We start from the raw sequence: 110,670 nt of genomic DNA, 5'->3' as shown, positions 1-110,670 counted from the left end.
GGAAGGGTTCATCTTGCATCAGTGGTATGGAAGAACTGTTAATTCCACAGCAGTGTTGGTTCCCCTCTTTCTAAATTATTCAAATATAAACCCACCTCTGTTTGGCTTGCCCACATGGTTTGTGATTCCATGTGACCCAGATATTCCAAAGGAAGGAGGGTTACTGTGATATACTGTTAAGATGTACAAGCTGCAGGTAATGGCTAATGCCCAGTGACTAAATGAAACAGGCAGCTAAGGGTGTGGTACCAAATGCCCAGGTTGTAGAAAGCCTCTGGCAGGCATAGAAATGGCCTATTTAGCTTTTCTGTGATCACAGTTGGCTTTTTGTTTGTTCTTGCCCTGCATGTGAAAGGGATCTGGCGATGGGGGTTACTGATATGACCAGAAATTTCTGCTTACCCTCAAGATAGGAACACTGTTGAAGAGATGCAGTACATACGAGTAGTACTAAAATACTTGTTGAACAATCAAGTAAACCAGCATTCTTACTCAGTTTCACTTGTACCAACAGCTTGTGTCTAGTTTGGTTTATGTAGGTTGTCAGCATACTGGATGATTAATTGCACTTTTTCTAGTTCTCTGGAGGTTTGCAATTATGGCTGAGTTTTTGTGCTGTTTTCTCCCCCAACACACGGTGACCTGCTTTCCAGATAACACTGCATCACTGGGGGAAAAGGAAAAGCAAAGCGTGGAATTTTAATAAATATCAAGGTAGTATGGCCATCGTAATTCCTTTTTTATATTTCTCTGTGCTGACCCTTATGCATCAGAGAAGATCTCTGTAAAAATCAGAAGGGCTGTTCAGCTGTCATGCTAAAATTCTTTCCTGCTGTGATGCCTAGAAAATGCTTATCAAAACTAGATGATCAATAAATGGAGAACATTAATTCTGAAGTGATTATAAGTGTATCTTGGTTTTTTTGGTAGGCCGATGGGGGGTGGACTTTTTACTGCGTCTGTACCATCTGGTGCACTGCTCTTTGTACGGTGCCATCACAACGCAAACAGAGGAGCGCCCCAAGTCTTACAATTTCTGCGTATCTTTGGAAGCATGTCGAGTGATTTCAAACCAAACCAGAAGGTGCTTGGGTTTTAAACAGAGGCTGTAGTAAGAGAGCTTCCTGCCCAGGCAAATCCTCAGCAGAAGATGAGATTGCCGATTCCCCAGATGCAAAGCATAGCAGAAGTTTGAAGTTTGAAATCTGGTCTCTGTTGTTGCTCATAAATTCCACTAAGACTAAATCTGATCAGGCAGTAATAACCGTTTCCTCGCAGTTACTCAAGATGATCAATAGCACCCATAAAGCCATGGTGTAAGTTAGCTACATAGCAAGGTTGTACGAACTTGTCATTGAGCTGTGGAAAATGAGATGGATCATGTTTCATGGTATGTCTAGAAACTACAGTCTGTGGTTCTCCTAGGTCTAGGCCCAGTTCTGGTTTCACTGTTTTATCCAACAGGCACAGAAAACCAAGCGATGAGGCAGAGCAACTTCTCCAAGATCACTTACTGGGGAAGTCAGGGGAGCATTATGTCTGTAAAACAATACTGTGCATAATGCGTTCAAACATTTGTTTGAAATTTGCTCTTTAAAGCAAACAAAGATTGCTGTTGGATCAGTGTAGAGTATTTTTGTATTTCTGTTGCATCTGGGCAGGAAAGATCCCGAGCAAAGAAAACAGTTGAGGGTCAGCGATGTACACATGGCTTGAGAAAATGATCTCGTTACTGTTACTTGGTCAGTGCCTGTCTCCACTCTCAACCCCGCTTTTTACCCACTGGGCACAGATCCAGCTGCCAGGACTGTTGGCTCTGAAACAAAAGCCGTATGTGTGGGGAACCAAAGTAACGATGGTAGAAGAGCTGCGTGCTGAAGAGACCCCGTCAGGTTGAAAACCCATGCTGGCACTTCCATTTGCTGTACTGGAACTGGACGAGCGGGAGAAGGCACGCGTTGCTTTTGGGGTGTGCTAAAGCCCGTGCACGACGGTGGCTTCCCGTGCAGGTGGAGCAAAGCCGCCGTCACACCCTGGCCCCGGCTGCGTTTTCCCTGCGGCCGGGTGGTTTTCTCCAGCGTTTCCCAGCCCTGCAGCTCCGTCAGCGTTTTGCCGCAAAGGCGGGCATCGCGCCGTTCGACAGCCAACGCGAGGCACCAGCGGGGACCATCCGGGCAGGGCGCCTTATCTGAGGAGGGGAACAGAATCCCCAGAGCGGTTACAACCGGCCGCCGGCCGCCTCCTGCCGCTCCCGCGCGAAACACCTCAGGCGCAGAACCGCGGGCCGCTGGGCCCCGCCGCCTCCCGAGCGGACGGGCAGCACCGGCGGGGGGGCGGGCCCGCCGGCTGGCTCGCAGGGGGCCGCTGCCTGGCCGAGGCGGGGAGGAGCCGCCGGTATAAAGCGACGCGGTGCGCGCCCCAGCCCGGCGATCCCGGGGCTCCCGCTGAGAGCAGGCGGCGGCCGGAGCCGGCGGTGCCGCGCTGGTCTCGCGAGAGCGGCGGGCTCGGGCGGCGGGGCGGGCGGCGGCTCTCGCGAGAGCTGCGGCCCCGGCCCCAACATGGCGGAAGGTAAGGGGGGGAGCCCGGGCGAGGGGCCGGGCGGGGCCGCGGGCGCACGGGGAGCGCCGCCGGCCGGGGTGGCTTCTCCGCTCCTCGCAGGGGGCCGGGGGCAGCCCCCGTGTGGGGCTCCTGCTGCTCCCCTGTGTGGGACGGGGTCGGCCCTGCCCGCGGCGGGTGGGGCAGGCCGCCCCCGAGGTGAACGTGAAATGGCGGGGGGCGGCTCCGCGCTGCCCGGGGCCGCGGGCTAACACCCCCGGGGTGGGGCGGGCCTGGGACGGGCTCCTTTGCCCCTCAGGAGGGGCATTTTTGGGGTAGCTGTGGCGTCGGGCTGCTGTGGGTGGTGCGGAGCTCACTGGGACGTCCCGCCGGCCCCCTCCCCGCACTTGGCCGGTCAGGCGGGAGCTGCGGCGGGTGCTGCCGCCTGTCCCGAGGCTGCCGGGGTGAGGAGACCCGGCGTCGTCTGTCGGAGTCGCTGCGGGCGGCGGCTTTTCTCGGAGTAGGGCGGAGAGGCTGTGCTGCAGCCTCCTGGTCGCTTGCTGCTGGGAGTCCTTTTGTCAAATTTGGGCTCTGATGAGATCTGCAGAACTGCTAGACTGCTTGTGTTTTGCTTGGAGGCTATCAATTACACCATTTCAAATTTAATTTAACTGAGGTAATGGGATTTGAAAAAAACACTTGGATCTTTGCAGTCCTACTCTTTTCTGCAAGGCAGAAGCTTCCTCTTTTCCTCCCTGGAGGAAACTGAGTCGGCAAACTGAGCTGAAGTGCCCCAAATTACAAAGGAAATGAAGGCTCCAGCTTCCAGTTTTAAAAGCACAGCATTCATTGAAGTGCAACTCTTGGACAATGGCAGAGTTTTAAAACCACTTGTGGAAGATTAACTAACATGTAGCAGATGCTGATCTTCTGACGTGCATCAGCCAAGAAGATGCTGCAGGCAAGCTTGTTTAATAAATCCTTAGAGCAACTCCTAACTTTGTGTGCTGAAATACCACTGCTTCATATTCAGCTGACCAGCCTCTTAGGCTTGCTTTTAAGCCTTGAGGACCAAGTTCTGATGGGTGTCAAAGATACCGTCAGGTGGTGAAACTTTCCCCACTGAGATCCTTAAGGATCTCAGGCTCTGGTTCAGGGTCCTGCTCTGCAGAATGAACGTGCAGTTGATGCAAGTCCTGTTTCAGATGTCTGTACTTCTCAAAGATTCTTCCCTGATACAAGTAATTCTCTGATCTTCTGGCTAAAGAAGACCAATGAGTGATCCTGTATGAACAGGAATAATAAGCTGGAGTTGTAGCTCTCCCCACTCAATTCCTTATGATTTGTCCCTTCAAACAAAGTACCTGTCTGCAGCAACACTTTTCTAGTTAAGAACTGATGGTATTGGAGAGTGAGCTGAAAAGTGAAGGCTTATTAAGGAAGGGAGCTCGTCAGACTGTGGTCATCTGCTCAGAAGCTGCGTGCTTTTTCTTATGGAAGTGTTGCTTCTGTGTGCAGAAGTCCTGAATTAGATTTATTGCAATTACTAGCTACAAATGGATTGAACAGTTTATAAAGACAAGAGCTGAGCTTGCTTTTGTAATTTCTGTAAGAGCTCTGTACCACCGATACCAGAGGATACTAGGTTACATGCAGGCATGGGTAAAATATGTTGGATTAGTGTTTGAGTCTAGAGCAGCAGGAAGTGTGCTGTAGTACAGGGATGGTTGTCAGGGTAAAGATCGTAAGTGTGCAAAAATGAGGAGGAACAGGAAAGCAGTAAATTGCGCAGCCTTGGGGAGACAGGGGTCGGAGTGTGGAGCAGTGGATGAAGGACCTGACTTGAGGGGTAAGGAAATAAGATATTTTTGTGAAATAATTCACTCGGGTCCACCTTATAAATAAATAAAAGCTTATGCATATTGCTTCTGTGACTGTTCTTGATGGGTGGGATGGGCAGCGTAATGGGTTCCACTACGCCTCCCCTTTAGTTTTTGGTACATGCTATTGGTCACCCCACTGCTTGTTGCCTCCCTACTTATCTCTTTGGATTCAGCTATCTAGTTGCTCTTGAGTACTTTTGTGCCTTCCCCTGTAAGAAAATGACAGTAGTCTTTTCTGGAGTCCTCTTTAAAGTCTTTGATATGGAACATAAACTTCTGCCAGTTCATGAGATGCTAGTCCAGCTGCCAGAAATTCGTTAACAAACACTGCTTTTATTTTCTTGTCTAGCCATCTGTTAACTCTATAGCTGGACTATGAGCTCAGAAAAGGAGTCGCTTTGTGCGCACCTCTCTGTGGAACCCAGGTGTCCTGGGTTCATGTCTTGAATATGCACCTGAAATGTGCTGTAAGGTCAAATATTGTCTGCAAGTGTGCAGTAGCAACTACTACACAACCAGTGTGCATATTCTTGTGTAGAATAAGAGAAACTCTTACTTTACAACTCTTGAAATTCGTACGGTAAGCGAATACGTATCAGTCCCTCTCACTGAGGTTACAGGAGGCGTATGCTGTCAATCTGAAAACAAGATTTCTCAAAGCTCCAGTTCTTTGAGGTACTTTTACTGCCAGTAGTGATTGTCTTGGATTGCCCTTGAAGCAGCAGTAAAAAGCTTGATTGTTGGTTATGCATCAAGCTTAAGTTACCGCTGTTTGAGGTTTTAAGGTAGTTCTGCATTGTGTGCTGTTGACTTCAGAGTAATTTGGAGCCAGTGAACTGACTTTGGTAAAATGACAGTATTTGAGATGTTACCTTCTGGTACTGATTCTTTATTCCCACTTTTACTCTCATTGCTTGACTGGAGGATGCAGTATTTCTTGAAGATGATACATGCTATGATGTTCAGCAGGCAACTTCTTATTCCTAGCATTTGAATTTGTATGGCACCTAAAAATCTCACTGTATGAACGGTGGTGGCATTCATACACTAATTTTTGGTGCAGTTCTCAAAGTGTCTTTCAGTGACCACTCTTGGCTCCGACCAGACTTTTGCTCTCCCTGCGTAACAGTAGGGCTTGCTTCGTGCCACCCTTGACACCTTCCTTATGAATGAGTTGTGAAGGAGCCGTTCCTCAAGAGACATGTCCTTCTAGTTCTGGGAACACTGAAACTGCATTTATCTTTAGATAGAAAGAAAGACCAAAGCAGAATTTCAAGCCCTCTTTGAGGGTTGGTGTGGTATTGGTAGCACAATTCTGGAATCATAGTATATTTCAATAGAATAAGGAAAGTGTCCCAAAGGAGATGATATCTATTAACTTTTAAAAGATGAAGCTAAATAAAAGACTGTTGAAGGAAGTACACTGCCAAACCTCCTTAAGTAGTATTAACTGAAGAGTAAAATAGGGTAAATTACCTTCTGTTTATCCAGTACAGTAGTTGTTAAGTTAAAAGACTTACTAGGGAGCATTTGCTGCAGCAGTCCATAGAGAAAAGACTAAATGAGGCATTCTGTCTGCAGCTGGGCTAGAGAAGGATACTCTGCCCTGGGGACCTGTGTTGGAGCAAGGCCAAGGTCAGCTATGCTGTTGAACTTTTCTACAGAAGCAAGAAGAAAACACTGGTCAATAGAGCTCAGTTTCTCATTGTTTGTAGTAGTGACTTACATTTAGTAAATATTTGAGAAAAATTGTTGAAGAATGAATTCCTGGCTGGTAGGGAGGAATCTTGTAGGAACTTTCCCACTTAAAATCATTGGTTAGCTTCCAAATTTCTCCTCCCTGCCTCCTCTCATTTTAGGAGTGGTTTTGGGTTTGTACATTATTTGGAAAATCAACTTAATGAGGGGGTGGGAGGGAATAATCAATTAAGTGCGATGATGGCTACATATTGCTTGTGCAACTAATCTATAAATAAGTATTCATAAGCTGGACTGTTTTTAAGCACCTGTACAGATGTTTCCTTCCAGCAGTGAAGTAGAGGTTTTTTCATACAGGTGGCCTGGGTTGAGTTTAGTGAACTAACTTACCACAACATGTTGTGGAGTGACCATTTAAGTGTGGTGGAAAAGCAGGTTCTGCAATGGGATGGAAATACTTGATCAGGGATCAGATTCCCAGGTGCTGTTGCTGTGCTACTCCTGAATTCAAATAGCCACCATGGACCCAACTCTGTGTAGTGATGCCTTGTCAGTGCAGTGCCTCCAGTGTAGGAATGTGTGTGCACCAGTAGTAAGTAGTGTTTTATATATTTTTGACTGGCCTTTAAAACACAGGTTCTGGAGAGAATCTGCTTTCCCCTCAGGCCATTTCTTAAGGACTTTCTTTGCTGACAGTGTGAGGAGTTCTAAACAGGTCAGTTAAGTACTCTGAGGTAGATTATGGTACACCAGCAACTGTTCTGATGCTCACTTGTGATTGATGCCTCAACTGTAAAGTCAAACAGCATCTTAACTAAACTGAAAAAATGGGTAAGAACCAAAGAGTTAGTCCTCTGTCTCACCGCAGTTTTCACAGCCATGGACTCCCGTGGTTTTAGAAAGCTTATGGCATTCCTGACTGGACAGGATTCAGGAACTTTCTTTGTAAGTGGCTTCTGTCACTATGTTCTGATGATTTTTTGATGTGTTTATGGCTAGCAATGATACAAAATAAAAGGTTTAATATTGGAGGTGAGATGCTCAAGTAGTGTGGAAGAGGAGAGACTCTTACTGGAGTGTTCTGTGAACTAGACGTGTAATGTGCTTGTAGGGTTAAGTTACCCTCAGATGCAAAACAAAGGTGTGCATGTTTCAACCTTGTAGCAACACTGTGTGCCTCTACAGAGGAGGTGGCCAAGCTGGAAAAGCACCTGATGCTTCTCCGCCAGGAGTATGTAAAGCTGCAGAAGAAACTAGCTGATACAGAAAGGAGATGCAATCTTCTGGCTGCCCAGGCTAACCAAGACAATGCCAGTGACACCTTCATCAGTCGACTTCTTGCCATTGTAGCTGAACTCTATCAGCAGGAGCAGTACAGGTAAGAAATACCCTTTTGGGGAAAGGAGCATTACAGAAACCTTTGACTTCATTGAGTGCAGTAGGTACTAGTCTTAGACAAGGAAAATTCTTTCTCTACTGCCTGGTATGAATAGGGTCCTCAGTTGCAGTTGGAAGAGCACGCTAAGATCAGGTAGCATACTGAATCCAATTCTTGAATCAAGAGCTCCGAGACTGACATTTAAGACAAGTTTAAAGAAAACTGATCGTTTTCACTGTTAACAGCAAAGCTCCCTTTGAACAGAAGTAATTTCAAACTGATCTATACCTAGTTGATGGATCAGTTACACAATGTATATTCTACCAACTGGAAGGCCCTCCTTTCTTGAAAGGACACATCCTTGAAACCAGTTCTGTACTCCTGTTGTCTGTAAGAAAAGCCTGGTTAAATTGGCTTATCTAGTTGCATGATGTAACAGGTCTTAGACAGTGATATATGTGACTTAGTGGTATAAATGATATTGTATCTTTGAATCTCAACACAGAATTAGGTTTAATGGTTTCTCTTCCATAGGCACGTTAAGGATCACCTTCAATACCCTAGACCCCTTAACTGACTTAGTTCCAAGACTACAATGGCAGGTATCAATTTCTTTGCTATTACTGAAAGCAGTGCCAATGTAGTAAAGGAGTTCAGTCACGTAAGGGGGAAAAAATATAGTTTTGACTAAAATTTTCCTTCCCCTAACATCTCTTCATGAGCCTCCCTGAGAAAAGGCTCTGTGCCTGGCAAGAACTAAAAACTTACAGCATGCTGGTAAAAGATTTGTTAGGTAGCATATGTCAGAAGAGCTGGATGACTTCAATTCTGTTCAGCTTTTGAGTTTTAAAGGCATAGAATAGTGATCTAGTTATAAAAGGAGAAAGGAGGCAAGTCCTAATGCAAGTTTTGTTAAGTAACATCTCTGTATTTTGCGCTTCAGTTTATAGCAGTGCTTTGATTTAGAAAATGGTCTGGAAAATACACCTACGCAGTCAGAACATTTATAAGCTACGGGATTTTAAAATAACAGGGCAGGTACTTTCTAAATACAAAGGATAACCTGGTGTTAAAGGGGTCAGAATGAAATCAAAGTGTTCTTGACAGCTGGTCTCCTGGGCACTGGGGATTCTTGGAGTCTGCCTTGTACTCAGACTACTGTCAAACATTGTTTGTTCTCTTGCTGGTCTTGCCTGAAATCATTGGTGCTTAGCTGACAGTATTAGTATGGACAGTGCAACGTAAGTATTTAACCTCAAGATTGTTGGATTTTCCTATCTTCTACAATAGACGATTCCAAAATAGTTTAAAAAAAAAAACAAACCCAAACCAAAAAACCCCCAAAACCCAACCCTTTAAATATTAATGTGTCAGTGAATTTCTGCTTAGAAAAATAAGAATTGTGTCTCATTTGGCAACATGTTCTACTTAACAAATTAAATGTATTTTGATGTCTTGAACAACTTGAGCCTAAATGTGGATACCAGGACATAGATATTATGGAGATACTGAATCCATATGTATCTAAGCACAGGGGAAGCCTGCATTATACATGTATGTGGTTTTTTTTCTCTTATCAGTGATCTGAAGATAAAGGTTGGGGACAAGCACATCAGTGCTCACAAATTTGTCTTGGCGGCACGCAGTGATACTTGGAGTCTTGCCAACCTTGCCTCCACAGAGGAGCTGGATCTATCAGGTCAGTCATTGCTTAGTAGTATGATGCTTAGATTGTCTTTAGGATGACTGATGAAAGGGCCTGTTGGGAAAAGGTTCCTTATGTACCTTTCACACTACCACTGTCCACCAAAAGTGGTGCTTAATCCATTAATTATGGAGGTCTGTCTCTGAAACGTGGTAGTACGCTTGTGAACTTGGTGCTAGTGCTAGTTAAATCAATAACCTACCTTCTTTCTCTTTAATGAACAGGGGTTGAGAATGGTGGCCTGTTTGTCTTTTCTAGAGTCAACTAAACATAATGAAAAACAAATCTATATGGAGGAGCTTGACTTCTTCCTTTCTAAGGACAGGGCTGTTTGAGGTAGTGTGCATAATTTCTCTGAAGTGTGTCATGGAAATACCTTGCTCCTTGTTAAAATAGTGTGTGTGGGAAATGAATACAAATACTGATGTGTTATTAAAAAGTTATTTGGTTTGGCACTTTGATACCTTTGCAAAATAGATGAAGAAGAGAAGTTTTCTAAAAGACAATCTTCTACAAGACAGTGTTTTGTTCTGCTGTAGCTGTTTCTTGCATGTCCTTACACTGGGCAGTGTTTCTGCAGATTGAACCTCTTGACAGGCTTTTCTTCTGTACTTTACAGAAGAGTCTTATACAATTAATTTGTGAGCAATAAAAACAGGCATGAAGCTAAGCAGGTTTGCTGGCTGGCATGTGGAATATTAAGCGTTGGCTTCACTTTCTGCACTTAATCTTATCATGAATCCTAAGTGCAGACAAACTGGAAAGAAGCAAGTCACAACAGGCTAGTTTTATGAGACAGCATAGGCTTTCTTGCAGAAGGATTTATGCATCTTTCTGCAGCCACAAGAAAACAGATGCCAAGTAGTCTTTAAATTGAGTGCTTGCTAACAGAAGATTATTCAAAAAGCTCTTATGTTAATTGTAATTTTGTTGCAAGTGGCAGTCCATAGCATTTCTAGCTCCAGTTTTAAACTAGTGTGAGAATCTCAATTGTAACAGCAGTCTTGCATGTTTAATAATGTAAACACTTCTTATTATAGAATGATGCTTAAAATAAGTGCTAGTAAATGATACTTTCCATTGTGTAAAATTGCATTTTTTGTAAATTTTGGTAAATGGCACAAGGATTAAGTTATGAAGTAGTTGTAGAAAGCAACAAGCTGTTCCCTAAAAACTGTCATGGCTTTCTTAAGAGGTTCTCTTAAGAACTTGCAAGCTAAGATTGCCTGAACTCTAACTTCAAAATACAGGCAGCACTTAAAATTGAGTGGTTTTAGAGTTCATGTGACCTGCAGAATTTTCTACTCTTTAAGAAGAGTAGAAAGAGATTAACACAGGGTCTCTTGTTGGGAGGGAGAAAATGAACTCTGATCTCTGCCAAGGCCTTACTAAAACCTTCTGTGTCTTAGGAGGCAGTCTACATGCTGTGCCAAGTACTGTCTGGTACTCTGCAAATAATCTGGGACAACCCTCCATGTAAAGGAGATATTTTAGGATGGGTATTTCAGTCTTAAACGTGCATGCTTTTATTTTAAAGACAAACAAAACGGCTTAAGGGGCTAAAGTTATTTTTCTAAATTAATGGTATTTTTGTTGTAATTGGTCTGATCTTATGTTGTTGAGTAATTCTTTCTGCTTCCTTGTAAGTAGGATTATCACTATACTTCTGACTAGGTGACAAAGGCCCCTGGCCATTGGGCTTGTGTATCTCATGTCCTCTGGTGTAGGCTTCTATTTGTCTTGCTGCATAAAAACATCAGGTTTGTGATCAATGTTGTAAACACCTGGAATCTAACCAGCTTCTTAAACTGATTCTTTTGCACCTTTCCTGGAAATGGTTCCCAGCAGTTTTAAGTACTCTGTAGTCATTACCAAAGTGTGAGTACCTTTCTTAGAAGAGTTCATAACATAGGGCTATAATATAAAAGAGGGAGGATTCTTAAACCAAAAGGGGACTTGTGCTTGTCAAATGTAGATGTGGATTTAGCTGTATGTGAGGGACCAAAGACTTTAAAGGGCCATCACTGCCCCCTAAATATGCAATATTTGTGTAGCAAGTAGGAGATGTTACAGGGCTCCCTGCATTCTGCACAGTGTTCCAAGGGAAAAAAGGTTTTCCTGCTTGGTACCAGCATTGTTACTAGTTTCAACTTCTGACCAGTTTTACCTCTGTTTTGGCATTTTGATTGAACTAAAGCAGTGCAGTTTCAAGGAGGCTATCTTTTTTTCATGGTAGCTGTGACTTTAACAGTCAGAGGAATAGCAACTACTTGAACAGGCGATTGTTTTTTTGGCTATTGTATTAATCCCTGTTGCTCATTGTACCAGATGCTGACCCAGAGGTAACCACAGCAATGCTGCGGTGGATCTACACAGATGAACTTGAGCTAAGAGAAGATGATATCTTCTTGACAGAGCTCATGAAACTAGCTAATAAATTTCAGCTCCACCTGCTTAGGGAAAGGTGAGTCTTGGTAAATACAGTGAATCTTCTTGAACTCTTCAGCCTTGTTTGAACAGAAATAAGATGGTAGCTGCTGGCAATTGGATAAAACTGTGCTTTTTCAAAGTCTTGAGGTTTTCAGTAATACAGCATGACATTCAGTTGATCACAGGAAGTGAAGCCTTGCACTACAGTTAAACTGTAGCAGTTTTTCTCATAGCTTTTATGTTTGCTTCCCAGTTCCTCTCCCAGTCAAACTAATAACCCTAATTTGGCATTAAGAGGAAGTAGATATCAATGTATTTGTAACAAGCTCTGGAGAGTTGCAAGGAAGGAATTGTTAAAGAGAATGCTAGGAAGAGTCAATGGCAAGTAGCTTGCAGTATTAAAATACCACAGGTGGAAAATTTTTAATTTGAATAGCTGTTCTTCTGTGCATCTTGGTGGCAACTGTTCTTTATAAAAAGAAGGCTAATGTAGCAGTACAATGCTTTGCCATTTTAAGGAGATAATGATTACACCATTCTAGTAGGGAATAAGTTGTTATCTTGAATTTATGGAGTGCTCTGAATAACCATTTAGACTTAGTGAGAAGCCTGAATGTACAAATTGGAACCTCTTCAAGTTTTGTACAAACTTCGAAGCCTTGAATTTAGTAAAAAATAAAGTACGCTTTGATACAATAATATTTTGCCCAAGGGGTGTCTGGGGCTGTAGCAGTACATGGCACTCTGTAAGACAGTTTTCATAATAGCAGGGCTTCTGGTTAAAGTATGCTTATGCTGCTTAGCCTTATAGTAAAGCAAGGCCAAACCACTTTCTCCTGGCATCGAAGAAAACAAGTCTACGGGACCCTGTTACAGCATGGGAGAGTAATTACAGTAAAGCTGTTTCCTGATTACTGAACACTGGCTTTCCTATTTTGACAGATGTGAAAAAGGAGTTATGTCACTAGTTAACGTCAGGAACTGCATTCGTTTCTATCAGACAGCTGAGGAGCTGAATGCTAGCACTCTTCTGAACTATTGTGCTGAGATAATTGCTAGTCACTGGGTAAGTACTGTCAGGAGGAAGAAAGAGAAAAAAAATGTTTGCAGAGGATAGGAACTTAATCAGTAGGATTTTGCTTAACTTACTGTACTGACTAACCTCAGGAGTATCTCTTGGTATGCTAGCATTCAAGCATTCCAGTTGGGATTGCTTATAACTTTCAGTGACTAAGGTGACCTATTCTGCTGACCCTTATATGTTTGCAAGGAGCAACAGTGTTGGTAAAAAGCTGTCAAATCTGCCTGCCCTGTCCCCTGGTGTGAGTGAAGGGGCTGCTTCTGAGGCAGGAGTGACTTCTCCCAGGACACCATCTGTCTCAGTTATCTTTATAATATGTGCTTTTGATGCTATGTGTTATTTGGTATTCTTTACTAATTCATAATTATATTTGAAACAAAGCATGCTAAATGGCTCCTTCTGTAAGATTTTTTTGTTGTTGTTGTTGTCTTGACGTGGCACTTTGGGACATGGTTTAGTGGACATGGTGGTGTTGGGTTGATGGTTGGACTGATGATCTTAGCGATCCTTTCCAACCTTAACGATTCCTAGTTTTTACTTTCATTAAAAATAATCCAGCCACCAAGCCAGGAAACACGAAATTGCTACTCTACCCTTAATTGGTTTAGTGGTGGACTTGGTAGTGTTAGGTTAATGGTTGGACTGGATGATCTTAAAGGTCTTTTCCAACCTAAATGATTCTATGATTCTATGTCTGTTGTCTGTCTTGGTGTGAATGTTTTGACTGGGGGGGAAGTAGCTTACAGCCTGAAGGGTTGTTCTGTTCATTGGAAATACTGCCCTGTAAAAAGCGTCTTACTTTCCTAAACATGACCCAAACCAAAGAGGGTTGTTTATCAAATCTGGACTTTGAACTGTTTAGAAGTTCATCCACAGTTGGTCTCTATCTATAGGGCTCACAAATCCCAGGCCTGCTTTTACTTCTAAAAATAGTCCAGGGAAGAGTTTATCTTCAGTAATGGAGGGAGGGGCAAGGAGTCTTGCAACTGACTTGGAAGTTCCATGTGCTCTGATCTGTTGTTTTGAGGTTAACTGTGTAATGGATTAGCCTTTAAAATAAGACTTGTCAACAGCAGACTAGTATGTGAGGATTTAGGTTATTCTAAATCTAAAATGCATCATCCAGATCTGGATATTTCTTTGTTTGGCTAATGCCAAAGCAGAGGGAAGTGCTTTGATATGTGAATATATAAAAAAGATTCTTGTGTCTGAACCTGCAGGTCAGCCATTTTAACTTTTTCCTGCTTCTGGCTCCCAACTTTTTATACTGGGTTTTATCTGGAAATGAGGTTGTTTCTGTTTGGTCAAATGAGCCCTAACTCAAACATAAGGTCTTTATACTTTTAAGTTTCTGTTTACTTTTATTCAGAGTTTTTCAAAGTTTTCTGTGGAGTTGTCAATCTTCAATAGTTGTAGGCCTTTTTGTCAGAAAAATCTGATCTGTGATTTAAGTCCAAATAGAAAATTAGTTTAGAGACTAGATGATAATCTACTGTAATGTCTGGTAAAATGCTAGTTTTCTGTGTCTGTAGACAAAAGGAAAGAAAAATTTCACTAACTGATCTTGAAACTAAAATTTAAGATGTAAAACTTCCTGAGTGTTTCTTCCTAGTCTTAAAAGGCTAGCTTGGATTATTCCTGCTTGTTGTGATGTTATCAAAATGGAGCTTTTAACTGAACTTGTTTTGTGAACTTCATGATTACGTTGTGCAATGCCTTGTTAATAAATAAAATAGGACAACTGTGTACCCTTTTCTTTTTTTATTGCTTCTAGGATGACTTGCGTAAAGAAGACTTCAGTAGCATGAGTGCTCAGTTACTGTATAAAATGTTCAAGTCGAAGACAGAATATCCTTTGCATAAGGCTATTAAAGTTGAGAGAGAAGATGTAGTCTTTTTGTATCTTATTGAAATGGATTCACAGGTATAGTGAGACTGACTTGATCTGTCTTCTAGAATTTAGCGTTTCAAATAACTAGTTTCTAATTACCGGTCTGAACCTTGTTACTGATTTTTGTCACTAATTCTTATTTACATGTTTATCATTGCCATAGCTACTTCTATGTATGTAATGGAGTTCTAGCAGTAAAGGCTCCATAAAGACATAATTACAAGTGTTATGAATCACTTCTGAAAACATCTTGCGTGCAACAGATTGTATCTAATAAAATCCAATACTTGATACTGCTATGCACATTTAAAGTTGAATGGTATAATAGTCAACTTTGCTGCTTTATGGCAGTTCAGTAAGCATCATTTCTTTTGAACAAACGCTTTTCCTCTTCTGTTGAATGTTTGAAGTAACAGGTATTTGTTCTTTTTGGATGAACACTCTAAAAAAACTAGCAAATAAGTAGTCCCCCAACAAGGGGGACAGAAGCAGCATTCAAGTATTAATTATTATGAATTATTCAACTAGTCCTTTAAGAGGCCTCAAGTCCTAGTTGGAAGCTGGGACTGTAGTAGTACTTAGCACCCTTAGGTGCTAATCCAATTGGGATTCAAGGTATCTTAAAGGAATAATTGAATAATTCTTCCTAGTACTATGTTGAATATGCCTATATAGGCAGCATCTTCTAAGAGCGTACTAGTCATGCTTCCTGTGAGTTAAACAAGGCTTGCAAACAGAAATCCTGTTTTCTCATTGAACGGCCTTCTGGGTGGACTTGCATGTGGTGATGCTAGTCTGATTGTTTTCTTGTGTAAGATGCACTTACCTAAATGCAACACTAGCATTTTGCTTAAGGTCTAACATTGCGGCAGTTGGAAGAGGCTGTTAAAATATTATATTGGGCTGGTGAGCATACCTCTAACTAATGTCAATTGACTGAATTTGTGTTGTAGCTTCCTGGGAAGCTCAATGAATTGGATCACAATGGAGATCTTGCTTTGGATCTAGCCCTTGCCCAAAGACTGGAGAGTATTGCAACTACACTGGTCAACCACAAGGCTGATGTAGATAGGGCAGACAAGAAAGGCTGGAGTCTATTACATAAAGCCATCCAAAGAGGTAAGTAAATAGGATATGAAGCCTTGTTAACTTGCAGTTGTTCACAGTGTGGAATATATATTCCAAAGTCTATTCCTGTGTCACTTTGTAGTTGACACTTCAACTGGAAAACTGTAGTCAAGGATGAACTTTGTCCTATTTCTTTTTTTAAACTTAAAAACAACTCTTATTTGGGATCTGAAAGATAGCCTGCTGGCTGGTGAGCTAAACTTATATTCCATGACATCCGGAAGCAATCTAGTAGAGTATTGTCTGCTAAAGGAAGAAATGTAGGGAGATACTGAGAATATTCTAATTTGACAACACAGTGTCCTTCTGACAAATAGTTGAATTGAGCATGACAGTCTAGTCACAAATAACGATGAAGCCTTTTTCTAGACCAGGGTTGAATGCCGCATATGCTTCTTTACGATTACAGTTAACAGCAAGGGTCCTTGTTACTGGATAGCTGTTTTAGGGGAGGAAAAACTGGCTGGAGGAAGATGAGGAGCAGGCAGCAGTGTTTCTGTGCCGTCTGAATATCTTCAAAGCTCTGGTGAATAGCAGCATAGTTATCAGAGTGGAGTCTGAGTACAACTACATGATTATCTTGAGCTGTTCTCCACTCTAAAGTGGAAAATGCATCTTATGAGACCTGGAGCACAATAGGACCTGGTTGCTGTGGCCACAGTACTCTGAAAGCTTTGGAGCAGCAGCATCTTGGCCTATGGCCAAAGTCTGGTAGAAAATCTGTAGTGAGTGCCTCATGCTACTAGTTGTCTGCAATGATATCTTTGGCAGCTCTGTTCCAGAAAGCCAAGCACAACAGGAACCTTACTTGTGACTGGACCTCATGGGTATTGTAGTGCTACAAATTAAAAGTATAAGCTTATTTTTAACAGCAAGCTCTTTTGGACTCTTAAAAGTAGTTTAAGCTTTGTGAGCTCAAAATGCAGCTCCCGTCTTCTTCCTTTAATCTCCTACGTATCTAAACAGGGTAATGCTGGTGTCTGATCCTGTGAATGAAACCTCAGCAGCAGAAGTAGGAGACCTTCTAGGTGTAGGTCAGTGTTATGATGGCTGCAGCCCTACAAAGCACTAGAAAGATTGCAGCAGGCTGTTCTTCATACTTAATACTAGGATTTGTCCTCTAGTTCTAATGTCTGCTTTCAGTCTAAGCTAGAGCTCTGAGAGTGAATGCTTGCTTCTCAGTAACCAAAGCTTCAGTGAATTAATCGCTGTTAACAATCACACATTCTGGAAATGGAGCTAAAGCAAATTGTCTGAACTTGCCACATCCACATGATTATTCTTATTTCTTATGATAACTGGAGAGTGGGGGAATGTCAGATATGAGAATCAGAAAATGGGATTTTGGTTTTTGCTGGCAGAGATAATGCAGCAATTATATTACTTATACAGGTGAACAGTTGTCTTTGTTCTCCAGTCTTGCATTCAGGACAAGCAACTTGTGAATATGTCTATTCAAAGTAGTCTCTGGAGTCAGGGGAATTAGTATTACCCTGAAGTCATTCTCTGCATCTTGGTGTTTCAAGTCCAAGGTTTCATGTACTGAAGTGGGCCTAAGTTCTGACTTCTGAGAAGCTCTCAAGAGGGAGTTCTTAGGAATGCTGTATATGGTGGGTCCTAACTGTGGAAGCCCTTACCCTATATATAATGGGGCTTAAACTTTCAAGAGCAAAGGCTGTGGCTTTGCTTGTTTATGTAGCAGTACTGAACAGATGATGACTAACTTGAACTACACACTTTTGACTGATGCCCTGGAGTAATACCTTTTCTTCAAAAACTACTTGTATGTTTAGTCTCACAATTTGTCCAGTTGTGCATTAAAACAGCAATGGATTTGTCTTGATAGAGGAACTAGCAAACTCACTATCACCATGGCAAGTAAACTAGTGTATGAATTTGGGTTGCACGTAACCTCTGGGCAAAACACTTTTTCCACGGGGTTGTTATGAAATATTTTAATCCTGACTTTGCAATGAAGTGTTCTTGAAGTTATCTATTGCTAAGGCATTCTAAGAGTGGACAGTTGTATTGGAATGACTGTATGGTATAGAGGGAAATCATGTGTACCCATTTTCTGGACTTGTATAAAGTATATAGTGTTCCAGTATATCCATAAATAACCTTATTTTGTTTCACAAAAGGAGATAAATTTGCTGCAAACTTTCTCATTAAAAATGGTGCCCGTGTGAATGCTGCTACACTGGGAGACCAGGAGACTCCTCTGCACCTTGTGGCATCATACAGCCCCAAGAAGCATTTGCCAGATGTCATGGCAGAGATGGCACAGATAGCAGAGTCCCTCTTACAGGCAGGAGCCAATCCAAATATGCAAGACAACAAAGGAAGGTAAATAATGGGTGAAGGAAAGCCTGTTGCCAGTTTAACAGATAATACTGTAGTGATTAGATGCAGCCCATTAAGAGCCTGCTCAGGTCTGTCAGCAAAGCACAGGTGATAGTGGAAGCAGGAAAGGTGAATTCATTAATCCGGTTTGAGACCTGTGGGTAGCACTCAGAGTGGAAAGCTGCACAGGCTGAGTAGTACCCTGTCATGACTAAGCCTAGCTATAGAAGGCTGAGGTGAGTTGATTGTGTTGGAACACATGGTGCACAATTAACTTGGCTTTATTGAATCACTGGACAGTAAAGCAAGCAAACTAAGATGACAAATAGTATGCCTGAAAGGTACTTCTCTTTGAAGTTGTCCGTGAAACTGAAATTATCTCAAAGAGCCAGTATCTGCAGTGTGTTTATCTGAAGTGTAGGGCCTGTAAACTGCTTTACAGGTTAGGTTGGGCTGGCAAACAAGTACATAAAATGATATAGAAGATTTGGAGTATATCAGCTACTCAGTTCTGATAGGTCAAGCTCTTCTGCTTTTTTCCTTGAAGGTTAGCTCTTACATTAGTGTAAAGAGTTGCTTACTACTGAATTAATTGGAATCATGTCCACTAAAAGAGTAGATTGTTCTTTCTTTCAAGATGTGCTTGTGCCCTTCTCCTAAAAGCAGAGACAAAAGTTCACCCCATAAATCTGTAGGACATGTTGGTGACCGTGGACAAAATCTTAAGCATCTCACTTATTACTAATGTAACTGTATGTTGCTCCAATTGCAGGACCCCATTACATGTGTCAATTGTGGTCAGGAATGAACCTGTATTCAGTCAGCTTCTCCAGTGCAAACAGTAAGTCTCACCTAAATGTAAAATACATTGAGGTTACCTTGTACAGTGAAGGTATGAAAACTGGTCTAACAACTCTTCTATACCTTTTTGCCTCATTATAAGGCTAGCAATAGGCTTGGGATGTAAAAGTGTAAAGGCTTGGCATAACTTAAGATGCCAGAACAATGCCAGAAGCCAAGTAAAGTTTCTCCCCTACTGTAAAGAGGAATCAAACTGCCTCTTGGTTTTTTTTTTTTTTTTCAAAGGGGGCTAGGTGAAATAATGAAGCGGTAAGTTCATTTGTAGTGGAGCCAAAAGGAGTCATAAGACTCTTAAAATGTCTGAATACGTTCTTGAGATCAATTTGGGTGCTGCTTAAAGCTAATACAGGTGACTTCTTAAGGTGATGAAGCAGAATACTTCATTTGACTCATTTCTTTGTAGTTGAATCTGCAGTTCTTGTATACAGTTGTATAGCCAAATACAAGACGATTTGCCTCTTCGTTACGTTTAGTGGGAGCCCAAATCTACCAGGGCTACACTTCTAGGAGCAATGAGCTTAAATCTAGTAGTCACTAAGAGGTGTCTTGCTTGTGTCGGAGTAGTCACAAATTATCTGAAGTAACTGGCACTACAGTAGGCTTCTTGGCAAGCAAAAGTTGTCATTGAGGTATTAGATAAACTAGTACAGCTGTTCAGACACTTGAAACTTAAGCTGCATTGGGGACCACTTCTTAAGGTATAAATTGGGGAACATAACTCTTATTTTTAGACTAGACTTGGAGCTGAAGGATCATGAAGGAAGCACAGCTCTGTGGCTTGCAGTTCAGTATATCACTGTATCGTCTGATCAGTCTGTAAACCCTTTTGAGGATGCCCCTGTTGTAAATGGAACCTCATTTGATGAGAACAGTTTTGCAGCAAGGCTGATCCAACGAGGCAGCAATACAGATGCTCCAGACACAGTAACAGGTAAAAAAGAGGTTTGTATTTCTGTGACAGTGGAAGGCTTGTAAGTTAATTGCTTAATGCTAACTGCACTCTGAGGAGCTGAGCGAGGTTTAAACAGCATTTGCTGCATAATAAATGGTGGGTGGTAGTAGCTTTACCCAGAGTTGAAACACTGACAGGTCCCAAGCTGAGCTTGACTGGCAGGAAGTGACAGAAAATCTGGACTCCTTGCCCAGTCCTAACATCCTCTTTGCAGTTTCAAAATGTGTAATTGCTAAATGGTAGTGCATGTGACAGCCCAGCATTGCAAGGGGACTACTAGTAGGTAGGATTTTCCTTGTTGGCTTCAAATTTTAATGCTGTAAGGTAGTGGGGAAGGTGCTGGCACACTTGTTAGTATCAAAATGTGGTTGGAATAGCACTCTAACAGTCTTCATGGTTTTTCTTTAGGAAACTGCTTGCTTCAGAGGGCAGCTGGTGCAGGAAATGAGGCAGCTTCTCTCTTCCTAGCAACTCATGGAGCAAAAGTCAACCACCAAAACAAATGGGTAAAAGCAAAAACTTAGCCTGTAGTCTGAAAGTTTTCTTTATTTCTCATCAGAAGCAGAGATCTCTCGTTGCTAACCGTAGCTTAAAGCAAGTTGGAATGTCTGCTGAGCCTTTTGCATGTTTTCAGATGTTTATTAGCGATCAGACAACTGTTGCATTCTCATGGCACTCTTCTCACAGCATCACCTGTTGTTAACATGCTTTTAACACTTCCTTCGGTGCCTGTTGTAATAAAGTCCTTAATATAGGCTAACTTCTGTAGTTTGAAAGTCCTAAGGAGCTTCAGCTACTAGGAGAACAAGATCTTCATAACAATTCTTGTGGGCATAGTAATTTAAAAGCTACTTCTCTTCTGGGTTTCACGTCTCAAGCTCTTAACCTAGTACTCTGTTTATGAAAGGGAGAAACACCACTGCATACAGCCTGTAGGCATGGCCTAGCAAACCTGACAGCAGAACTTCTTCAACAAGGAGCCAATCCAAACATCCAGACAGCAGAAGCAGTGCTTGGTCAGAAGGATGCATCTTCTCCAGCAGCAGAGAATGTTTATCTGCAAACTCCCCTTCACATGGCTATTGCTTACAATCACCCAGATGTGGTGTCAGTCATCCTGGAACAAAAAGGTAGTTTTTTTTTTCTGGTTCAGACTGTATTGATGCTGTAGTGGATCAGTGTGTCAAGATGGCATCTAAACTGTGTTTTGACAAGCTACTAATAAAGCATGTCTTCCTGTAAATATTGTTTAAGTAGAGCAATTAATAAGACTGTCTAAACGTAGTCTTAAACTCAAATCACCTGCTTGTTAAGACTAGCAAAATTAATTTGCCCATAAATCTTGCTAAATTCTCCACTGTAGATAATAGACTTGAACACTTAGCCCCAGGTTGTGTTCTAGCTGTGCAACTGAGATCCCACTGTTTTTTCCCGTCAAAGCATTTGGTTCGGGTAAATGCTGGAATCAAATATGGATAAAGGCATCTTTCTGTGGTGAGACTTCTTCCTCCCTCAACTCTTTCAGTAAGAAGATTTTGTACAGGGTAATGCTAGTATTGTAGTAGAGTTGAGATTTGAGTACTGAAATACTGGCATATGACCGTTTATTAAATGCTACTCGTTCAGCTTCTCCTTTCTAGCAGCAGGATAGGAGTTTGACAGCTGAAGCAAGGCCTATTTTTGTCTCCTACCATAAGTGGCATTTAGAGGGAGTAGATGAATTGGGGAGAATATCCTCCATCCCAGGGAGCTGAGAAGGAGGGATGCTGCCACCACCTTGCAGTACAGCCTCCACTCTTCATTCTTAGAACTTTATATGCCACTCTATTTGGAAATGGAGGTAGAAAGGGGGTAGGTTAAGTATCTTAGCTAGAAAGTTGAAATTTTTTTTTAGTTTAAGTATTAAAATTAGGTGGTAGTGGCAATACTACCTGAATCCTAAGCAATATCACATCTGGGAAACCGAGGGTACTGTGCTCAGATATTTCAAACTAACTGCTAAAGGAACAGCCCACTTCAAAACGTGACATTGCTACTCCTGCAGCTTTCAATGTGTGACTGCATGTCAAGTACAAGAATGCTCTAATTCCTTATGCTGTTTTTCTAGCTAATGCTCTTCATGCTACCAACAACTTGCAAATTATTCCTGACTTCAGTCTAAAGGACTCAAGAGATCAGACTGTGCTGGGATTGGCTCTTTGGACAGGTATGTGCCTTCAAAACAAGATGAGAATTTACAAAGATATGTGAATATATGAGAATAATGCTGATAACACACTGATGTTTCAGGTGTTGCTAAGCAGTGCTTATGCTAGTCAAGGACTTTTCAGCTTCTCATTACCCTACCAGCAAGAAGCTGGGAGGGGGCACAGCCGGGATACTTGACCCAAACTGGCCAAAGGGCTGTTCCATACCATATGACGTCATGCTCAGTGTATAAGCTGTGGGGAGTTGGCTCGGGGGCAGCAATTGCTGCTCGGGGACTGGCTGGGCATCGGTTGGTGGGTGGTGGGCAACTGCATCATGCATCACTTGCTTTGTATATTATTATTACTCTATTACTTTATTTCAATTAGTAAACTGTTCTTATCTCAACCCACGAGTGTTCTCACTTTTATTCTTCTGATTCTCTCCCACATCCCACCCAGGGCAGGGGGAGTGAGTGGCTGTGTGGTGCTTAGTTGCTGGCTGGGGTTAAACCAGGACAGGGAGCTATGATGTGGATAAGATTTTTGAATTTTTTTTTTTTTAAAAGACAAATCAGCAGGTGTGTGTTCATGTCCTGGCTTGTGCTGCTAGTGAGAAGCTGTCAAGGAGAGTTTTAGATGATTCTTCAGCTTCTCATACTGAGTGTTCACATCTGACTTACTGATAGATTTCTAGCCCTACAGCTTCCTTTGTTCATTAGCAGGTAGCCTGGAGCCTCTTGCCCACAACTGTACTTGCAGTTCTGTGGAGTTGTTCCACTGTGAACTCCCTGGTGGTTTTCATATCAGATCACCATGTTGTCTGTTCATGGTTAACTCTGTTTTAGATGCTAGTTAATACAGTAATGCTGGCCTTTACAAAGGGAAGGTGAGCTACTTTAAGAAGCTATTAAGGGGAATGGATCTTGAAATACTGATTAAGAAGATGCTTTCTTATCTGATGTGGAAGGGAGTGGTTTGGGGAAAACTAGATATTTTTGTCTGCAGCCAAGTGACTTTTGAACAGTATCAGGACACTGTCAAAAGAAAAGAGGTGGTGTGGTCACTAGTGAATTAATTTAAGTATGGTCCTACTGAGCTGGAAATAGCAGCTGTATGGGGGATGACTACTCATACTCTGGACTTAAGAGATGAGGCAGAATGCTTAGTGATGTTGCTCTGTACATGAGTGCTAGGTGTCATCCATATGTAACAAACATCTTTACTGTCCACACTTTTTGCTTTCCTTTCCAGTGAAAGGAAACCAAAATGTAGCTTTCTCTCTACCGTTGCCCTTATCTGCTTCCAAGATAAAGGAGGAGGAACTAAGCTATACTTCTAATACATTCAAGGGAATAGCTTATGAATGTAAGACCAAAGTTAATATGTTTTTTGGAGAAAAGTCTAAAGTGATACAAAGGATTAGGGTAGGTATGGTTAAGGAGGACTCTACATTTAGGTTGGCAGAACTAATGGGAAAGCTCTGCTGTATACCAGACCACATCTTCTGTCTTTAAGCAAAACTAAAAGGACTCAGTAATCAATATTCAGTAAGTCTGTAAATGAATATTGAAGCTGGGTAGAGTCCCGAGTTGGTTTAGCTTGTGTACATAAAGTTTAATAGGCTCTACCATTGATTCAGTGCATCTCTTACTGTAACTACTGAAAATTGAAAGGCTGAAGCTTTATTAATCTTTTGATCTTCAGTGTGTCTTTTATAGAACTGAAGGTAGAATACTAATGAGCTTTAACTCTCTAGGCATGCACACAATAGCGGCTCAGCTGCTTGGATCTGGGGCGTCCATCAATGACACAATGTCAGACGGACAGACTCTACTACATACAGCAATACAGAGACAAGACAGTAAGAGTGCACTCTTTCTGCTGGAACATCAGGCAGATATAAATGTCAGGTAAGAACTGAAACACAACTCAACTGGATATGTATTTAGGAGCGGGTAGTGATGATTGCCTTTATATAATGGCTTGAAGTTGTTTTCAAATCATGATTTGTGCATAGTTATGCATTTGGTGCTTTTTGTGGCACTATTATGGCTGAGGAATTACCTATGTGAACTTGGACCTACAGATAGCTCCATTGGTCAGTACCTCCTCTTGAGACTGCAGAGGGAGGTGCCACTTAATTCTGGGTAGAACAGAATCTGCTCTAACAGACTCTCAAGTCCTAGAGATATGGTACTGAACTTCTGTAGTCTTGTCTATTTGCCAGCTTGTTGGAGCTGCATGTTTTCTTAATCAGATGTAGCTCCATGTTTTCTACCATCTAAACTAATTAGATGTAGCTCCAGCAACAAGATTCTGATAGAACTTGCCTCCTGACTATCTCCTAGACAAGTTGATATTAGACTGAACAAAACATTTATCTGCTTACGTGACTGACAGGCTGTCTTTGAAATTTGGTGAGCTATACTGTAATGAATGTCATGGGTACAAACTGCCTAATACTGCTGTTCTAACTGCAGGGTTTTTTAATAGTTGGTATTTCTGACTGTTGCTTGAAGTGTTACCACAGTGCAGACAAAGCTGTTCACTTCTGTGGCAGTAGGCTTGCTCTGAAGGAACTCTGTTCAAATAATGGCTACACTTAAGGAAATGACAGCATCTCTAAGCTAAGAACACTAACATGCTTTTCAAACTTCAGAAATCAATCACTTGCTACTAAAGTGGGGGGTGGGGTGGGGGAGAAAGGTAAACTACATACCTGTGATGAAAAACTAATATGGTGCATTTGCTTGGCTGTAGAGATACAGTCTTACCACAGCAAAAATACACACATGAGGAGATAATTCTTGGCTTTGCTAATAAACTACTGTAACATGAGGCCTAACTTTATAATGCAGTAGTAACACACTTCAAACTGTACCTATTACAGAACACAGGATGGAGAGACTGCCTTACAGCTAGCTATAAAAAACCAGCTCCCTCTTGTGGTTGATGCTATTTGTACCAGGGGAGCAGACATGTCTGTGCCAGATGAGAAAGGAAATCCTCCTTTATGGCTTGCCTTAGAAAATAACCTGGAAGACATTGCATCAACTCTGGTAAGACTGTCAGTTGACTTAATTTAGTCTCACTTTTGTGCATCTTGCTAGCAACAAAGGGCTCATCAGCAAAAACAAACTCAGTGCATGAAAAGAACAGAGTAGTTCTATATCACTATCTAACTTCTAGAGGTTTTTCTTCACCAGAAGTTCATTTTTCTTGGGAAATCTTGTATAAACACTGTAGTCTGCATAGCCAAATACCTTGCAGCCACTGTAATAAAAGTGTAGAATATGCTATCTGGATTCCTGATTCTGGAAGGAGTAAGGATCTACTAAAAACATCAGTCTGTAGCATGCCAGACTTGTGTAATGATAGGCTTCCTGAATAAAATTGAACACCCATATATATGCTTTAGAGTATGCGCTGTTTTTATTGCATCATAAAGTTACATCAAGAAGGCCTTTAAAGGCTTATATTTACTTACTTTCAGGCATAGGTGATCCAGCAGGAGATTTCTTAGGACGCATAAGTAGACCTCTTTATGTCTCCTTTGTAAGGGAGTTACTTGAAAGCTTTGTCTTTGATATCCAGTTATTGTCTATTAGACACAGCTATTTAAAAGCTGTGCTGATGAGCTCAGAAATACATCTTGTAACTGTACTTGACCATTTGTGCTGTACTGGATAAGAATCTTTATGGAATCAGCACTGAAACTATATATGTATAAACTTTGTAAATAGTTTGTAAAGTGGAGTGGAACAAGTCTTAAGTGCCATATTGCTAGAGTAAGTAGTTATGTAGTAGAAGAATACAAATAATAGAAATACAGTTCCTGGGGGGAGGGGGAACCTACTCTGTTTAGCTGAATGCATAGGAAAGCAAGTAAATGGGCCAGACTTCCAAAGGCAGTGTCTGCTGTTGCTACCCGACTTGCTTTAGGTGTTTGTCATGCTGAAAGTGAGGTAACTGTTACCCAGACTGGCTTAAGACCTCTCTATTCAGAGTATATGAATGAATATCTGACTTGTTAGTAAACACTACCTAATTAAGTATTACATAATGGACCAATAAAATATGTGTCCAGAAGACATTAAAGTAGCTTTCTGAAATACAATGACTGTCACAAGAATAGATAAGGTATCTCAGATTCTATCTCTAAGGGATAATGTTTGAGAAGCATTAGTCAAGGACTGTATAAAGTAGTAGGAGCCTGCTGGAGACATAAAAAAAACTTCATTGCTTCATTGTGCTTCTCCTTCCAGGTTAGGCATGGCTGTGATTCAACCTGTTGGGGGTCAGGACCAAGTGGCTGCTTGCAAACTCTTCTTCATAGAGCTATTGATGAAAACAGTGAACAAATAGCATGCTTTCTTATTCGCAGGTCAGACCCCCTTCTAAAATACAAACTTTCTAATGTGCATGTACATATTTTTGTGGCATAAATTAACTCAATGCTATGTTGAGGCAGTAACAGGTATGTGCTTCATTAGACTTTTGGTGGGTGGATGGCACTTATGGAAGTCTGACTAATCTTAAAGACACGTTCTGTTACCTATATTAGTATCATGTTCTTGATGACAAGAGTCAAACTAAAACCAGGAACTTGTGCTTACGTAGAATGCATCAGCACTTGCTGGATCAGCTCTTGCAAGCTTTTTTCTGACCCTTATCTGGAACAGTTTAAATCTGCATTAAACATAATAAATTGACTGTATTGTGTTTGTTTTAGTGGTTGTGATGTGAATAGTCCCAGAAAGCCAGGCCCGAATGGAGAAGGAGAAGAGGAAGCTCATGATGGACAGACACCCCTACACTTGGCAGCCTGCTGGGGACTAGAAGAGGTGATCCAGTGCCTTTTGGAGTTTGGTGCCAATGTCAATGCTCAGGTATGTAGAGAAATTGTGCACAATTTCTTTGAAGTTGATTCTTTGCCTCTAATGTAGTGAAAACAATCTTCCTTCTAAGCTGTGTATTTTGCTTGATAGGAAAAAGGACATCCTTCTATTATGACTGAGCCAATGTGATGATTGGCTGCAGTTCTGCTTTCTTTCCTGTCCCTTGTTACCAGATCTAGTGCTTATCTGCCCGTATAATGAATTAATTCAGGAAGCTATACTGAAGGAACATGATGATACAGAAAACATTTTGCAGTGTTCATTTTCTGATGTAATGATTGGAATTCAACTCTTCTGTCCCTAGTGTGAATTGAAAGGCAGGAGCAGGGCTGTATTCTGCTGCAATTAATAATTAGATCAGCCATAGTGTAAAACTACAGAATGCTGTACTTTGTTTGGGAAGTGTCTTCTGTTACTGAGTAAACTGAGGTGATGTAACTGTGAGTTACACTTCATTTTTGATTACACAGGAATTCTCAAACAGAAGCTTGACAAATAGCAACAAAAGAAATTAATGTGTAATGTTTTGAGGTCATGATGCTATTGCAAGTGATATCAAAATGAATGACAGAACACATAGTCACAAAGCAGCCAAGGCTGTAAAACTGCTGCTTGATACAGACAAGTGATTAAACACCTTATTTGAATTTGCTACACTTTAGTACACTGTTTGCATAACAAATATGCCTGATGCTGTTATAGTTTCAATGAGGGAACTTCCCAGTGTTTAGCTTCCAGAAAACTTAGCACTAGTGCCTGAGAGTCAAGCTAGGGAAATACCTGTAGTGCTGAATCCATGGAAGTGATACTCCAGGTTTGTTTACTGTAGTCTGTACATTGTTCTTTCAGATAAAAATCAAATTCTACAAATTGTTAATACTATAAAGTATTAACATCAAATACTTCAAACTGGTATTAGTTTGAAAGCATTCTCTTGGAATGCTTGGCTATAGTCTTGAATGCTCATCTCTGTCCCCAAAACGTTTGACTACATGGGAAGTGTTACTCTGAGCTGCTTAAATGGCTATATAGCACAGGATTGAGGTCAACCTATTTGGAGAAACAAATACCAATTTGCTTCACTTACACTGTGGATTTGAGCTCCCACAGCAACTGTTTGGTGTCCCAGCCAAAGGCTGAGGAAAGTTCCTCTACTTTTCAGGGTTAGGGAAGGATTTGCGTATTCCTGAGTCTTCGTATAACAGACTTCCTGGTTTCCTTCTAGGATGCAGAAGGAAGAACTCCAATCCATGTTGCCATTAGCAACCAACATAATGTTATCATTCAGCTTATGATTTCACATCCAGATATTAAGCTAAATGTACGTGACAGGCAAGGAATGACTCCCTTTGCATGTGCTATGACATATAAAAATAACAAAGCAGCTGAAGCAATTTTGAAGAGGGAACCAGGAGCTGCTGAACAGGTAAGCTGGGAGTATTCAAAGCATGCTGGTTGTCTTATTGCACTAGTCTGTGGTAACAGGTATTCCACAAGCAAATTCTGCTTTATCCTTTTGTGGCTTTACATGCAATGACGTTTGCCAGGTGCTAGTTTTCTGTAGCAGGATTTATTAGGAAACTGTAGGTGTGTATGTGCTATGTGTGAGTAAGAACATCAAGGGTTAGTGTCTCATCAAACCTTAGCTCATTTTGTCAGTACTAAATTGAGGAACAGGCATATGTGTGTATGTATAAGGAGAAAGTTTAACTCTACTCTTGTCTTGTGCTGGACTAGTATGAAAATAATCTATTACCTAGCTTTCCTAAAGCTATCCAAAATAGAAACCCTGACCTAAAATAACTGAATAATAGACATTATGCTGCACTGCTGAACTATAAAACCTCCAACTGTATCTTCAGGCTTCTGGTGTGACACTTCAGGCAGCTGTTCAGGAGTTTCTTCCTACTCTATGTAAGTTTAATTACTAGTAAAATGTTTTGAGTGCTTAGTGAGCTCTTGTAATATATCTAAAACATGGTTACATTACAGCCAGTTCTAAATATGCTTTGCATCAGTGTGTCAAGATTGCATGTTGCTTCCTTCTCAGGTGTTAACTGTGAGATTGACTGAAGTTTGTTTCATTTAACTGAGTTGATAATTAACTGCTGCTCAGTACTTACTACAACAGCTGTTAATATTTTGTCTGTCCTAATACTCTCCAGTGTGTGATCAAGAAATTACAAGGTTATGAAGTAGAAATACAGTAGTCTGAAGCAGACTAGAGTGAGCAGTTGCAGCTGGTAATTTCTCAGTTCAGTTTATTTGATAGATGTGACTATCAAATAAAGTCTCTAATGTACAGCAGTGAAAGGAACGAGGCTCTACAGTTCACCTCAAGTAGAGGGAGCCAGTATCTCTTGGTGAAAATATGTCTTTCTGCATAGCAATTTGCTGTTCTGCAGAAATAATGGATTTCATTTTGCATGCCCTTTCTGCCACAGGTGGATAATAAAGGTCGGAATTTCCTACATGTAGCTGTTCAGAACTCAGACATTGAGAGTGTGCTGTTCCTGATAAGCGTACAGGCTAATGTAAACTCTCGGGTCCAGGATGCCTCCAAACTAACACCGCTCCATCTGGCTGTACAAGCTGGCTCGGAGATCATTGTGCGTAATCTGGTATGTACTGGAGAGTTGTTTTTCCTCTAATTAAAAATGCACATTCTTCCTTAATGCACGTTGCCTCTAGGCTGGAGAAGTCAGCTGAAGGTGACACCACTTTTTCTGAAACAGAACTCAGACTTGCATAAAGTTCCCTTAGCTTGTACTGTTAGTTGGGCTGCATCAGTAGCCTTTGTATGAGCTCGTTTGATTGGCAGCAATCACTAGGTAGTGTGGCTTACTTTAAAGGAAGAACCTTACCTTGCACTTTCTGCAGATTTGAACATGAACACAAGTTGCAGCAGCTCAGTAATGGTAGCACTTTATATATGCTGGAGGCCTAGAAGTATCTTTGTGCAGTGGAGTCTTGTGTGCTTTATTCACAGAAATAAACTGTTGGCTAATAGCCCTGAAAACATCTTTGAACATATTCCTTCTGCATCTTGACAGCTGCTTGCAGGTGCCCAGGTGAATGAACTGACTAAGCATCGTCAGACTGCTCTTCACTTGGCAGCACAGCAAGATTTGCCCACAATTTGTTCAGTCCTTCTGGAGAATGGAGTAGACTTTGCAGCTGTAGATGAAAATGGAAATAATGGTAAACTTCTGAAGTTCTACAAGTAGACGTAAACACTTCAGTAGGTCTGTTAATGATATCTTCTAGTGGTAGAGATAGCCCACAGAATGGGCTCATTCTTCAGAGGTGAAGAAGAATGAAAGTCCAAGAAATCAAAGCTGGTGGAAGGAGTTTTGGAGAGGGAACGTGGGGGGAAGTGGGAGGGCTTGGTTTTGTCAGGCTGTAATTCTTGCTGACACTAACGACTTCAGATTCTTGAAGCTTCTCTTTTACTTTTCAGCTCTTCATCTAGCAGTGATGCATGGCCGTCTAAACAATATCCGGGTCCTCCTCACAGAGTGCAATGTAGATGCAGAAGCCTTTAATATTAGGTAATTAGAATAGTCTTAACAGACTAAAAGAACCACAATCTATTTTAGAATATGTGCTGGTATGACTAGATTAAAAAACCCAAAGATTTTGCTTGGATTATAGTATTTCTACACTAATTTTACAGTGAAGTGTGCAGAGCATGCTGTGTCTAAATTGTGTGGAAATTATGTATACCAAGAAAAGGAAGTTAAAGTAGGCAGTTGCGTATGATATACTGAGTTACTTAGGTGTAGCATTGTTTAAGTCTGAACCAAACTTGAAAACGAGGCTTGTTGGATGAGTAACTGTAGTAGCAAGCAGACTTTGATCAGGGCAACGAACTCTTTTCCCCAGAGGCCAGTCACCAATGCATATTTTGGGACAATATGGGAAAGATAATGCAGCAGCCATCTGTGACCTTTTCTTGGAGTGTATGCCAGAATACCCTCTAGACAAACCTGATGCTGAAGGAAACACAGGTGGGTGAGATTCAACAACTATTAAACATGAAAGTTACTCAAGTTGTACTAATGGTATGTCACCTTTTAAAGCTCGAATAATTGGCAGTAGTGTGTTAAATACAGTAAGGTGCAAACATTATACAGAAACTTAAAAGAACTAAAGATTCTACTCCGGACTGAGTGTAACACAAGACCTACTACTCTTAGCAAGGAAGTGTGTGGCTTTTATCTTTCAGTGCTCCTGTTGGCTTACATGAAGGGAAATGCTAACTTGTGTCGTGCCATAGTGAGAGCTGGGGCTCGTCTTGGAGTTAACAATAATCAAGGAGTCAATATCTTCAACTACCAAGTTGCTACAAAACAGCTTCTCTTTAGACTGCTGGGTAAGTACTACTTGCTACAGTTGGAAAGTGTTTTTTAGCTTACGCTTCTGAGATACTTTGGTGGAGGAAAGAACTCTGGACATCTGACTTAAATGACAGTAATTCCAGAGGGGCTGAACTTCTGAATATTCTACTACTTTAAATGGGATATAAAAATACGAATTTTTCACATGATCAACTGAAAAGTTGCACAGTGCAGACCTGTCAAACTTAAATACTACTTTTTCTGGAAGGATAGACATGGAGACTCCTGGCTGGTGTCGTAGGCTAATGTAGCTTAAAACCTAGATACTGCTTTTTAATTTGTGCTGTATAGTCGTGTGGATAATGTGAAGTTGATGAAAGCAACTATACATTGTCTGTAAACAAGACTGCAGCTACTGCAAGAGTAGCAAGAGTAGTTAAATCAATTATACTGGATGCAACTGGAAAACGCCTCCTTAATGTTACAGTGTACTCAAGAGGTGTCTGAGCCCATTTTGCCTTTACATCTTTGCCTCTAACAGATATGCTGACAAAAGAACCTCCCTGGTGTGATGGCTCCAACTGCTATGAATGCACTGCCAAATTTGGAGTCACGACAAGAAAGCATCACTGGTAATATGACACATCTTGTTGTGCTTACAAGGAAATGGATTCATCTTCCAAATGTAGCTAGGCTTGTTCCTTCTGGTGGTTTAGGAAACTTCCATGGTAACGTAGGTGTATAACCAGTAATCCAGCTGAAACATTACACCCTGTCGTAGATCAGTAACTTGTGGTCTGACTAAAATCATATCTTAAGCAGTTTGTGCGCTTAATATTCTGATTTGTTGGAAGTGAGAAATCATGTAAAAGTTCCAGTAGTGAAACAGAGGATTTAGATGCCTGCTTTCAGTAGTGGGGCTGACTTGCTCCGAAACAGGTGACAGATTTGGGCAGCCACTGCCAGCTTAGGTTACGGGTGCTATTTGTAATGTGGAAATGACTGAAGATGCTGGTATGAGTTGCCTTTTCTTAACTAGTCTGAACTTCTACAAAATATGCTGGGTTAGATGGGTGTTAAGCTAAGATTTTTCTCTTAGCGCAGTGTTCCAGAGAAACTACACATGCATCAGTTGAAGTAGTACTAGGTGACTGACTAGTACAGAAGTAGCATGTGTTTTTTGGCATTAGCATTGAATTATTTCATGAGAGATATCGGAGGATACAAGAAAAATGTAGCATTTCAGTTGCTACTGTACTTTTTTAGTGATACTATCATTGATAAAGAATATCAAATGCTATCAACCCTGGTGTTCACTGTGAGTGAATTCACTTTTCTCCCACCCCTCTTCTACCAACAGCCGACACTGTGGACGCCTGCTCTGCCATAAGTGCTCAACAAAGGAGATTCCTATCATAAAATTTGATCTGAACAAGCCAGTTCGAGTTTGCAACATATGCTTTGATGTCCTGACTCTGGGAGGAGTCTCCTAGTATGCTGTGGAAGTAAAGGGATTCCCAGTCAGTGCTCCTGACAGCAGCTCTGCTTACAAGCCCTCTGGATAGGGAAGAGAAGGCCTATACATGTCTTCTGCAATAGACTGAACTAATTAAGGACCCTGTTATGATATATTCTGGTATAAATGACCGTTGTATGACTGTAAATGTATTGGGCTGTGATAGACTTCACTAGGAATTCAAGTGGATCGTTGAAACCAAGCGACAAAAGAATTTAGACCCTCTTCTAGTTGCAGTGGGGTATGGAAGCTAAAATTGTTAGGCTGATGTTTGAATTGACATAAAACAGGTCTGTCCTTGACATGGTGCTTTGCACTGAGCAACTCTGTTAAGTCCTGTGGCTTTCAGGCTGCTCAGTAGAGAATGCATTACGTTTCAGGGTAACCAGGTATCTTTCTTTGCTTTGTCTTAAAGATAAATGTTCCCTTTCTCTAGAGAAGACTTCTTGTGAAGCTAGACTGAGCTGTGGAAACCGCTGTTCATTTCAAGAAACTCTTCAAAAATGGGGGTAGTTCTAAGCATAGCTCAAGAATTGTGGCCTTACAACAGAAAGCTTTACAACATCTGATGCAAAGCAGTCAGAAGTGCAGATCCACATCTTGATGCCTCCTCAGTAAATGTCTCATTAGCATTATTAGCATGTTCAAGAGAAGTGCAAGATTGTTTTAGCCTGTAAATGCTCTTGCTTATACCTGCTAGAGCTGTCAAAGTCTACTTTGTTGCACTTTCATATTTACGTTGCTAGTCCTTCCAATTCATGAAACGTGAGTGTGCTGAAAGGCCTAGGCATATGCTAAATGGAGAAACACTAAAACTGGTTAAGTAGTCTTAACTCGCAATACAGCAATAAATGCTGAAGTGCATTATGAATCCCATGAGGGAGAGTAGCACTTTCCTTTGGTTTAAAGACCCTGGTTAACTGCTGCAGGAGAGTCGGTAGCGCTACCAGTGTAGAATGTGCTGCACCTCTAGACGTAAGTTTGGGTCCATTTTCAGCAGGATTGCTGGTGAGTGGGAGTGTATTTGGAGGCTTCCTATTAACATTAAGCCTCTGGCCTTGAGGGAAGGATTCTGAACTGGCAGTGCAGTACCAGGCATTTGGATTAAGCTGCAGTATTTTAATCTAAGCTGGTTGTGCTCTCTTAAACATGCTGAATCTGTAAAAGTCCAACACCACAATGTGCAGGTAAACAGGAAAGTACTTTGCTGATAGACAAGGCTATGATTTGCTGGGCAAAGACTTTAGTCAGGAAAAAACGCGTACTTAAGCAAAACTACATGCCATGTTAAGGCTGTTTTCATCCCAAGAGATGAACCTAGTTTAGACTCAGTTCAGCATTCCTCATCTCTACTCCATGGACTGGTGTTTATTTATTTAATGACTGTTACTTCCAGTGTACAGCATGGACAAGTTGGTGACACATTGCCCTGTTTGGAATAGTGACTTCTCAGTCTTAGAGTAAGATGAGACGATAAACCAGACTGCTGCTTTTATGGGAGACTTGCTTGAGGTTTTTCTCAAACTTGTACAAGGATGGGAGAGGGTGTAATTGCTGACACTTGCACAATGAATTTCACATCAAGTCTCACTTGATCTGCACTTTGATCTTCCAATATGCATATATCATAACTGGAATCTCACCCTTGTAACACTAGAGAAGAATAATGGATGATAATACAAATTTGCCTCCATGTTTAATGTTGTCTGTGGTCACATTCCAACAGAATGCCCTGGGTAACACAACTGGTCTCTAACAGAGTTACTAATACAAATGGTGCATCTCTGGCATAATATTCTAGGTGAATGAGGTGGAAAGTAATGGTGTCTGAAGCATTTAACTGCAAGCTACAGTTTGGTTTTTTGGGTGAAATAGATGATGGAAAACATTGTACTTCTAGTCCATTGCTTTCTGATGTTTCAGAATATCACTGGTTGCAAGGCCCTAGCAGTGAAAGATAATGATGGAGAGAAAGTGCATTTGGTGATAGTCTTGACTGTAGTGTATCCCATGATAACATGTTGACTTCCTTCTTGGTTTGGAGCTGCAGTACTGTGGAGTGGTTAAGTGTGTGCTCAGAATACTGAAAGATAGTGGTAGAAGAGTGTTCTTCCAAGGCCACAGCCTATAGGCTTCAACTTAATTGGAAAACTGCACAACATGTAATTGCTAAAGCATTTAAACATCACTTTCAGTGACTTCTCTGATGAAAGCAGCAAGAGAACAGGGAGCTCGGTTCTAACAGAATAAGCAACCTTTTAAATGATGAAAAATGTTGATCTTAAGTTCAGCTTAACTGAATGGCAAGTTTAAGGCTGGCTACTTGCTCTTTTTAAAAGTATAATATTAATTATAACTGCCTGAAACCCTGGGAAACCATAAGTCATGCTCCTAGTTTGCTTTTTACAGCCAATATTGCATCAGCTTGCTTTCTCACTGAAGTCTGAAAGGAAGGCTTATCAGTAACCTTAAATGTACAGCCTGAAGTGTTCATTAAATTTTAAAAGCAACTAAATTCAGCAAATCTGATCATTTTAAAGTGCCTTTGAGACAGTTTCCTTCCAGCCAACTCTAAATAGCTTTCTGCCAGAGTTAAAGGGGAAAGCTCACAACTTGAACCAAAACCCAAGTTAGCTGTCTTCTAGCTCTTCAACTAAAGAGGTTGGCCCCACCAAACAACTGGTGAGGCTCGGTTCTTTATGCACTCTGCCTAGTATTGGTCTGAACTCTCAGACCTCTGAGATTTTTTGGGGAGTTTTGCTGGCAATGCTCCACTGCAGGGCACAAATGTGAATGGAGGCACTTGGTAATGTAGTAGTGGTCAACGCACTTCTAACTCCATAAACAACTGCTCTTCCTTTTTGTAGCATACTACAGTTGTGACCAAAAACCCCACCCCTCTTACCCCTGCTGTCTTTAAGTGGTATCTATTAACTTGAGTCTCAAGTCTGCCAAGCATTGAACAAAAGGGTAAATATAAAAATAACTTTTGTCCCTGGGAAGTGATGCTGTCAAACCAGGCTTCAGGCACTTCAGGGCTGCATGGGAAGTCTGTGGTGGTTCATACTGTAGTTTTTTGTTCTTAGACTGGATTCCTTTTGATTGCAGTCATCCAGCACTCTTACACAAACACAAAATGTAGTCTGGCTTGAGTTTTAATTTGTGTATCTGAAAAAGGTGTAGTCACCACTTCACACCAAGTGCAGTAAGAATGTTAGTGTTGAAGGTACTAACAGAGCATAGCAAGATGCTGGCTAAAAGCTGACAGATGCCTTAATGACTTCCTGTGCTGGAGATAAATGGCTTGTACAACTCTTTGTAGTGCTTATACATTAACATGTAACAATGTGGGAGGCCAAGGCTGGATTTTTTTTTTTTTTTTTTTTTTTTTTTTTGTAGATCAAATGTTAATAGGCAAGTCCTCTCTTTCCTGAGACCAGCGGAGTTGGGTACTGCAGCAGACTCATCTCTAGAAAAATCAAAGCTTGTATGAGGGACAAAAATAACTCTGAACCTTCTAATACCCTCTGTGAAATAGAAAAGGAAGTCTTAGAACAATGGCATTTTATCTGCAACATTTGTCTGGAGTCATTGTAAAAATGTATTTTTCCAATATGCATTATTACTTCATTGTGTAATGATTCTACTTGTAATAAAATGTGTAACTAGATAATGCATTGTGAGGTGGAAACCTTGTTAAGAAACTGTCTTCTCCTGTAGAGACAGCTGCCCCTCTGCAAGCTATCCTTTACAAGCCACAGGGAAAACTAGGGATATAACATTCAATTGGGCATGACTTTATTCTTTGTTCTGAAATTATTCCAGGTATTCATTTTAATGGTGTGGAACTGCTACAACTGGTCTTTTGGCTGACAAGGTCTGGTGTTCTAGTTTATACCATGTAGTCATCTTCAATGCCTTATACTAGACTTGTCTATAATCATAGTTAAGAAACAATCCTAAGTTCCTACGGGCCAGAGCTGGTTCACAGAGTAAATCAGCTCTCAGCTCAGAAGCATTTAAATGGACAAACTGAGCTGAGCTGACTCAAAGTAACGTACTGCTAATGCATTCAGTCGTATACTGGTGTGCAGCTTAGCCTCGGGGAGAAGTGTATCACTGTTGCAGCTTTACTTCAGGAAAAGGAAAGCTTCAGTGCAATAGCAAAACCAACTAAAACATCTTGGTGAGATTGTGATGCATTAGTCTTTTATTAATAAAACTTACTAAAGTACATATGAATAGTGAGCTTTATTAGAGCACTGTCTATGTTGACTTAACCCCTGTGTAACTATCACTGTTTTCTTCCCACCCTTTTCTGCCATGGGAGAATCTATTTGAGCTTTTGAATTGGAGTAGAAACAAGATAATCTTGGAGCACTTCAGGTCAGTGAGGGAGTCTCCTTGTTTGCTTTAATAGATGACTTATTCCTAGTGCAAGACAAACTTCCCCCCCTCAGTGTTTCCAAACACTAAACTGAGGAATAAGCTGTGAATTAGTGTTCAACAAACCTTTTAAGTTAAAGCAATGCCACCCCATCTTGCCTTCCTGCAGCAGCTTGTTTGATTTTTGTGTAGCTCTTGAGATCAAAACCATCCCCTCAGTGTTTCAGCACTAGTTGCATAGTGCTCAGGCATTAGAGCAAGATGAAACTTGCTTAGAAGTTAAACAGCTGATACACCTTCACTAGGGTGACACTGACTGCCCTTACAAACTACTTTTTACAGTAATAAATAATCTGGAATTTGCTGCAACTTTTAATGCCATTTTAAAAACACTTGCCAATCATTTTGGGGCATGGTTTGACCTCCAAATGCATCTTCTTGTTCAAGAAGATGTCCGCAAATGACATGCTGACACTTGTAATACCCACTAAGTTGTGGAGACAATGAAACAGTGCTTTGTGGATCTTTTCTGCAGATTTGGCACAGCTTTATCTTTAGGATTGTTACATGGAATGAGTAGCCCACTCCAATCCCAAAGATGGCACAATCCCATGGCTGAGTTTCAGTTCTAACAGTGTGACGGGGGCCTTGAACACTGTGTGATGGCTCTGCTGCCACTCATCTACACATACGACTTCCACTGATGACTGATAAGAGCTGCCTGAAAGTGCATTGGAGGACTTCTCTTCAAGATTATGGTGGAAGAAACACAACAGAACCAGGTTAAAAAAACCCAAACCCACAAACATTTATTACAATAAGTATGTACACATTTAAATTGCTGTATGGCTCCCATCCATGGCAGCTGTAGCCTCATCTAAACATAGGTGAAAAGTGCTGTAATATGTCCTGCTGTTGCTGCAATGAAGTAATTACTCTTGCTTTGAAGAAATGCTGCCAGGCCTCCTGTAATCTCACTAGTTATTAACTAATCACTTAGATTTGTGGGACTTCCTTTAGAGGTGGTAGTAGCTCAAAACTAATGCCTTTATAATGCCTCCTGGCTGTTCATAAATTGGTGTCAGCTGCCTTAAGGAGAAGAACTGAACACAGCTCAGCATGGATCTGTGCCGCTGCTGGACTCTGTGTAATCTGGGTATCTCTCGAGGCTGCAGCTATGCCAGAAACTGATTCTAACAGTAGACTCTACAAAAAACAGAAACTGCTCCCCTGTAACCTGGGGTTTATAGCACCTACGCCCTACGTAGGTATTCCCTTGTCCTTTTCAGCCCCAGACAGAAATGGTAATAACTTGCCCTGCTCTTCTGGGAGTCCTCACATTACTGAATTTTGCCAGCTATGATAAAATATGGATGGACGTTAAGGGAGTTGGGCCTTGTGAGGATACATCCAGCCTCAGGTTATAGTCTGACGGACAAATACCCGATGGGAGGAGGTCATATACCAGAATGGAAATAAGAGCCAGCTTACAGCAGGATGGTCATGTTGCCACATAGCTTTTGTTATTGCCTATTTAAAACTACCAATTCCTGATCTGAGTAGTTTGAAAGTAGTGACTCAGAGGACAAGGTTGGTGAGGTTAATGTAAAACAATGATCCTCATAAGCGGCTTCCAATATCTTCTTTGCACGCTATCTAATACAAACACTAAATGAGGAAATACAGCTATGACCTTTGCCTTCTGTACTCCAAGAACTTGGTAACGCTTGTGTATAACTAAACGGCAGAAGTTCCTAGATACTACACACCTTAATTGTACGAGAAATTCAGGCTTCTCCCTGCTACCTTTAAACTCCTTGGAGTAAATCAGGTGACTGGGAAGGAGCATTAGCACTACAATGCATTAGGCAGAGTTCAAGCCACTGGAGGACTGTGCATAAACTGAGATCAGCGATGCTGCAGTTCTTGTGCTCACCATCTCGCTGCCTTAAAACACAAGGCATTGCACCCGCCACCATGCACACGAGCGTCTCTTTCCTGACTGCACAAGAAATCAGTTTTAAAATATAATTTAGGCTGTGCACCCTACAGCTTGTTGCCAGATGTAAAAATACCATAAGAATAAAGCACTAAGAAAGAAAGTATCTCGTTACTGATTTTTTAGCCACTAACTTGGCTAAAGTGTTTCCTCCTTCTCTCATCTCCATGTTAAAAGAGAGTCACAAATAACATGAAATTGTTATTGCTCCCTTCACACAGACAGATGGAAGGCAATGGAGCTGGAGCTGCAACTGCCTGTCCAAAGTGCATTTCGCTGCAGGACTCTATGCCCTCCTCGAATCCAGCACTCGGAGTCACACCTTTAGGACACACTGCTCAGCCAGTGGATGGCAGCCGTCGTATTCCTCCAGGTGAGGGTTATCCAGATCACCTCTGTCGCTGTGCTCAGTGGAGTCCGGCTGGCCCCATGGGGGACCAGTAGTCCTCACGCACACGCAGTGACTCCCCCTCGAACCAGGTTGGTACAGCTTCCGGGGAACTCCAGTCCAGTCCCTGTTCACTCCCCCACTAAGAATGGAAAATTAAAATAAATTACAATTCAGACCCATGAAAATGCTTCCAGCAAATTGAGAATCATTAGATAAAAACCAAGACAATCTGGGGGAGTTAGAACTACCAACACACTCACTGAGGTAGACTTTGCTCCCAACAGCCAACATCCCACAGCCTTCTGATGCCTTTTTATCGGCTCTGCTTCAGAAACCTGTGGCCTGAACCTGGTTTCATCAGTGCCACTACATGCTCTCATCCTTCTGGGAGCAACCAGCTTCTGCTTGCCACGTTTCTATTGCTGGAAAAGGAACATAGCCTTATGTAGCACAGTATGTCTAACAGCAAAATGCCTTTTCTGGGGGTAGCTAATTGCTCACAGATAACCACACGTCGTCTTCTGTGCCGTGACTGAACACAGTGATTTTGAGAACTAGGGCAAAAGAAAAAAAAAGTCTCAAGTACTTCAACTACTTCATAGTGTCTCTTTATGGGCCAAATCCTGCCTGTTCCCCTAACCACCGCAGCTTTTAAGCCTGTAAACTCTTACACAAGTGACTGCCACACAACACCCAGTCCCAAGGCTGCACCCGATCTCATTCACGCATAGAAGCAGATCCGCCAAGATACGCAGTGCTACTGGTGTACCGAAATGAAGCCTAAGCATTTTGCAATGTGGTCTGTGAAATTATTTCATCTTCAAACAAAACAGTCCCTAAACTGAGAGAGGAATACAACTGTCCTGGTTTCAGCTGGGATAGATAGGTTTGTTTTTTTTTTTCCCCTAGCAGCTGGCATAGTGCTGTGTTTCGGATTTAGTATGAGAATAATGTTAATAACACACTGATGTTTTAGTTGTTGCTATGTAGTGCTTACACTAGTCAAGGACTTTTCAGCTCCTCATGCCCTGCCAGCAAGAAGCTGGGAGGGGGCACAGCCGGGACAGCTGACCCAAACTGGCCGAAGGGCTATTCCATACCATATGACGTCATGCTCAGTATAGAAACTGGGGGGAGTTGTCCACGGGGGAAATGCTGCTTGGGAACTGGCTGGGCATCAGTTGGCAGGTGGTAAGCAATTGCATTGTGCATCACTTATTTTGTATATTCTTTTATCATTATTATTATTTTCCCTTCCTTTTCTGTCCTATTAAACTGCCTTTATCTCAACCCATGAATTTTACTATTTTTCTTTTTTTTTCCACAATTCTCTCCCCCATCCCACTGGGGAGGCAGAGAGTGAGCAAACAGCTGTGTGGTGTTTAGCTGCCTGCCAGGTTAAACCACAACAACAACTAAATAGGCTAAAGTAGGAAATGACTATTCAAAGCTCAACCTCATTTTTATGTGGTTTTAAGTGAAAACTGTTGTGGCCTGCGAGACAGGCTGTGAAACTGTCTGAAAAACACAAGCTAATCATTGCATTCCTGATAGGTGAGAAAAGCTGTTCAAATGCAGCAGACAGTCCTAGTGGGATTTGTGTCCTGTTTTCCTGAGAACAGGATCACCACATGCACACATGGCAAATTCTGAAACCTGATTTTGATTCCAGTGTGACAGAAGAGTTTTTGCCTCAGAAATAGAATTCCTAAAAGTATTAATGATTGGAATGAAACTTTATTTTCCTTTTACCTGCTCACCAGGTCAGTGAGCAGAGTTCCCCTCCACTACCTCACGCCAGGATACATTTTCACCAGCCCAGCCTACACCTCTGTGCAACTCCAGACTGGGTGGAGGCTATCAGCGGTTGCTGGGCTGGCAGAGAAAATCTAGGGACTCCGATTCGCACAGCAGCAGTGGCTCAAACTGGCACAGCAGAGAACAGCACCACTGCTCCTTGTCAGTTGGCTCTGCCTCTGTCAGAAAGCACAGCCTGAGGAATGCAGACAGGGGAAGGGACCATGCTCAGCGTATTTCAGCCATGCCAGCAGTCAGCACATTAGGAGTAACCTCTGCCCTTCTGCAGGAGCCAGGACATCTTACTACGCCACTCCTGCTAGGCGAGGCAATGACAAAGTTCAGGGTGTCCAAAAAAATGGCAGAAATTCTCTGCTCCAAAGGGCCCAAGCATGATGGCAGGAAGGCAGAGTTTACCTCTGTCTGGAGCACCAGAATCGGCTGCCCCCAGCAGAGCTCCATTCAGAGTTGCAGGGTGGAAACTGCTGCTTCCTCTGCTCGCTTTCTGCTTGGAACTTCAGAGCTTCCTCAATCGCAGCCTCAGCCTGCCTTAAGGCTTCTGTCGGTGCCCCATTTTCATCATAGAATCTGCCCACCAGCTTCCCTGGGAGAGAAGATCAATTAAGACCACAGCGTTTCCAGGCAAGGAAATGAACAATTCTGGGTTTTTTTAAAAATTCGTTATTTAAAGATAAAAAAAAAGGAGGATCTTGCCATGGCCCAATTTTAAAACCAAACTGAGCTTACATCCTTTCCGTTCTTGGATCACACAGCAATTTACCCACATTAATAAATCCACGCAGGACAAGCTCAGGCACAGCCTCATTAAAGATCACAAAGTCAATGCCGCTTTCAGCTGCAGAACCCAGAAGTTTTTCCCGCCCATGCACCTCATTCCCCAAAATAGTTTCCCTGCACTGCTGCTCCTACAGTCTCCCGAGTCCTGCTAATTTCAGTACTTGCAGCGCTGGCTCCATGCCTTTTGCTCAGCAGAGACGAATAAAAGCAGGGCAGACAGCTGCAGCTGATGGCCCAGAGCAGGAAAACTCTTAAGCTTCACCTTAGAGGAAAGCAGACCTCAAGCTAGCTCTGATTTAGCAGCAGCTCCAGCTGATCGCTCACAGGTTTCAGTACACTGGTCTCCAGCAGCCACCTGCAGCACAGGTTGAAGACCCTCACCATGATGGGCAGGTTGTAGACAAAACCTGGTGCTACGCAGCACTGTGTCCCCTGACCCTCCATCGCCGTGCTGCAGGCCTACCCTGGCCCACCCGCTCCCCACCACGCGTGTTTCCCTTGCTGCGGTCGCCCCAGCCAGAACCACCTACCCACGGGATCGTAGCTGTCGCCGTAGAAGGAGAGCCAGCTCCGGATGGCCAGCATCTCGCCCGGCGACAGCGCCGAGACGTCGTCCACCAGCCCCGCCTGGGTGAAGTCGCCGGTGGCAAACGCTCTGGTGGCATCTCTCCCTGCGGGGCAGGCGGGCGGTGAGCCCCCCGCCAGGCCCTGCCAGGCCCCACCGGCCCCCCTGACAGGGCCCTGCCAGCCCCCCCGCCAGGCCCTGCCAGGCCCCACCGGCCCCCCTGACAGGGCCCTGCCAGCCCCCACCGACCCCCCCGCCAGGCCCTGCCAGCCCCCACCGACCCCCCTGACAGGGCCCTGCCAGCCCCCACCGACCCCCCTGACAGGGCCCTGCCAGCCCCCACCGGCCCCCCTGACAGGGCCCTGCCAGCCCCCACCGGCCCCCCCGCCAGGCCCTGCCAGCCCCCACCGGCCCCCCTGACAGGGCCCTGCCAGCCCCCACCGGCCCCCCCCGCCAGGCCCTGCCAGCCCCCACCGGCCCCCCTGACAGGGCCCTGCCAGCCCCCACCGACCCCCCCGCCAGGCCCTGCCAGGCCCCACCGACCCCCCCGCCAGGCCCTGCCAGGCCCCACCGACCCCCCTGACAGGGCCCTGCCAGCCCCCACCGACCCCCCCGCCAGGCCCTGCCAGCCCCCACCGACCACCCTGACGAGACCCTCTCAGGCCCCAGCGAGGCCCAAACCCTGGAGACCCCCTCCACCCCGGTGGCGGTACCTGCGAGGCCGCTGTAGGCGCCGCCGGGGCCGTAGTGCCTGCGGCCGCGCTCCACGTCGAAGACGCGGCCCAGCACGGCCAGGTAGAGGCCGGGCTCGCCCGGCGCCCCGCGGTACCGGGCCAGCTCGGCGGCGCTCAGCAGGCGGCCGCGGGCCGGCCGCAGCCAGGCGCGGGGATCGAACCCGCGGCCCAGCAGGCAGGCGGCCCCCAGGCACAGCAGCGCCGCCGCCGCCGCGCCCCGCCGCATGGGGCCGCGCCGCCCTGCCGGGCGGGTCACGTGCCCGCCACGACCGCGACCGCACCCGACCCCTTCACGACACCTTCCTCGCCGCACGGCAGCGTGGCGGCAGCCGACGGCAGTGTGGCCGGCGCGGCGTGTGCGTGCGGGGCGGACGATGCTTCCCACGGCGCCGCTTTACGGCGAGTGTCGCGCGGCGCGGCCGCGCCGCGCCTTTCCGGGGCGGGGCGGGGCGGGGCGGGAGCTTGCGGCGCCGGGCGTCGCTTGGCGGCAGTGTGGCGCGGCCGCCGCCGGCCGGGCGCTGACAGGTGCGGCGGGCCGGGAAGTTGCTGACTAAGCCGGGCCGGGCGGAGCCGGGGCGGCGGCGGCCGGAGGAGGGGGAAGGAGAAGGAGAAGCTGCTCTGCCGAGCGCCGGGTCGCAGCGTCGGCGCCTCCGAGGGGCTCATGGGGACGGCGGCGAGCCACAGCAGCGAGGAGGAGGAGGAGGGCGCCGAGGAAGGCATGGAGGGGGCGGCCGCCGCGCCTCAGCCCGGCGCCCCCTTCCCGCCCGGCGCCGCCGCCAGCCCGGCGCCGCCGCTGCCCCCGGCCGAGGTGCTGCTGGACCAGGCCCGCCTGCGGGAGGCCACGGCGCGGCTGCGGGAGGCGGCGCTGCCCGAGTCGCTGGTGTCGCGGCACCACAGCACGCTGGTGCGCTGGCTGGAGGAGCGCCTCAGCCGCGGCGACGAGGCCGTCAGCCTGGAGCAGTTCTGCGAGGTGCTGGAGAGCGTCTCCCGCCTGGCCGCCGGCTCCCGCGGCGAGAGCGAGGAGGTGAGGAGGCGGCCGGCGGGGTCAGGCCTCTGCCCGGGCCGGGGGCGCGGCGCGGGGCGGAGTGCCGGGCAAAAAGAGCGGCCCCCTGAAGGGCCTGCCCGCCCGGGTGGGGGGCGGGGGACGAGGAGGGGAGTGGGAGCGGGATCGGCGGGAAGGGAGGCGCTGGGAGCCCCTGGGTGCTGCCGGAGGTGGGTCTGCCCGCGCCGGGGGTCTGCCCGGGCCCTCGGTGTGGGCGCGCTGGCACCGGGGCCGTGGCACGATCGGCGGGGCCCTTGACACGGCCTGGAGACCCCGGTCACCCCTTCCTGGCAACTGGGGCAAGGCCAGACCAGAAGGTCCTGCGGCAAGGTTAAAAAAGTGGCTGCCGCTACTGATAGGCAGGCTGTCAACTTACAGATATCTTTTTTTAATGTATGCCTGTTTTCAGTGATCGTACTCAGCAGCTGCTTGTGAATAAAATGGTTATTTACAACAGCATTTCTGCTGTTGCTACCACTAGTGCAGCTGGTGGTAGCACAGGTAAGAAATTCCGTACAAGTAATTCCTCTGAGATACTTCTTAATGGTATCGGCAAGTCTAAGCTTAGCAGACTTAGTTTTATTGTTGTTTTTCAAAATCAGCAGTGAAACTGTCAAGTATCCCGTTCATATCCTGTTACATATTGTAAAGTAAGAGTTTTGGAAAACTTGTAAGAAAGTAGTGTAACAGAGTTCCCCCTCCGCAGACAGAAGGCCTGAAGGTAAGGTTTTGATGGTACAAGAGAGTACAGTTTCCTTTCTGCTGTGGGAAGGAATATGGGGAACTTGACATCTAGAACATTTGATCTTTAGCTTTACTCTGTAGGTAGTACCTAAAATGCAGTAGAATACCCTGTTGGGAATTTCACACACAGTTGAGAAAGTGGTTATGTCTGAATTTCTTACTGCATGCAGTTCCTGAGTCTCACCAGTGACTTCCTTCTGTCTTTGTATTGCTCCTGAGTACTAGAACAACTTGGCAGACTGTTAAATCACACATGCACTCCTTGAAATCAGTGCTGACATATTAACAGAACTGCTGGAAACTGGGAAGAGATTAATTTTGTTGTACAGATAGGCATGTTTATACCAGACTGTTTTAAGTAGCTTGCTAAAATGCTGTCTCCATTTCCAGTTCCTTTACAAGAGCCAATAAAGAACACTTCTTCATTTGTAACAACAGTAAGAGTGAAATTAGTACATTGAGGTTCTTTCTCTTAATACAAACAACTGAGCTTTGTGGGCTGCAGAAATATTTTGAGGATTGTCTGTATTGCACATGCTCCTCTGCATGAAGAATGTAGGCTTTGGTTTTGGGCTTTTTTTCCTGCTCTTGGGAGTGGGGGAAAAAAACATGTCAAAGGATTTATCATGATACGGATATGTGGTCACATCTAGTCTATCCTGCAAAGTTGAGATGTTTGGAGTTGTGTGGAAAACCTTGACGTCATTGTTTCTATAACTGACACTAGCCCATGGGCTGTAGTATTTTAGATTTCCAGGGTGTGTTTTGCACTGATGAGAAGTTAGTTTGTGGGTGGCAGGTCAATAGGTTTCACTTTTTAATGTTTATAGAATCCTGTCTGGCATAGACTAAGTTTTGATCTGCCCATTAAGTTTTTCTATTCTCGGTGTGGGTCTTGTGAACCACATACTTTGAATGCTTTATGGACCAAATGAACCCTGTTTAAATGCAAAATCTATTTTCTAGATAAACTGAACCTCTGAATCCTTTTTTTATTCATTAGTGCTTCAGCAGCTATCATGTAACGTATCCAACTTTTGCTTGAAATGTTACTGCTTCAGTTCTACTGAGAGTGAAGGGTGAAATACAGAGTTTTCCAAAGTCACACTTTAGATAACTCTGTCATGCTGTCCAACTCCTGAGCTGCCTGTGAGAAGAGGGGGAGATTTTTCCCTGTGCCATGTGCCTGTGATCACCTTAGCCATCATTTCCCAGGGAAGATGTTTCTTTTATGTTTCTTCATGTTCAGGGTTGAACTGGGAATAAAGTGTGTGGACTTAATGCTTTTATTAAGGAGCAGAATGCAGCGGGGTTGTGGTAAAGCTGCCACTGCATTTGTATTGTGTCTCAGTCGTGAATGCAACTCAAAAGCTCAGAGTACAGATTTGCATACTGATTTTTATTTTTCTTTTTTTGCTTATACCCCCATTGCACAGGGCAGCTTGTCTGAGCAGTGGAAATTGTGTATGTTTGCTGTCAAATATAGACTTTAAGTTATACTGAACAGTCAAAAAATAATTTTAGAATTCTAGGGCCAGTGCAATCTCCTGAGATCATAGGAAGGGTTTAAAAATAAAATAACAAAATACTGCATTAAGATGCAAAGAAAAGCATATATGCGGTAATCTCTCCTTACATGAAAGTATAAGAAATTGGTTTAAAGTAGCTATCAGCAGATCCAGCCATGTCGTCTTGTGTGTGGCTTCTTTTCGCTAGTAACATCACACAACTTGCTCGCTTGTTCACTTCATATTTTAGTAATTGCACAGTTTGACTTCAAATAGGAGGAGAAAAAGTCATAATGGCAAGAATGGTGCAGTATGAAACCATACATTAATTTTTTTTTGGCAACTGAGTTATGTTTGTTAAAAGTAATTCCCTCTGTATTGTTGTCCTCAAGCAAAGGTCTTAGTTTTTTGCTTCGGTATCTACCTGATGCCCAGCACCAGTCATCTGTACTGGCTGTGGTAGCTACTGGATGCCCAGCACTGGTCCTCTTTGCAACTAAGTTTTTTAAAGTTGACCATTGTTAGCATGGGTTCACCTGTACATTTAACAAGAGTTTATAAAACTGCTAAGCTAAAATTCAGGTCTGTGCTGCAGAACTGCCGTTGAAGCTTTAGTCAGCTAAAATACGGCATTTTGATTCTGTTGTCTTCTGAAGGACTTTGCTCTCATTCAAGTGGTGTAATTATGCCGTGGTTAATTGGCAGGTTATTTTGATCTAATCATTTCAGATTCTTTCTTTCTAGGATAGTGCTTTTAATGGTACATTGAGAGAGATAATCAGGTAGCAAATCAAGAGATTCAAGCACAAGCTTCCTCCTGAACAGCAGTGATTTCTTGACTCTGTCAGACACTTGTGAGATGATCTGTTCTTAGAGGCCAAATTTACTTGGCTATGTAGCTGAACTTGAAATACCAAGTTCAGGGCTGGGAGGCTGAAGTCTTGCTTGGAAAGAAATACCTTTTGCAACTGCATTCCCAATTTATATGAAAAAAATGGATATTCCTGAAATACTTCTTTCTGGGGTATGTTCAGGTTTTTTTAGCAATTAAACAGAAGTTTGTTTCAAAATTAAATACGATTGTAAAAATATAGCTAGTTTTTTTAATAGTAGTGTGTCACTGGATCATGAGTTCTTTGAAGTGGCTAGTTAAAAAAAAATTACATTTATGAGCTTGGTTCTGTTTTATAGGCTTAGCTGAATAAAAATATCTTGTACTTTTGTTAGTACAAAGATGTGAAATGCATAGCTGTCTGAGTTACTTTTTATACATGCTCAACACGACTTTTTGTATTAAAAATATAATAAAGGTGGCAATGATTCCCTTCAATAAAGAAAAAAAATCTTTGCTAACTCTCTCCATTGTTTTCACAAATACTTTGACAAACTATGTTAAACTGGTATTTTGTGTAGGAGGACAGTACATGGAAGGAAGTACATATTTAAAAAAATTCTGGTTCTAAGGACACTTTCTTAAATAAAGAAAATAATTAAAATCTGAAAGAATTTGAGTGTCTGCAGTGTGAGATGGATGCAGCAGTAATGAGTAATGGATGGTATGGCTTTTAGAACTAACTGTTTAATGGATGAGCTTTTTAGTGTTCTTTTGTGAGCACCTTCTTCATAGTCACAGGTGTCAGGTGGATGGATACTGCTTATTCACTGGTATAGATGATGTGCTGTCTCCACCTAAGCACAACTACAGTTCACTTTTATAGGAAGGCAGTGCAAATGCTTTAAAACTTGCTAAAGTCTGCAGTTTTCCAGCCAGGCTGTTTCCTGTTGTCATGAATTCAGTATGATGGAAAACTGATTCTCTTGATTTTTATTTAATGGTGTTACAATGTTTACTCCTGCAGCTTCTGTGAAATACCTTGAATTTCTACTTGAAGTAAATATACTGAAATAAATTTTCTTCTTTTGTTCGTCTTCAGGCCTTTGCACAATTTGATGCTGAAGGAGATGGCACTGTAGATGTGGAGAATATGCTGGAGGCTCTCAAGAATTCTAGCGGAGCTAATCTTCAAGGGGAGCTTAGCCATGTAATCAGGCAACTGCAAGCTTGTTCACTAGTTCCAGGTATGAGAACAGAGTGACAAAACAAATGGTTTCCCAAGTCCTGCCCTACATAAGGAGTGCTGCTTCAATGAGTTGCTTCAATAGTGTTGTTTGTCCTAATCTTCTCAAAACCATAGTCCAAGTCATTCTTACTTCGCTAGTATCAAACAAGTGAAGTTGCTGTAAATTAAAAATTTCCCATAATTACATCCAGCTAACTTACTTTCATAAATAACCCATATTTTCTTCTCTGTGTGACTGGGGAGCTTCTTATCCTTGTTTGGATTATCTCACAGACAGAAAACAGTTCCCTGCAAAATTTTGGTGAGTGCCTCACTATTGCAGTCTTGTTCTTGGTAACTGGAGGAATAAATCCTCCATTGACTCTATTTCAGGTGATGAGTCATATACTGTATTATTATTATGTTGTTATTTAGCATTTGAAACTCTGCTAAAACATAATTCACATTTTATAGCCTATAGTTTGGAAAGTGTCAGTTTCCAGAATTTGATTTCTGGGATACGTATCAGTTACTGGCTTTCCTTCCAAGCTTTTGATGGTAAGTGGCTAAAGGGGATTTGCCTTAGAGGATCAGACAAGAAGCATTAGAATTGGCTGATAGATAATCAGAGGAGAGTACTAATGGAGTAGTATTCTATGCATCTAAATGCACTGTGATTCAGAGTACCACTGTTCAGGAGCTGAAATTTCTTACGAAGTTGGTGGAAAGCATCAGGCACCTCTTTGGGAGTAATCCGCAGTGCAAAAGTGAGATGCTTAGCGTAGCTCATGGTGAGTGACGCGAGTACATCAGCTTGTTAGCAAAGCAGCATCACCTAGATATTGAAGGTGAGGGTTTGGAACTTTTGGGACAGCAAAATATGCATAAGAACTAAAATTTTTGGTAATTTTTTGGAACCCCTTCAGGCATTTCAAGTAACTGGCAAAAATATTCGTCTGTACCTTTCACAGTCCTGTACAGATTGCAAACTTCATATGGTGTAATATAGTTCCAATATGGGCTCCCATGCTTAATTTGGATTTGCCTAGTAATAAGATGTAGAGGGGGAAAATGATGACTTGGTCAAGTCAGGTGTTGCAACAAAGATAGAAATAATGTCTCTTTCTAGGTTTTATTGATATATTTTCCGAATCAAAAGAGCGTCTTGGTCTTCATGCTTCAATGATACTGAGATTCTTGCACCGCAATCGGATTTCTAGTACTGCCATCCCTTACCCAGTGTTGGAGTACTTCAACAATATCTGTACTATGCGGTCTTCTGTACTGAAGGATTCTTTAGATCGACTTCTCCTAAAAGAGAGAGGTATGTAATATCTTTCTTTTTTTTCAGGATGGTAGTATAACCATAGCTTGAAGAAGAGATTACAGATAAGATAAAAAGCTTTCTTTACTGTTTAATCTTTAACAGGCATGACTTCCTATGAAGTTGGATCTGCATGCCTCCGGGGTTTTTTTTTTGTTGTTTTTTTGAGGCACATAAATTGATTTCCTAACTGCCTAGCAATCTGAGTAACACACTGGGATGTTTTTCATCTTTCTCCTGACCTGTTTCAGAATGACAATTACCAATTTGTGATACTCTCTATTTAGTCAAATATCTCTACTAGTTGCTGGCAACTTAGTTTCTGTGTGAAGGTGAATGTTTTCTGAAGTTGACTGTTCAGTATTAAAAAAATAGTTTATTGTTCTGGGGGAGAAAGTAGTGAATCTGTTATTGTATTTTAGATGGGACTGTCCTAGTTGTCTCCCTAGCAGGAGGGCTCCTTTTCTTCACAGCTTGACTTGATATTTTCAGACCTCTGTACTTCTGTTGAAAGTCTGCTTTGTCGCTTCCGTAGAATAGCTGAATTGAGGTTTTCTCCATCGTATTTTACTTTTTCTTCTCCTCTGTTTGTATTTTGACATAATAAAGCACTGATGAGGCCAGTAATGAAAGGAGGAGATAAAGGCTATTGAATTCCAGGCAAAGTAGGTGTTTTCATACTGCAAGTGGCAGATTGAGATTATTGTGATTTCATCTGAAATGAAACTTTGCTGTCTTCTAGGTTCTGTCAGAAACACTTCTTCAGCAGCTGTGTTCTGTGCCAACAAGTTAATGTATATGACATAATTATTGTAAAGGTCTAATCATTCTCAAAAACAAGCAAAAGAAGACTGTTATGAGTGATTTAATTTCTTTGCAGAATACCCCAGTGACTTGAATGGTAATCAGGAGTCGGACAAACTGAAGTCTGTCACAAAGTGCTATACTCACATAGAAACCTCATCCAATTCCGCTGATATTGACAAGATGACAAATGGAGAAACTACATCCTTCTGGCAGTCGGATGGGAGTGCTCGCTCACATTGGATACGGTGAGTGACAGCAATGTACAGCTGAGTTTTGGGGTGGTTGGTCCTTACGTTTTACAGCCAGTGAGGTGTAATAGCAAAAAATTGTGGAATTAATGAGTGACAGACGAATATAGTTGAAAGCAGAAGTCATTAATCTCTGCATAAACTTTAAGGGCCTAATCACCAAGTAAAAGTGTTCATCTGTAAAATGCAGGTGTCTTCCATGCTGACACATACCCTTGTTTTGTAGCTAAGCTTTCCAAACTATATTATAGATGCAGAGGGTAGTACTTGAATAGAAGCGCTTTGCCACTGTCTAGAAAGTTACTGCTCCATGGAACAGAAACGTTTAGTGGTTTTTCAGTTGTACGTATAGAATGTATACTTTAAAAAAAAAAAAAATCTCATTTTAGTCATTATTGACACTACATTTTTATTCCTGAGGAATGAATTCCTAGTTGAAAAGCTGAACAATAGAGGATTCTACATTCTCACTATCAGACGTGACTGTCTTTTAAGTCCAATTACAAGTTTTCTAACTCGTCCACCATGATACGGGGTTGGTAATGCCTGTGAAGCATTAGGTAATTTTCAGTGGATTTATTTGTGTTTGTAGAAGTGGAAACTGAGTGAAGCTTAGCTAAAAGTGAAGTGCTTGACTTCTCTTCTCTTTGCAAGAACTGTTTTATCTTCTTTGCTTTGCAGTTTAAAGATGAAACCAGATGTTGTTTTGAGACATCTGTCCATTGCAGTGGCAGCTAATGACCAGAGCTACATGCCACAGCAAGTTACAGTGGCAGTGGGAAGGAATGCCAGCAGTCTTCAGGAGGTCCGAGATGTTCACATTCCAAGCAATATCACTGGCTACGTAACACTGTTGGAAAACGCTAACATTAGTCAGATGTGTGAGTCAATAAAGATACCATTGGTATATTGTTTTGTTGCTTTTTTTTGAAGGTGAAAGGTTGGGTAGATCATAGAACAATGTGTTGAAACGTCAGTCATTAGAGCAGAAACTTTTGACCTTGTCCTTGGGTCAGAGAAATTGTTTCAATTGTAGCTTAATGTCTAGCATATAAGAGAGTCTTCTGAGTTTTTCTTATGGCATCTGTCTTACTTGGGCTAAAGGTTGAAGAGCTAAAATGACTGAAGATGTAGTTTTAGCCTCTCAACTTGAAGGCGCTGGGCAATTTTAAAATATCTTTGCTTGCAGAGTGAAAGCATATGTTGGATAATAGTATCTAGCAAAAAATCTGCTTCTGAGCAACTTTGGGTTTTTTGGTAGCAAAACTCTGAAGTTGGTCAGATGATTTTTGCAGAGCAGGTTTTATGCTAAGGATTTTTAAGTAATGTTATTTTTAAGTCTGGTAGATCTGTGGGTGCTATATTGGAATCAGTCAGAGGAAAGCTGCTCCTTCCTAAGATGGTTTCTGCAGCTTCAGAAATGTTGTCCCTTCAGTTCAAATAGGCGCTTTCCACTAAGCTGAACTTTCACTGCCACAGAAACAGGCAGCAAGGATGTTGTTCCTTAAAAGTAACTAGGACAATGTTAGCTATGCATAATGGTCAAGAACTTCTGTGAAAATTTTTATGTAACTTAAAAATTTGCTTTTAGGTTTTACTGTTTTTCCCCTATCTTCTTCACTACCACTCCCAAGATACTTCCTATGTATGTAGGTAAAAAGGTACTGGTGAAATAATCTATAATCTATTTTCTACTTTGAGGGTCTTTTACTACTTTTTTTTCCTATATTTCTAGCCATACAATATGTAATGGATCACATAGGCCATTAAAAGGCTAAATTTTCCAAATTGTAGGGCGCACGGTAAAGAAACACATGTATATAGTTGTCTATATGTGGGAGTACTGTTACATATCCGCTGCTATTTTTCTAAGAGGTTTTGCAGTAATTATTGTTTTGAATATCTGGATTCTTCTAGATCTAATCCAGCAGAAGAAATGGGAAAAAAATTCTATTTTGTGTTTTGACAGATGTACAGATAAACATCAAGCGTTGCCTTAGTGATGGATGTGACACTAGAATCCATGGACTCAGGGCTGTTGGTTATCAAAGAGTTAAGAAGGTGGGAGTCTCTGTGTGTGATGCTTCAGCTATCTGGTACTGGTCTCTGCTGACCTCTCTGGTAACAGCTTCCATGGAAACAAATCCAGCATTCGTTCACACTATTTTACAAAATACTCAGTAAGTACCAAACTCCCATGGTGTGTGATTTTTTTTTTTCTTTAAATTTTTTCTTTAAATACTTCCAACTGTAGTTAACTAATCCACCTTGTGTAACTGGTTTCCACTCCCTCCATTAAGGTGTTTAAACATCTTTTTAGCTACCACACTGGTTAAATTTTGATATTTCTCTTTTATCCATTTGCACATACTAGAACAAGTGTAATCCTCCCAGCTGTTGTATCTGTCTAGTTGTTAAGCCATGACTGAAGGGACAGTGAAAAATACAGTTTTTACCTATCCTTTGACTTGTAATAATTTTGAGAATCCTAAAATTAATTAATTTTCATTGTTAAGTTTATTGATTATAAATATTGGACACGTTCCACTTTTGACTGGAGCTTAATTTAGCTTAATTTTCAGCAAATTTTTGCTTGTGTAATACCTTGTCGTGCATTACATGGGGTTATAGTCGGGTATATGCAATATCTCTGTGCAGATGTTTGCTTGTGGCGATTGGCTGTTTTCTGTGTAACATTTCCTTGTTTGACTGCCAAACACTTCTGCTCGATGACTTGAAGGATTGGAATCCTAATAAAATTGCTACACACCCACACCAACTTTTATAGAACTTAGCGTGATGCTACCACGTTTAAGAGCACTGCTGTCATTAGATTAATGAATACTGTAGGCTAAAGTCCATTAAGCCTATCTTTTAATGTGTGTCATCTATGAATCCTCTTTAGATAACTTTATACATGCTTATGTCTGAGGAAGGTTCATAGTTGCAAGCTTTATGAAAACTGAGGGCTTTCAGTTTTGCTACTGTTTAGATATTTTTTAGAAATATAACATGAATACTGAGCTAATAAAGCCTAAGAAAGTTATAATGGAGAAATCATGACTAAAAATATGCTTTCAGGAATTACAAATTCAGTGTTTGGAATTGTAAAGCAAAAAAACCAAACTTTAGTATTGGATAGAATGACTTTGATGAAACCACTTAAGAATTCCTATTTTCAGGGGTTATTACATTATCTTCAGAAATCAAACAAAAATTGAGGTGAGCTAACAAGTTTCTCTCTTAGCTTCTGTAACTGTTCTGAAAGAATTTAAAAGCAATTTTCTCTTTATTAGTGGGCTCTTGCTCAATTCTAGAACTATTTAAAATGAAGCAGTACTTGGACACTAAGCTATTTCTAATGCTGTCACACATTTAATTCAAAACCCCTTGATTTATTTGTCTCATTAAATCTGAGACTATGAGACTAGGTTCAAGATTACCTAGTTGAACTTCCCCTGCCTAGAATGCAATACTGTTTTTACCTTTTCTCTGCATAAATAGATTTTCTGCACTCAAGCTATTTGTAGAGACCTGCTCGCAAAAAGCACGAAGATTCAAATGTCTAATTCATTTTAGAAGGCTGTTTTCTCCAATTCTGTCTGGTTTTCTGATGTTATGTTCCATCCTTTTTACTAGGAAAGCACTGCAACACATGCCACCTCTATCCCTAACACCAGGCTCTACAGATTTTTCAAGCTTCTTATCTCCAAATGTTTTGGAAGAAGTAGATAGCTTCCTAATAAGAATAACAAGGTGAGTCTTGTGTTGATGTATTTTGATGCAGTAGAAAATGGTTGAGAAGAATTTGTATAGCAAATTTATCTCATTTTTACTCACCTGCTCTTTAGTATCTTGAAAAATGCAAAGATATTAAGAAACAGGCAACTTAGATTTTTCCATGTGAGCATTATTTGACTTCATTTAAAAACAAAGTGTCCTGAGTTTTCTTTTCATACTGTTGTTTTTTTCCCTCCCCAGTTGTTGTACTACTCCAGAGGTTGAACTTACACTCTTGGCCTTTGCCTTAGCCAGGGGGAGTGTTGCTAAAGTGATAAGTTCCCTTTGTACGATCACTGATCATCTGGACACACCATACAAGGCTTCATCCCTTATTGCTTCCATGGCAACAGTCAGACAGAACTTGCTGTATAAATACGGTAAATGGATAATTGTTGGATCCTTTAATACTTAAGACAATATGCAGCTTTGAGTTGTTTTACCTGTTGTTCTGTTGGCTTTTAAAATTGCACAAGACTTTTAAATTACCAACTGCTACCAAGAGATAGCCTGTGAAGCTGAACTGCCCTGAAAGTTGGTGATTAGATCAGCTTTTTGTGACCTAGGAATTGAACCAGGTGGCATCATCTTGAGGGAGAAAACAAGAACCTTGTATGTATCAGCCCCTGTATCAATACGGTGATAGTGTTTGTATTGTATAAAAGGCAGATGACATCAAGCATTTTTATGCTTCTAATAACACACTTTTTTGTATGTCTAGCCTCAGTAGGTGGTAAGATTTTGCGGTATTGACTGTACTTGTTTGATAAATCTATATTTTCTCAGGTTCTGAGATTATCATTAGTCTCTCATGAAGAATTTTTCACTTTGTTTGCCTTTCAGTATGTTTTGTCAGGACTTCTTGGCTTGTGCCAAAAAATACATTCATTATTTTATAATTATAATATCAGTATTTACTTCCAAAAATTTTGAAAATTGCTGTGTTTTTCCTGGAGTAGCTGCTGCTTTTTGTAAGACAAGAGTGGTATTTCATGTATTGTAAATTCCAAAGTGTGCAAACAGTTGTAGGAACATTAATTGTCATGGTTTTCATTGTCCTTCTGTCTATATCTAAAACTTGTACTATTTTAGATTAACGTACCTCTCATACTGCAGTTTCTTCCCCCCTTTTTTTGTCTGACAGTGCTAAAAATCTCATAGTATTGTAATTTTTCCCATTTGTTTTCTGTATGAACAACTTTAGAAAGCATATTTTCCAGGTTTTTTTAATGAATTTGATAAACCTGTTGATTTTCTTACTTAGGAAAACCCTTACGACTAACTCTGCAAGCATGTGATGTAAAAGGAAAAGAAGATAAATCAGGGCCTGAAAACCTCCTTGTAGAGCCATGGACTGGGGATGGTAAGAGCCTGGACTTAAAATCCAGAATGTCCAACCAGACACACAAAGGCTGTTAACAAGGCTGTGGGACTGTTCCATATATATTTATATATATTTGGTGCTACTCAATAGTTTTATGATATGGAAGATCTGTAATTAAAAAAAAAAAAAGCATCAAAGCAAAACAACAACAACAAAACTGCAAAACCCAACCCCAAAACCCCAAAATAATATGTAAATTCTGTTTTACCACAAGGTGGATTTCTCAGGAGCCAGTTTATTGTTAAAACAAAACAAACAAAAAAGATTGTATTCTGGGGGAGAGTTATTGATATTCTATGTGGAAGTCAGCAATGAGCTGTGACAAAGAAAATTATACTAGAGCATGTCTTGTGGGTTGAAGTCATGAATCATTCACTGCTAGTTTCCCAAATATTGATGGAGAGATACGGTAGAAATCATTGAAATTTTCACTGACTGCGTGTAACTTAATTCTTCTTTAAAGCCTGTGTTTGTTAATGCAGTGTTTTTATGTACTGGATGCAACCTAAAGAAAGAGGTTTGTGTTTCTTGACGTACTTTTTAAGTTAAATACTACCTAATCTTTTTTTTTAAAAAAAGTGTATTGTCTTGTGCAGTGTTACTGGTAAATGAACGCTATTGTGACAGAAAGTCAGGCGCATTCTAAATGCTTATTTTACCCCTTTGTTTGCTCGTGTGTAGTGTTTGATTTTATTCTTTAGTTATTTTGTGGATTGTCTTTTGTTGTTCTATAGATCACAGTTTGGGGAACGGTGAATTGTATCAGTGAACAGAGCCACGAGCCAAAGTAAAATTTGGGTTACTAATAACCTTTAATAGGGAAACACTCTTGAAATTGCTGCAGATACTGCAGCCCCAAGAGAGACACTGGCTGAAGAGACCAGTGTATGCTCTGTGGGAGGGTATACTAACACGGTACAGTCTTTTTACTTGTCTTTTACTCTTTTATTTGGAAACATTTCCTAATGAGCATTTCACTAGAAGAGCATTGTGTTTTTGTTTTCCCCCTTTAGTCCACAATCTTAGTATTCTCTTTCAAACAGCTTGCACCTAGCAGTCCTTCCAACCTCATTTCATTCCCGCTGCTGCTTTAGGTTTTCTTACTGAAACTGGGAAGACCAGAGCAAGTATCATTCTCTCTACTGGAACTGAATCTGCATTTCAAGTGACACAAATTAGAATAAAGGTATGTAGTTCCTCTGTGCTTTTCAAGTAGAAGGCTTGCTTTTTTCCCTAATGGTAGAGTTGAATTAGATTTTTTTTTTTTTTAAATGAACTGAAATATTAAATTAGTCATGCAGTAGTGTTATTTTGGGGTTTTACTTTTATGTAAGTCACAGGGAACTTAAGGAAATGGAGGTCTTAAATCGTTTCAGGGTGCCACAAGCATGTTGTAAAGACATTTATTTTCTATTGCTTTTTTCTGTATCTTGTAATATACTCAAGCCAGTGAGCCTTAGGTGTATGGTTTCTCTCTAAAGAGTATGGATTTATTTGTAGGATTGCATAGCTTATACTTAAAATACTTTTTCAACTTTGTGAATAGCAGATTTCAAGACATACAGCATGTGAGTTCAGATTAAATGAGGGGTATTTCAAATTCATTTGAGAGACATCAGTATAATTTGAACGCTTGGTGCAATTTTAGCTGGTTAAAAGGCAAGATCTTGTGATTAAATCTCATGGCCAGGACAAAACTTCAGTGAGATTTCTGCAGTGGGATAAATATTTATTTATTTATTTATTTATTTATTTATTTATGGCAAAGCAGTAGTTTAATTCCTGGAACAAGGATGCATATTTCAATGTCAATGGGAATTAAACATGGATGGACTTCTGGCAAGTAAATTCTGATTGGAGCTGGAGAGGCAGCTAAGCTGGTTTGCAGTGTAGTGATACTGGGATACATAATTTTAGGTTTGCTTGTTTTTTAAAATTAAAAAAGCATACAAACTTAGAATGAGAATTAATATGTGGAAGTGTAGTTAATGTTAGGGTGCTAGCAGAGTGATAAATGTAGCAAATGTTAACAATGTACATGATCCTGGTTCAGTGAATTACAGAAGTTTTCATAGCATTTCTCTAAATGTGTTTCATTTTTCTTTAGGTAAAAAGTGCCATTCCAGAGATCAGTTTTGTCAGTACTCAGTTGCTTTCCATAACTTTTTTCTGTGAAAGCAGCACCTTCTTTTATTGTTAACATTTTAATACATTGCTCTGGATTTGTTCTTTTAGGTCCGAAGAGGTGCCATTGGGGCCCAGTGTGGGCTGGTGTTTGCTTATAATAGTGCTTCAGAAAAGTTCCACGCAGAGGAACACTTCAAAAGATTTGAAAGCTATGACAAATGGAAGCTGCGGGAATTCAAACAGTTTTTAAAAAACAGGTATAGGTGGACTTTTTGTAATGAATACATGGAAGATAAATGTTATATTAGATCCTTTTGCAATGCCACTTGAACTACTGAGAATTGTTCAAATAACTTTAAAATGTTGCATCATTTAATTGTTACTTGTTTGATTTTAATGATCCTCAATTTGATGTGTTTGAGGAAATATGTATATAGCTGTTGTTTTCAACCTCTTGATTTAAAGACCTGTTCAAAAAGGGATATAACAAAACAAACTTTCTATCTGAGGTGCAGATGATTGATAACAGAAAGCAGTTATAGGAAGATTATATGTTAATTAGCTTTTATTAAATTACTTTCTCAGAACTGTTGCTTAGGAGTGAGGGGAGGTTAGGGACCATGACTAAAAAGATTTACTTAGTTTTCTTACCTTGCATATGATAGAAGTTTGGTATGTGAAAGTTTTTGTCGTCTCTCTTCTCATCTTCATAGCCATAACATGCTAAAAATATTTTGGTAGGATATCAACATCTTTGCGGTTTTTTTTAAACTTTTTCTTTCCAAACTTTGTTACATTCTTTTATACACAGAAGCAGTTGTTCATGTGATGATTTGGGAGATGATGATCCTGTTGGCTGGTTTGAAGTGGAGGAAGAATGGGATGAAGTTGATGTAAAAATGCAGCAATGTAGAATTTCCCAAGTAAGAAACTATAAAAATCCATTGGCCCAGTCACAGTGAGCAGAGGCTCATCTCTGTGCTTTGTTGTAATGCCAGTTGAAATAAACATAACTCTTTTTTGTGCAAGGAGAACTCTGCTGGGTAGAGGTAAAAATGAATGGGCTTCTAGTCAAACAAATGATTCAACTTTTGTCCTCTGAGTTTTATTCTTTTTCTCTGTATGTGGATGTATATAACTGTAGTTAAATGGTGCTTCAGGATCAAATTTAATGCAAAATTATGTGATAGTGCACAGACTACTGGTTTGATCATGAGGAAATATTTCTAAAAAGGATGACATGATTGTTGCTTTATTCTAATATGTAGACTAAGTAACTACTGCATAGTTACAGCATTTATTCTTTCAGAGCCAGGTTCTTCAACCCTTGTTTTAAGGGACAAACAAGTACTAAGGAGTTCCATCCATTAGGTTGATTTCCTTGAGGAATGCGGGACTTGTCTGTTTCAAGAGTGGCAGAATATGGGGTTTGATTTGTAGTGCTTAAATAGGAAACTTTGCTTTTCAGATCCTGCATGTATCTTGTTTCTGGAGTCAGCTGTTGCGTAGTTCCCCAGTCCTTTTTTGTACTGTGGAAATTGGCAGAAGCGGTGGCACAGTTATAAGTCAACTGGGAATTTTTCTAAAACTGTCACTGCTTGCTAAGACATTCTGCTGTTGTCTGTGTAACCCTTAGTCCCTGAGACTTACAATTGTACAGAGTTACTAAGTACATTTGGATGGCAGAACTTGCTGTTCCCTTCAGCTTTGCGTTCTGTGCCTCACTGTGGCACAAAAATGCATAAAAGTATGTTTTAAATATTACATATTGATCCTCTGCTTGCTTTTAAATGGAGCTAATAATTTTTTAACCTGCAAAAATGCTGTAACTGTAGCATCAGGAACAGAGTATGCAGAATGAATGGAACTGATAATGAATTAGGTAACTTTGCAGATGCTTGTAGAGGTCACAGAACCATCACTGTGACTTTTTTGGATGTGGGAGTTTTCTGGAGTTCAAATTTAGCCTGAATCTCAGGCTCAGTGTTTTAAACTTCTGGGGTGACTGACAGGGAATAAGGCTTGCCCCCCCTACCCCACCTGCAGTCTCCTCACATTTGTGCACTCATGTCTGTTAAAAGCCAGATTTGTACTAACTTCTAAAATCAAATCTTGTGCTGTGTTTATGTCCTTCTAGTACTTGATGATAAAGTTCTTGTGCACAAGACAAGAAGCAGCAGAACGGCTCGGAGTTCAAGGCCTGAATGTTCTTGGCTATCTTCGGCCTATGCGAGATGAGCCCAATAGGAGCATGAACTGCTTGCAGTGCAGGAAAACTGATGACAATACAGTTTGTGGCACAACTCTTCTCCTGAAGACGCTTCATTTCATACAGCAGCTGGCACAGGACCTGGTATTTTTACTTCTTAGTCCTTTTTAAGTGTGTATTTACCATGCTAAAAGTAATAAGGCTATGCTAACAGTAACTGTCAATGGATAAAGAAAAGTCTTGCTGCTAGGTACTAGTAACTTAAAACTATGCTGTGGAGAAAAGAAATGGTTTCTGAAAAATAGCATTCTGTGTGTGTTTACTGAAGCTGACTAGGAATATGCTCACCTTGGGTCTAGGAGAGATTTAAGAACCATTTTTCAGCATCAGGTTACAATGCTGGGTGAATTACATGCAGCACAAGGATGCTCTACTGTCTATTAGATAATGTAGCTATTTCTGAAGCAAGCGTGGGGAAAAGTATTTAGAGAGGTAGCTAGAGAACTTGCATAGGTTAAAACGTCCTTTTTTATCTGAAATAATACTGTAAATATCTAGGGTGAGACATATAGAGTTAAGAGATATGGCTGGTGTGTGCTGATGTATGTCAGCATGTTGTACCCTACTTCTGAGGATACATGTCAAAACCATGTTTTGTTCATACACTGCATGCATCTGTGCCTTTTCAACTTTGATTCTGAACCATGTGCAGTCTCCTTTTGGCTATTACTTACTTTCAGTCAAATTAGATGAAGAGGTAGAGGTTGTAAAGTCTTTTGGTGGTGGAGGACAGGGATGAGGGACTAGATATCTTGAAAGAGAGGAGAGGGAGTCCTTATTAGTAGCTCTGTGAAGGGGAAGGTTTCAGCATGAACTGTCACATTTAGACACTGGAGTATCCAGTGAAAGAACTGATACTGGAATTCATGTTAGCTGCAAATTTATAGGAAACTAGGCTGCTTTAAGCCCAGTGCTCAGGGGTTTACTTTTTATAAATGTGTTCTGTATAGAGTTAATTTTCCAATCCTGCATTTTCTTTGCCTTTTTAAGGTTCAACAGAAGGAGAGTGGATTAAAATACAAGTCATTTTTAGATTTCACAGGCCTTGATTTGCAGCTGTTCTGGAGTTTTTACAATAAACTTCACCGAAAGTAAGTAACTTCTTTACTGTGTGGTGGAGCACTAATCTGTGTGTGTATGTATAAATAAAGTATGCTTAGTTTAGTTGCAGCAGTTTCTTCCTTCTAAACTACATCATTTACATAAATAACTTTTTCCTACCGCTGCTGTGTGTGTTTTTAGCTATAATGTTATGTAGAAGCTTGAGATGTAGATTAACTTAGCTGGTAGCTATACTGTTTTTGGCTATGTGCTATCTACTCAGTATTTTTGATCCGAGACAGTGACTTCCATAGCATTATCTATTTGGTGCAAAAGAGCTTCTCTTCTAGTTTTTGCTTCTGTTTTATGCTTTCTTACAGCCCAAGGGAAGAATGCATCTTTGCTCAAACACTGCTATTGCAGCTTCTCCAGAGCTGCTTCTCTGTACTTACTGGAGACGATAAAACTGCTAAACCTCAAGAAACTTCTCAGAGCAAAACATTTGGTCACACAGAAGCTGCAGAAGAGCTTTATAGACATTTGTGTGAAGGTAATTTATATTGAATATATTAACTGTTTTGTCTGTTGTGGCTTACGAATGTGTTACAATTTGGGAAAAGATCCTAGAGGCCAAGTCAGCTACTGTTCCTTTGTTTCTTCTTCAGGTCAGTGTGTGCTAATTAGTCTATCACGGTGAAACTTCCCTTGACCCTATGAAATGGTTTTATAGACTTTCGGACAACATGTGGCTGGAAACAGCTGCAATAGAAAACTTCTTTCAAATGTGTCACCTGCTTGAACCAGCAGGGAGTGTGATCCTTTAACTATAGTGTTACTGGGGTTCATTTATTTCTGATATTCCATATAAATATAAATGATCTTACAAGGAGCCTGTAGGGTCTACAGAAACACAGGGAAGAATCTGGAGCCAGTGAAAAGAATGGGAATTACACATTAGATTTCATTGGAAGTAGGACGGTACCCTCTTTATTCAAGTGTAATTTTGTTGTTAATTACCTAACAGTCTCCTGAAAAGCAAGCTAGAAATAAACCAGTTTATATAGAATCTGTCACATCTTGAAAACTTTATTATCTTTGATAGCTATTAAGTCTTAATGTTCCTAGAATTACTTTACTCAATGAACAAATATATCCTTAGAAAAATCTTTCTTGCTGGAAGTCAGAAAGTTTCCCCTCACTTTCTATGTGTATAATGGGGTTGCAAGGAGTTGAAGTTGTGTAAAATAACACATTTAATTGAATTATGCCTCTAACGTATTAGATGGAGTATGAATTTGAACTTGTAATTTTGTTTCCTTTTTGTATGAGCAGTAGTGGATATGGGGGACAGTAACTTCATGCCAATGAAAATGCTAAAAGAGGAAGTTAAGAACACCTTACTCAGTGGAGCAGCAATCTTTTTCCCAGATAGACAGACCAGGCGACACCAGCTCTTCACCATGATGGTAAACCCATTAAATGAGAAATTGATTGTTTAGTACCTGCTTTCTTTATGCAGAAAAGAGGACAAATCTGAGTTCTTGTTGTCAAATATTGCATATTTTGTCCCATTAAAGTGAAAACATTTTTTTTTCTTTGCCTCTTTTTACCCACCCCCCCTAGCTTATTCAAAGAAAGAGGAGCTAACCCTGCCTTTCTTACCAAAAATGAATAGTAGACTGCAGAAATTGTATTTCTTTCTCAAGAGGAGGGAAACAGAACATACCATAAAAATAAATCTTTTTCCTTTTCTAGAAAAACATCACAGAGCAAGAACATAAGCAATCTGTACATCTTGCCTTCAGATCCTTGTGTACGCACTTCAGGTAAGGGGTCTTGAAATTGAAGATAATTCTCTGATACCCCACATCTGTTAATAAGTTCATATTTAATCCTTTTTAGAAATGTTATTCCTCTGGAAAATAATTCTCCAAAATAATCAATGGACTTTGCTTTAGAAAGGAGAATACAACTTCTTAATATGTTTATTAACTGAATAGCTATATAAAACATTGTACAAGGATAACAGTTGTTGCTGAAATCACAGTATACTGCTCATAGGCTTCTCCTGGGCTGTCTTCCAATTTTTTAAGTGATGGTTGGTATTGGTATAATCAGTTTGGAGTCATCAGAACCCAAGCACTTTTGATTTTCATAGTAATGATACAGTAGGATCTCTACAGATTTGTCCCAAGGGTAACTAAATTTGTATTTTGGAACTGTGCTACTTGTTGTTGGTTAATAAGAAGATCTTTGTTTTGTAGTGATCAAGATCCAGGTGGACTCTTATTATTACCAGAGAAAGGAGTTTCTGCAAATTTTGACATCAGTGAAGTGCTGTCAGTCATGGATACTCTTCTGCTAGTGGCAGCAAGAGAGGTAACTGTCTTTGCACTGTTTCTCTTCCTACTTCTTTTCTGTGATTTTTGTGTGCATTCAAACACAAGCTGCATGCCTGAGTTGTATGCTAAAGAACTAGCTTTCCTGTTCTTCTGGGTAAAACTGTTCATGGCTATTCAAGTCTGTAGGATTAGGTTTTCCAAGCAATTGAAATATTTTCCTTTAAGCATTAACATTTCATAATAGTAGAGTAAGTAATGTATGAGATGAAGAATTTTTCCATAGCATTGAACAAGACTTTATGGCACGCTATCAACACTAGGAAACAGGAGTAATCATCCCATATTGAGAGGTTAGAATTGGTCATGCTACTAAGGGAGGTGTAAATGGAGGAGGGTCATTTACATATGCCAAAAAAAAAAAAAATGCACTGAGAACACCGAGTAACTCATATGTAGCTATTCCTACTTAACATTGCGATTTATCAAAAAAAAAAAACATTAGTTGCTTCATGGTGTTACATGCTGCTTGTCAGTTGCAATTAATCTTTTTTGTGGGGTGAGTGGGATGATAATGTCCGTCACAGTTTATTTAGTACATATTGTGTGTCATTCTGCAGCAGAAGAGGATATCCTTTCGTTACATTCTTTATTTTTCAGTGTGAAATGATGATGCTGGATGTTGCACAGCAAGAGAGTGGCACAGTCTTGTCTTCCTTATTCTGGTCTGTTCAAGGTAGCCTCCTTTCATGGTGCTACCTGCAACTTAAGGGTAGCGATAATTCTGCCAAGGATCTTGCTGTAGAAATACTTAAAAACTGTAAGTGCTGGGACTGAATACAGAATTAGATGTGGTGTAATATAGGACTTTAAAATGTGATTTTGCACTATAATAAGGGTTTCCCAGTAGTTGCCTGAGGCATACTCATAACTGTCATAATGTTTTTAATATCTCTAGGAAGGAATTTGTAGTCATATTGAGCAACTTAGAATTTTAACCGTACTGATAATTTTATGTTGGGAGAATCTTCAGAAAACATTTCAGTAACTTTTGGGTGTCAAATTCTGGGGAAAAAAATACAATTACAGACTTTCATTTGAACATTTTGTTTTCTTTAGATTTCCCTTATTTTTATAAGCTCCTGTGTGGTGGTATATATTTTCCTAGATGCTTGTAATAGCAAGGAGAAAGAAACTTAAGAAGCTGGACACTTCTAAGGGGTCTTTTGCTACAGCATTTTTTTAATTTTCTTTTTTTTATGCAGCAGCTCAGTATTGAGTAGTTAATTGGGCCAAGTACTTAAAGGAGATGTAATTTTATGTAAAATTACTTTATATTTATGTTATTTGTGTATAAATAAGTATGTTGTGTTCCTGTCTTACATTTTAAAATGGAGTAGGGCTATCGCTAAAAATTACTAGCCTCATTTGTTACTTAAGCTGCACATAAGTTTACACAGAGAGGAGGCTATTTGGTACACTGAGATTGTTTTGACAATCTTGGAGTGTTTGATTTAAATTACTCATCATTCCTCTGTGTTTTTAATATTATTGATAAGCATGACTGTTTCCACAATAGAAATATCACAGAAAGCTTCTCTGAACTGTTTTCACTCTTGAGTGTCACTGCCTTGAGGCAGCAGATGCCTTTCCTGCTGTCTGTCATCTTGTGCACATCATTGTGCACTTAAGTGTTTGATAAAGCAGGTTGTGGTAGCAAATCCATAAGGTGGCTATTAAGGGTTTTTTTTCTCTTTAGATGTGGGCCAGTTCCTGTCAAATATCAGAACGATTTTGCAGTCACTTTTATCTCAATATAGTGGCAAAACAATAGTAGAAAAAATAAGTAACTCTGTCTTTGCTATGGCAACTCGTCAGCTGGTAAGTGAACATTGGGATTTTGTACTATTCCCGGGTAGCATGGCTATGGTTGCATGCATTTTCATGAGACCTGTGTTTTCTCCTAGGTCATCTTCTTGTTGGATTTTTGCACTTTGGACATTCCATACTGCACTCTGCTACAGGGATTCAGCACTTTGATAGAACCACTGAAAAGCCTTTGTAGTGAGCCTCATAAGGTAACTAAAGATACAGGCACTATTAAGTACAGTGAAGCAAAAGCATGATTGTAAGAAAGACATAGAAAACTCAGGTGATTCTGTTGGTGAGCATTCGAAAGGAGGTGGAAAGCTTCTAAAAGCATGGGATGTGTAATGAAATATTGAGTGAAGAACTAGAAATATATCTGTACTGATATGGAAGATGAGTAAAGTGACCAGAAAGTGCAACTGGAATGAGAAGCCTAGAAGGTGGATAGGAAGGAGGGATTCTGAGGATGAAATAGGAAAATAACTTAAAAATAGTACGTGCTTAACATTTTTACCTTCATTGCTTGTGGTGATGCAAATCTGGATGTCTGTAGTGTAGATGTTTAAATCTGCATTAGTCATCCAGACTCTCTTGTAGGCTCTTCTGTGGTGAGACTGTCTCCTCCCCTGCTAGACTAGATGACTTTTGCTTTAGAAGTGTCTCTTTACCATGATTATCAAGGGTGTCTTTGTAACTTGTTCAGGTGTTGTAACCGCTTAAATGCCACCTTGTATGTACATCTGGCAACTTGAAAGTACGGACACAAAAATCTAGTGTGGTAATTTTATTTTTTTTAAATGCTTTACATTTGTATCTCAGGAATGCATTTTTTTTTTCCTGCAGGTGGAAATGGAAAGCTGGCAGCAAGAACAGCCTGTAGTATTGCGAACATGGACAATGGAATCGCCTCATAACTATGAAAATAATTGCCATGAGGTCTCAGTCTTCCTATGTCATGGGGCAACTTACTTTGAGGTGGAATTTGATGAAAAATGTGAAACTGAGAGGAGGTAATTTAATCTTGTGCTGTGTTAGATTCCAATATCTATTTGCAGAGGGGCAATTCATGTTTCAGTGTGCAAGGAGTACTTGCACTCCAAGCATGCCATTTCAATTTATTCATTGTCCTGTGTAATATACAGTGTGTTATTTTGAATGACTTCTAATGCTGAAAGCCACTTCTCCTGGCAAATGTACAGACATGCTGTTCGTATGACTTTTGCTTCCTTTGGCCTTGATCTGTTTTGTAATATTGCTGTGACCACCACAGTTTGTGCTTGTAGTATTTATTTTGCCCTCTTTAGGCAAAACTATTGGCTTGATAACATATCAAGCTACTGCTCAGTTAAGGCATATGCCAGATGTTAAAATTAGCACCCATTACCAATTCTGAAGGGTTGGGAAAGTTCTGCAGGAAAGCAGGTCTGTGTTTGCTGGGACTATTACACTGAAACATGAAATAAATTCCTTAGCAGTCACATGAAGCAATGCAGGTGTGATTCAGAAAGATGTGACAGGGTACTCTGAGATGCACCACTTGTGAAAATCCAAAAGCAAACAATTCCCTCCAAAACTTAAAAAGTAAATTTGGAAGTAATGAATTGCAATTTTCACAGGTATGATTACCTGGAGTTTACTGATGCCAGAGGTGCAAAAACTCGTTACGATACAAAGGTTGGCACTGAGAAGTGGCCTAAGGTGAGCACCTTTAAAATTCTGAACTAAGTGATATATCCAATCTTAGGAAATTCTTATGATTCTTTTGGGAAAACTATTGTCTAAAAGCATGTGTGCTTCCATGCGTGTGTGTGTGTTTATTGCCTCTCAAAGGTGGGGGACAGGAGGTGGGGGAGAAGGTCTGCAACAATGCAAATAAAAGGAGTGACTGAGTAAAGAATCCCTCTTTGTTGCTGTTATCAAAGGAGCAGTCAGTCAAAATGAAACACAATAATCATGTTTAACTGCCAGTAACTATGTGGGTAAAACTTACTTGTTAACACTCTGGCCTCACAATTTTTTACATCGTGAGACGAGTGTAGTGCTTCCTGCAGCTACTCTCTTTCTTCAATGACACCTACTCAAATGGGATGCTTCTCTATTGTTTTACGGCTCCGACTTCTAAAGCTCAATCATCTATGAAATTTCTCATTAAGCTATTGAATAGAAATTTTATCTGCTTAGTATTGTGGGTTTCTCATTCAGATGGTGGGGGAAATTAGATCTGTTATGGACAGAACATAGTACTGAAAAAACACAGTTGCTGAAGGAAATTCATTACCCTGAAACGTCTTCCTGTCATGTACATTTGGCAAAATGACTGTTTTGTTGCTCTGTAGAAAGTGACCTTTAAGGCTGGCCCACGGCTGCAGTTTCTCTTTCACTCTGACAGCAGTAATAATGAGTGGGGCTACAAGTTTTCCGTCACTGCTTATGGCCTACCAGATGTTGCCGTTTCTTGGGGCTTGGATTTACAGCTTCTTGTATCCCGGTTGATGGGGCGCTTGGCTTCCCGAAGTATGGCACTGAAATCTCTACGAGGTGAGTGCAGTTAATAGCTCCGGAAGTTGTGGTGCCATATAAATAGAAGATACAGGGACCTTATAGTTTGAATCTCCTGTGAAAATAACGTTCCTTCTGTATTTCCCTCTTGACTGAAGATGGAAGACTTGCTGTATTGCTGCTTAATGACATTTGGTCATTGAGCTATATATCCATTTTTTGTGGCCTCTGTGCAGCAAGCCTGACCACTGTTCTGTGGGACTACTCTGAAAATGTCCCAGGGATCACTGTGATTTTTCTAATAGTCAGAAGCCAATATTAGGAAGAGATGGACACCTGAAAGTAATCATACTAAGCTGAATTATACTTATGAAGTAATATCAGAGTTTGCCCAATCAAATTCATTCCAGAAGTTAAGCACAGTTAGGATTTGAGCCACTGAAGATAAGTAAAATACAAAATGTGAGATGGATGCCATAAAAAAAGAAAGAGTGATTTGTTTATTCTTTAATTTCAAAACCAGAATACTTCTAGCTAGCTTCCTAAATCTGAATTAATTCACCACTTTGGAGAAACTAAACAAAGTTTAGTTCTTGCCGCAATCAGGTGGTCAGTACTTACCTTGGAAAATTAGGCAGGTACTACCTGTGGATTTAGGGAACTAATTGAAGTGTTCTTTTCATAGAATATTTTCCTCCTTTGTTAATTATGAGCTTCCTTACATATAGCAAATTATTATGTCTTTAGTAGGAGAAAAAGCTTTTAAACTCTCTTGCAAATTGTTCAGGAATTTCTATGGATATAAGTACAGCAAAAATGTTTAAATTAAAGTCCTTCCATAATATAACATGTTGTCACTATAAGATAAGATATTGATGCTATCATTAAAGAAAGGGTACATCTGGCTTCTGCACCACACTAGAGAAAGAGAAGTTAGAGAATGTTGTTAAATTACTTGTTCAGTCTATTTACATTGCCTTCCTCCCTACCCCCCAATGGATGTTTAACATTTATTATTTTCATTAATCTGTAAAAACGAACAAAAATATTTAGTAACTGAAGTGTCTGTTCTGAATCTCTTGCAGAACTAGGTAGTGAAGCAGATTTACCTCCTTTGAAAGTAACATCAGTTCTTAATTCTCCTCTGTGGAAACCTGTCTTCAGGCATCAGATGTGTCCTGAGGTGCTCCTGGGAGCCAATCAAAGCAGTAGACTGCACCAAGATAAAAAAGAGGTACTTGCACTACTGCTTTTGTTTCATTGGCATGAAATCCCTATGTATCACACAGTTTAATTCAGACCTAATTAGTTGATAGGTCCTAAGACATATGCTGTTGTGCTAAAGTTGTCATTACTTGTGCTCTTTAATTCAAATATCAAGGAGGAAAGAAACTGTTGTTCTATGCCCTTTATTCATTTCCATTTTCATAGAATCATAGAATGGCTGGGAGGGACCTTTAAAGATCATGTAATTCACCCCCCCTGCCTTGGGCAGGGACATCTTTCATTAGGTCAGGTTTCTCAACTGCAGTAGAATTACTGCAAGTTGACTCAGTTGTAGAAATGAGCTGCAAAAATTTTTCAGGTAAAATTAAAGTAAATGTTTTCTAACATTCTCTCCAGGCTAGGAGCTCTCCCCAAGATGACTGCCGTAACTTTCTTATCGACTTTGCAAAATCAGATCCTGCCCAGGACTTCAGTGGGCAAAAATCTGAACTTTTCAAAGGACTTATACAGGCATGTAAAAAACAGACCGCAAAGACAGATATAGTTGCTGGTTCTACTGTTGATCAAGCTGTGAACTCAACATTTGCTGCTTTGGTGTATCTCACTCCAGATTTATATGAGAAGCTTCAAAAATATGGTAACTCTAATATTAGACTATCTTAATAATGAAGGCTTAAAGTTTGTAAAAGGCTATCTTATAGTTCAGTTTATAAACTTTGAAAAATCAGCTTAGCGCGACAATTTTAAAAAGGATGTTCTGTATAAAGAAATCAGCATTTAGGTAGACTAGGTAAGCCTTATCTCTAGAGTGTTTATTTTTTATTAATATATGCTTTTATCTTCAGAGCTCTGTCCAAATATTAATAACCATCATAAGCTACTGACGAACCCTTACAAGGGTATACCCAAAGAGAGTAGCGATGTCCTCTCAGGTTTTAGTTCAGAACAGTGTGGCTCCCAGTGATTAGAGGTTCTTATATCATTTTCCACTCTCGTTGTACCTTTTCTAAAAAGCCAGCACCAACTTATGTATGTTTTTAAATGTTGAGGGTGGAGAAGGTGTGAATTGCCTCCCAAAATGTTATACTGTGGAAACTAACCTTGGCGTCCTCAAATTTTTTTTTTTTTTTTAATTTTTTTTAATAAAAGGTAATGTTTTGCTTTTAACTTGTATAATGTCCCCTGTATTACAATTTATATGTTTTCAATAGGTAAAATGAACAACTTTTTAACTTACACCATCCTTCCATTAAGTTTATTGATATGCTTGAAGTATTGGATATTAAGGTGTTACTTGGTTTTGAAGGGTTTCATTTTAGGCTTTCACTTTCTGTCACAATTTTGAAGCTAAACATCTTACATTTTGAGCTATAAAGTTATGGGTAAAAATGATTGACACAAAGACTGACTTGATGACTAAAGTGGTTATTGCCTTTAGTCATTTTGTCTATGTCTGACAATTGATCTAATTTTCTGAGTAAGATTGAAAACTGTGTCGCTCAGGAAAATATTAATGAGTGGGTAAGATATCCATCCTACTATTACATTAATAGCTTCATCTGTCAGTCTTGCTGGGGCAGACTAATTTCAGGACCTGTGTTCTATGTCATGTGAAGTATGTACAAGTGGTGTTGAAAAGAAGGAGGAAAAAAAAAAATGGGGGAGTGGGAGAGGAAAGACCCTTAATAGGAACATCTTTTTCTTCATAGTCATTGTCAGGCTAGTTTTGATGGAAACTGTTTTGTCAGATCTTTAATTTTTGTAAATTGATCTTGCAAGTCTGTTCCAGAAATTCATAGCATAAAACAAAAGGGAAAAAAAATTGATAACTAAATACATCTACAGAGCTTTAAGTTAATACTAGGCATTTCTTGATTATTCTGATATCAGTTTGCATTAGTAATATTTGCATGTATAGGGAGAGGTTTTTATTTTCCATGGCTGCAGGCATCAATTTTGGGAAGAGACGAGAAAGATACTCATAATTTAACTTTGCAAATAACTCTGTCAAGGTGCAGTTTATGTATTTAAGGCATATGAAAGTAGGCAGCTTTTATTCCCTATTTTTTGACAGGCATAATTCTAAGTATTAACTAAAAGATGAAGGGAAGGCTCTAGCATAATTTTAGTTAAGTAGTCAAGTTTTGTAAAAATGGAGCTGTAAATGAACAGGACTCTTCTTTCTCTCATTTCCAGTCAACAGTGGAGGCAAGGTGCCTTTGAGTGATGAGTTTGCACAAGTATATTCCCTGGCTGATTCAATTAGAATATGGATGGTAAGATCACTCAGGAGGATATCTATTAATGTCATTTACCTTAATATTTTACAATGCAATGTTAAGGAGTAGGGTGGAACCGTGTTTTCCTTCAGTGATTCTAGGTCAACTGTTTTCACTTAGGAAGAACATAGATTCACTTCTAAACTTTGAACTTAAACATTTAAATGCATTCTTACACTCTCCTACTTCCCTCAGCCCTAGATGTGTCATCTGAGTATTTAGGACTGAATTTGACTTAAAATCAGTTATATTTGTGTTATTTTTCAGCAAGAAGGTATATTGTTTATTAGGAAGATTCTTACTTAGCAGTTGGAGTTCTTTTGAGGTATAGCATAGAAAGAAATCTGTTTTAAACATCATTCTCACAGTAATGCAGTGCTAACAGTAAAGGAAATAATTCCATATGTGACAAGCAAGTAACTGGCTGCAGTTCAGAGTATGTTTTTTGCACATAACTTTCCTTGAAACATAAGCCTTATGTCAAGAGCTGGTGTCATCAGCTCATAGCCTGGTGAGAGGTGTCCGTGTCATCACCTGCAGCTGTGGAGAGTCAAAATTCATTTAGATTTCACTAGTCTGCAGGAGATTCTAAATGTTAACAACTATGTGGCCTTCAAGAACAGCTAATTCAGTCTATGGCCTGCTTTTCTGCTACTCTTCTGAGCCATTCAGATGTGGGCCAGCCCAATTAACTGTTCTAGTATCTCGTGACCTCCTCTTTCCTGCCTGCAAGAATCCCTGGCAGCTTGATACACTAGAGATGCAATGAGTGCAGATGCATGTTAAGATGAGTAATTTCATTGTACCTGTTGGTGATGTTTGAATCTGACAGTACTCACTAGTTTGATGACATGGTGCTTTTGGAGAATCTTACCTCATGACTAAATGTATATGTTTTCCCCGAGTGGTGGGGGTAAAGGGGAAGCCTTCTTTCTCTTGGAGGGCTGATGCACATCCAGTCACAAGACAGGGAAGGGTCTCAGCCTGCAAACCTTGAGTGTCTCAGTATAAGGCTGTGTTATCTGCTCTTTGACAGTTTAGGTGTTGCTCTTTTAGACTACTGGGTGTTTTGTTCTGCAGTAGGGAATAGTAAATACTGTCATCTGTTCCTGAGATTAAATTCCTTTAATGCGATGCAGTCTTCATACTGCCTTGCTGTATAGATATACAGGCGGTGTCATGTTTTAACTATTTTAACATTCTGTCTGCAGTTGGAAATGAAGCAGAAATCCCTGATGGGTAGAGGAAATGATACTGACGAGAAGCAGAACACAGAAGCAAGTGAGGTGAACCCAGAAACTCTTGGTACGTGTTGCCTTTCCAAATGTATAAGCATTCCAGGTAGTTTAGTAAAGCATTGCTTGTAAATCTTAGACATTATTTTTGCTGTAAAAGGTAAGTTAGCAACTGGGGTTACTTTTTAATACCTTAAGAGATAAAGTAGTGTACATGACACAAACTCTCTGGGATTGTGTTCTGCTATTCTTTGCAGAAAACAGTAGATGAGAAAATTCTACAGGGAGTGCCCTCTCACTTAGGTCACCTGGTCTGAACTTATAGTCATTTATTTTTGTAGATGCTTGTTACACCACAATTAACTGATGTTAGAATAGCAGCTGATTGTTATTAGAATAAAATGTGTTCTCACTGGCTACTGTGAGTTTCATATGGTTCAGTGTGATTATTCAAATTTAGCATTTGGAAATCTAGAATTAAGTAACTGATAGCGTCATGATCAATATAGTAAGAAAACCAGTATTTTCTTGGCTCAGAAGGAACAAGATAAATCGCTTTCTTCCTAAGCGAAGATAGCAAGTTTGGCATTCTATTGTCATGATTTTAACTCTTCCAATTTTTATGCTGCAGCAAAACTTTGTATGCAGAAGAGCCTTTTGTTACTGAATTTTTTGCCTGTAAGAGCAAAGGTGAAAGATTCCGCTTCAGATAGTTTGGAAGCCCAAGACGTTGATGATATCCGACAGTATGTCAGTGATAAACGCCAAAGAAAAGGTTCTGTTGTGGACACGGACTTCCAGGCAGCACACTCATTGTCTTCCAATGGGGTAACTCCTCCTGTTTCAAAAGAGGGAGGCCAAATGACGCAATCTGATATGAAGATTAAACAAATTCCAGACCCCCTCCAAACAGAAGAAGCATCTGCATTTCATAGTAAGCCTGCTGAGAATATAGTTTCACAGCAAGAAGATGTATCATCACCTCCTTCCACTCCTACACGAAAATCTCAGTTCAGCCGTGGAAGACTAAGGCTGCTGTCTTTCAGATCAATGGAAGAGCCGAGAGCTGTGCCTACTGTGAAGGAGAAATATCCTATCTTGAAAAACATATTAGACTTTATTAAGGATCAATCACTTTCACATGAAAGGTAAGCAAATTGAAAACATTGCCAATTATAAAATACAGAAACTTGTCTTCAGACCTCTTCAGATGGAATAAAATATCTTTTAGCTGCAAGATAGCATTGAAAATAATTTTGTACATAAGTAGTTGTCAGATTTATGTATCAAACCGGTTATTCACAACCATGTAGGGGCTCATAGAGAGTTTTATTTCCTTTGTTTCACTTCTATCATGTAGAATTTCAGAATGTGAAAAACAATTACTTGGCTGTTTCTTGTCTTGCTTTCTGAGATCTGTTTGCAGTGGCATTTTGCTTTTTATCTACAAACAGCGAAGACATGGTATAGCAGTACTAGAAATCCTTGATACCAAATATAGAATACTTGCATCTCCCATTAAATTACCTGATATTCTGAAAATGTAAATTAAAAGAGAGATTTCCAATTCTCAGTTTGCCTATTTTAGGCTGTAATACTTGGACTAGTGTAGGAAGTCCTGAATTCTGGTTGAAGCTTTATCACTCACTCCAACTGCAGTATACCACTGTCGAAATAAAATTGGAAATTTAGATACAAAACTCTTGTTTAACTAGTCTAGTACTTCTTGAATGGTGATTTATTTGGGTTATTTTAAGCACAATGCTTTGAAGTCCTCATAGGTGTTTTTTGCTCTTCTTAGTGTTTTAAAGGTTCTTGCTTTGAGAAAATCCCAAGGGCAGAGTATTATGGAAGTGCTCAAGACAATCCGCCAGTGCCTAGACTCACTTGGGCAGCCACACTGTTTTCATCCACCATGTGTACTTTTTCTGTTAGAACTTCTAGCCTGTCAGAAAGATTTTACAAAGTAAGTATTTAGACAAGTCTCAGCCATGTGATTTAATATGTCTTAGTCCTTGTGTTCTCCTGGTCGTGTATATTGAAAACAGTAGAAAGTTACTGGGTTTTAATCCATGTGGGTAATAAAAATATGACCTGAGGATTAGTTTTTAGGCTACTATGCATATCTTGCATGCTTCATTTAAAAAAAAAATTAATAATTATTTTCAAGTGGGACTTAGTTGTACAGCTATTCATGCCAGTGAGTATCATGTGGTTGGATCACAGCATGGATACCTAGAAACATGTTTACAGTTCCAACCAGGTCAAAACAAAAAGATTGTAGAGTCTTCAGTTATAGCTTTAGTTTAAGTTCAAGTCTAATTCTAGATTGGTTTCTTTCTTGTCCAGTAAAGCTGTGGTGATCTAACGCATTTAACTTGCAACTACTTAAGTAGCATTGCATCTTTATAATTTTTGTGAACTTGCTTTGTAAATCAGGGTAATACCTATCTGGCAGAAGAACTAGCTTCCAAGAATGGTGCATATTATATCTCGTTAGTCAAGCACTTGCTTGTTCATGAATTTTGATAACTTTGGATGTGATACCTGCACAAGACAAATTTTATTGTGGGGTGGTATATTCCACTCGTGTGCCAGGGGCTAAAGTGATGGACATGTAAGCTAAGGTCTGCAGTGCTATGTACCAGTTATAGGGCATGCACATACACGCACACACACAAAAAAAAAGAGGCAAAAAGATCATATCGATTATATGCATGTGCAGTTGTTGTTCTAAGTAAGGAAGGATAATTTGGAAGTTTTTTCAGATTTTATGTACAACTAGAAAGCACTGTCTCAAAGCAGGAGCTAATAGTATGCTGTTCTGGTTGATGAATTTAAGTCTGATTTCTATCGTGTGTCTCGACAGTGCTGTCTGAACTCTGCTGGATGGTTTCTCACTTGTCGAGCTTTTTATGGTCATCTTGCAGTGCACTGATTTCCTTTAAGATCTTGATTAGATTTTTGTAAAGCACCTTTTTAATTTGAAAGAATGTGCTCTCATTAGTGCCATGAGAATATTCTCTTTGCATGTTTTGTTTCTTAACTTCTGATTCCTGGTACAGGATTCTTTTATTTTTCTTTGCAAGTGGGAGACTGCATTTTAAACAAAACTAACATCCTTCCCACTTATGGGGAGTGTTTAAAAGATTGTCTGTTTGTAAAATTTGCACAAATCATGCTGCCTAAAGTGTAGCAGTGAATTCTAGACTACTAAACTGAGTCTTTAATTTCTAGCTACTTTGGAAACTTGGAAGGCTGTGGTGCTGAGCTACACAAAGAGATTAGAGAGTCCTACTATCAGCTTGTTTTGTTCCTGGTAAATTCTGTGAAGGGATTTAGTACTATTAATGACAGGTACAGTACATTGCTTGCATTACTTATGTGAGATTTTTTTTCCCTGTTCTTCCTCACCTCTTCCCTTGTTACTTGTTATTTATTGTCTTAATTAAGTTTGCCTATACTTCGCATTATTTACAGAACTAAATAAGGAACCTTGTTATCGTGATCAAAAATGCCAAGTTACCTTTTTATGAATACTGTGCAGGAAAGCACAATAAATTTATTGATGTTAAAACTTTGACTTACGATGGAATTTTGTAGTTATAATTCTGCAGTGTGTTTCTGTAGCTTAATAGTTAAATACTAGAAATAGCAAATTTATTGTGGAATATTTTGGCAAGAGTAATGCCACAATAAATATCACAATTCTGCAACTATGCTTTAATGTTAAAGCTCATGTTTTGGTAGCATCCTGGTTAGAATTGTTGGGATTTATAGCCAGGTGTCCTAAAGAAATGAGAATTTTGTGAATATAATGTCCATTTCTCTGCCAGTAACTTCCAAGTCCTTTGTCTAGTTTCAACCAAACATGGCAGAGGTTTCAAAGATAACAAGTTCCTGCAAATATCAAGAGAACGTTGTACTGCAGAGACAGACCCTGTTGCTAATGCTCAGGCAATAGCATAAGCTCTTATCTCAACTGAATCCATAAAAGATACCATCTTTATTTCGAATTGCGTTGGCTATGCTTCTTGCCAAATTGTGTGAGTTTATGCATTAGTAAACCTGAGTTTCTGCCACACAGTTAATTTAATGCAGAGTAAAGCCTGGATATCAGTGTACAGTGATTGTCCCCCTCTTAATCCCCAAATATGCAATTTCAGCTTTAGGTTAAAGCAGTCATGTTTTGTTGTCTTGTTTTTTTATTTAGATCGTTGCTTCCTGCCTTATCATGTGTGCAGACAGCTCTCCTTCACCTTTTGGATATGAGTTGGGAACCGAGAGATCTTTCCTTCTTTGTTGAGATTCAGTTACCACATCTTCTTATGACTACATCACAAGAAAACATAAGTATTCATGACAGTGTCATTTGGTGAGTCAGGAAGAATGCAAATTTCACACGGTACTAACTATCGATACCATATTTACCAAGAAAGGCTCCTGAACTTTGTGCTGGAACAAGCAGTAAAAATAATACTAACAAGTATGGCAAAATTTTGGCCAGTATCCAAGGGCTTAACTGAAGTATTTTAAATTTTTTTGCAGCATTACTAGTGCAAAAACTATTAACATTTTATCTTAAACCTGATTACTGCTGGAACATTTCACTTGTTTAGCAGTGTAGCAGGAGGTCGATAGTGCTTTTCCTTGTCTTGATAAAGATCAAATGTTTTAACACCTGCATGTTTCATGTTTATAGTAGTTGTACTTCTTACACATCAGCAAATGTAAAGGCCAAAAAGCTTTTAAAATTTCTCATCTGATCTGCCAGTATTACGAAAAGCAGTTTTGTAAGTGTGGGTTTTTCTGATTTTGCATTATGCTCTCCATATGTATTTAAGAACTCGTCACAGAGGCAAGAAGCAGGTGTCTATATGGTCATTTATTAACGAAGTGAACTGGACGTCTCGCAATTCTGTTTTTATTAGCGTGTTATAGCACTTTGTTCTTTAAAAAAAAAAAAAAAAAGTATCCCAAGTTATATTAGAGGGAAGCCTGATTGCATTCAAACTTAATTTTGAGCTTGCTTTTCTTTTAGTCAGTGGAGTGAAGAAGATGAAATTGCAGACTACAAGCAAAACTGTGAGTGGATGGATGAATGTCAGGATGTAATGTTTGAGACCTGGTATGAAAAGATAGCTCAAGCTGACCCAGAGAAGCAGAGAAAGGTGACCTCATGATTTGCTTATTTATCTGCAGAAGGGGTAATTAGGAGACTTTTAAATGCATAAAGGAGAGAAAGGAGTCTGACTTAAACTGATTTTTCATGAGTTGCATCCCTGGCTCCCTGTAGGCCTTCAACAGTCTAAAATGATGAAAATATCCCCATCCTTTTTTGGCAGGGGAATGGTTCTGCTTTCTGTCTAAAAAGAGCTTTCTCAAAGTCAAAAAATAACACTCAAGTAAATCGTATCCATTTATTGCTCTAGATGCACATGTTTGTTGCTCGTTACTGTGACCTGTTAAATGTGGACATATCCTGCGATGGCTGTGATGAAATTGCACCATGGCATCGCTACCGCTGTCTGCAATGCAATGACATGGATCTGTGTAAAACTTGTTTTCTTGGTAAGAATCATTAAAAAAACCCTCAAAACCCTATACTCGATGGCAAAGTAGTGTCTTCGAAATTACAAATAAAATAAAGTGAAAGACTTTTCTTCTGGATATTTTAGAAATGTTAAGCTTTTCTTTTCCTAATCTGAACGTGAACTTGAAATTAAGAAAGATCTTTTATCAAAAAGGATTTACAGGGAAATCTTAAAATATTTCTTTACAGGTGGAGTTAAACCCGAAGGACATGAGGATGACCATGAAATGGTTAACATGGAGTATGCCTGTGATCACTGTCAAGGAGTGATCATAGGTCGGAGAATGAACTGCAATGTGTGCGATGACTTTGACCTTTGCTATGGGTGCTACTCTGCAAAGAAATACTCTGACAGGTATTAAATACATGATTTTGTTCCCCCACTTCACTTGGCAGAAAAGCAATAATTAGCAGCTAAGTACAGTCAGTCATTCTCATGTCGCTTCCTACAAGGTTGCGTCTGACATCAGAACATCTAGTTGGTGTCCTTCAGGGCAGCATAACAAATATAGGACCAGTTCAGAAAAATTTCTGCAGTTTGGAAACCTGCCCCAACCTCTGAAGTAACTTAGTTTGTTTTCTAATTGTTTTCTAGCCATGGCTGTGAAAGTTGCAGAAGGAGGGTTATCAACCCTGAATGATAGGATAGAAGAAGTGCACAGTGCTGTGGTTAGACAGCATAAGTTTCAGTGCTTGACACCAAAGATCTTAAAAAAAAATTTCATTTCTAGAGCAGGAGCTCTCGTGACAGTTCAGGTTCTGTTAAATGAGCACTACTGAAGTCAGTGAGGCTCTGACGGTTTATAGCACTTGAAGGTCTACAGTTTGAAACTGGAATGCGTTGGGTTTTTCATAGTTTCCTGTGAAGGTGTCATGTGTTACTAACTACATTAGTTAGCAAGAAAGTGGCTGCATTTCAAAATTATGTACCTTCTTCTTTCAGTCACTTGCCCACTCACAGCATCACGGTGTATCCAATGGTGACTATTCGAATCAGTGACCGACAGAGGCTCATCCAGCCATATGTCCACAATTATTCCTGGCTGTTGTTTGCAGCTTTGACTCTCTACAGTGCAGATCTGGCAAATGGGGAGGAAATAGAAGGAGAGAAATTAGATTCACAGGTCCTCAGTCATGCCAGAGTTCTGCAACATCAGTGCATACAGCTCATCGGAGACTGCTTGATGAAAGCACAGCACGGAAAAGGTGAGTCAGCTCCTCCTTCACTGAAACAATGGTTTCTAGCAAGTGTCAGAAAAGTCTGTGATTACTCACTTTGAAGTTTCCAAAGGAAAGGGGAAGCTGCTGTGTACTTCACTGAGCATAACTGTTTATGTAAAAAGCAAATGTGGAACTAGTGTCATTCAGGGTCACTGGAACATGGAAAATCGGGTGCTTGAGAAAATTAATTTTATGCTTACATAAATATTGAAGACAACTTGGCAACTCTTTGGTTGTTTTTTTTTCCATCTTAGATGTTGTAAAGGGATCAATTGATATAGCATGTTCTGTTACTAACATGTTGCTGACAACTGAAGGACTTGAAGGAAAGCAAATAAGTTGGTGGAAATTTGTTTTTTGTTCTGCATCTCTTGGCAAGAATTTTTTAACCTTATTTGTGGTATGAGATAAGTTTCCAGACAAACAGACATCATCCCCAGAAATTAGGATTTCTGTGAACTAAGACCTACTACAGAAAATAGGGTGATACAATAGAGACCTATGTTGAATATATCAGAAATTCTAGACTCAAGTTCAAATAAGTTTACTGGTAGTTTTTCTGAGCAGCTCTGATACAGCTGAAATACCACCACCACCATCAAATACTTATGCATACTCATTATTTAATCTGTTTGTTTTTAATGTACAGTTTTATTGTATAGATATTTAAGTGGTCAGAAAATTAAAAGCTAAGACAAATTTTATTTACCTTTCATAATTTGCACTGTTGGGAGGTATCTCTAACACTTTCTTAAATTAAGACTTCTACCCTGATGGTGTCTTTGTGAGGTGGAAAATGTCACCACCTGTTCATCACTATTATTTAATGGAACTACGTAATTAAGTGAACACGATGGGGAACATCTTTTTGATGGAGTTGATATTCAAAAGAAGTGTGTGAAGGGAATTTTGCAGTTCTCTTTCAAAATGTTTCAATTCTGCTTTTTGCTTATATTGCCACTCAACAGCTAAACAGCTCTTACAACTTTCTTCCTTTCAGGTCTGAAAAATTTAGCTCTCCTCTGCATGTTACCAGAAGGTGAATCCTTCTCAGAGAACTGCACTGTTTCAGTCAGTCCTCCCACAGATGGTGCCCCAAAAAGCCATACTGGTGATAAAGCAGTGAAGGGAAGAGATGAGAAACCAAGCACAGGCTCTTTTATACATTGTAATGTAAGTACCGTTATTTACAGAACCCCTGATACCAATTAGATGTGTGTTCTTCAGAAGCTTAAACAGACTATTCTGGATATGTAACTGAAATAATGGATAGTAATTATTTCATTTGTAGGTAAAAGTTGGGGGGTAAGGGAACAGTTGTTGGTTCATTTTTTATTAGATCCAGCTGATCAAAGATGAAGGCATCACCTTATGTTCTTACAGGCAACTGATTCACAAAAGCATTGGAGGGAAGGGGCAAAGGACATTCTTTCTTGAAAGGGTTGTCTTTTCCCCTAGTTGTTAGCACTGTTTGGGTAGGAGAATGAGTTTCCTACAGTTTTATACAGTGTAGAAAACTATTACAGCATTTTCACTGTGTGGAAGCTTAAGACATGTATACATCAAGAAGTTCTTAACCAATAAAAGGTTTTGAAATTCAAGGAAAAATCGTTGTTGAATGCAGATGACTGGCTCCTTCTTTCCATGGCTGCTTCTGCAGGTATGAAATTTTGTTTTAATCTTTTAGTGTCTTTGTTTTATTTTTAGGGGGAAGGAGATGCTCGGAATGAAATCCAGTCTCCTGCAGAAGATAAAGTAGGAAAACAAGGAAGTGAAAGCAAAGCTGTCTTTGCAAAGAAAGCTGTTTTGAGACAAGAGTCAGACTTGTCTGTGGATGATAATGTTTCTCCAACAGGTAAAAGGTTATTTCTCATTTTCCCTGTCACAGAAATATCCATTCATATGCAAAGCAAAGAGATGTATTTTTTGTTCCTAACCCATTTTTGTGTATTTGCAAATGTCTTTAATGCAAGTGAGCTGTCTGCTTTGTAAAAACCTGCCAAGCATACTGCTTTGAACAATTGCTACCGTGCAATCAATTGAAAGGATTCTAGAAATGGGAGTAGAATTCCACCGATATATATCCATGTATAGCAATTATAGTTCCTGTTGGTCTAACACAATACTTGTGAATTCTTATGTACTTGGAACCAGAAGTTAAGTGTCTTAATTCTATTGAAGACTAGTATTAGAATTAGTTAGAATTATTATAGTAAAATGGATCTGGCCATAGTACTGTCCTTTATGTTTTTGAATAGATGGTGTAAATCTCTTTACCTACTATCTTTTATACACTTTTACAAAGACTTGCTTTTCAAATTTTAATAATATTTTCAAAAAGGGGTTTTATCCTTAGATTGTAATTATAAAAATTAAGCTGTCACTTTTTTTTTTAATTTCTAATGTTGTTTTGGGGATTTTTCTTCTTTTGTTTTAATTTAAAAAGCAGGTGACTACCTCTCAGAGGATTCAGCCCAGAAGCAAGCAGAGAAGGTTTTAATACCTAGCCAGGAACAAGTTTTTGCTGAATGCTCTCAGAAGAGGATTCTGGGATTGCTGGCAGCTATGTTACCACCTTTCAAATCAGTTAGTTCTTTTTACTGTCAATCTGTGTAGTTTTCTAGATATCATAAATAATATGAATAAAATCACAGCGAATTAAATGTGGGAGATGGGCTTCTGTTGCTTGCATGTTACAAAATGCGAATCAGAATGTCTCAAGACATTTCACATTACTAAGGAATGTAAGGGCTCGTTCCTGCGTGGGGGGAGAGGGAAGGGAATTTTAATTTATCTGTCTTAACTGTTCAACAGCTGCAAAGTTTGAACCATCAGCTTAGGTTTATGTGTCAGGTCAGCTTAACAGGTCAACAACAGAAGTAGGAACCTAGTTTCTCATTTCCTTTTGTCCCATTTGAAAAAGCATTAGAACAGAAGATTTTTGTATGTGCTATGACTTTGACTAAAAGTCTTGTTTTCTTTCCCTGCCTTACTGAGATTTTTCTTTTTCCATAGGGCTCCACAATGTCCTTGATTAACCTGGAACAAATACTTCCACTGATGTTTCAGGTTGTAATCTCAAATGCTGGCCACCTAAATGAAACTTATCATTTAACATTGGGACTTCTGGGCCAGTTAATCCTGAGACTTATGCCTGCAGAAGTGGATGCTGCAGTGGCTAAAGTCCTTTCGGCCAAACATAATTTGTTTGCTGCGGGAGATGGGTCTACAGTGCCAGAAGGCTGGAAGACGACTCATCTTCTGTTCAGTCTGGGAGCTGTGTGTTTAGACAGGTGCTTTTTAATTTAAACCTATTAGTTACTCTCTGATGACTAATAGTGATTTTCTTTTATGTGTGCCTCATGCATAGAACCTTTTTAACAGAAAGTCAATTAAACCTGCACCCTGATCATGGGAAGGGCCGAGCATCTGCAGCCCTTGTTGCAGTGAGAATCTCTTGATTTCCTTCCAAAAGAAGGCTGTCTGTTGAAGGGTGGCTTAATTTCCTGTGCTTACCTACATAGCATGTTATGGTGGAAGAAGTAAGGTTTGGAAACTTCAAGAAAAACAAAAATACAGTCCTATATTTTTTTTGTGTGACATTTATTCTCTCCCGTTGAGTTACATATCTCTTGTGTAACTTGGGAAAGGTGGAGAGCGTGTCATGTGGTAACTATCACCAGTGCTGTGTTCTGGATCTGGCCCTTTTATGTAAGAGTATTAGGGAGAGAGATTTTTGTACAGCAAAATTGCACTGGAGACAGCAAGGAAGTGCAGGGCAGATGTTCCATTTTGAAGATCTTGAGAAAGCTCTCAAGCATTCTAAGATTAGTGTCGTGCCTGTTAAATATGACAGTGTTATTTTTCGTTGTAGCTATGTTTTACAGGGAAGGTTCATAAACAAATAGCAAAGCATATGAAATTTAAAAGCAGAATATCTAGAGGATCAGCTGAGAGAAAGGAGTTTCTCAAAGACTAACTTTAGAGCAAGGAGGCCAGTCTCTCTACATTGTCTGTGGGCTACACAAATAGAGAGCAGGTAGTCATGTATGTGGGAAATAAACCACTTGCTGTTGTGCAAAGTAAAACTTCTGAGCTCTAAACTAAAATTAGGAATTGAAGGTGACAGTGTTCAGGCACAGTTTGATATGGGACTGTAAACTCTTTAAGAAACCTTTAAGAAACTCTTTAAGAGTAGTATTCATGCTCTAGTGATGAAAAACAAAACAGAATTCATGTGTCAACTGACATGAAAGCTTCAAATATTTGGGAAAAACAGTTATGTAATGATATGAAAGCTATAGCTATGACAGATTAACAGTGATACACTGTCTTGAGGAAAAATAGTTTCAGGTAAGTCTGTAGTCAGCTCTCCTAATACAGACTGCTCTTGCTTTCCAGTCGTGTAGGTCTGGACTGGGCAAGCTCCATGGCAGATATTCTTCGATCTTTGAACTCTTCTGCGCAGTGGCATAATGTGATCGCTGCTTTCACTGACCATTGCATTAAGCAACTGCCCTTCCAGCTAAAGCACACCAATATCTTCACTTTATTGGTGCTGGTTGGGTTTCCTGAGGTAAGTGGCCTATTGATACTAAAGGAAGGAAAATTGGTTAGAGCTTTTAGGTTTCTATTTCTAAATGCTATGGATTTCATCAATTGGGGACATCCACTATAAACTGTCAAAACACGGTGTATGTCAGAGTTCACATCTTTCCACTTGCGCACAATTAATGTTTATTTAATGAAGAATAATGTAGCTGGTTTTGCCTGGTATTTCTTTGAGTGCTACTTCAAACTAGCATAAGAAAACCGGCTTAGTATGTTTGAGTATCAGAAAGGGCTTTTTATGCAAGCGAAACAAACCGATCTCACTCTTGATAGTTGTAACTGATACATTGCCTATGTAGCATTAAGCTGTTTGTTGTAGGCATTTCTCGTATAGAAAGGAACTGCCATTTTCTAAAGATCAGCAAATACCTGGCAGCGAGCAGATTTGTCAGCTAAAAAATACAATACCAAGTATAAGTCAATGTAACCAATATAAAAAAATGACTGTGTATTTACAAATAAGTATTCCAAACCATAACTGAAACTTTTCCTGCAATTTCAGGTGCTGTGTATGGGGACTCGTTCTGTGTACATGGATAATGCTAATGAGCCTCATAACGTGATCATTCTGAAGCATTTCACGGAGAAAAACAGGGCAGTTGTAGTAGACATCAAAACCCGAAAGAGAAAAACAGGTTCTGTGACGTTTTTATTTTATCAAAGAATCACCGAGTATTTCCTTACAGTTTCTTATGGATACCCAAAAGCATATTTTAACTAGACTATTTGAGGCAGGTCTGCAGAGTTTGAACTCCATTATTACGAAGTTGCCTGATTTTCTGCTTGTAGGTTAAAGCAAATTGTGAAGCTTCTGCAGTAAAGCTTGAGGAGACTAATTTTCTTTTTAAAATTCTGACATTTATTCTTATTCAGAAAAGGATTTAGGAAACTGTTGGCCATTTTATTAATTGAGAAATCTCAGCAATAGGCCTCTGATTAAGCAATTGGTTTTGGTTTGAGATTTGCTTACTGCTTGTGTCTTAGCCTATACAGACGTGTGCTTAATGTTTTAAAACAATTGCAAATTTAAAAAATGCACATGCTGCCTCTGTGTAGTTAGGTGCTGCTATATAAAGGAAAGGTAGAATCATAGAATCACAGAATGCTTTGGGTTGGAAGGGACCTTTAGAGGTCATCTAGCCCAACCCCCCTGCAGTGAGCAGGGACAGCTTTAACCAGATCAGGTTGCTCAGAGCCCCAGCCAACCTGACCTTGAATGTTTCTAGGAATGGGGCCTCCACTACCTACCTCTCTGGGCAACCCATTCCAGTGCCTCACCACCCTCATTGTAAAAAATTTCTTCCTTATATCCAGTCTAAATCTATCCTCCTTTAGTTTAAAACCATTACTCCTTGTCCTGTCACAACAGGCCTTGCAAAAAAGATTGTCCCCATCCTTCCTATAAGCCCCCTTTAAGTACTGAAAGGCCGCAATAAGGTCTCCCTGCAGCCTTCTCTTCTCCAGGCTGAACAACCCCAACTCCCTCAGCCTGACCTCGTAGGAGAGGTGTTCCAGCCCTCGGATCATTTTTGTGGCCCACCTCTGGACCTGCTCCAGCAGTTCTATGTCCTTCTTGTGCTGAGGGCTCCAAAGCTGGACGCTCACTCCAGGTGAGGTGCCACCAGAGCAGAGCAGAGGGGCAGAATCACCTCCCTCGACCTGCTGGCCACGCTTCTTTTGATGCAGCCCAGGATACAGTTGGCCTTCTGGGCTGTGAGCACACATTGCCGGCTCATGTCCAGCTTTTCATCCACCAGTAGCCCCAAGTTCTCGCCCCGTCCCAGGTGCAGGACCTTGCACTTGGCCTTGTTGAACCTCATGAGGTTCACACAGGCCCACCTCTCCAGCTTGTCCAGGTCCCTTTGGATGACGTCTCGTCCTTCTGGCGTGTCGACTGCATCACTCAGCTTGGTGTCATCTGCAAACCTGCTGAGGGTGCACTCAATCCCACTATGTCATTGATGAAGGTATTAAACAGCACTGGTCCCAGTATGGACCCCTGAGGGACACCACTTGTCACCAGTCTGCATTTGGACATGGAGCTGTTGACCACTACCCTCTGGATGCGACCATCCAACCAATTCCTTATCCACTGAACAGTCCACCCATCAAATCCGTATCTCCCCAATTTAGAGAGAAGGATGCTGTGGGGGACTGTGTCAAAGGCTTTACAGAAATCCAGATAGGTAACATCCGTTGCTTTTCCCTTGTCCACTGATGCAGTCACTCCTTCACAGGAAAGCCACTAGGTTGGTCAGGCAGGTTGCCCTTGGCGAAGCCATGCTGGCTGTCTCGAATCACCTCCCTGTCTTCCATGTGCTTGAGCATAGCTTCTAGGAGGATCTGTTCCATGATCTTCCCAGGCACAGAGGTGAGGCTGACACGTTGGTAGTTCCCAGGGTCCTCCTTTCTTCCCTTTTGAAAAATGGGCACAATGTTTCCCTTTTTCCAGTCACCAGGAACTTCACCTGACTGCCATGAATTTTCAAATATTATGGAGAGTGGCTTGGCAACTACATCAGCCAATTTCCTCAGGATTCTGGGATGCATCTCATCAGGTCCCATAGACTTATGTACGTTCAGGTTCCTCAGGTAGTCTTGAACCTGATCTTCCCTTACAGCGGGAGGGGCTTTACCCCCCTGGTTCCCATCTTGTGGTCCATCGACTTGGGAGGGGTTAGGAGAGAGGTTGCCAGTGAAGACTGAGGCAAAAAAGTGTTGAGTACCTCAGCCTTCTCGTCTGTAATACTAGGTCACCATCCTTGTTTATTGGGGGGGTACACTTTCTTTAACCTTCCTTTTCTGGTCGACATACCTGTAGAAGCCCTTCTTGTTATTCCTTACATCCCTTGCCAAATTCAGCTCCAGCTGCACCTTGGCCTTCCTGACCCCATCCCTACACAACTGGGCAGCATCCCTGTACTCTTCCCAGGACACCTGTCCCTGCTTCCACTGCCTGTGCAGTTCCCTCTTGCTCTTTAGTTTGACCAGTGTGTCTTGACTCAGCCATGCTGGTCTATTCCCTTCCTTGCCTGATTTCTTACACCTGGGGACTGAGAGCTCATGTGCTCTATGGAAGGTGTCCTTAAAGATCTGCCAGCTCTGTTCTGTTCCCCTGTCCCTGAGGACCATTTCCCAGGGGGTCCTTCTGACTAACTCCTTGCAGAGCTGGAATTTTGCTTTCCTAAAATTTAGGGTCCTGACTGTACTCCTTGCTTTTCCCATATCCCTCAGGAGTGTGAACTCCACCAATGTGTGATCACTGCAGCCCAGGCTGCCTCCAGTCTTGACGTTCACCAGTGAGGTCACTTGTATTGGTAACCATCAGGTCCAGTATTGCATCCCCTTGGGTAGGGGTGTCTATACCTGGCTTAGGAAGTTATCCTCAATGCATGCTAGGAATCTCCTGGACTGCCTACAGCTCGCCATGTTGCTTTTCCAGCAGATGTCGGGGTGGTTGAAGTCCCCCAGTAGGATGAGAGTCTGCAAGCACGAAGCCTCCTGGAGCTGGAGGAAGAAGGCTTTGTCAGTAGGCTCCCCTTGGTCAGGCGGCCTGTAGTAGACACCAAGCACAAGGTTCCCCTTGTTGCCTCTGTCTCTAATTCTTACCCATAAGCTTTTGACCTGCTCATGGCTATTCTTCAGGGACAGCTCTTCACACTGTATCAATTTCTTTATGTAGAGGGCAACGCCTCTGCCCCTCCTTCCTCGCCTGTCCCTTCTGAACAGCCTGTAGCTATTGATAGCCACATTCCACTCATGGGATTCGTCCTGCCAGGTTTCAGTAATGGCAGTCAGGTCATAGCTTTCCAGCAGCACAGTAGCTTCCAGCTCCTCCTGTTTGTTCCCTATGCTGTGTGCGTTGGTGTAGAGGCATTTCATCTGGGCTGTTGGCCATGTCCCCTTCTCAGTGGTACACCCCGTGTTTCCCTTGAGGTGTTTCACGGAAGTTTCCTTGTTGGCTCCTACTACCTCAGGAGCCCGCAGCTCATCTCCGCAAGACTTGACCTGTGCTGCAGTGTCCCCAGCATGCCTCTGGGCAACTGGTTGAGGGCTCATACTAGCACCCCATCCCTCTAACCATTGTGTACCATCCCACAGCTTGTCACAGGCAAGCCTGGTATGCTCCCCCTCCCCCTTCACATCTAGTTTAAAGCCCTGTCAATGAGCCCCGCAAGCTCCTGAACAAAGACCCTCTTTCCACTTTGAGAAAGGTGGCTCCTATTTGATGCCAGCAAGCCTCATGCTGTGTAGGCCATCCCATTGTCAAAAAACGGAAAGCTGGGACAGCGGCACTGGCCATGGAGCCATGTATTAATAGATTGAGTCCATCTGTTCCTTCCGATGTCAATGCCCACAACTGGAAGGAGGGAGGAAAAAATAACCTGTGTCCCAGATTCCCTCACTAACTGTCCCAAGGCCCTGAAGTCTCTTTTAATCACCCTTGGGCTACGCACTGCAACTTCGTCACCACCCACATGGAAGAACAGTAATGGGTAGTAGTCCGAGGGCTGTACCAGGCTAGGAAGTTTCATAGTGATATCTCTAACCCGGGCTCCTGGGAAGCAGCAGACTTCCCTATGAGGAGGGTCTGCCTGGCTTATTGGACCCTCCATTCCCCTCAGAAGGGAGTCTCCTACAACTATGACCCGTCTTTTCTTCTTTGTGGAGGTGGTAGTAATATGGGGGGTAGGTCCTTCTGGTCTTGGCAACTCCTCTGGTGTAGATGGATTGAAACCCACATCATCTACTGACTGGTCCTCCACATCTACAGCCTCATACCTATTGTGCAGAGGCACCTGGGGAGATTTAGTAGGCAAGGAAAGGGTTCGCTTGCTGCCCCAATTGTGGACTTGTTTCACTGACTGCTTCCCTTTAAGACCCTGCCTACATCCTGGTACTCAGAGTCTGAACATTTTTGGGATAGTCCATTTTGTTGCTCAAAAAATACTCTGCATTTTTATCAAGTGCCTGTTTCCACTGTGGGCAAGATGTGCTACCTGCTAGCAAATGAAGACTAAGAAGAAACACAAACATACCCATTATCAATTGATTGCTTCTGAAATTATGCTGTGTTGGCTGTTTTTTCCTGATGCTGTAAAAAAGCATGCCATGAGGACAGGCCTAATTTCTTTAATTATGTGCTTTATACAATGTCAGGAGTCTGTCTTCTCTGCTTTCCTCCTGTCTGGAAGAACTGTTCAAAATAGTTTGGATACCCCTTAAAATTTGAGACAAAAATGTAAAAAGAGCTATACAGCATGAAATAGCGTATACTCCAGGAAATGTGTCTGGCTATTTTAGAATAATCCATTCTAGGGCAGATGGGTAGAGTTTATTGGCTATTATGGTGTCTAAAGGCTATTAAAAAAAAAAACACAGCAACAAAAATCACCAGAAAACAACAAAAACCCAGAGCTAGATGCTGCCTTATGAGTCCCATTTGTTGTACCAGGGAAAATTTTATTCCTGTATTTCACCTTGTTTAAAAGCTAGTCAAGCTAAACATTTAATGTATAACAAATCAGTTGGATTTGTAGGAGCGAGGGCTTTCAGCTTTGGCACACGTGACCTAATATTGTGAAGTTAATAAAGCAAAGGTTGTCCTAAGATTTGACTATTGAAGTTCTTTAAAAGACACTTGGAAAAATCAACAAACTAAACTGCTTTTTGATATTGAAGAAAGATTTGAATATAAATATAAAAGCTTACTGTTGACATTTTAAAAGTAAGATCAGCAAGATTTATTTCATCATATCAATTGGAGTTCAGAATTTTCCCCATTTTAATTGTAAAATACAACATGCACTCCTTTGTATGCTGTGCTGTTTATGTGCAAATATGTGCAGACAATCAGCTGCTGCCAGAAGTTACTTAGGGGTTTTTTAACTTGCACTGAAAAATTAAATATTTTCTTGACTATTCAATGAATCTGAGATAATTTCAGTACAAGAGTATAATTTTGCCACAGCAAAGCAGATAGGTGATTCTTCAACAGTCTCTTTAATGTGTCTGTGGTTATTAGAATACACTTCATGTATGGATCCTGTTCATGTCTCAGCCTACTCATATCTACTGGTAAGAAAAGATTTCACGACATTTTAAGATGAACATGGTGACTTGTGTTTTTTCTGTTTTGTAGTGAAAGACTATCAGTTGATTCAGAAATGTGGACAAGAAGGCAGTGATTCCCAGACCCAGCTGAGACAGTACCTCCAGCACTTTGTTCTTATATCCACTCACCTTCTGCAAACCAGCATGGACAGTAGCTATGCTGAGGCAGTGGAAGCAACTTGGGTCTTGTCGCTCGCTCTAAAGGGGCTTTACAGAACACTTAAGGTACCTTTTGCCTGACGCAAACAATATAATAAATAAAAGTTTGTGTTCTACCTTGCGCTACAGGAACTTGGCTATTGACCAAGCACATTGGGAAACTAACACAAGTTCATTTCTCTCACAGCGGACTCCTTTTATCCCATCTGCAGGGGGCTGAAAATGTTGCTAGGCTTTAAACTGCATCTGTGACTCTGAGTTGAAAGTTGGATCGCTTTTCTTCTGGGGGGGCTGACCATTCATGAAAACTGAAGAAGAAATTTATAGGCATAAAGCTTTTGCCCCTCTTCTTACTCCTGAAGTATTTGAAGAGGGGATCTGTATTTTTTTTGGACAGTCAAAGCAAAACACAGTTACTACTGTGTGTGTGTCGTATATGATAAGGTATTTGAAGTGGGAATTTGTATTTTGGGGTTTTTTAGGGAAATGAAAGAAAAAGATTCCCAACGTAGTTCATGTGGGCAGGAAATTTATCTGAGGCCGTGTGATAAGGCCGTGCAAGCACTGTGATGCATTGTTCCCTTTTTACTTATTTATTTGTGTGTGTCTGTGTGTGTAGATTCATGGCTTTAAGGAGATCCAAGCTGCCTTTCTTCAGTCTGGTTTACTTAAGCTTCTAGTGAAGAAATGTAGCAAAGGAACTGGCTTCAGTAAGACCTGGCTTCTCAGAGACTTGGAGGTAAGAAAAGTTACGTTTTGTAAAAAGTCAGGCTTCACACAGTGGCATGAAAGGTTATGGCACTGCACTTCCCTTTTGTGAAGAAAGTCTCAGGAGTATTCCTAATTAGTCTTTATAAAGATGTTCACTTAACTGTATCCGTGAATCTGCCTTACTCTGTCCATCATAATTGTGTAGAAAATAGTCTAACTTCTTTAACGCAGGAGCTGATTTTAATTAATCTGATTGTATTTGAAAGAAATTTGCAAGATAAGGCATTAATCACCTACTCAGTTTCTTTTATGAATTTTATTTAGACTGTTCTTGAAAATTCCATTCTTCAATTTAAAAAATAATAATTAATCTCTAAGAAAACCATTACTTGCATTACTCACTGACATGTACAAGGTATTACTGCAGTGCAATATGCAGACATCAATATGCATGTGGGCACGTTCTTTCTGAATGTTTGTTAATTGCTGGAAGATAAGCGTGGTTCAACTGGTAGTGATGTTTTATCATAGGCAAGAGTTATGTTAATTCATACTTAGGACTGTAGCCACAATAAGAGAGAGAAAGAGTAATGCCCTGGAATTCCTCTGAAAAGTTGCCCCAGGTGGGTGGTTAGAAATACTGCAGAATCAAATCTGGACTGTGGGGTCTTGCTGCCTCCTGACCTACAGCCAGAGAACCAGCCCTGACTCAGAGAGGTATCCCACCTTCCTCGCCTTTGGGCAGCATCGTACCAGATGAATGTGCTGCTCTGAGCCCTAAAACATGTCGCCATGGCTCTGCTTGCGTTAATCCTCAGAACTGAGGCTGACACAAATTGGAGAACCGAGGAAGTGTGTAACATTATTTTCTTCCTGTTTTGACTACTAGTGTTGTTGGCTGTGCTGAAGCCAACAGTATGTTTTCAAAGGAGGAGTGTGTAGGAGCATCGCTGGCTTTTTGGTGATAGTCACCTCTGCTCTGTTCTTGTCTAAGAATCCTCAAACCTTTGGTGTACTGAAATGGTTAAATAATTATTTTCTCAGTTTTTTACACGTATGGCTAATCACTTTAAGTTGTCTTTGTAAGCAGCCTGGAAGGTGTAACTCATTTGTGAAGTGGGAAGTGGTTTGGTTTTGTGTTTGGGTTTTTTTTTTTTTTTTCTTTTTTTAGGTGCTGCTTCTTTTTAGAGTAGGATGTGTTAAGCACTGTCCAACTCTTTATAATGTTCTTATAAAATTCTGATTGCAGATACACTAATAATATCTACAGCTGTCACACCATATGCTACCTCTTTTCTGTGTAGATTTTGTCAATAATGCTGTATTCCTCAAAGAAAGAGATCAGTTCCCTGGCTGAACGTGAGGATACTGAACTGGAAGAAAGGGAACAAGATCAAGACGTGGAGCAACCCATTGTTGGTCCTGTTGATTTAGAGCAGAACAAACTTGATCCTCTGGAGGGTTTGGATGAAGCCACCAAAATATGCTTCTTGGTACTTAAACTTACTTTTACCTCCTTTGAAGTTACTGTAAATTTGCTAGTTGCATAAAATATTTGGTAGTTTATATGGCTGGTTTTCTTCTAAATTTACAGAATATGGGTCTATGATTTCAGTGTATCGTTATCTAAAGGAAATAAACTAGAACTACAGTAACAAACGCTACAAAATCATTATAAAGCTTTTTACTTTTCATTTTTACTAATCCAGATATTAAGTTCATTAATTCTCTACCTATATGATAATTAGGAAAATAATACCTAGGTCATCCTTAAAGAAACTCATCTTTCTTTTTCCCCTGTAATGCCATCTCTTTTTTTTTTTTGCCTTTTCCCCCCTCCTTGCTTAGATGACGCATGATGCCCTTAATGCACCTCTCCATATTCTTCGAGCCATGTATGAGTTGCAAATGAAAAGAACAGATTCTTTTTTCCTGGAAGTTCAAAAGAGGTATGTGAAAGACTGGGTCCAGCAGAAAAACAAAGTTACTAGATGTGGGTGGTAACCTAAAATCTAATAGGTGCTGAACAGAAATTGTTCCAAGGATACGATTTGGTTTTCATGTGTGAAAAAGTAAGGAAATAAACTCCTACTAAGTTGTATTTATGGAAACAAGTCACCATCTTCTGAAATACGTTGCATGTTCTTTTCAATATGGTAACTCCCATATGAAGATCTACTATGTCTCTAAATTATCCTAACTGGGGAAGAATGGAGAGCTTACATGTGGCTTCTAGTAATCAAAGCCATGGAGCCACCATGTTCTCACAGAGATGAACAATTTTATAACATGTAAAACCTTTGACTTGTTAGAACAGGGAAGCTAGTTAACATAATATGATAAAAATAGGCAGAGTTTAATGAATCTAAAACAGATGGTGGGAAGATTAATTTGCATTTAATTGCACTAATTTAGTTTGCATTACTTTCAAAACACATTTGTGTATTTTTTTTTTTCTTTTGCCTCCTTTAAGGTTTGATGGAGATGTAATTACAACAGATGAGAGGATCCGAACACTGGCTCAGAAATGGCAACCCAGCAAGCGTTTGAGGTTGGAGGAGCAGAGTTCAAAAGCAGTAGATACAGATATGATCATCTTACCCTGTTTGGTACGTACGTCTCCACAAAAAGTAGTAGCTGTGAAATAATTAATTTATGCATTGAATGACTTCAGTTTTGCTTAGTAACTTCAAACCTGAGAATTTTTTTTTTTAACATCTGAAATAATGTGTTGTTAATGTTTTACATCAAAATGAATGAGCAGGTAAAATAAGCAGCAAGTATTTCTTCCTTGTAATTTCTTCCTTAAGGAAGTAAGAGAAATTGATTCCCAGGTCAGGAGAACAAATTGTGATTGCACGCTGTAACTTCCTCTCCTTATACAAGATTGTATCTGATTACTGTAAGCTTATGCCTAGGTGTTACCGTTTTAGCATATTATTGTTATCTTACAGTAATTTCAGCAGAACATGGAAGCAATGAAATTGTCTTGTGAAGTAGACACTACACTTGCAAGCTTGAGGTTTTGCATTCAGTAGCATGGTCTCACAGCTCTTTGATTTATTTTGGATGCTGATTCCTGGCTATGTGGTATCACCAGCTCAGTTGTCTATGAGTTGCATAGCAAACTGGATCAAGGGCTTCCTGAAGTAGTTTCCCATAATTATAAGGAAAAAAAAAAAAAGCCTTGCAACAGCTTATACAGAGGCTATGAAATATCCACCCCTGGAAATTCTCCAAACTTAACTAGACAAAGCCTTGATTTTGAAGTTGGCTCAGTTTTAAGTTGGATTTGGACCAAATGATCTCTAAAGGTCCCTCTCAGCTTGCCTTATTCTGTGTCACAAATAGCATGGCACTTTGTTGCTTTACCTCTGTAGGTCAGCTTAAATTAATGCTTCTGGTTATAATTCTAACTGCTGTTTCTGCTCATCTGTACAGTCATGAATGCATCAGTGTATAGTGAAGTCTGCTGACTTAAACAGTCTTTTTGAGGAATTCTGTCCCTGTAGGTGTGTGAGAGATCACATTTTTGTGTTCTTTGATGCATCTGATTTTCAGTATGTAAAAGACAAATTCATGTGTAATTCAGCTTGCAGTCTGATGGACTGGTCAGATATCCAAACATAAGGAAGTAAATTGTTGACAGTCTGTTTTCAAACTTGCATTTCTCTTTTGCAGTCAAAGCCTGCGCTGTGTGATAAAGCAACAGAAGAAACCAATCCAGTTGCCCAGAAACTGATAACCAACACAGAGAGTGATCTACAGCTTAGTTACGCCAAGCAACGTCGCACTAAGAGTTCAATACTCCTGCACAAGGAGCTGGACTCTAGAAGTAAAAAGGCTGTGAGGGACTACCTGTATCGTGTAAATGAGGCAACTGCTGTTCTTTATGCCAGGCATGTGCTGGCATCATTGTTAGCTGAGTGGCCAGATGATGTGGCAATAAATGAGGAAATCCTAGATCTTAGTGGCCCAGCCCATATGACATACATACTGGACATGCTTATGCAGCTAGAGGAAAAGCAGTTATGGGAAAAAGTAAGTGGATTTCACTTATGCATGTGAACAAGCCCCTGTGCCTGTGTACCATGAGACTCTGACTAACAAAAATACTTGCAGTACCTTATTTTAAACTAAATTGAAACTCCAAAATTTAAATTACTTCTGAAAAAGCAGTTGGAATCTGTCAGTGTCTTAATGTACTGATTTTGTTAACAGAAAATGGAAAAACTAGCTCCGTGGAGACAACTCTTTCAGTTATGAAAGAGGTATATGGGAAAATAAATTTTATAGAGAAATTGGTAAAATAGGCAGTCCATTTTGAAAGCTGCCTTTTGTTAGATTTCAATGTGTATATTGTAATACCTGCTACTCAGTTGATGAGCTGACTGTTACCGTGGTGGAAGTGATTTTGGAATTATAATAGAATGTTGTAATGAAAACGTCAGCTCAGTGCTTCACAGCAGTCAAAGCAAATCAAGTGCTACGAATCTTCAAAGAAGGAGTAGAAGGAATTAAGAATAAAACAGAAGGCATCGGTATGCCACTGAACCAGTAGTATACTCTCATCTGGACTACAGCATGTGACCTGACTCCCTCATCTCATTAAAGGAAAAAAAAAAAAGAAGATGCAGTACAACTGGAAGAGGTCTGGAGAAGAATGGCAGGGATTACTATAGCCATGAAATAACTTCAGTATGAGGAACCAACTAGTTTTCTTCATCCTGGATCTTTGCCCTGGGGGGGTATTGAGGGAGGAGGAGTAATGAAAAAGTCTGTTCCTCTTTCTCTGTAGTTTTAAAACAGTAAGCAGCATACAAAAGTTAACAGCAAGTATTATTCACTGGCCCTCCCAGTAAGAAAACGAAGGAGTGTCAGATTAAGGTAATAAGTGGCAGGTCCAAAACAAACCAAAAGAACTGGTTCTTGACACAGTGTGTCATTGAAATTGTTGCCACAGGGTGTTTATATAGGTTCAGAAAATGACAAGATGAACTGATAGAATAAAAATCTGTTAAGGCGTGTGAAATACAGAAGCATAGCCTTTGTCATAGGCTATTCTGCAAGTTTGTGGAGGCAAAGAATGCATTCAGGGAACTATGCTACTTACTGCCTTTGTTTTTTAAACTCCTTTCCCCCAAGAAATCCATTTCTGGCTGTTGTGGAGACGAACCTTTTGGTCTGAGCTTGCATTACATTATATAGGAGGAGTTAGAAAACCGCAGATGAAGAGATGTAATAGGTTGCTCTAATGACCTGGAAAAGGCCTTGAGTAGCAGGACTCCTGATTCAGAGCTTCTGTGCACTTTTGAAAAATAAGAAAAAGTGGAAACTCAGGCTGTTCTGAGTTACCATTTAGTGTGTCCTGATAGACTAAATGGCATTTATTTGTATTTTTAAAGACACAGCTCTTGCATCTAGTGCTTTCAAACACTGCAGCCACTTAACTGATACTTAATCATTCCTTCTTATACATGGAGTTGTACATTTTGAAGGCTAAAGCATATGTCACTCTATTCAAATCAAAACCTGTAGGTATAAAAGGTAAAGGTGTCTGCTTATTATGTTAACAAGGTGCTTTAAAATTACCTTACTTGTTTACAGTTTTAGTTTACTGTTAATAACTTTATGGATTAGCCTTGATTCTAGCATTTGTGGAAAGAGATGTAGCTAATAGCTGTCACGTTTTTATCAGATAAAGACTGAAAGATCTGGAACAGAGGACAGAGTAAAATCTTCTGCGCTTACAGAGGTGACACTTGTAGACATCATTTGTGAATTTGTCCTGTTTCTTGATAGTAGCTTGATTCTCTCTTCCAAAATGTTATGCGGCTAGAAATTACTCTTGTGTCAGTAATCAGCATTTAAGTTTGTACGTGTTTTGAATGCAAATTGTATTTACATGACATGTTGCTTCTCCCCAGATTCTACAGAAAGTACTGCATGGGTGCAACGAGAGCATGCTAGGAACAATGGCATTGACAGCTTGCCAGTTCATGGAGGAACCCGGAATGGCAGTCCAGATGCGTGAATCTAAACATCCTTATAACAACAATACTAATTTTGAGGTAAGTTATACATGTATTTCAGTGCAGTGGATTTCCATGACTTGAAGACTAGTTGAAAAATATTAATGTTCTATGTGTTTACCCATGGGACTTCTGTGCTTGAAGCACCAGTGAAATGTCCTCTTCGTTCTTGCTTTTGAAGAGGCTGATGCCAAGTGACTGAGCCTTTGCCCTGTAAGAAATATGTTCAGTAAAGCACTTTAATGTAGTCCTAATTCAATCATGTGGAAAGTGCATAACTTAACTGGTTTTACTATGCATGTGTTTGAAGCAGATCATATACTTAAATGGTTTCAGGGCCTTAATGAGCAAATATTTCTACCCTTTTATCCAAAGGTCTGTTTCACTTGGCCTGTTACTTCCTTGTGCTCTTAGACAAAAGCTAGGAGTGGAGTCTTTTTTTCCTTGTGTTTCTCATTTTAGACTATCTTCTGACACAAACAGTTTCTGATTTTCTTTTCTTGGTGTTGTTTGAAAGCATTTTTTATTATAGTTTGCTAAGTAATTATTGCCTCTGGGCAGTCTTGGGATTTTTAACTTCACTGCAGCTCTGACTCTTCTGTTTTTTGTTTTTAAAATGCATATAAACCTTTAGGTTCTGGCAATGAGATCAATGTCAGCAATGATTACAGCTTTTAAAAAAACAAAGCATTGCTAACAATTTTTACACTCTTAACAGCTAATGCAAACAATAGACCATGCTTTGCATTTGTTAAATTAGCTCCCTATAAAAATAATGAAGACTTTTCTTTTTTCCCATGGAGATGCTGTAATATTTGTTGTATCTCCCTTGTTTGTATGGTGAAAGTGGCTTCTTGGTAATATAGTATTACAGTATACAAAGACCATGTGTTTATTTCTCAGGATAAAGTTCACATTCCCGGTGCTATCTACCTCTCAATCAAATTTGACTCTCAGTGTAATACAGAAGAGGGCTGTGATGAGTTGCTCATGTCGAGCAGCAGTGATTTCCAGCAGGATCGGCACAGCTTCAGTGGGTCTCCGCAGAAATGGAATGATTTTGAGCTTCCAGGTGAATACGCAGTGTTTTACAGTGCAAATGTATAGGATATTGCTGGTATCCAGGACTCTTGAGAGAGACTACTGAAAGATGACAGTTAAATGTGGATGTTCCTGAGATGGGGGGGAAATCCTTTTCTTGTCCCAGTCTGCTCTGACGTGCTGCTCTTGCATTTGTTTCTTAAAAGTAGGCTTATCGGTTGTTCTGCTACTTGACCTTTTTTTTTCCACGCCTCAGTCAAAGCATGCACTTAGCTACTGGAAACAAATTTTGATCTTGATTCTGTTCCAACACCGTCCTTGTTCTGCACGATAATCGCTTACATTGTTTCTGCCTTGTCTTACTTTCCACAGGAAGCACATTTAAAAAAAAGAAAAGATAGGCTTATCTCTCGTCTCTGTGGTATATTAGTGCTCAGAGCAAGTCAAGAGTGTGTGCCAATGCCTTGTCTCCAGTTGTTGCCACAGAGCATAGCTGAAAAGAAATCAGTCATTTGACTGACAGCTTCAGTCTGTATTCTCTAAGCAGGCTTTTGATAACACAGTAGGAAGTGACAGTGAGCTGAAGGACTGCATGGTCCCATGCTTCTTATGTTGTTTTAACCCACTGAGCACTGTGGCATTGCAGGAAGCTTTTGACTTCAAGTACTGTCAGTAGCTGTAAATAGATTTAGGAACTTTCTTAGCAAAGCAGTTTGGATTACAAGGTGCTAGTTAGAAACAAATGTGTGCTCTGTAGAAATATTTTGGAATTTTATGAACTTCTTTCTGTCCTCCTTTTCCTCCCAGATAGTTGCAGAGGTTTGCCAAGAAACTGAACTTTGAGGCCCATTGTTTTGGAGCAGCCTTGGCTGTGAAACTTGAGTTTCACCTTGCGAAACTTTGTTTCCAGCCAAGGCTGTCTGGATTAAGGCTCTTGATTTCACTTAGCAGGCTTTAGCTGAAACCAGTCATTTGAAGGCTTCTGGGCTTTTCATGTGCTGGCAGGGCTTTTGCCAGACTCCTAGGAGTAGGAGAAAGCAATGGCTCCATTTCATGATGAAAAGGGGGACAAGTTTTTAGATTTTTTTTTTTTAATTATTATTATTATTTTATTTTTAAAGCCTAAAAAATGTTTTCAAAATTTTTCTTCTTCATGAAATTTTGATAGTTCTGCTTCCCAATGAAAACTAGCATGCTTGTCCCAGGGTGATAGGATTTTTCATGGAACACAAGGAAATTCTAAGTTTTAACCAGATCTAATATTACAGAGCACAATAGGTAAGGATATGTTTGGTGTAGCATTACAGCTAACTACGAGTGTTTATCTCTGTGAAGCTGTAGATGCTACAACGCCAAGAACTTCTTGAATGTTCCACTGCCTGATTGTAAAATGGTCAAACATTTTGATAGTTCTTCCACTTTTAAGTGGCTAAGTTTAACAGTTTTGTTCCCTACAGTAAAAGTGTGCAATTTAATTTTCTGACATGTGAAAGTAGTGCAACTTTACTTTCACATTTTTTTAACCTTTTGTTTAATGGACTGTGAACTTGATTGCCTATGTAGAGGTTCTTTTTTCATAAACCATAACCGATCCATAACGCAATTGGAAAAATTAAGTTTAGCTGTGTACAGTATAGAGTTTCTTTAACTCCCTCTTCTATGTAGTTGACAAAAATGTAAGAGACATTATCCTTGTAAGTATCTTTATGCAGTGTAAACCACTCTGCGTTTTGCTTCAGCCTCCTGTTTATCATACTGTTCCGTGCATTTCATAATTACCAAAAAGTACAAGATCACCTCTCTTGAATGATGATATCTAGGATTAATTTATGACAGGCTTTTCATTTGAATTGTATTTGTGATAGAAAAACTAACTCAGAAGGTAGTAATATGGATTATCTTCCTTCCCTTGTACACAGGAGACACACTCTATTACCGATTTACTTCTGACATGAGTAACACTGAGTGGGGTTATAAGTTTACAGTGACAGCAGGTCATCTTGGAAGGTTTCAGACAGGTAAGCACTGCTCAGAATGTATTGGAAAGGACTTTTTGGAGTTATTTTGCTGAGCTTTGGAAGACTCGTGGTTATCCCTTTTTTTTTTGACTTAGAATTTGCATTCTCCAGTGTTTTGGAAATAACGTGATTAGTTTTGCTCAGGTTGAAACTTGACTAATGTCTCTTACTTGCTGTGACTTTATGCTAGAAATACCAAATCTTCACAGAGACTTGGAGATAACAATTATAATAACGTTATTTGCATTCAAAGTCTCATTATATGACAGTAATTACACACAGGATTTAGTAAATGCTCCAAGGTGCCATAATTGGAAACAGAAATAATTGTAATTGTGTTTTTAAAAAGTAGTTATCCATTAAAATAGGCTGTTTCTGGATCTAATCTCTCGATATAGCATGAAAGCTTTTGTAAGTTTATTTTAGAGCTTAAATATTTTTAACAAAATTGGAAGATGGTGGGTGACTTGCAATCAGCAAAACTCTACTGCATATCACATAATAGTGAGGACCTGTGTTTTGTTTGCCTTATTTGGGCAAAACTTTCATTTCAGATAGGACTATTTCTAATTTTTATCTTAAGTTTTGCCCCAGAAAAGACTTGCAATGTCAGGATGTAATCTAGAATTATCTCAGATTTTTGTTTGGTATTTTTCGTCAATATTTCTTGCTTGCCAGAGCAATGCTTAGTATATGAGAAGAGAAAACTGAATATGTAAACAGAATGGGTCCCTACAAAAGTAACAGCTGTTTGAATGTTTTTTTTTTTTCCAGGGTTTGAAATTCTAAAGCAGATGCTGTCCGAGGAAAGGGTAGTTCCTCACCTCCCACTGGCCAAAATCTGGGAATGGCAGGTTGGGGTAGCGTGCCGTCAGACTGGTCACCAGCGTTTGAAGGCTATCCACTTGCTCCTGAAGATAGTGCAGTGCAGTGCCCAGAGGTAAGTCCTCTGGCAGAGGTGGTTCTACACTGTACACTAAAAGGCAAAGGGCAGGAGAAGAAAAAGTGACTAAGCTGGTATTATTTTGAAGCCAGAAACGCATGATTTGAAGTAGGTATTCGTAATTTGCATTTCAGATACAATTCACAGTGCTTTGATAGCAGAAACATATTATCAGTGTTTTTTTGAAAACATTTTCTCTTCTTTCTTGGCTTTTAAAAAGGTCCAATGAATTCAAATGTTGTTGTAAAGAAAAAAAAAAACCACCCCAAAACAGGACAAAAAATAGATTTCAATTAATTTTCTAGAAATTTGTTCTCTTTGTGTTAGTCATACTTCAGAATTAGGGTGAGGATGGAATAACAAACTGGTGAAATGATGATCTGATTCTCTATAAAGTAAATAACTTTTGAATTACTAGTTTTAGTTGTACCACTAAGTCTGTAATTGAGTTTTAGAAGGGATAGGTGTGCTAATGCTTAAGTATGTATAGCATAGGTATTTCTTATGAAAATACACATTCAAAAAATGTTGGGCCTTTATAGTGTTTTGCAAATGTGTATGGTCACATTAATACAATAGAAATGCTGGAAACAAAGACAACAGTGCTGGAATGCTGACACTTACCTCGGTTATGTCCTTTCAGTTAAGAACAAACTAAGTCATGAAAATAACAGCATCCTACTAGCTAACTTTGATAAAGAGAAGTCAAAAAGTATAGTCACATACAGTAATAAAAATGGACAATTACATAAAACCATTGCTTGACTCTCTGTAAATCTTAGATACACCGATCTGCATCCAAGTCTGAAAAACTGATTTTGGTATTACTTGTAATCACAGTTTTATTATTTTTTCCAAGTTCCCTTAATTTTTTTTCAACAGAAAATGTCTGCTTTGTCATTTGTGGACAACAAATTTAATTGCTAAAAGATCAAGTCTCCATTGTGCTTATAATATTTAATATTTTTCTTGTGTTAATCTGATGATAGATTCTGGAATTGAGTTTCTCCCCTTTTACCCCTCTACTGAATGATATTTGTCATCCTATCTGTATGATAAGTGACATTTGGGTTAGCTAGCTTTAGCTCAGGAGTAGGAAGGAGGCAGGGTTGGAATTGTTCGTAAAGCTATATATCAGCTCAGTGCTGTAGTTCAGTATTGTATCATTTCAAGCAGTGGAGCTAGAGCATTTTAGCAAGTTGATGTGTATAGTTATTTTAAAGTCCTAATTTCAGGAGGCCACTCAGTTTTAGAAAAGTCATTTAGACATATTCATGGATATGAGGTTTTCTCCACTTCACTGATTCAGAATGAAATTCATTGTACTGAAACACCTGACTGAATTTAGATTTTAAAATACTTCTTGTGTTTCTTCCTGCATTTATACATCTAACTGTCAAAACTGTATGGTTTTGTTCTCTTCAATTTGTTTGGGTTCCCCCCCCCCCCCCCCCCCAAGAAACAGATATAAGATCGTGGTTACTCACTATTTCATCACTATTTCATTTAAATTACGTTTTTTCAGGGACTGTGACCTCACCTTGTTGAAGCCACTTTGGCAGCTTTTCACCCATATGGAAAACAACTTGTGTCAGGACATGACCAAGCCTGGTATTCTCCTTCCTCTTCATCGTGCACTTGCAGAACTCTTCTTTGTTACAGAAAACAGAGTTACTGTAAGCAGTTCTTGTATTTGTATCCCTCTTCTCCCCAGTGCAGTTCAGTGTTAAACTAAATGCAGTTTTCCTTTATCTTGGCAAAGTTAATCAGAACTTTAGAAACATTAAATGCTTTAGAAACATTCACAGCTTTCTCTTGTGGAGTGTGGTAGCAAATTCTAATAGAGGGGCATACTATTGCCTTACCCATCATGGAACCTTAAGTGATAGTCATGACTCTTCCTTGTGTGATTAAGGCAGTAAGCCCTAAAGCCACTCTTTATTCTGAGAGGAATGCTGATTTAGTAATTAATTTAAAGGTATTTGAGTGTGGTTTTCCTTGAGTTGATTTTGAACATTACATACGAACAGTCTGTAATGAACTGATTTCTGTGGTCACAAACTGTGTTCTAGTCCAGGAGAGTCTTGTGTGTAGTTCTGATACCTTTGGTTCTTGGGGACTGCTATAGTGATCAGCATTTCAATGTTAATTAGTAGGATGATATCTTTGGTAGAAACGTTGGTGTTCATTGAATGCTTTCTGGCTGCAGGAGCTTGGATCTCTGCAGGAGTATTTGCTTGCCTTAAATACTGAAGATCATCTTCATCGCTGCACAGCACAGGTAATAAGATTGCACAAACCCAGAGATGTGTGGTTTTGTGATGTTTTTCTGGCAGACAGAGATAATGAATGCTTTCTGATTGCCCAGTGGAGTTTTATGAAATATATACAAATGTACTTGGGCTTTACAATACAGTGACATGCCTCTGAAATTTGTGAATGAACTATGCACAAATGCTGTTCTTTAATAGTCAGGTGATGTGCCACAGACTGGCTTTTGGGTGTAATCAGGTATCTCTGTTTTACTGAATTGACTTCTCAACTGCCAAAACATGGAAATGGGGAAGGGGGCTGGTCTTTCAGCAACTGGAAATGCAGTTGCCTTGCTGATACTGCCTGGATGATTGACAATTACTGCACTACCAGGAGATGACCAGGTAGAAACAGGATGGTTATTTATCTATTTCTGTTTAATTTCATACAAGGATTTCTTTACAGCTTTGGATTGAGGAGGATCTTTGACATGACTCTGTTTTTCCTTCTCTCTTCTAGGCCCTGAAAAACATTGCTGCTATCAGCCTTGCCATTAACTATCCAAACAAATCAACAAGTTTCTGGAATGTTTAATACTGGCTCAGGCCGGAGTGCATGGGATAGAGTAGTTTGTCCATAGGACATTGGAACAAACATCTTAACTCCGTTCAGGAAAAGTTCCTTCAGCTTCAGTGTATGAGCACTCTGCAGCCTTCCTTCCTTCCACCTTGATGTAGAATTTGTAAAAGTAAAAGCGCACTTCAATGAAAAAGCACATCTTCAAGTAACTCACACGTCGCCTACAGTTATGTATGCACATATTGTAGCATGTTAGAGTAAACAGAACAATATTTTTTTTTATTCAGAGGAAGTAAACGAAAGAAGGTAGATGAAGTATGGGAATGGAAGGCCCCTGTGTTGGTATCATATGCTCCCAAGGAAACTTGATTGATGGAATGTGACAGCTTTGAAAATACTGCTGAACTCAGAGAGACGCCATCAGCAGCATCTATTATATACCATTGAAGTGAAATAGGCAAACCAGAATCTGGTGGGCTGGTGCAGAAATGGTCCACGCTTGAATCCTGTCATATTTGCTTTTGCTTTGAAGGCTACTACCCAAGGAAAAGAACTTTAATTCTTACTAAGCTACAGGTTGTAAAACAAATTCTGATTTGCATAGCAGTTAAAGGATCCCAGTTTCAGAGCATCCTCGTGCAAGAGATTAATATTTCGCCTGTTCTTTGATTCGATCAGCTGGATCATCTATTCTTACCTTAATTTATCACCAATCCGTTACCCTAAATAGTACATTATTCTAGTGCAGAGAGCAAAGGCTGGCTTCTATTCACAAAGCAGTGGTAATATGAAGAACTGAGGAACTTACATGTTTCTTGAAGATCACATCTTTACAAGTTATTATTCATGAGGCTTTTTCTTCTAATTATTTCGATACTAGTGGCTTAGGAGGTCCTTCTCGGCAATGTTGGGAACCTGGACTCCCAGCACTCAGACTGGGGGTTAATGATCAATCCAGTCTTATCTTACAGAGCAATAACTACATTACTCTTAGTGAACATGGAATGAATTACAGACCTTCTACGCTGAAATAAATTGGCTTTCTTCCTGCTCAACTACACTGGTTATTCCCTTTCCAAAGAGTTAAAAAGAACATAGAAAGATTTGGGGGTGTATTTTGTATACTGTTATACAGTATGTAGAGCTGGTCTTGTCAAGTATGAATTCAGAGAACTTCTTATGCTAATTATTTTCTTCTTCCCTTCCTCACCTCAATATTAGGATATGAAAAAAAGGCAACCAAAAGCTGCAGTAGTAACTGAATGCAGGTTACGTAAAGGCAGTGGCTCTGTCAGAAGGGAATATGCTTATTGACCTTGCTTGTCCAAAAGGGGAGTGGTGCCTAAACAGCAACGTGCAGTGTGCACAGGAGCACCGCTTTGGGGCATGACCTCTGAACTGGTGGTCTTACCAGCTGGGACTGGAATTTTAAGGGTGGTCCAGTCTCTCTCTGAGAGGGAAATGTGCCGTATATACATTCCCTTTTTTTTGGATGGCCTCTAGTGCTGTAGTTAAAGATGTTTTGACTTCTGTTCAGCCAGGTGAGTGCAAAGTGAATGCTTCTTCAGGGAATGAGGTTGAATCAGAATGTGATTATTCTGCCTGAAAGACTTAAAACTGAAGACCAGGAAGCACTATGCTGAAGCCATTGCCTTCAGGAATGGAGCGGCCCTCTTAGCAAATGAGAATGCCAGAATTCAGGAAAAACGCACTATTTATCAAAGACTGAAAGGAGGCAGAGAGATACTGCTCTGAAACCCCTCCCCTGTATACTGTAGTTGAAGGTTTAAAGCCCTCCTTCCTTCCTGGATGAGATCATGATGGGAAGGGAATTAGCAAAGTTGTGGCACATCTTTAATGCATGGATCATTTTGTTCCCTCATCCAAGTAACGTATTTGAGTTAGCAATCTCACTGCAGGGGTGTCTGAGAGATCCCTGAGGAACCAACTGTTTCACACTTTCTAATAGCATGAACAGATTCTGGGAACGGGGAGTTGCTCTGCCGAAATGAGACATTCTTAAGTCTGCTTTAGGGAGTCGTATCAATGGGACAGGTGAGCATTTTGAAATTGCTCTTTTTGAGCAGTAGGACTTTCTATTCACTGCCTCAGAGTGAATCCATGGCTAAGCAGTCAAGGATATGCAATGGGCTGATTTGCTAAGGCATGTAGCATGCTGCTGAGATCTGCCTATTTTAGTCAAAGAAGGCTTTTTCTTTTTTCACATCAGGGATGAAGACTGTAAATAAACCATTCATAGAACCTGTCATGGTTCTGTCATATTCACATGTTTTCCATTGGACTGTCTTTTTGCTTTCTGTATGAAGACATGAGGCTGCAAGGATGACACAGGAGAGGCCAGTGTTCCTTACTAGGTGTACCACTTCACTTACTCTACCAGCAGTAACTGGCCTTGTGAGTCAGTCACCTTGCCCTGAAGGGACTGTCTAGGAACAGTGTCCACTAAATATAATTTCTACCCACTAGATGGAACTGAAGGACTGTGACCTGAGTTGACACTGAATCTGTTGCTGCCTTACAACTCAATCATTCATTACGGATTTTTTAAGAGACAAGAAACACTGATGTCTTTTTTTTTTTTTTTTCCTGATAGTTTTAAAGAAAGAGGAAGAGAATACCAATATTGAATATTCATGATCAATCACATTTTGAAAATCCTGCAGCAGTTCCAAGTGGCTGCGGATGATACTATTGAATTGAAGTATAAAACTGTCTGCAAAACAAGTATGATGAAAAAATGTGCCTAATATAAAAACACAAAACAAAACAAGTTGTCCTGCCTGAATCACCTATGATGTGTTTAAAACAAACCGTTGTTCCTAATGATACATTTGACTTGCTTTCATTAAACACTTAAAAAAGAGAGTTTTATAATTTCTTTTCTTACGGGTTTACTACTTTGCAATTTTTATCAGTTGTTTAAAATCTGTCAGACCTTTAGATTTATTCCAGTTCAGTTCAACATGTAAAAAGAAAGCTACAGTTGTGGGTAAAATATGCAAATGAAGAGAAATATATTGTAAAAATTCTATAAAAACAAAAAAGTACAACATGGTGTCTGTTTTTTGTTTGCCTTTCTCCTCTCCTCACTCAATGTTAAATGCTTGAATTTGCAGTGAGATCCAGGGTTTTTCTTATGAATCTTCATTTTCAATGCCTGTAAGCAAACCTGCTTTTCCTCATGCGGTTAGTATATATCTGATATTTTAGCAAACCATGCAGGATACATACTTCTGGAGTCGTCTCTTAAATTCCAGCCCTGCTGTTTACATTCCAGTGGCCTTATCCTAAAACTGAAGTTTTCCCATGGATATCCATTGTTTTCAGTGCCTGTGTTTGTTTACTTTCAGACCTGAAACACACATCTGCGGCCCCAGATGTCTCACGTGAAGCTGAGATTTGTCTTAATATCTCTCAATTCTAATTAGTGGTGTTTATCGGCGAAGGTGCTTGTACTTACCTAGTCCAATGGGCTTAGTTTAAAAGCTTATTTACCTTGGGTCTGGCTGGAGGAAAGGGTTGTTCAGGGAAGCATAAGTGAGGAAGTTGACATCTTTCTGTATTTACCTAAAGCTGTAAGTTGTTTCCAGTGCTTCCAACGTGCTCGGAGAATCGTCTTATTAGGTAATTTTGTAAAATACAAATAAATAGTATGATTGTGAAGTTGTGGGAGAGTGGGGACCATTCCCTGAGACAACCAGTGAGGTTTCAGCAGGTGTAAGCAAGGTGATAAATCTAACATTCAGTTTAATCTGCTATTAAATTTAGTGTGGTCCCAGGCATTGGAATGTAACAGAGGTCACAACCATAATGTTTGGGAACCACTGTTTTTCAGATCGAGTTAATTAAGAGTGTTTTTCTTCCGAGAGATCAACATTAGGCTGCAAGCTAACTTAAAAGTGGGTGACTTTTTTTAACCTACTTTTAGGAGAAGGCTACACTATGCTTAAAACATAACTGGCCCAAATGCCCCAAGTTTTCACAGCCTAGCTCAGATGTAACGTTTCCAGTGGGTCCTGTATCTTGGCAAGACCTGCCCTTTTATACCATTTTAAATCCGGAGTGACTGTCCGCAAATCCATGAAGGTACCCTGCTATAAAATCTGGGCACATTGGAGCAGAGCGAGGCCCAATAATCCAATTTGGTACTTTCCCCTTCTAATGATGAATGTGGTTTCTTGTAACCAGAAGTGAGTGGTGTTGGGTAGCTGCTGGGGAAGCCACCAGCACAAGCATCGTACCTTGTTTTCAGGGGACAAACAACAACTGCAGCCATGGGAGCCTATAAAAAGCATAACTTGGTCTTTAGGTAAAGCTACTAGAATGTTGGGAAACAGATTAATCTATGTAAAGAGGATGCTTTTCAGCTACTTGGCTGGTTAGTCTGTAGGAGGTCGGGCTGGATAATAATCGCAACAAAAAACGTGCATTGGTAAAATGGCCTGGAAAAACAGGAACTGTGCTGGGCTTTGTAGGGAGAAACAGAAATCTGGCCCACCTCTGAATTTAAAGAAGTCAATTCCGATTCAAGTGAATAAGAGAAATCCACTGTGAATAGGGAAGGAATTAAGTAAGAGGTGAAGGAAGTAAGATTAAAGCTCATTCTTTCCATGGTGCTCAGGTCTAATTTAATGAGGTCTGTTCTGCAGTAATCTTTCCTGATTTTTACCTAAGAAAGCACAAATAATAAAAAGCTGGTACCCAGCTCAAACCCAGGCTGCAATGCTGTGGTGGGGCTCATAAATGGGTATGCAGTCTAACAGGAATAAACACTTAAACCACCACCAACCCCCCCCCCCCCAAAATGTTATTTCCTCCAACTGGAAACATCAACAAGCGTTCCTGATAAATAGATGGAAATCTCAGACAGTTTTGTAATGGTCCTTAGCATTTAGAGTTTCGTTCTTTTTCTATTCAAGGGCTGAGAATGTTTGGATTTAGGGAACACAGGAAGAGAAGTGGAGAAAGGACAGCTGGACTGTCTTGGAGACAGGGTCTTTCCACCAAAGTGTTAGGCAGTTTGCTTGCACGTTTCTCCTATTAATGCTTTTCTGACAACTTTAATGATTTCTTTTTTTTTTTTTTTTTTAAAGCTGGTTTCTTGCTTCCTTTCCCTACTTTACTGTCTGACTTTCCATAAATCTTACTGCATTTTTTTTTAACATTTGCAGTACAAATAAAAAATATTTAAGCTTGCATTGCATGGAAAAAGTCAATTTTATGAAAACTAAAGAAATGTAAAATTAAAGCACCTGCAAATATTGTCAGTGGTACCTTCTCTCGCAGGCTTATTTCCAAAACACTTTGTTAGCTTCTCCTAGCACCTCTATCATCAAAGACGCTTACTCCAAGCCATTTTGATACCTGCATGTGCACACGAGTGAGTGCTAGATGAGCTGCTCCATTTCATCCGGACAGCGGGGACCGTGTCTGGCAGTGAACGCCCTCTCCTCTCTCACAGGAGTGAGTGTTCCCCATCCCTACCTGCAAAAGGCTGGGGTTTGGCTAATTGTGGTGAGCTGAACTTGTGTTCTCTCCTCTGACGGCTCTGGGGAGTGACTATAGTAAGACATTTTCAGTTGTCTCTTACTGGTGTGACCTGCTTTAGTGCATCTCTGTGCCTTGTTACAAGTTCCCCACAAAGCCGCGTTTTGTGGCTCCTTCGTTTGGCAGAGGTGAGGCATGTGGCGTTTCCTTGGGGATACGGAGAGAACTGGCACGCGGGCTTTCCGGTGGTTTCTGAGGACAGCCCTTTGCTGCTCTCGAATGGTGTTTGCTCTCCTCCAGGAGGTGTTGGTAAGGTCCGTGCTAAACATCACACCTTCTTACTGCTTCGTGCCTAATATCTGACACACAAAATTCTTTTTAGCTCTTTATGATGAGTCATTCCCCTTACCTTTAACACACCTCTCTAGAGGTGGGCTGGGAGCTCAGCTTTCACCTCACTGCCTTTCAGGCACCCAAAGATTTTAACCTCCTCAACCACATAAAATTTCCAGGAACCACCAAAAGACCTTACTGGACTCCAAAGGAGCTGCTGCTCTGCTCATCTAGTGGCATCGCTGCTGCATCAGGAATGCGGACAAATGCAAAA

The 110,670-nt window shown here is 40.5% G+C and overlaps 3 protein-coding genes across 6 annotated transcripts; 2 read left to right on the top strand and 1 right to left on the bottom strand.

The window, feature by feature from the left end:
- Positions 1 to 2,554: 2,554 nt before the first annotated feature.
- ANKFY1 (ankyrin repeat and FYVE domain containing 1) lies at positions 2,555 to 36,207 on the top strand. 2 transcript variants are annotated; one of them, XM_075720303.1, is made up of 25 exons: positions 2,555 to 2,568; positions 7,281 to 7,494; positions 9,075 to 9,193; positions 11,528 to 11,663; positions 12,572 to 12,695; positions 14,485 to 14,634; positions 15,555 to 15,720; positions 17,871 to 18,075; positions 18,845 to 18,913; positions 19,665 to 19,864; positions 20,294 to 20,391; positions 20,793 to 21,015; positions 21,993 to 22,091; positions 23,831 to 23,984; positions 24,965 to 25,133; positions 26,340 to 26,458; positions 26,807 to 26,963; positions 28,198 to 28,398; positions 29,417 to 29,593; positions 30,026 to 30,173; positions 30,433 to 30,523; positions 30,858 to 30,982; positions 31,201 to 31,347; positions 31,854 to 31,944; positions 32,673 to 36,207. In XM_075720303.1, the coding sequence occupies exons 1-25, from the start codon at positions 2,559 to 2,561 to the stop codon at positions 32,803 to 32,805; spliced, it is 3,525 nt and encodes a 1,174-aa protein (XP_075576418.1). In that variant the 5' UTR covers positions 2,555 to 2,558; the 3' UTR covers positions 32,806 to 36,207. The 2 variants fall into 2 exon arrangements, with proteins under 2 accessions (XP_075576418.1, XP_075576419.1); XM_075720304.1 differs by lacking the exons at positions 2,555 to 2,568; positions 7,281 to 7,494; positions 9,075 to 9,193 and adding an exon at positions 9,436 to 9,535.
- A 1,790-nt stretch (positions 36,208 to 37,997) lies between these two features.
- CYB5D2 (cytochrome b5 domain containing 2) lies at positions 37,998 to 43,724 on the bottom strand. The gene is made up of 4 exons (XM_075720305.1): positions 43,478 to 43,724; positions 42,730 to 42,870; positions 41,819 to 42,005; positions 37,998 to 39,743 (listed from the first exon to the last, which is right to left on the bottom strand). Exons 1-4 carry the CDS (start codon positions 43,722 to 43,724, stop codon positions 39,530 to 39,532), a joined length of 789 nt encoding a protein of 262 aa, XP_075576420.1. The 3' UTR covers positions 37,998 to 39,529.
- A 435-nt stretch (positions 43,725 to 44,159) lies between these two features.
- On the top strand, positions 44,160 to 107,441 carry ZZEF1 (zinc finger ZZ-type and EF-hand domain containing 1). 3 transcript variants are annotated; one of them, XM_075720192.1, is made up of 55 exons: positions 44,160 to 44,522; positions 48,727 to 48,871; positions 49,982 to 50,176; positions 51,057 to 51,228; positions 51,913 to 52,112; positions 53,201 to 53,411; positions 54,871 to 54,987; positions 55,213 to 55,391; positions 56,276 to 56,374; positions 57,490 to 57,581; positions 58,631 to 58,779; positions 59,334 to 59,445; positions 60,660 to 60,875; positions 61,782 to 61,882; positions 62,213 to 62,382; positions 63,165 to 63,298; positions 63,588 to 63,658; positions 64,097 to 64,211; positions 64,832 to 64,991; positions 65,931 to 66,052; positions 66,139 to 66,249; positions 66,884 to 67,050; positions 67,657 to 67,738; positions 68,377 to 68,578; positions 69,625 to 69,773; positions 70,163 to 70,403; positions 71,963 to 72,042; positions 73,257 to 73,350; positions 73,912 to 74,428; positions 75,082 to 75,246; positions 76,518 to 76,637; positions 77,494 to 77,655; positions 78,322 to 78,451; positions 78,713 to 78,851; positions 79,063 to 79,228; positions 79,817 to 80,079; positions 81,095 to 81,267; positions 81,802 to 81,949; positions 82,541 to 82,680; positions 83,110 to 83,387; positions 84,496 to 84,670; positions 85,208 to 85,340; positions 90,848 to 91,044; positions 91,598 to 91,717; positions 92,994 to 93,182; positions 93,538 to 93,638; positions 94,163 to 94,298; positions 95,371 to 95,730; positions 97,617 to 97,760; positions 98,625 to 98,793; positions 100,682 to 100,780; positions 101,555 to 101,720; positions 103,249 to 103,399; positions 103,933 to 104,004; positions 104,496 to 107,441. In XM_075720192.1, the coding sequence occupies exons 1-55, from the start codon at positions 44,160 to 44,162 to the stop codon at positions 104,568 to 104,570; spliced, it is 8,937 nt and encodes a 2,978-aa protein (XP_075576307.1). In that variant the 3' UTR covers positions 104,571 to 107,441. The 3 variants fall into 3 exon arrangements, with proteins under 3 accessions (XP_075576307.1, XP_075576308.1, XP_075576309.1); XM_075720193.1 differs by lacking the exon at positions 44,160 to 44,522 and having other exon boundaries at positions 48,755 to 48,871; positions 82,544 to 82,680; XM_075720194.1 differs by lacking the exons at positions 44,160 to 44,522; positions 48,727 to 48,871 and adding an exon at positions 48,982 to 49,174.
- Positions 107,442 to 110,670: the final 3,229 nt, after the last annotated feature.

This window comes from Pelecanus crispus, chromosome 12, assembly GCF_030463565.1.
Source record: "Pelecanus crispus isolate bPelCri1 chromosome 12, bPelCri1.pri, whole genome shotgun sequence".
NCBI classification, from domain to species: domain Eukaryota; kingdom Metazoa; phylum Chordata; class Aves; order Pelecaniformes; family Pelecanidae; genus Pelecanus; species Pelecanus crispus.
Note: the sequence above shows the minus strand (reverse complement) of the source record. Positions and strands in the feature narration are given on the sequence as shown.

Excerpts from the sequence above, each read along its gene's own strand:
- ANKFY1 (XM_075720303.1), top strand. Across the intron at positions 20,392-20,792 it reads TCAACCACCAAAACAAATGG|GGAGAAACACCACTGCATAC; the intron begins GTAAAAGCAAAA and ends TGTTTATGAAAG. Across the intron at positions 30,174-30,432 it reads AGATGAAAATGGAAATAATG|CTCTTCATCTAGCAGTGATG; the intron begins GTAAACTTCTGA and ends TTTACTTTTCAG.
- CYB5D2 (XM_075720305.1), bottom strand. The coding sequence starts at position 43,724 with ATGCGGCGGGGCGCGGCGGCGGCGGCGCTGCTGTGCCTGGGGGCCGCC. Across the intron at positions 42,871-43,477 it reads CGCCTACAGCGGCCTCGCAG|GGAGAGATGCCACCAGAGCG; the intron begins GTACCGCCACCG and ends CCTGCCCCGCAG. Across the intron at positions 39,744-41,818 it reads TTCTGGTGCTCCAGACAGAG|TGGGGGAGTGAACAGGGACT; the intron begins GTAAACTCTGCC and ends TTCCATTCTTAG.
- ZZEF1 (XM_075720192.1), top strand. The coding sequence starts at position 44,160 with ATGGGGACGGCGGCGAGCCACAGCAGCGAGGAGGAGGAGGAGGGCGCC. Across the intron at positions 63,299-63,587 it reads ACCAGCTCTTCACCATGATG|AAAAACATCACAGAGCAAGA; the intron begins GTAAACCCATTA and ends TTCCTTTTCTAG. Across the intron at positions 94,299-95,370 it reads TGATCATCTTACCCTGTTTG|TCAAAGCCTGCGCTGTGTGA; the intron begins GTACGTACGTCT and ends TCTCTTTTGCAG.